This window comes from Carassius gibelio, chromosome B7 (assembly GCF_023724105.1).
Source record: "Carassius gibelio isolate Cgi1373 ecotype wild population from Czech Republic chromosome B7, carGib1.2-hapl.c, whole genome shotgun sequence".
Lineage (NCBI taxonomy): Eukaryota > Metazoa > Chordata > Actinopteri > Cypriniformes > Cyprinidae > Carassius > Carassius gibelio.
This window is the reverse complement of record NC_068402.1, coordinates 21175844-21306883: the sequence shown is the minus strand read 5'-3', so window position 1 is coordinate 21306883 and position 131040 is coordinate 21175844. Positions and strand designations below refer to the sequence as shown.

The 131040-nt window shown below is 38.4% G+C and overlaps 9 protein-coding genes across 14 annotated transcripts in view; 3 read left to right on the top strand and 6 right to left on the bottom strand.

Annotated features, from left to right (window-relative positions):
- Positions 1–10330: 10330 nt before the first annotated feature.
- Positions 10331–14280, bottom strand: igf2a (insulin-like growth factor 2a). Its single transcript, XM_052561142.1, has 4 exons — positions 14072–14280; positions 13629–13773; positions 12708–12883; positions 10331–11866 (listed from the first exon to the last, which is right to left on the bottom strand). Exons 1-4 carry the CDS (start codon positions 14129–14131, stop codon positions 11630–11632), a joined length of 618 nt encoding a protein of 205 aa, XP_052417102.1. The 5' UTR covers positions 14132–14280; the 3' UTR covers positions 10331–11629.
- A 3943-nt stretch (positions 14281–18223) lies between these two features.
- cpt1aa (carnitine palmitoyltransferase 1Aa (liver)) lies at positions 18224–33450 on the bottom strand. Of its 2 annotated transcripts, none has more exons than XM_052561131.1 (19): positions 33299–33450; positions 32482–32643; positions 32242–32384; positions 31043–31214; positions 30854–30958; positions 30291–30428; positions 29690–29767; positions 29393–29500; positions 28468–28552; positions 25752–25947; positions 25349–25537; positions 25108–25213; positions 24624–24740; positions 24327–24491; positions 24092–24223; positions 21460–21612; positions 21129–21242; positions 20948–21040; positions 18224–20224 (listed from the first exon to the last, which is right to left on the bottom strand). In XM_052561131.1, exons 2-19 carry the CDS (start codon positions 32620–32622, stop codon positions 20138–20140), a joined length of 2322 nt encoding a protein of 773 aa, XP_052417091.1. In that variant the 5' UTR covers positions 32623–32643; positions 33299–33450; the 3' UTR covers positions 18224–20137. The 2 variants fall into 2 exon arrangements, with proteins under 2 accessions (XP_052417091.1, XP_052417092.1); XM_052561132.1 differs by lacking the exon at positions 33299–33450 and adding an exon at positions 33017–33198.
- A 179-nt stretch (positions 33451–33629) lies between these two features.
- On the top strand, positions 33630–45313 carry mfge8a (milk fat globule EGF and factor V/VIII domain containing a). Its single transcript, XM_052561136.1, has 10 exons — positions 33630–34287; positions 35511–35636; positions 36724–36855; positions 40181–40294; positions 40683–40864; positions 41720–41875; positions 42534–42678; positions 42777–42979; positions 43192–43347; positions 44245–45313. The coding sequence occupies exons 1-10, from the start codon at positions 34209–34211 to the stop codon at positions 44386–44388; spliced, it is 1437 nt and encodes a 478-aa protein (XP_052417096.1). The 5' UTR covers positions 33630–34208; the 3' UTR covers positions 44389–45313.
- A 790-nt stretch (positions 45314–46103) lies between these two features.
- On the bottom strand, positions 46104–62300 carry acana (aggrecan a). Its single transcript, XM_052561126.1, has 19 exons — positions 62140–62300; positions 59703–59785; positions 59237–59620; positions 58956–59130; positions 58595–58722; positions 58218–58511; positions 57705–58040; positions 56998–57172; positions 56182–56309; positions 55713–56006; positions 55501–55599; positions 52580–54379; positions 52199–52312; positions 51329–51442; positions 49953–50111; positions 49790–49872; positions 49549–49693; positions 49292–49474; positions 46104–48239 (listed from the first exon to the last, which is right to left on the bottom strand). The coding sequence occupies exons 2-19, from the start codon at positions 59776–59778 to the stop codon at positions 48157–48159; spliced, it is 4770 nt and encodes a 1589-aa protein (XP_052417086.1). The 5' UTR covers positions 59779–59785; positions 62140–62300; the 3' UTR covers positions 46104–48156.
- Positions 62301–80548: 18248 nt separating this feature from the next.
- On the top strand, positions 80549–87526 carry traf6 (TNF receptor-associated factor 6). Its single transcript, XM_052561135.1, has 7 exons — positions 80549–80692; positions 81348–81649; positions 82459–82609; positions 84442–84600; positions 84902–84973; positions 85102–85179; positions 85592–87526. Exons 2-7 carry the CDS (start codon positions 81348–81350, stop codon positions 86459–86461), a joined length of 1632 nt encoding a protein of 543 aa, XP_052417095.1. The 5' UTR covers positions 80549–80692; the 3' UTR covers positions 86462–87526.
- LOC127961864 (proline-rich protein 5-like) lies at positions 87363–91069 on the bottom strand. Of its 2 annotated transcripts, XM_052561138.1 has the most exons (9): positions 90743–91068; positions 89968–90034; positions 89762–89842; positions 89628–89676; positions 89454–89511; positions 89286–89377; positions 88242–88382; positions 88061–88160; positions 87363–87783 (listed from the first exon to the last, which is right to left on the bottom strand). In XM_052561138.1, exons 1-9 carry the CDS (start codon positions 90753–90755, stop codon positions 87524–87526), a joined length of 861 nt encoding a protein of 286 aa, XP_052417098.1. In that variant the 5' UTR covers positions 90756–91068; the 3' UTR covers positions 87363–87523. The 2 variants fall into 2 exon arrangements, with proteins under 2 accessions (XP_052417098.1, XP_052417097.1); XM_052561137.1 differs by having other exon boundaries at positions 89968–91069.
- A 14-nt stretch (positions 91070–91083) lies between these two features.
- The window catches only part of trpm5 (transient receptor potential cation channel, subfamily M, member 5), a 42463-nt gene continuing 2506 nt past the window's right edge, over positions 91084–131040 (bottom strand). Inside the window, exons 1-26 of one of the 4 annotated variants that reach the window (XM_052561129.1) lie at positions 104750–104884; positions 104330–104397; positions 104094–104244; positions 103809–103989; positions 103560–103726; positions 102853–103030; positions 102709–102773; positions 102446–102631; positions 101255–101351; positions 100998–101116; positions 100581–100910; positions 100361–100504; positions 99042–99165; positions 98287–98432; positions 98092–98204; positions 97898–97996; positions 97550–97811; positions 95622–95740; positions 95409–95541; positions 95134–95308; positions 94401–94569; positions 92985–93163; positions 92626–92758; positions 92417–92489; positions 92234–92324; positions 91085–92074 (exon numbers count right to left, since the gene is read on the bottom strand). In XM_052561129.1, coding sequence (XP_052417089.1) covers positions 91965–92074; positions 92234–92324; positions 92417–92489; positions 92626–92758; positions 92985–93163; positions 94401–94569; positions 95134–95308; positions 95409–95541; positions 95622–95740; positions 97550–97811; positions 97898–97996; positions 98092–98204; positions 98287–98432; positions 99042–99165; positions 100361–100504; positions 100581–100910; positions 100998–101116; positions 101255–101351; positions 102446–102631; positions 102709–102773; positions 102853–103030; positions 103560–103726; positions 103809–103989; positions 104094–104244; positions 104330–104394 — 3609 coding nt within the window. In that variant the 5' untranslated portion in view covers positions 104395–104397; positions 104750–104884 and the 3' untranslated portion in view covers positions 91085–91964. Of the gene's footprint in view, positions 92075–92233; positions 92325–92416; positions 92490–92625; positions 92759–92984; positions 93164–94400; positions 94570–95133; positions 95309–95408; positions 95542–95621; positions 95741–97549; positions 97812–97897; positions 97997–98091; positions 98205–98286; positions 98433–99041; positions 99166–100360; positions 100505–100580; positions 100911–100997; positions 101117–101254; positions 101352–102445; positions 102632–102708; positions 102774–102852; positions 103031–103528; positions 103727–103808; positions 103990–104093; positions 104245–104329; positions 104398–104749; positions 104885–131040 lie in introns of those variants that run through there. The other 3 variants (XM_052561127.1, XM_052561128.1, XM_052561130.1) reach the window with 3 other exon arrangements.
- On the top strand, positions 108342–109891 carry LOC127961866 (cyclin-dependent kinase inhibitor 1B-like). The gene is made up of 3 exons (XM_052561140.1): positions 108342–108955; positions 109063–109174; positions 109394–109891. Coding segments are annotated over exons 1-3 (630 nt in total). The 5' UTR covers positions 108342–108438; the 3' UTR covers positions 109395–109891.
- Positions 113423–130535, bottom strand: LOC127961865 (potassium voltage-gated channel subfamily KQT member 1-like). The gene is made up of 7 exons (XM_052561139.1): positions 130058–130535; positions 129841–129967; positions 118791–118866; positions 117276–117370; positions 117046–117092; positions 116816–116877; positions 113423–114495 (listed from the first exon to the last, which is right to left on the bottom strand). The coding sequence occupies exons 1-7, from the start codon at positions 130158–130160 to the stop codon at positions 114280–114282; spliced, it is 726 nt and encodes a 241-aa protein (XP_052417099.1). The 5' UTR covers positions 130161–130535; the 3' UTR covers positions 113423–114279.

The window sequence follows — 131040 nt, the reverse complement described above, 5'->3', positions numbered from 1 at the left end:
TATCCTGTATCTCCGTTATCTTCTTCCTAGAAAAACATTTATCAAAATAAAGAAGCAGAGCTGAAACACAACCAAAACAAACCAGGGTTTACAACCTGTCTAAACATGGTCACCTTGTTCCATTTATGTGCAAAATTAAAAGTATATACTATCTATAAAATCACATCTTAGTGAGATACAGCAGAACTGGAGCTGCTGGGAAACTGAAGTGTTTATTTTTAACATCTGTATCATTATTGGAGTAAGTTGAAACCTGTCATCACTGGCGTGCAATGCATTTTGGGAAGGAATACCATGGTAACAATTTATTTTAAGGATCAATTCTAGTAAACCAGTTGTTTATTAGCATGCATACTGCTGGCATATTGACAATTTATTAGCACATATCAATGCTTTATGCTGCTTTTAGATCCCTTAATCCAATAAATGTCATTTTAGGGGGGTACAATAAACATATAATTTCTCAAGAGCAGTTTTTGAAGGGGACACAGATAATACAGCTTAAATTGTACTTGTAAGGATATGTATACATAGAGGAAAGCCTTACTACTATTAGTGCAGCAGGGAGACCATGCCAAATTAGACAACGTTAAACTTTTGTGTTCACACGGCAATAGCGCTTGTGTAGACATTACTATTACAGTGTTGCCAAATCCGCAGTTTTCTCATGGAATTGGGCTACTTTATCAATGTTGCCACAGGTTGTTTTTAATGTCTGCGGGTTGAAGCAACCCCAATATTGTGTATTTTAGCCCCCGGAAGGCAATTTTTACCCAGGCGACCTCCTCGAAACGCAGTTAGTTCGGGCTAGTTTTGAGTAGCAATTGGGCGGGTTTTGTTGTGAAAACCTGGCAACCCTTTCGTCAAGCAGGTAACGTTATTACTGGTAACACAGCAGACTCATCGATAAATTCATTCACTGTAAAAAAAAAAAATTAAAAATTTTTAAAAAACTGTGTTTCTAGTGACTGGTCATTGAAATTTATAAATTGGCCTAATTGGATTTATAAAATTAAATGAACACTAATTCAGTTTAGCTGATTGAAACATTTAAATTTAGTTAGGCCAACTGAAAAAAAATTAGGTGATCAGTCAACAGAAAAATTTGCGTTGAAGAGGTCTGATTTTTTTTTTTTTTTTTTTTTACAGTGAATTGGCATCATCTTTAAAGTGAAAATAATCACTTCATTCAACGTTTAAGTGAATAAAATAGCCTTGACAGCCTTATTTACTGGAGTTCCACAACTATTGTTCTCTCTCACTGGACTAAAGTGTGTATGTGTGTAGGTGATGTAAAAGAGGAAAGCAGGCATTTGGACCAAAGCACTGTGAGACAAGGGAGGGGGAGAAACTTAAAACGCATTTTTGCCCCATTTCTGTTTTTTTACTACTTACACAATTATATAAAGTTTAATACATTATTTACAATACACAGTGTGATTTTTAATAATATTTTTAGGGGGGACAACCCTCAGATGGGGGGTCCTGCCCCCCGAGACCCCCCTGGGATGTCCACCCAAGACCATAAACTTAATAACTACCTACTTACTATTAATAAGCAGCAAATTAGGAGTTTGTTCAGGGAAAACTTTTATTTGTTCCTTAATCTGAAGTGTTACCAAATGATTTATTGCATACTTCGTGGCCTGGGAAACAAATAAGACATTTTGAAGCTGTATTTGAAGTAGCCGTCAAAATTGCGCTAATATGACGCATTTGGTCTTGGAATGCAGTCTTCAGAGGATGCATCACTTGGAATTGGGACAGAGTTATAGTGAAAGAATTAGTACAACTTGGCACAGTTTAACGGAAAAATGGAACAAGTTAAGAAAACATTGCCAAGAAATAACACTTTGTGGGAACAAATTCTTAATTCATTGCCACAGTATCTATTTATTTTTCTGCATATTATATGCCTACATGCAAATTTGCTTCCAAGGTAGAAATTTTTATAGTTTCTCACATTCCATTTGGGACTAAACCCATGACACTGGTATTGCTCTACCATTTGAGCTACACGAATGACTCATAATGCATACATCTTGTATGCACCTTTAACCACTGAGTGACTGGACTGTGTTGAATGCATCTTGGAGGGCATTTATGGCCTTTTCATGAGTTGATAGCAATCCTGTCAATATAAATGAAAGGAGTACCCAACGTATAGATCATTAGGAGTCAGGGTGTATGTGTGCATGCTTTTATGACATCTATGCCTGTTATCTTTTTGCAAGTGTACAGTATATAAGTGTGTACATGCTAATTTGTGTGTGAAAGTTCAGAACCTGCCCTTTTTTATCCTGTCTACTCTATGCACATTTTCTCTTGCACACAGCAACATGGCAGCTTGCCTCGTGCTGCTGAGATCTCCACCTGTTTGAGTAGACAGGATGTCACAGTGAATGTCCGGCATGCTTTCGAACACATTTGGCCTTTTTGCATAATAGTGTGATGCCAGATGATGACAAGGGTAAACGCATTCATCCCAGTGCGGTAATGAAGAGATCTGTGTACACGCAATATAATACAAAGGATGTCTTTGTCACAGAATATCATTTGGAGTAACAATAATCATTCACAAGAAAGGTTCACATGACCAATTCAATTAAATACAAAAGCTCTGTATTTATGTAATGCCTTTGATGACATATGTTGTCATTAAGCAGTTTCATTCACTGCAGGATCAATAGATAAAATCTCAAAAGTCCTGTTAGACAAAAGAAGGAAAATATTAATATATGTCTCAAAAATGAACAAAAAGGGTCATTTGTATGAGGGAAAGACTTTCCATTTGTTTACGAATCCATAAAAATCCATTGCAATCATTTTCATTTTGACCACTTCATTTGTGGTAAACAACATAATAGCAAAACACCAGATATTTATTCTGGCAAAATAAATATATAAAAAAAGAAAAAAGAACTTACTTTTACTTTTATTTATACTGTTATTTTTATAATGTCAATTTACTTTTATAATGTTTCATTGGTGCATACATTTTTATATGACAGTTTGTGACTCATCTTTTTGGATCCAGTTAATGACTGTGTGATTCATCTTGATGATGTCAGATAACTTTAATAGAAAGGTATGTAATGAATTAGGATGAATAGCCAGCTGTCAGCTGTTAAATGCAAGTACACAATTAGATAATACCAAATTAGGCCAACCAAATATCAAGCAATGCTTAATTTTGTTCAGTCTGTGGTGTAAAAAGGTTCCATTATCAATTAAAGAAAAAACACTTGTCTGAATTAATTTTGATCCCAATTTGTTTTAGTTTTTTTTTTATATATATATATAAATTTTACTTCTAGTCCACTGTATGAATAATTATTTGGTATAATATGTCAGTTTATTTTATTTTGCTATCCTCACTTACATAAATTAACTATAGTGTCCTGCACACACTAGTAAAAATAAAATCTAGTAAAAAATAATATCTGGTGCCTGAATAATTCTTGGTTTGACTGTATATAAAATAATTCCTCTTTTGAAGAAACCACAACTAGATCCTAGTGAACTGGCAAATTACAGACCCACTTTAAATCTTCCATTCATGTCTAAAAAATTTAGCAAAATTGTGTCTGCTCAGTTTTGTTCCTTCCCTCAAAAAAATAAAAAAAAGAATAAAAAAAATATATATATATATATATATATATATATATATATATATATATATATATATATATATATATATATATCTATTAACCATTTCAGTCAGGTTTAAGTCCCCACCATAAGCAAAGAAATTGCATTTGTTCAAATTACAAATGACTTGCTTCTTGCATCAGACCAAGGCTGCATCTCATTGCTAGTTTTGCTTGAATTCAGTGCTGCGTTTGTCAACATAGATCAATTACAAATCTATACAGGTATTCAAGGGTAGGCTCTAATATGGTTTAGATCCTACCTGTCTGATTGCAACTACTTTATTTAAATGGAGAGTCATCTCAATTATCACCAGTAAAATCTCTAAAGTGCCATAAGGATCTGTCCTAGGTCCTCTTCTATTTTCAATATACATGTTGCCCCTTTGTAATATTATTAGAAAATATGGGATTAGTTTCCATTGTTATGCTGATGACACTCAACAATATATCTCAACAAGACCAGATGAAACTTCTAAATTATCTAAGCCAGGGGTGTCAAACTCAATTCTGGGAGTTTGACACCCCACCTAACACAATCAAATCTTCCAGTCTTATTTGAAAGCTACATGGTATGTGTGTTCAAGCACTGTTGGAACAAAACTCTGCAGGCACGATGTCAGACACTGCAATATGCTCTGGTCCCCTCCCTGCTTACCGTGGTGACGAGATGCATAGCAGATTGTCATCACTCAATGGCTGGATGTCTAAGTGGTGCCCACAGAATAACATAGGTTTCATAGACAATTGGACAAGCTTTTGGGGCAGACCTGACCTGTTGAAAAGAGATGGTCTTCATCCCTCCTGGGGTGGCGCCACACTTCTCTCTAAAAATATGGCAAATATTCTTAGTGTTTATACTTGACTAACTGGGGCCCAGGTCAGGAAGCAGACAGACTGGCTAAACCGACCATCTGCTAGCTGCCTCACGTCACAGAGGTCAGCTAATTCTCAGCACATAGAGACTCTTTCACCTAGATATCACACTATAGAGACTGTCTGTTCCCCGAACTAGAAAATACAAAAAACGTCCAAACCAAGTTAAGATGAACAATTTAATTGAGGTTCAACAAATAAAAAACAGATGCAATATGGATAAACAAATGATAAAGCTTGGCTTATTGAATATCATATCCCTTTCTACGAAAACACTTTTTGTAAATAATATGATCACTAATCATAATATAGATGTGCTCTGTTTGACAGAAACCTGGCTAAAACCTGATGATTACATTATATATAATACTAAAAGTATAACTCGTTTGAAGTAATGGTGCTTCATATAACATTATCCAGAGAAAAAAAATGTTAATGATAAATCCCCCTTTATGTTTGTACTGGCTACTGTATACAGGCCACCAGAGCACCATACAGACTTTATTAAAGAGTTTGGTGATTTTACATCTGAGTTAGTTCTGGCTGCAAATAAAGTTTTAATAGTTGGTGATTTTAATATCCATGTTGATAATGAAAAAGATGCATTGGGATCAGCATTTATAGACATTATGAACTCTATTGGGGTTAGACAACAAGTTTCAGGACCTACTCATTGTCGAAATCATTCTCAGATCATTATTTAGTTTTTTGCAAACTTCATATAGCCAAAATTGTAAATTCTACTTCTTGTTACAAGTATGGTAGAACCATCACGTCTACCACAAAAGTTATGTTAAGTTATTTAAGTTATCTTCCTGATTTATACAAATTTCTTAGCATATCCAAAACCTCAGAACAACTTGATGATGTAACAGAAACTATGGACTCTCTCTTTTCTAGCACTTTAAATACAGTTGCTCCTTTACGCTTAAGGAAGGTTAAGGAAAACAGTTTGACACCATGGTATAATGAGCATACTCTCACCCTCAAAAGAGCAGCCCGAAAAATGGAGCGCAGCTGCAGGAAAACAAAAATAGAGGTATTTTGTATTGCTTGGCGGGAAAGTAACCTATCCAACAGAAAAGCATTAAAAACTGCTAGATTCGATTACTTTTCTTCTCTTTTAGAAGAAAACAAACATAACCCCAGGTATTTATTCAATACAGTGGCTAAATTAACGAAAAATAAAGCCTCAACAAGTGTTGACATTTACCAACACCACATCAGTAATGACTTTATGAACTACTTTACTTCTAAAATCGATACTATTAGAGATAAAATTGCAACCATTCAGCCGTCAGCTACAGTATCGCATTAGACAGTGCACTATAGACCCCCTGAGGAACAGTTCCACAAATTCTCTACTATAGGAGAGGAAGAATTGTATAAACTTGTTAAATCATCTAAACCAACAACATGTATGTTAGACCCTATACCATCTAAGCTCCTAAAATAGGTGCTTCCAGAAGTCATAGATCCTCTTCTGACTATTATTAATTCCTCATTGTCATTAGGATATGTCCCCAAAACCTTCAAACTGGCTGTTATTAAGCCTCTCGTCAAAAAAAAAACACAACTTGACCCCAAAGAACTAGTTAATTATAGACCAATCTCGAATCTCCCTTTTCTGTCCAAGATACCAGAAAAGGTGGTATCCTCACAATTATAGTCCTTCTTAGAGAAAAATGGTATATGTGAGGATTTCCAGTCAGGATTTAGACCGTATCATAGTACTGAGACTGCTCTCCTTAGAGTTACAAATGATCTGCTTTTATCATCTGATCATGGGTGTATCTCTCTATTAGTTTTATTGGATCTTAGTACTGCGTTTGACACAATTGACCACGACATTCTTTTGCATAGACTTGAACACTTTGTTAGAATTAATGGAAGTGCATAAGCATGGTTTAAATCATACTTATATGACCGCCATCAGTTCGTAGCACTGAATGAAGATGTATCATATCGATCACAAGTGCAGAAAATCAACTGCGGGCGGCAGATCCTTTTCCTATTTGGCGCCTAAACTCTGGAATAACCTACCTAACATTGTTCGGGAGGCAGACACATTCTTGCAGTTTAAATCTACATTAAAGACCCATCTCTTTAACCTGGCTTACACATAACATACTAATATGCTTTTAATATCCAAATCAGTTAAAGGATTTTTAGGCTGCATTAATTAGGTAAACCGGAACCGGGGACACTTCCCATAACACCCTATGTACTTGCTACATCATTAGAAGAATGGCATCTACGCTAATATTTGTATGTTTCTCTCTTATTCCGAGGTCACTGTATCCACCAGATCCAGTCTTTATCCAGATCATAGGGTCACTGCAGTCACCCGGATCCAGTACGTATCCAGACCAGATGGTGGATCAGCACCTAGAAAGGACCTCTACTGCCCTGAAAGACAGCGGAGACCAGGACAACTAGAGCCCCAGATACAGATCCCCTGTAGATACCTTGTCTCAGAGGACCACCAGGACAAGACCACAGGAAACAGATGATTATTCTGCACAATCTGACTTTGCTGCAGCCTGGAATTGAACTACTGGTTTCGTCTGGTCAGAGGAGAACTGGCCCCCCAACTGAGCCTGGTTTCTCCCAAGGTTTTTTTCTCCATTCTGTCACCGATGGAGTTTTGGTTCCTTGCCGCTGTCGCCTCTGGCTTGCTTAGTTGGGGTCACTTCATCTACAGAGATATCGTTGACTTGATTGCAAATAAATGCACCGACACTATTTAACTGAACAGAGATGACATCACTGAATTCAATGATAAACTGTCTTTAACTGTCATTTTGCATTATTGACACATTGTTTTACTAATGAATGTTGTTCAGTTGCTTTGACACAATGTATTTTGTTTAAAGCACTATATAAATAAAGGTGACTTGACTTGACTTGACTCTGGCCCTCCAGAAGCTGAGTTTGACACCCCTGATCTAAGCTAACAGAGTGGGTTAAAAATGTAAAAGATTGGATGACCAATAATTTTTTTTACCTATCCAATTCAGATTAAACAGAGATATTACTTTTTTTTTTATTAAAATTTGCAACTATATGGATGTACTGTTACTTTCTCTTGAGTAAACTTGTCCTTTGAAACCCATTTTCCCATGTTACAAAAACAGTGTTCTTCCATCTTAGAAACATTGCAAAGTTAGGATACATGCTACCTGTTTCTGATGCAGAAAAGCTAGTTCATGCATTCATGACCTCTAACCTTGACTATTGTAATGCACTGCTAGCTGGATGTCCTGCATCTTCAATAAACAATTTACAGGTAGTCCAAAATGCAGTAGCTAGGGTCCTTACCAGGTCAAGAAAATATGATCATATTACTCCAATTTTACAGTCTCTGCACTGGCTACCTGCACTGGCTCCATATCATTTACAAAATATTATTACTTACCTACAAGTCCCTTTGTGGTTTAGCTCCTGTGTACCTAACTAGTCAACTAGTCTTGTATCGTGAAAAGCGTTATACAAATAAAATTGAATTGAACTAAATTGTAGTTTATTCCTGTGATAAATGGACTGTATTTTCAGCAGCCATTACTCCATTCTCACATAGTCTTTCAGAAATAATTTTAATATGCTGATTTAGTGCTCAATAAAAAATTCTTATTATTATCAAATTTTAAATCAGTTGTCATGTTTAATGTATTTTTTTGTAAACTGCCCCCCCCCCATTTCCTACTGTAATTTTGATTAATTTAATTATTGCTGATATATATATATATACAACAATACATGAAATGTTATTGGATCATAGTGTCGTATTTTTAAGATCTGCACAGTATATAAGCTGCGAAAGTCGTCAAAACCCATCAACAGATGGTGATGTGAACTAATGAAAGTTAAATGACTAAATGTTTTGCTATATATTTGGAATAGCTATATTTATAATTGTGCAGACTTGTAAAACATGTCACAGCTATTTAGCGGTCGCTTGTTTGCTTGTGACTGATTTCTGGTTTTGCAGTTACATTAGACCAGATATTTTGCTCAGCGGGACATCAGTAGTTGCTGCCTTTGCTTCACACAATAGATTGAACAACAGGCACGCTGTGTCAGTGTGAATCTGTTCTTCCAGACATCTTTTGAACAGAAGCTTGTGATGATCTCAGACACAAGCATCATCATCCACTTCACAATTAACCTGATTTTGTACACAGTTTTTATACACAGCAACCACAAAGAATATAAATCATCTGGCTTATGTACACAAAAACATCCTTCAGTTCCCACGATACATGTACACGAACAACAGTAGCACAACAGATAAAGGACAAAGTGGATTGATGAAAGATTGAAGGATAGATTCAGCTGCCATAGAATGAACTAAAGAACGTCTGAGTCTTTGAAGTTGAGCCTTCATGTATCATTCCTGTTCTTTCCCCCATATTGTTAATAGCTCCACAAACCTCAGGCTTTAGTGAAAACATGCCTGTCCTTAAATCACATCTCAACCCCTCCAAGTCTTACATAAACATCCCCAAGGCACAAAGGCAGGCAAATTAATATCTGGCTTTTTGCAAATATTCATGAGGTACGAAGAAGCAGGTCTGGGCATGTAAAGTTTCCTGGATTTTGGGGTGGAGCGAGACGTGTGAATAAATGGGGTAACCACTGAAAGTGCTGCTGGTCCTGTATGACAGTATTTATCCCCTCATTTCAAACCTGTGTGACTTAATTTTTTTTCTGAGGAACACAAAAGTATGGAGCCCTTTAAATGACATGAGAAAAATAAATAAATACATATTGTTACCAAAACCTCCTTACTAAAAATTTTAGGCCTATTCCCTCAGCTCAGTAAAACTGTACTAATGTAGGAATGACTTCTTAATTTATTGACACTATGTGTGTGTGTGTGTGTGTGTGTGTCAGTTTAATGACATGGGTATGACACAGGTATTACAAGGAGAGGGTGACCTATGAGGACATAACCCATGTCCCCATTTTTCAAAACGCTTATAAATCATACAGAATTATTTTTTTTTTATTTTTTATTTTTTTTGAGAAAGTAAAAATGCACAAAGTTTCCTGTGAGGGTTAGGTTCAGGGGTAGGGTTGGTGTTGGGCCATAGAATATACAGTTTCTACAGTATAAAAACCATTATGCCTATGAGATGTCCCCACTTTTCACAAAAACAAACGTGTGTGTGTGTGTGTGTTTACTGTTATGTGTGGGGCTTTGTAAAAAGACATTTTATTCATTTAATCCCTTTTGTTTATACAAATGGAAGTTAACAGGGCCTGATATTGTGTTGGACCCCAGTGATCTTCATTGCACTGACAAAAATGTTTTGGAAATATCTTCTACATTCCACAGAAGAAAAGAAGTCATACAGGTTCCCACTTGTAAGACACCATTCCCATTCTGGTTGTACCATCTGTACACTTCAGTTGATAAGAACTTATTGATTCATTGTGATTCATAAATACTTCCAACTGCAATATCTTCATTAACAGACCTTAGAAAAAAAATGAGACTTGGAAAATGAGACTTGAGTTTGGAGAGTACGAGGCTCGCCTTTTCATGGTGCACAGGTGATGCAGAGTCTGCGTGTTTCTAAGCTGACCTATGGCATTTCGTCAAGGTTAGTCAGCAAATCATCAATAGTTACTGTTCCCCAGCCTTCACCCTTCCCTTAGGGCAGCCAGGTCACTGCCTGTGTATGTACGCACTTGTTTTGGCGCTCCAAATGCATTCCGAAAGCTATAAACGCATCCACCTATTTTAGATTAGGCAACATGCAGTAACATAAGTATTTGAAAAAGTGAATCTGGACCACTTTAGAAGCTTCCATTGACTTTACTTATAAAAGGAGACATAAACATTTTTGGTACATATAATCTACATACATAAGCAGAACAACTAAAAAAAAAAGATAAAATACAAAAAACTGCCATTTGTGCATGTCATGTCTTTCATTGGGACTGAATTTTATGGGTTACATCAAAATAAATAACGCCTCGATACAGTGCCATTACTTAAAGATAATGTTTGGTGGCTCAATTTGCAAGACTGGTCATACTAGGGTCAGTGACAACATCTTATGAGACTATTCATACATATTCAAGTATTTTTTTTTTTTTAAAGCAAAAGCACTGGAATACTATGATTGTATGTTGAAAATATGCAATAGGTTATTGCTGATTTTCCCTTTAAAAGGATTGCTCCGTTTTTTGTATATATGTTTAAAATACTGTCTAAATAACAGTGAAGACGATTTGCAAAGATAAAATGGCAGAAACTCAAACCAGAAACATATGACACCTCAAAACATGTCAGACTGCTCTTGCCCAAAGTCCAAGATGACTTGATTGCAGATGTCCTGGGATATGATATCAGATTGAAATTTTTGTGATGTTTTCTGACTTCCATTGCAATGCTATGTCATTTGATAGCAAAGGCTTCACTTTCATTCTCCAGGGCACAGATTATGGATCTTGAACAGCCAAGCACAGATACAGTTTTTCCTGGTTGAGCTCATCTCCAAACAACCAGTCTTACTGAATTGTCTTTTGAATACAATCTTTTTTTTTTTTCCTAAAACGGAAAAACTCTTTACCAAACTCCTTTTGAGTCCAAGTTAGCACCATAATGTTATCATATTTAGCAGTCCATAAAAAATAGTGCTGTTAACATCAGTCCTTGGCTTTGCACAGCCAGTCAACATTTTCCTTACTTTTCTTCTGTCTTTATGCCACAGGTGTAGCATTTTAAAGGTGCTGGTAAAGGACTCTAATCTCGATAAATTCATTCCTTATAATATGACATTTAAAATACGGTACAATCAAGACAGAACCATAGACGGCTGACTTTTGACATTGGCGTTGTGGCAGCTTCCTCAGCATCAGTTCTGGGCATCCCTGTGATATTCATCAAGACTGCTTGATCTCTCTTGTCCCATTACATTCATTTTCAACGTTAACTTCTGTTGTTTTGAGGGCTGATAACACACAGAGTGTTCATAATCTGGATTCGAGAAAGACGGCGGGCGAGTGGTATGACTCATGAAAAAAAGTGCCTCTACTGACCAAGAATTGGCTATAATCCCTTGTTTTTTCCCATTTGGGAAAGGTGGCCTTCATTTGTGGGATGTGTTGATCTGAATGTGTGGAACGATGGCAGGTTGTCTTTCGGGAAGGGTCATGAGGGGCCGGTGGAAACGGGTTTGCTCCTCATCTTGGATTTTCTCCACCTGCTTCCTAAACTTTCTGGCAGGCAGGATGGATGGGACCCCTCTCCTTAACCTCTGGGCAGCCTTTCTTTGCCATACTTCATATTTGGAATACTTCAGATCAAGAGGCCCTCCTGGGATATCCTGCAAAACAGAAGAACTTGATGTAGATTCTGTAATTCATTGACTTTGAAATTTTGAAACACCGTAGCTCTCAAACAACAGAGCATTGTGCTACCAACAGAAAGGTCATGGGCTGAACTGATGAAATGTGCATCTTGAATGCAGTGTAAATAAATGCGTGCATGTAAACTTCAATATGATTTTGAACAAAGCCAAAGGGTGGCTTCAAAATCAAATGCGTCACAGACATAGGCTATTCTTACGCCAGTACATTAAACACATCCCAGACAGACTGATCAAAGTCAGAATCTTATTTGTTGAACTGGGCGAGAAAAACAATACCCTCCTCAACTTACAGTGTGAACGTACTGTTCTCAAGTGGGGCTGACTATTGTGTTGTTTGTTTTTGTTATTTTCAAATCCAAGCCTTGGCCAGCTGGCCAACTGTCTTGCCAACACTTAACATATTTCCACGCCAAGAGCACATGGCACAAAATTTTGCCAGAATGCGGCATAACACTTGTACTTGTTTTGGTGCTTGGAATAATGACATCATTGCACATGCTGTCCAATAGAGTTTTATGGTGTTACCATGGGTTTTTGTTTGTGTAACTAACTATCTCCCTCGGTCTTGTTCCTACATCATCTTTAATGCAGTCTACAGCTTTCTGATGATCTCTGCCATTTTCTACATTGCTCAGCAATTCTGAGAGTGGAGACGTGGTTAATATTGATTTTGGCGTGATAAAAACAGGCTGCATGTCTGACTAGCCTGTCTAGTTGGAGTCTGTGTTTGTGGGTTCAGTAAAATCCTTGTGCTGGGCTTTCAATGGGGGAGGGGGAGATAAACAGCTCCACGTACCTTGTGAAGAGCCTGCGATGCTGGGAAGGCCTGCAGCGAGCTGGAGGAAACATCTCGCTCCGACTTCACAGGCCTTGCGCAGTACTGCTCCAGCAGACGCAGATCGCAGCTCCGAAAGCAGCATTCTTCCACTATTCCTCTCTGAGGACGGCGGCTGTTTAATCTGTGCGGCCTGCCTGGGTGGGGGAAGAGAAGGTAAGCGATCAACTCCGGGGTTCCCCTGGAAAACGACCAATGCTATTAATTCACACCCTATTGTTTATATTTCACCAAATCCCACATGTGGCTGCTGGCATGTTCCTAGGATTTCTGAAATTGGAGACTCCTTCAACAGCTCCCTTCTTTCTTTCCTGTTGTTTGTGACTCGCTTTTTTATTTCTGGCACTAACTGATTTGATGAGGACATTATAATAGCGCAAAGAACAGTACACAGAAAAACAAATATTAATCTGTGTTCCCAGGGATGTGTGAATAGCTAGCAAAATGGATCCTTTAACCTTGACATTTGCCTACTAAACAAAGATAAAAGATAAAGAACAGCAGGAGAGGTACAAAAGGGGGAAGTCCTGCGTCATCTGATAGGAATATAGTGGACAAGAGAGAGAGAGAGAGAGAGAGAAATCTTTTGCAAACAACTAAATAACTTGCAGACACAAATTCCTTGTTTCCCCTAAATACTGACATTTAACAGCAATTAACAGCACTAATGGCTTTCACTGGGAATACATGCTGGAAAGCAATAAGAGGCATGTTTCCTCTTTAATAAATACCCTCATTGTGACAGTCATTAGTGCACAGCAATTCGAAAGACAAGACACAGATGACAATGCCATACTGTGACTGCTTCTACAAGACAAACAGCTATGTAAATGTTTAGAATTCCTGACAACCATCACACAGCACTGTAAGAGTTGCACTTACTGATATAAAACCCTTCTTCTCCACACACGAACTGAAGAGCATCCACTAGTTCTCCACCGCAAAGCGTCTCCCATGTTTTCATGGGGGATGCGACCGCGACCGTGAACAATGACAGAATGAAAAACGAATGTATCAGTGAGCGCATCTGTGAAATGAAAACACATTTGAGTGTGAGTTTAACAGAGGTTACTTGTGTGATTGTGCTGATTTCAATCACGCGACCAAAGAGTGACAAAAAAAGTTCAAAATAACTGTGGAGACGCTATTCTCCTTATCAATGATACCATGAAGAAATGCTATACGCTTAAAATAATGATGATTCTCACAAGTTTTACATATTGTCATGAATATACCTAAACATGCAACTCTAATTAGAAACGATGTAAGTATGCGAATAACTTGCATACTGCAACCACAGTCATGTCATTGTCACTTTCTCTTACCGTTGTTTGTTTTTTCCCCGTTTTTCGGCACGATGCACAGAACAGATGGTAATCATCCATGCTAGGCGGTTTGTTGAAAACGACGTTTACTAGTTGTTGTGCTAAAGAGTTGCTTTGTTTAATTTCCAGTCCGTTGCATTTCTTTGAGTGTTGCTTGTGGCTGTCTCAAAGTTTAGAGGACAGGCAAGGCATATGTAGTGAGAGACAATTTATACCAATACCCGCCCCTCGCACTCCCAGCCCTTAGCGATGTCCGAATGGTGAACGAATTGTTCAATTGAGTCGGATCTTTTTTTTTTTTTTTTTTTAATGAACTGGTTGAACTGTTAACACAAAACCGACCAGAACCAATACACTGAATTAGTAAGAAGAACAGTTCTCGAGCCAACAACTCGAATCACTGAACGAGAACTTGTTTTGTGACCGTATTATAAACATATAGCATTTCAACGAAGTTATACATTTTTAGTTTTTTCTTGATTCTGCAAATTATACTTAGATTATATTATACTAAATGACAACAAAGATTCTAATTAAGAAAACATTTAGAATATAAAACAGAAACGATAAACGCGATGACGTAACGATTCTTATTCTTTTTTTTAGCTTTCTTTGAAATTAAATGTTCAAAAGAACCGATTCGCGGAAATGATTTCCCAATTACTGCCAGCCCGCCTGTGGATGAGAACTGGGATGCTTTTCTTTTAATCAGAGGTAATCTGCAGCAAACATTGTACTTAACCCAAAAAGAAAAGAAAAAAGTTAAAACTTAATATTTAGATTTTCCCAAATTGTCTTATTAACCGTTCTTATGCACAATACTCGTGTTAATGCCAAAATATTGTGTAGGTTGCGCGCTCACTGCTGGTTTATGTTTGAGTGCACACTCAGCTGATAGGGTAGCCTACCTGCTCACCAATGACAAGGCTCTTTCTTAGTCAAATAGCCGCCTCTTTAAAATACCTTTTGGCAACAGGTCAGCCTGAGGAATTTTAATTGAGGGAACATTCTTCTAGCTTCTCACCATAACAAAGGGGGTTGCAATCGCATTCCAGTGAATGCAGACAGACACCGTGCTGAAATTTCACTCTCACGACAACAGTGTTGACCTTATGTGCGAGCGCGACATTTCAGGCGAAAACATTAAATGATTTATGCTTTCTTTAAAAAGCTACTCAGTCTGTTTCATACGCTGATAACGACCCAGTAATGAACACAACGAAACAAATATATTATTCTGTATAAAATTTGTACTTCAGTACATAAGTGTTAGACGGAAATGAATGAGCAGTCAACATGCCCTGACATGCCTCTAACTGGACATAATGTAACATTGGCAAAAACACTTTCCATTGTTTGCCTGAAACATCAGATAGTCATGCAAAATGTGCTCATGTTACCTTCCTCTAAAAGTGGAAATGGCCTAAATTAGACATTTATAGTACCAATCATTCATTTAAGGACAAAAATAAGCATGCTATTTTTATCAGGACATTATACACTAAGAGTTCACAAGATGTTATTTTTACAAATAGACAGGCCTATACTCATTAAAATGAATGAGACAATATACACAAAGGAAAATGGTTTATGCAAATTTGTTACAGTTCAATATAGTGTGTGAATATTGTGACATTGTATCATGACAAGTACACTATAGCACGCTCTAGTGGTCCAAAGTAATAAAGCCATTGTAAAATGACTTCACATGAGTGAGACTTTACCTTATTCTGGTTAAAGTCAGGCAGTGACTGAATGAATTACTGGATTAACTAAAACTTTATTAAATAAATACATTCTTGTAGAGAAGATCTGTATGTTATGTGTGTACTGTTGTTACAGTATGGTAATCTGACACACTGAATACAGTGGCCCATTGGGCTAATTGAGATGTAATGTGTTTGATGTTTGGCACTTTCTGCCAACAAGAAACTGCTCAGGCTTCTATTTGCATTCTCCATGTAACTCAGTAACTCTGATCCTTACACAAAACACCCTCTTACACTCACTAGAACAGCAATGTTAACCTGTGCAATAAAACCATTACTTTACTTTGCATGGACATTCTGTGCTCAAAGAAGTAGATGAGTCAATGCATGTTAATATTGTAACTCCTGAACTTAAAAATAAAGACAGAAAAATTACAGTGTAAAAGCTTCACTCTTTATCATATGTTGCTATGATATTTGCCGTTTTATATAGTGTAGAGGCACATGCTTTTGTTTTTTTTGTCACTGATCAAATGTGCCATGTAACATGAAATTTGATTACATAATGGAAAACTAAATATTAAAAAAAAAATTTTTAAATGTGCTCTAAGAAAATAATATTCATTATAGGGAAATTCACAATGTAGCAAATGGCTGCCATTGTGAAGAGCCCACCTTTTGTCGATAAAGTTCCCCTGTAAGTTTGTCTCTAAACTGACTCCAGTCTTAGAACCATTTTGAAAGAAGACCTGCTGAGAGTCAAAGGTCATATGATACCTCGGTATAAGAGGACCTTGAGCATGTCTGTTTTCCACACCCTGAATAAGCTTTTTTTTTTTTAGCTACAGTGCAAATCATGTTTGTAAAAATAATCACTTGTAAATAAGTGAATATAAACAGTTGAGAAAGATATATCATTATATTGGATCCATGCAATTTGTCTTAAAGTGACAGCTCCTTATATATTAGCTGCTGTCGGTTCCTTAATGTTAATCCAAGAAAAGAGAGAGAGAAATTCACTCACTGCTCTTGACAGAATAACTTTTGCAGCTTTAACAGTTATTATTCTTTATTTAATTTATACAATGAATACTATGCAATGCTATTTTACATGTAAACATTCAGTTTCTGTACCTGAACTCAAGACAAACCTGAAAAATTAAAGCATTGTTTAATTTGTATTATAATTTTCATTGGGGCCCTGCATACCTCAGCTACAGCCCTGGTGTTGGTTCTTAAAAAAAAAAAAAAAAAAGTGATATAGTGCCAGTGCCTTGGTTTCATGTGCTTTTTGCATATGAGACCTCTTCTTCATAAGTCAGTACTGCAAGGGGTAATTCTTTGAAGCAGGCAAATTCACTTCAAGTATTTTGCAGTCCCCGGTCACATATAAGATGATGTGATGTTATTTCTTCTTTTTTAATATTTAAATTTATAGTGATAAATAATTTTATAGTTCATAAGAATTTATTTTTCTGTTCCCAAATAAATCTATTATGAGTCAGGTATGTTGCATTTAGTCAATAAATTTAGAACGAATTTAAATTGACGGAACCAAACAGTATAATTTCAGACCATTTTTTATACGATAGTTGAGAAGACCTACACATTTTAATGCATCAGGCTGAATTATACTTTTAAGTTCTGCACACATGGCCCCATATTGCAAATACATTTAGGATTACATAAAAGAGCAAGCCATTCTCTTACACATTCTGATTTCTATCTAATAATTATATGTCTCATACACTGTACAAGCCAAAAGTAAAGCAACATTAAATGACATAATTACATAGTGATAGGGAGAAAGCAGCTTAATCAAAATAAGAAGACTGATAAAATACATGAGCAGACCAAAGTTGTGAAGGTCCTCCTGTATTTTCTGTGTATCATACAGCTGTCCTTTCCTGAAACTATTGGTGAAACCAGAGTCAATGGTAAAGGTGGACAGATACATGAGGATGTTCTCCATTCAGCTGAATGGAACAGTGTTAAAGTCTATGTTCACCCCGAGAATGCAATTTCATGATATCACCGCAACAAACAGCACTAGTCTCAAGGACTGTAACCTAACAAACCTCATAATAGTATAAACAGCTTTTATGTCTGCAATGACATCATATGGGAGGGGTGGGTGCCTCAAGAAATACTACAGTATGTGTCCTCCAATGTCTCTGTAGCTCCACTTCCAACCATTCATTCTGGAGTCATTCACCAATCCATCATCTGCATCTGTGCAACAGCCCTCGTTTGCACTACCGCTTTACTAAAGCACTTAAAACCACAATTCACACCATGGCAGAGTATCATAAATCTGAAGAAAAATACAGTATTTTATGGTCTTACTTTTAGACAAATAGATGAATAAGTATGCATATAATTTTAGTTAAACATAAACATTTTCATGTTGTTTACATTGACAAATACGAGTCGACTAAAATGATAACAATTACATTTTTTATTTGATACAATCTACTTCTTGTATATACAAGTTTTAATTGTACTTACATCTAAGAAATCCAGCATAATTTCTCTAATAACATCTATAATTAAACTGTTGACCCAACCCTTAAATCTACCCAAACCTGTCCATAACCTCACCTGTATTCCATCTCACTAGCAGCAAAAGCATAAACATAATAAGTACATTATACTTCTTAATTTTGTAGGTTGTAGTTGAAAAGGCACCTGATATAAAGTGGGAACAAACAATTAAATGAGTAGTTTTAATACACAGCATTCAGTGAAGCCTCTAAGTAATATTTATGAGAATAATCTTATCAGAAAATTTCTGTATGAACCTTTATCTTTGAAAAAATGTCCATGCTATTTTATTATAGACCAGACATGAATAACTGCGGGGGGAACAGCTTCCATTATTCACATTTTTAATATGTGTATAGTATGTTTAATGCTTCTTCTGAATTTCCAAGTATAAAAACATGCTGAGAGGACACTTATTAATTACTCAATAACACATTATTATGAGTACAAAATAAATACATCAGATTTTTTTCCCCCAGAACTTGAATCCTTTTTTGACAATGATTTCCAAACTTATTATTAAATTAAAATTTATTAATTTAGCAGACGCTTTTATCCAAAACGATTTACATTGCATTCAGGCTAACAATTTTCTCATATCATGTGTTCCCTGGGATTCGAACCCCCAACATTACTCTCGCTACCATTTGAGCTACAGGAACACATATTATTTTATCATTTTATATTAAGATTGATGCTGAAAGACTAGAGAGAAAGAAGGTAAGGCTGCCATGTTTAGGTTATTAAAGCCATTATTTTTGTTTTCTTCACTTACGAACAGTATTCTCGTCGCTTCATACCATAACGGTAGAACCACTGATGGAAGATGGACTATTCTGATAACGTCTTTCATACTTTTCTGGACTTTGACAGTGTAACTTGACAGTTTATGAAACAGTCACAAGCCTCCCGGTTTTCATCCAAAATAACAAAAATTGTGTTCTGAAGAAGAACAAAGCTTTTATGGGTCTAAAACAACATGGGGGTAAGACATTAATGACCCATTCATTTTAGGGTGGATTAACCCTTTAATTTATATAAAGATTATCTCTTTGGGTTTGAGACTTTAGCCTTTGCAACTGTACTGATCTTCTTCATGCACCAAGAGCTTGTAACACTCCAAAGAGAAAAGAAACTTGAAATCGCATCATATGACCCATTTAATGTGATTAATCCTCTGATAAGTGTTAACACATCCCACAGAAAAATGTGTTGACCTTTCAATGCTGAATCAACATGATATCGAACCATCAGGTTGGAGAGAAAAAAGTAGAATCCATAATAAATGAGCGCACACTTGGGAAATTCAGAAACTTTCCATCTGCATAATCTCATCTTTTCCTTCATTACTTAATACTGAATTAAAACCATAAATATCAGAATGCAAACTGAAAGCACAAATGGAGAGCTGTGTATTGCTTGATTTGTAAGCTCAGCACTTCAACCAAGTAATTATAATGCTCCTTGACATCTTGTCAAGAGAATGTCATCTATTGAAGTATCTATGAAACTCAGTCTCAGTAAAATATACTGAAAGTGAAAGCAGACTTGGTAATGAAACCCAGTTTTACTTTAGATTTCGATTTTTCACCTGAACTGAACCATTCAGTTAAGACATATGTTAAGGCACCAGCACATACAGGGACAGAATGAGATTTCCACACTTCCTACCTACTTCTCTCCTTCATAGGCTTCATCTCACAGACACATGCAAAAAAAGAAAAAAAAGAAAACGCACATTCAAGCTTCTTTTAACACTGCTCATATATAGTTAAGGTGAGTCATTAAAAGCATTATCCTTTCACCGATCAAATCACTTTAGGTTCTTTTTGTCCAGCTGAAACAGATTCAGCATATCAAGCATTGCTTGCCTGATATTGTTTCCAAAGCGATGAGAGTCCTGAAAAAAGAAAAGATAAGAAGGAAAGAAATCACCAAGCATTCAAGAACAACACTAGCCATGTATTGTTTCAAAGGAATGGAATATCACATAAAACATTTGAGATTAAATCACAGTTTCCATCTCATGTGTTCAAGTAATCAAATCATTTAACTGGAAATTGGCGCAAAGTATCAATAATAAAAAATGAAGTTGTTCCACCCGAAGAAGTGCTATGGCTCTTTTTTCTCAGTAATAATTACATGGGCCTCAAAGTGTGCAGATGAAACGGTACAAATGCGGTCATTCTATCTTGCGTTAAGAGGCAGTTGCCTGATATTTGTGTAGTTCTGGGAGGTAATTATAGAAAATTATTTTGATTACATATTTTGGCTCAGGCATTTCAGAATGATTTAATACTGAAATGTGCAATGTGATGTGTCCACTGTTTAGACCAGTTATCCAATCACATGATCTGAATCAAAGTCAAAGTCACATATTTGTTTCTTCTGTTGGAATTATTTTGTAAATGTGTTTCCATCAGAATTTACATATGTCTTATTATCAGATAAATTACTGAGCACATTTGAGCGTATTTTATGTGCATCTTAATATTTTGACATTTTCAGGCGAAACCCTAAAAATCACATTCCAGTGGAAGAAGCATATCTACTGTCACTGATATTGAAAAAGGAGCAACATTTTCTGTATTTTGATAGAATCTCTGCTTGTGTATTCACTCACCGTCTCTGGACTGGAATACTTGGAAGAGATGTGGAAATTTATGAGTTTTTCACCGACAATCACATAGGCCACACCATAACCATCATCTGCAACCTACCACAGTTAGAAAAAAAAGTTACATTTGATCCTTTCACCAAAGCATTTTAATATGAGCAGATTCTGAAATCTGTGGAAGACTCACCGGTCCAAAGCCTCCTCCAGTGGTTACATACTCTGGGTGATTCACCAGATCAAACAGCTCCCCCTGCTGCAAAGGAGTCTGACTAGTGGAGAGTCTCCAAGGCTCTGACAGCACCTGAGGAAAATTTTGCATCCAAAGGAATTTTGTTTAAGAAAATAATCTACATTACTCCTAAGCAAGGCACATGCACTCATGTCTTCAAAGGCAGACATGTCCCTCATCACAGTCATAATTACAACCAGGACACAGTTAATTCTCAATGGGTATGGTTTTTCAGAATATACTCCTTTATATTTGAAATGTTCAGAGCCGCTTAAATGCTAAAACCCACCTCCTGGAGGAATGGGGAGTCCTGTCCAAGGTACTTAGACACTATGTAGAGGCAAAAGAGATGGCGGTCAGTGCCCTGACCAGTCATTGCCATTCTATACATCTGCTGGTGTTTCTCAGCGGCCTGGGTTAGTAAGCCAAGTTTCTCTTCTCTCTACAAAACAAGAACAGAAGACTCTGATTCTGAATGACGACAGCAGAAAAACAGTGACCGGTAAACTGAATTTGTCAAATTATAAAAAGCAGTAGCTACAGACAGTGTTGGGGAAAGTTACTTTTAAAAGAAACGCATTCAAATATTGTGTTACTCCATAAAATATTGTATTACTCCATAAAATATTGTGTTAGTCCATAAAAAAAAACTTTAATTGAGTTAATTTGTTAGAAAGTAATACATTAAGTTACTTTTGCGTTACTCTTTGTCACCTGAGCTTGCTTGCTTGTTTTTTTAAGAAAAAAACCAAAATTTTCTGGTAACTGTAAAGGCCCCTTCACATAAAAATTGAATTAAATAGGACTCAGGCTAAAGGAAGTGCCTCTGCACCTCACTCCTAATTTCTCTCAACATGGGGACAGGAGAGGTGTCACTGAATAAATGGAAAAACTAAGTAATTTGTAACTTGTGCTACTAATTTGAAATAGACTTTACTACTTACTTATGTTACTTTACTAGTAACATCAAAAAAGTCATTTGATCACGCAAGTCATGTTTGTCATTACCCCCATCACTGGCTACAGCAATAAAAGTTAAGGCAAATTACATATACAGCTGTTGTGTTATTTGTGTTGGTATCGTAACAAACTCTAATACTCGGGACCGGACAAGACTGGTCTCAGATTTCTGATGAATTTATTAAGTCCGAGACCAAGACCATATTTTCAGGAGCATTCAGACACAGGCTATGCTTAACATAATGCTTAACAGACCATATATAGTCAAATAGCTAGAAAAGTGAGATAATAGTGTTAAACCTTTTAAACATTTCCTAATGATTAACAGATCATCATTTCACATGCTTACAAATGTCAATCAATGTTCTATTTATATTATCACAAACCTCTTGAAAATCTACAAATTATTCTACCAGATGTTATACAATGATTAAACTTTTTTTTTTTTTTATGTACAACACATTTGCTGCTATTAAGGTGTGATATGGGTAAGGTTAGGGACAGGTTTGGTGATTTGGGTAGGTTTAAGGGATCAGAAGTGAACAGGAGTCAACAAGTATTTTCTTGAAAAACTGATTTGTTTTCTCCTGTTGATGTATATGTGGCGATTGGGGCGGGGCCGAGAGGCGTGGGAACGAGGAGTGAGGCCAGGTGTAGTGATTGGAGATGAGCTGCACCTGCGTCCCACCGCCAGTATCGAGTCCCACGTAGGAGATGGAAGGATATAAAACTGGAGTGACGACCGTGAAGGACGAGAGAGGACCAGGCCTGGGACATTATTTTATGTTTGGTTTTTATTTTTGATTATTAAAATGATTTTTGATTGTGCGTCGGTTCCCGCCTCCTTTTTCCCGATGATTAGGAAGTTAATATTGTTACAGTGGTGCCGAAGCCCGGGAGAAGGAGGGACACGCTGCTGAAGATCCCTCGCCGCTGTGGTGAATCCGTGGTGCCCTCGAGCAGGCGAGGTATGTGCCGCCAGGGACGCTCGAGGCGGTGGGCTGGAGCGAGTTGCCGGGGACGGGCGAGCTCGCTGCCGGCCGCCCATGATATGGAGGGGCGGCTGCCGTCCGTGAGGGAGCGGAGGAGTCGGCGCCGTTCGCCAGGGGGCCGGAGCCTGCTGCCTCCGCGATTGAGTCCGGAGGGGCAGGGAACGGGGGACTCCTGCCGCTGCCCAAAATCGGAGGAGCCGTCGCTGTCCATCGGGCGGCGGAGGAGTGTCGTGCCGTCCGCCGAGGGCCGTCCAGTGCCACCGCCAGGCACCGCGGAGGAGATCACCCAGCTGGTGGAGGGCCGAGCAGCAGTGCGTCTGGGAACCGGAATTTTTTATTTATTTTTCCTCTCTCCCCTCTCTCGTCCTTGTCGCTCCTCCTTCCATCTCCTTTTCTCTTGCCTCGTCTGTCCTACCCCCAGGTTCCTGCAGGTCCCAGTGAGCGGTCCCCCCCGGAGGGAAGGGGGGGGCATGGGGGGGGGGGGGTAGAGCGCAGTCTCGAGGGTACCCCCCCGGCCTGCGAGGGACGATGGGGGTATGTGGCGAGTGGGGCGGGGCCGAGAGGCGTGGGAACGAGGAGTGAGGCCAGGTGTAGTGATTGGAGATGAGCTACACCTGCGCCCCACCGCCAGTATCGAGTCCCACGTAGGAGATGGAAGGATATAAAACTGGAGTGACGACCGTGAAGGACGAGAGAGGACCAGGCCTGGGACATTATTTTATGTTTGGTTTTTATTTGTGTGCGTCAGTCGCCGTGAGGGGCTGACGCGCCGTTTTGTATTTATTTTTGATTATTAAAATGATTTTTGATTGTGCGCCGGTTCCCGCCTCCTTCTTCCCGATGATTACGAAGTTAATATTGTTACAGTATACAATAGTATAATAATAGAAGTCCAGTCCAGTCTTGTCTAGTCTTGAGAACTACAGCACTGGTTCATATTGAATTGCATAGATTGTTTTGTTATGGTACCGTTTTGTTACTGATCATGGCACGGACAAAAGCACAGGATTCCACTGTGCAGGAGCGCACAGTTTCTGTACGGCCTTCTCTGAATAAACGGGTCATGGATGCCTCATAAGTCAAGCAGAACTTTCCTTTGTCCTGTACAGTGAAAAAAAACATTGACATCATTTCACCTTTTCAAGTGAACAATAACCAGGCTTATTCTGCTACATTTCAGATGTACAGTGATAAGAAAGTTCACCCTATAATGAGCCAGCTGCAGTGCGAGCTGGATGAAGGCATCAGGACTGATCTTGCACTTCTTGATCAGGCCTTTTCCAAAGTCACTGAAGGGGATGATGTGCGAGTCCACATCATTAGCCAAAGCCACAGCCACAGACAGAGAGTTGGCAATCATAGTCTGGCACTGGGATAGATAAACAACACAACAGAGAGAACGTCAAACAAACCTATGTCTTGGTCCTTTCATATTTACTCAAGTGAGATGAGAAAGATGGAGCTATTAACAGCATTTTACTACCAAGTGTATCACACTGACCTCATGTGGAATATTCCACTGTAGTCTTTGAGGTCCAGGAAGATTAGGGTGAGGTTCTCCTCTACAGTGGCCATCTGCTGTGTAGCCCAGCTTAACAGGGTCCATCGAGAGCACTTGCTTTATGAAAAATGCCATCACAATTTACATAAGCAGCAGATTAACATTTTATGAATGATATAGGTGAATTAAAAGTGAAATCCAACGTATGTACACAACAGAAGTTTGGGATTGGGTATGTTTTTTGGGGGGAGGTGGGGGGGAGGTTTCTTATGCTCACCTGCTTTTATCCAATCAACAATATTTGTTGATTTTTAATATTAGTATGATTTAAAATAACAGTTTTCTATTTTATTATACATTTTAATATAACAGTTATTTAATGTAATCTATATAATCAATTGCTTCCTAAATGTATATAATAAAGATCTATAAACATCTCACTGACCCTAAACTTCTGAATAGCAGTGTATGTGTGCGTGTGTACCTCCCAGAGGTGGCCGACAATAGGAGCATCAGCCCAGCTATGTTCTGTATTAAGGCCCATGGTTCCATTCTTGAAGACAATTAAGTTTATGGACTTATCAAACCACCTAAGGGAAATTGACCATTAAAAATGTACATGTTGTATAAAAGCTACTCTGAGGTCCAGCACTGGTAACAAGATACTTCAAAGGGGCATGGAAGGAGGTGGTCTCTCTTAACCCATGCTATGGTGTCTTCCTTACCTGTCATAACACTTCCCATGGAGCAGTGATTTAGCGTAACGGTCCAGGGACTCCACAGGATTTGCTGGATCATAGCGCTGCTCTGTGTCATCCAGTGTAACAAAGAAAGCAGCTTTCTCCACAGTATCTAGAGACTTCTTGTTCTTGCCGTGTCTGAGGTAGGCATCACGGGCACACGCCCAAGGCACTCTGCGAAAAACAGATACAGACAAGCTTTAACTCTCTCAAAAATAGTTTTGACTGTCCAGTAAAAATGTATTACAAATAATAGTTAAGGAGAAAGAAAAAATAACCTAATTTCAGACTTACATCCCACGTAAACTTTACAGTGGTTACAAGAGATCAGACAAATGAATGACAGGAAACCGGTAGCTACTCCTGCATTTGGGTGTGTTGTGAATACCTGTCCCCTGCAGTGAGGGCGGCGAGGGTTTCCTCTCCAGGCTGCGGCTCTGAGGTGTCAGCCAGAATCCTCTCCATCTGCTGCTCTAGCTCCCGCGGCAACAGTAACCGTCCATCATAAAACATCCATACTTTAAAGTAACGGCCTCGGTGATACACCACAATATGCCTGCTGTCAGACATGTGCTGAACTGTGTCTTTAGTCGAATGGAGGACAGAAAGAAAGAAAGAAAGATCTCAAGTCACATTCAAGCAACTATATAGAATTCTACATTTTTACATTAGGGTATTAGAGAGTTAAACATTCATATCATTCTAATGAAATGAAATTACAAGGAATGTATATGCACGCGCACACAAACACACAATACCTTTCAAACATTCAGGTTCATTAAATGCATTTAACTGAAAATTAATCTGAATATGACAGTAAAGACATTCTTAATTATACAAAATATTCATTTTTCAAATAAATGCTGTTCTTTTCACATATAGGGTTATAACTGGTAATACTAATAATAATGTTTCTTGAATAAAAATCAGCATATTTAAAAGATTTCTGAAGAATCATGTATTTTGAAATACATTAGTGAACATTTGAAGTGGGTAAAAACCTTTTATCAAAGTTGTCCTAAATATAAAACCAAAATGAGTTCTTGTCTTAGGACAACTTTGATAAACTTTCTTGATTCATTTCAAATGTTGACTACCATATATATAACACAGAACACAATATTACTGTTTTACTATATTTTTACTCAAATATATGCTGTCTGGGTGAGAATTAGAGACTTCTTTCAAAAACATTAATCTTTCTGACCCCAAATGTCTGAACAGTGCATAAAACATTTATTCAAGAAAAACAATAAAATAAATGGGAATAAATGGTTGCAAATGATCATGTGAGGAACTATGGTGAAAGTTAAAGCTGAAGTGTGTAATTGCTGCATCATTAGATACAACATTTGAAAATGAGTTTCCAGAACACGTCTTACACTGTCAGCTAAACAGCTCCTACTGTTTACACTTTTATCACCCTGGGAAATCACCTACAAATCACTTATACTGTATAACTACAAGGGGTGTAACGGTTCAAATTACTCATGGTTAGGTTTGTATCATGGTTTTAGTTTCGGTACGGCTCGGTATGTGCCATGCTTATAAAAAAAAAAAAGAAACTATTAAATTAAAATTATAAATTAAATATTTATCCTTATTAAAGTTACAAAAGCTGTTCAATTAAGAGAAGTGAGTGATTTCCTTGTTTTGCACTCGCATTGAACAAAGAGATTTGGGATTGTCCAATTTTTTTTGTTCATCGCTGTTGTTGTTTTATTTCTTACTTTTAAGACCCATAATGGTTTAGCTCCTGTGTAACTAAGTAGTCTTCTACCATGCTACAATCCATCACACTCCCTAAGGTAATAAAAAAATCTGGACTCTTGGTAGTTCCTAGGATAGCTAAGTCCACTAAAGGAGGTAGAGCCTTTTCACATTTGACTCCCAAACGCTGGAACAACTTTCATAATAACGTTCGAGATTCAGACACACTCTCCCTGTTTAAATGTAGATTAAAGACACATCTCTTTAGCCAAGCATCCACATAAAGCATCTCATAATCTTTTACTTCAGTTACATCTGATCAAATGCACATTTTGATTCTTTTGCTTGGTTGGAACAGCAGCTATGCTAATTGTGTCTCTATTTGCTTCCCTGTTTCTGCCACTAGGAATTACACAAGCTTCAGTCTGGATCCAACCCTTACAAACCCCTGAGATGACCGAACACCTGAGAAAAGATGATGCAAACCGCTCAGACAACATACAAAACTACCAAACTTTGCTATAAGTTTAATCGCAACATATAATCATTGCAGTTAATAGTGTCTGACTGTTTACATGACATTAACTAACTGCATGAATTTTGCCGAACATTTCTGTCATATGGACATCAACTTGACAGTCACCACTTATAAGGTACTACTAAATATAACAGAAAATTTATAATAGAAAGCGAAATACTCTGTAAAGCTGCTTTGCAACAATCTGTATTGTGAAAAGCGCAATACTAATAAACTTGAATTGAATTGAATTGAATCGCGGTGCAAGTGCGTGCCAAATTGTGGGTGGAGGACAATACGGTTAGATTTTTTTTTACCGAACCATTACACCCCAATAACTACTGAAACTGTCTCTCTCTGCTCAGTAAACTTGAACAGGATAAAGTAATTTAAAATAAAAAATTACACACATCACCTCTAAGAATGGTCTTCTATCCAAAGCCACAGTGCAGGAACGGGTTGGTGTATTAAATCTAGACTTACAACGCAGTACAATAAATGCAGTGCAGCTAACATAAACGAACATGAAATAAACATGTGAATTTTGTAAATCTCATGCATGAAGTTGAATGCAGATCTGTGACGAGAAAAAAATCAGTTATCGAATTTCTCAGAGAGCGTTTTGTGACATACAATTTCCTTAAAATAAAGGGGGCTTTGTTTTCATCAACTAAAAATGTAGTATGGAATATTACACTTATAACCTAATATATTGCGCAACAACAAAATAACTAATCCATGCCTTTGGAGTTTTCCATCAGCAATCATAAGATAGTTATCATTCCCAGTTGCAGATTGAACTGTGGGAAAGTGGGATTGGAAATACTATAACCCAAAGACAGATTCTGTGCGCAAAGACTATGTCAATGTTCAGTACCTGTTTCTATGCCTGGGATGCGACTGGTGTTGAACATGCGCTCATATTGGGACGAGCACATAGGGATGGTGTTTTGAAGCATAAGCTGCGAAGCAGAGAGGAAGAGGTCAAATAAAAGATGGAAGGAGCAATTGGTGATAAACATGCGGATGAGAAAAGGGTCACAAATCGCTACTTAACACTCTGTAAAGAGAATTATGCAAGCATTATGATATAAGAAGATTGACTGGGGTTCTAGTCAAAAAAATAATAATATGTAAAATAAAAGAAAGAAAATGGAATAAATGGAGTGGAATTTTAAGCAGCACAGCCCCATCACCAACTGCTCATTATAAAGTCATCACATTATTGTGCATAAGAACAAACTGTCAAATGGAACTGCCAATGAACATACAGTAAACAATAAAATGTCTATTATACACTGCTAATCAAAATTAACTGATGACACATGACCAGTGGAGTAGGCAGAAGTTGGTCTATGGTGCACAAACTGGCTATTCTTACCCGTTTCCTGGCCTGGGATGCGGCATGTATTAAACAGCCGCTCCCACTGAGCAGAACAGAGTGGAACGCTGTTCATTAGTGCAAAAAGCTGCACCATTTTGACCATATGATCAGTAGGCATGAAAAATAGAAACATTGACAGAATAAACTAAAGATTTCAGTCTCCTTAGTAACAGACCTAAGGTTAGTCGGGGCTAATCATTTATTTGTGATAGAGGACAGAGGTTATTACAATGTTGGGCAATTAAAGTCTAATGCTGTAACATTCTTTTTTTTTTTTTTACTTCTTTGTTATGAGACAAACTGCTAAATAGACTAATTTATCGGTCTGTTTACTTACAAAAACTATCTGATTAAAACAAATTATTAAACTATTTATTTTATAGTAAAGATGTGGCAGAAATATGGTAGCTTTTCTTACCGGCTTGATTTGAGCCTGGTCCAGCTTCCTCCTGTAAAGCATGATTGCATGAATGACGTTGCCGGCTCTTGCTGCTTGCAGATGTGTAGGAAAGGCATAAAGAAAGTCCTGTTCAAAGGAAAAAGGTTTCAGAATCCAAGAACGCATGTATAATCTAATTGAGACTAAACAAAAATATGATCTAGTCAAACTCTGCAGCTAAAATGATCTAGCAGACTATAAAACTGCATATCTAGGTAAGATACTGCACCTTATGGTTGCACATGCATATGAAGTTGGCAATTACTGTTTCTTTACCATTACATAATAGTTGCTGTTAACCATGATTGGCCCACGACCTCTTAAGTATATATATTCTTCCCACCAGTCACTGACCTGAAACACACAGTGACGCAAACTCACAGGTAAAAAGGATAAAACAGTCACTTGAGTCACTCCTCTTAAACAGTACATTTCCAGGATCCCATAATGTACAGTGGAAAACTGCTGTTTACAGTGTCCTTGTCACATGTTACATGTACTTACTATAATAATAACAGAAAATTATGCATAATTACATGCAACTAACCCAAGACCAAACCCTATCCCTAACCCTAACCCTATTATTTTTGGGGGAAGCCACAATAATTTTTTTCAAGATTCTTTAAGAATAGAAAGTTCAAAAGAACAGCATTTATCTGAAAAATATATATTTGTAACAATGAAAATGTATTATATTAATGTATTATAATATAAATTTATTTTATTATATTTTTTATTTTTTGTAAATATTTGTAAAAGTAGTCTCCATCCCTTTGATGCATAAAACAGAAAATATAACAACATAATGCAAAACGCATACTCCTGCTGCAGTTCCTCATTGAAAGGTCATTGATTTGTTGAGAAATGTTTAACTTACATAATTGGTGGCCCACCAAGACTTCAGCTTGAGGTACCACTGGAGTTTTGGTCCAAGGTTCTTCTCAAAATCAAGTGCAAGACTCTGCATTCTTCTGTGTTCCTCGTCACTCAGCAGTGGTTGAACTGACTCAAGAAACTATAGGTCCAACATTTCAGAAAAAAAAAACACAGCTTAAATTCAACCCATAAAGCAAAGTCTCACGGCCAGCGCTGTCAAAAAGTAAGTATTAACTTAAATCCAAGCATATTCTTAATGAATGCCAGCAACTGATGCTTTAAAAGTTGAAATCAAAACCAAGCTAGTTTTGTCTTTCTAGTATTGTTCTGAACAGCGTGCATGTTTTAGTAAGTTAACTCACTTCATTCACGCTGTGCATCCTACCTCCAAAATCAGTAGATAATCACCTGAGCAAGTTAACTCTGTAAACAAGTGACCAAAATTCACATTGAAAAACTAAATGGAGTGCAGCTATTCCTGGCTTACCGATCTGACATTTCTATAACTGAATAAAACATCTCAAATGAGTTTTGATCTGGTTGTTGTAAAGATGAAAAGCTTACTCTTCTCACGGTGTCCTTCACAGATGGCACAGGTAAATTAGGGAGAGAGTTCTGGAAGCTGTATAACATTGGTGTTTGCATGCCAGAAAAAATCTTGACTAGCATCTACAATGTCAGAGGACAACAAACAACCAAGAATGGATTAGTGAGCATAAACTGTTCCAGAAAACAGTTATCACAAATACAGACCAGCCATAGTCGAATTTGCCAGGTCATTTTGCCATGGGGAGCAAACATCCAGCCGTGCCAGGACAGCAGACCCTTCAGGACAGTCCTCATGCTGAATATGATGGCAATCCACAGACCCGTGCCCACCATGACACCCCCAACTAACATCTGCTTTTGTGTAGACATGTACCTACTGCAAAAACAGAAGCATTAAGGCTGGAATACACTACACGAATAGGATGATCACACAGTAAATAACTGAGAATCACACACTACTAGACTTGCAACTCGTCCAAACATAACTTCTAAAATTGCCTCAAAATACTGTCTAAAAACGTGTTTGATATACCCCAACTGGATATGAAAATAGTAGTATATCTGAATTCGATTGAAGCTTGTTTCTGAGAGTGAATTCAAATAAAAAGGTAGCCATGACATTTTCGCAAATGCAATTTTACATATCGCAATTCAGAGTTTTTTCATGTTTCTTTTGCATGTTAGAAAGTCAGAATTGTAAGAAATAAACTCAGAATACCAATCTTCTCAGAATTTCACGTTTAGATCTCGCAATTCTGACATTATAACTCACAACTGTGAATTTATATCGCAATTGTGACTTTATAACTCACAATTTTGAGTTTACATCTCGCAATTCTGACTTTATTTCTCACAACTGACACAATCTTACAATTGTGACTTTATAACTCACAATTTTGAGTTTATATCTCGCAATTCTGACTTTATTTCTTACAACTGACACAATCTTACAATTGTGACTTTATAACTCATGACTGTACGTTTATATCTCGCAATTCTGACATTATAACTTACAATGATGTAAGCTCACAATTCTGAGGAAAAGCATTTTTTGATATTATTATTAATATTGTTATTATATTATTATAAGTGGCAGAAACAAGCGTCCATAGAATTCATAGTACTGAGAAGGTGAAAGTAACCAGGATGACTGCTGACATACTGAACTGAGTATATAATGCCATTTTTTTTTTTTTGTGAAATCTTTTCGACTACCCAGAATCTGTAGATTTGCTCCAACTCATCCAAACTGCTGCAAAAATCTGTACAAACGTAGTATAGTATATTCAGAGGAGTCTTCTTGAGAAAAACCTCTGATACAAACTGATGTAATTTAAAACATCATTCCAAATGCACTTTATTGCATTATGAAATACCATATAGCATAAATAAACCAGACACACCTGACTGGGACATGTCTGCCAAGTTTGAAGAGCAGGCCTAAAGAAGGGTCCACTTTTAAATAATGAGCTCTTCCCAAGTACCCCGCCAACACCAGCATGAACCCTGGTGCACTCCCTGGGTAAACACCATTCAAAATCCCATTCTGTGGGCACAATGAGAAATGTAATTAACTCTACAATTAATCTTGAACAGGTGGATAACACTCCCACAGAAAAATGTAAGAAACAAAATCCTAGTACCTTAAAGCGAATGAATTTATTCTTCCAGGAGTGAACTCCAGAGAGGTAGACCTGCCGAAGAGCCTCATGACTGAGCTGGAGGTCAATGCCATCAGGGCCGACAGTGAACTGAAAGGCCACAGCCTGATGAGCTTCTGCCATCCTGGATCACCGCTAATAACTCTGTGAAAAAACAAAATTCTTTAATACAAGACACAAGAGGTGACTAGCTCAAAGTACAAATGACTGTAGCGTGCTGTCATCTTGCGGTTAACAAAAATTGTTATATATGCTCTAACCTGCTTTTTAGCTGTTGACTAACCAACCCTTGATTACTTGCTTGCCTTTATATTTGACAAGCAAGCACAATACTCAGTTTCTGAGCTATAATAAAGTCATTAATATTTCTAAACCGAAAATTGCTTAAGAGTTCACACTGATTGACCCATTAAAGTTCATTTTCAAAATCTATCTTACAGAGCTTTTAAAAACAAATAACTATTCATCTAGAAAGTCGCAGATGTAACGTTAATTGCACATAGCGATGCATACAGACCTGATGATAATGCGCCCGCCGTTTCCTCTAACGTTATATAACGTTATCTATCAAACACAACTAAAACACGTGATTTAATACAGGCGAAGATACATTAATCGTAACGTTAAAGGACTCGAAAACAGTTTTGAATCTGGGTCTACTGAATACAAACATCTGAAGACCTAGATTTGTTATCTACATTTGATTGTTTACTTAGTGAGCTATGGGTGACGTGAACCCGGTGGACTGTTATTTACGTTCATGATGACGAATTTATAAACTGCCACATGCCAGACTTACCGTCTTTTAATTATTTATTCTCCTGGTCAGACCTGTGAACTTTATCAAATTAATTGTACAATCGGACACGCAATCGATTAAATGGCACGATGATTCCAGGTCAGGATAGCAACGTTTATCTTGCTAGATTTCCCCCCGTCTGTTTCTTTTAACAACAGAGCGCTAGACAATATAGCCCGTCCACTCTGCAGTAAGTATATGGCTAAACCGCTGTAGTTACTAAAATGGTATACATTTTTTTACATTGCTTGTAAATTGGTTTATTTAAATTTAAAATTTGTATCAGATACCTTGGATTTTTATTATTAGAGATTAGGGTTTGACCTTCATCATCTAAGATCTGTTGAGAAATACCGAAGTAACGTTAACCAATCGGAGCCCACAGAAGTATCACGTGCTTCACTGCATGCCCGACACTGGAGTGAAGGCTGAGTGGACTTGCTATATAAATTTCTTTACGAAGAGAGACAAGGACCACAAAAACAAAGCTATTTTACAACACCCCCATAGGGTGTTTACTTTTGACTTTCAATAAGGGATAATAAGATTACTGAACTGGCTGATATTCGAAGTTTTTTAATGTAATTGAAATTGATTACACCAAAAAAATAACAAACAAACAAAAAAACTCGCAGTGCAGAGCAGATATCCTACTTTTCAGTTCAACGCAACATCGGGAAAAAACGTCTACACTCAATACTGTTATTTTAATAATTTTATAATACAACGCAGGCTGTCATTTGTACAGAGTCGTTGATACACCTCATAAACTACAACAGATCTTGAAACAGCCGTGCACGTGAACAGTGCGCGCGCCCTGTGCTGCTCAAGTCCACGTTTGAGGATGACGTCAGGAGTCCCAGCGGTAAGAAAACGCAAGGACTTCACAAACAGACAGTAGGGTACCAATATGAAGACCTGGGGGCTCACTCGGTCCTGGAGAACTGTTTTTGTCAGTTTGGTCATTTGCAGCATTTGTTCTGTGAATGGTGAGTAACATCTTAGATTCTAAGACTTTTTTACCGGTGACCCTTCTAAAAAAGTATTGAGTGTCACTGCTTCATGAAAATAGTTCGAGCTCTTGACTTGTTTATTTTGACAAAAGTATGTACATCTTTTTATGTGTTATATATATATATATATATATATATATATATATATATATATATATATATATATATATATATATATATATATATATATATATATATATTGTCTAGACCATCTTTTACAAAAGGCTTTTGTATTGTTAAATGTATATACTGGTAGTACTTTTTTTTTAACACTTATGTAGTATGATTTCTCTTTATTTGTCTTGTTTATTGTGTCTTATTTATTCTATCCAAATAATTATATTATCCTGTTGGAATGCAGATGGATTTAATATAGGGTGGATCTCAAAAAGTGTTAACCGTCCGAACGAGATGTCCGGTCCATTGTGAGGACAGAACAAATGAAATCCACTGCAGGGAGGTAGAAAGAGATTTGCACTGGATCGTAGTATAATTCACAGTTACAAAAGTCTGGAAAGTAAATCTGTTGTATAGGAAATTGCCTTTCATTTATTGCTCAAGCATAGTCAAAGAACCCCATCTTAACCTCTACAGTCTAATCTTAATGAGCTCAGAGGGTAAACATGGCACAAATCTCCCGGCTTTTCAGGAAGCACGTTGTGTAACGTTTCACTCATCTTAGAAACGTGTGCCTAAGAACATTTTATGTCCATACATTTCTGTCATGTTGGTCAGCCAGAATGAAGCGCAATGAATGCTGATGCTTCCCAAACAAAGCATGAGCAGCATTTAATTATATGGATGGTTTGTGTTATTATTTGCCATTCATCTGATTGCTTTGGATATTTTTTTTTTTTTTTTGCTGCACTCATACACATACTGATAACACAATATAAGCTCTTTTTCATGTTCTCTTATCTGGAAATATAATAGAACCTTTCCTACCCTTGAAAAGTATACATCTGCTTTTGAAAGTTAACCATGTGCATTGGCTATGCTGCTCACATCTCTTATCTTTTGTACTCTCCTGATCCTGTTGAGAAGTGTGAAAAGCGTTTTTTTCCCCCTTTTTACTCCTTTGTATCTCTCAAAGCTTAATATGCAGGACCACTCCATCTGTTGCCGAATTATAAAATAAGATCTAATTCCAGTCTAATCTTTGTAATTCCATTCATTCCTGCTTATGTGTGTCTCTATAGGAGATTACTGCAAGGTGAACCTGTGTCATAATGGAGGGACGTGTGTGACTGGCATTGGAGAAGATCCCTTCATCTGCATCTGTGCCGAAGGATTTGCTGGAGATACGTGCAATGCCACTGAGAAGGGTCAGAAATGTTGTTTGTCTGAATTTTCCTGGTTTAATGCTCATTTGAATTTCAGATTAGGTTTATATGGATCACCCTGTTGTTCCCCGTGGAAAGCCTTACTGCTCAGAGGTTGCACTTTCATAGCTTACTTAATGAGGTTCTCAGTTGTTTCATTTGATTATCAACTTTGTCTCCAGCATAGACATTGGGAAAATGCTTTAAGTTTGGGATTTGTGTTCTGATTTTCGATTGTAGATTTTGGTGTTTTGGCAACACAGTTTTAAACCTTGTTAAGATTTTTTTTTTCTGAAACAAGTAGACACATCATATGGCTCCTTTCTTTAGATTAAAAATATGAGATGTGGGAATCTCATTGCTGTCTTGGAAGAACAATTCAAATCCTCAAATAGGCTTCCAGAATCAAATCACTGAGGGTGCTTCTGAAAATAGTGAGGGTGTTCTAGCCTTAATGTGCATATATTATGATAGCACTATGTCACTCAGTGCATCTAAATCCTGTATTTATATGTGGATGTCACTCCTTGAATTTTGCAGTGTGTATGTGGCCATTAGTCCTTTCGGCAGCATGAAAAACAAAACTTTAATTCAAATTCTAAATGGATTATATATAATCTAGAAAGTGTGCAAACTGTGCTCCCTTTATAATCACTAAAACGCTGACACTCCTCTTAGTGCACTGTGATCTCACAAAGAGTTCCATTGTAATTTATGAAACTCTCTCCACGTTAACACTTTGTTATAATGAGATGATTCGTGAGAGTGCATAACACAGCAGTGAACAAAAACTTTTTTTTTTTGTCATTTTGAGCAGGATTCTACTTAATATAAACAGATATTTCTGTGATTAGCTATATTACTCAGCACTGCAAAAAAATAAAAATAATAAAATACCCGTAAATGGAAACCTTTTAAGCAAAGTTTTGCCAATATGAGGGTGATCTTTCTTTTGTTTGATTCTGCTTAGCACTTTCTAGCACCTACTGTATGGAAGTGATCTTGATCTGGAGGTCTTTTCTTTTTCTATCCTATGTTTTTGTCAATTTTTGATACTTGCATCAAAACGTTTAACTGTTTTTCATTGTAGGTCCTTGTAATCCAAACCCATGTAAAAACGATGGCACATGTGAGGTGATCTCTAACGCCAGAAGAGGAGATGTTTTTAACGAGTATGTGTGCAAATGCCAACCTGGGTTTGAAGGTGCACACTGCCATATCAGTAAGTTTTGTACCACTTATTTCAGATTTACAAGACATCTGTTGCGCTAATTAAAACAATGTGACGATCACTCCATTGGACCAGCCAAAGGGTTTAGAGGGATAATAGTATAAAAAAGAAAACTTCAGTTTGAACAAAATTGAACAAGTTCTTTGTCCCATTTTATTAAAACCAACAACTTACAAAATGATTGAGACTCATTTGTGCCCAATTATGAAATACGTGGAGTCCCTATGATGCATTTGGTGGTTAATTCATGTTAAAACCTTTCTCCTTTATGACAAATCTTCTTGTGACTGCAGGCCCACAGAGGAGAGACCAGATTTTAGTTATTGTGTGCTGTTTAATTTTTTCCACATTGTTTCATTGATGTCATGCTTACAAATATACTGGATATGCAGTGGCACTGATGTAAACACCAGACACACCCAGGATGTTGAGCAGTCAGCGGTGGTTAAAGAGAGCTGTAACCATAGTGAGTTTTAAATAGCCTTTGTTAAAAATTTCCAGTCCACACAAGTTCCTTTCCATGTATGATTTAACTCTCTTCTGCCTGAGGTCCTCGACAGTGGACACATCTGTTAAAGCCATTTTAACCGTTCAGATTATTTCAAAGGATCCATACTCGAAGAGATTCTGACATGCGTTAAAACCGGCCATGGCAACATCATGTGGAAATGTTCAAAAATAGCAGAGGCATCAACAGTAAATGTGTGAAGTAGTGATACTTCATAATATTTCTGTTGTTAATATTTGAATGGAAGTACAATACAATTAAATGTAGTTAGCACAGAGTTAAATGATGCTTAACCCACTATAAGTTTATAAATAAGGTATTTGCATGACGACTTGTTACTTGTGTTGTCATTGTAGTTTACAGTATTGCCATAGAAATGTATAATTCATAGTCCGAGAATGAAGACAGCTCTGAGTAGAATGTCCGGGGTGTCATCTAGTAATTATGGTAATTGCGATATGGCATTGTGGTTTTTATTTATGACAAATTCAAAACGGCTGATGAAAGTGGTGATTCAACACACACCCCTGAACTTTTCTAATTCTAAATTGCAGACAGTGGGCCAATGCATAAAACATAATTTTGTCAAACTAAAAAGGACATTGGGAAATATGTATTATTCTTGTTTTGAATTAAAAACAAACATTAAAAAAAAAAAATTACTTTGGTATTTAATAATTCATGCATCAAAGGGATGGAAGATAGTGATTTTACAAATATTAGAATAGCACTGGCACTGAAAGGCCCTCAAATGCAGCCAGGAACATTCCAGACAGACAGCCTCAGTACAATTAGTCAAGACTTAATCAAGCCAAAGAGGTTTTATGCTTAAGAAGAACAGGACAGACCAGCTTTTGGAGATTAAGGAGGTCCTAAAACATTTCCATCTAATGTCCTGGCCAAACTTAAACGTTAAAGGTTGAAAAGCTATTGACACAAACTAAATCTCATTTGTTATTGAACAGGTTTGTTTGAATTAATTTTTTTTTATTAAATCCCTGTTCTTGAGACTCTTAGTATTTGAGTCAGAATATGCAAAAATGTCATAACTCACAATAAAAAAGTTGAGTTCTCAGGACACCTTCTTCAGCAGCACATCTGACCTAGATTGATTCAATCTATGTGTATGCAGACATTGAGCCGAATAATGTTTTTCATGTTTTTCAATCCGCTTAACAGTTTAGGAGCAAAACTGGGCATGAGTATTGTGTTTTCTTTTCTACTACGGTTGAACAAAAAAATAAGAAACACAGTGTTATGTTTCTGCATGTATCAGCTAGGCTGTTACTTTTGTAATAATTTTCCAAAACCAAACAAGGTAAAAAGCAGCCCACTGAATAAAATATACCAAGTTCAAATGTTTTTATTTATTTATTTTTTTTATAAAGAAGCATCCTGATTACCAATGCTACATTTGTTGACATTATACACATGTCCTTATAGTTGCTCTGCCTCTACTGCCACAACTCCCAAAATAAACTTTTTCGCAGTGACGCAGTTAGTGACAATTCTTTTCGGCCAATCCCTGAGCAGCAGAGTTTCACTTCATGTTTTGGTAACGCTACAGTTCACTTGGAACCTCAACCGAGGTGGTACTAAAAAAAGTACCCGGTACTGTACCCATTGGAAAACTTCCCAAAAGTGAACTGTACCGAGCTGTACCGCGCTGTACCATGCAGTGGTAAAGCGCCATTTGTTTCTTCAGTAGAACACAAAATTAGATATTTAACTCAAATCATTGCAGTCTGTTAGTCGTATAATGCAAGTGGATGGTTATCACGACTTAAACATACAATAAAACAAAAACAAAAAAACACAAACAAAACCAAATTAAACCCTGCGGCTCGTGGTGATGCATTGATGTCTAAAGACACAAAACGATCGGTCTGCGCAAGAAACTGAAAAATATTTATATTGTTACTTTAACTTTAATGCACTAAAATGGCAGAAATGTCTGAACTGTACTGCGCATCCTCGATACAGCCGGCATCTTCTTCTTCTTGCTTTACAGCGGATCGCAGACTTATAAGTGCATTACCATCATCAATCTATCAAATGGACCACTGACACTCTATCTACTATCTCAATTGAGAGTGACAGTGGTTCATTTGAGAGATAGGTGGCGGTATAAGTCTGCGATTCGCCATAAAACATAAACAATATAAATACTCTTTAGTCTCTTGCACAGACAGATTGTTTTGTGTCTTTACACGTCAATTTATCGTCACGAGCTGCAGGGTTTAATTTGGTTTTATTTATGTTTTGTTGTTGTTGTTGTTGTTGTTGTTGTTTGTTTTAGCCATGATTCCCATCCACCTGCATAATATGACTGACAGACTGCAACGGTTTGAGTTAAATATCTCAGTTTGTGTTCGACTGAAGAAACAAAGTCACCTACATCTTGGATGCCCTGGGGGCAAGCAGATAAACATCTAATTTTCATTTTTGGGTGAACTATCCCTTTAAGAAAATTGTAAAAACAAACATCCTGTAAAGTGTTTAGTTTCAGTAGACGTGCTGTAGTCGCAGTTTGCAACAGTTTACTGGCAATGCAGACCACCCCATCCCACCTTGTGCTCCACACAGAACTCTCTGTCCCCTTTGAGGAAAATTAGAGATCCTGCAGCCACCTGTGTGAGCACACAGACTGAGCATTGTGCCACCCCACACCTCAGTTGCCACACTTATAATTATACATACTTCAGCTGCAGTTACATGACAGTTCCCTTCCTCTGCAGAGAAGCATCCCATTACAACATTTCCAAATTACTGTATACTTACTGTATTATTTTTGGTGTTCTTACACAGATGTGAATGACTGTGCAAACCAGCCTTGTAAGAATGGAGGCCTGTGTCGTGATCTGGATGGGGACTACACCTGCCACTGCCCTTCTCCATATGTTGGGAAGCAATGCCAACTACGTGAGTTTTTATATACAGCCAATGATTTCCTGGTGGCAGTGTTTAATTTAAGTTTTGAATGCCATAAGGTTGACCCTCAGTTCTGAGTGTTTTGATCCAAATCCAGAGTCAGAGGTACGGCTGCTTAACCCTCTCAAGGCAGGCGTTGCAGATTTGCAACAGTAAAGTAACTAAAAACCTTATTACTCCAGATACATATTTAATGTTTCTGGAGTACTGAAAACTTTACTAAAGGTTACTAAAGTTACTAAGTTACTAAAACTTAATTTGAGCCTTAGAGGGATAATGACTATAATAAACCAAGTAGCAGTAAGCCGGACAACTACAAGACAATATAATGTAGACTAAATGCCCTATTAATTGGTGCTCACACTATATTATGGCGCAGGTTGTACATCTCTGTTGGGGATGGAGGAAGGTGGAATCATAGAGTCCCAGATCTCGGCTTCCTCTGTACACTCTGGCATTCTAGGGCTGCAGCACTGGGGACCGGAGCTCGCACGCCTCAACAATCAGGGCCTTGTCAATGCCTGGAGCTCTGCACCCCAAGACAAAAACCCCTGGATTGAGGTTTGCCAATAAGCCCATTTACCAAACTAATGTTTTTCTTGCATAAAATCTTAACTATAAGAGAATTGTGACAATTGGAACTTTTGATAATGGCAAAAGTGCACTGAACTGAAAGAGAAACTAATAGACTTGATGATGAAAATTTTATTTCAAAATTTACTTTTTTAATTTTATAAATATTTTATAAAGGATAATACAAAAAACATAAATATATAATTCTCTATAAAGGCTGCAGTGTTGCATCTATATTCACTAAATTTATATCAATTCAGGTGCCACATAATTTAAACGTAACATATATACAAGAGACTGTTGACTGCAAGTTTTTTTAAATGTTTAAAACATCCATGTTAATGATGTGGATGCTTTTTAAAGGCCATTGCTGGTGCACCATACCAGAAAAAATATTTAACAAAGATGTTTTTATTGTAATTTTATGATTTTATTCAAAGTAATCACTCCGTGTAATGCTATCCTGTATGCATCATGTGATTGCAAAGTAAATAAATGTTTTTAAGGCCCATTCCATCAAGAAAAATAACAGTAATGATAACTATTTCAATGGCTTTAGGTCCAGAGCCATACCAAAGAATGATAATTCTCTGTTTATTCTAAGCGTGTGCTACAGTTATGTCATCTGATGCTTTAAATGCTAAGCTCTTTAACACTGGCTTGGATTGGCTATCAATGTTCTGAAAGTTATTCCTATCATTCCTCTGTGCCGTTATTGTTATATTCATTGTGTGAACTTTCCTATTCTCATAGAAAATTCATGCAAAAGAGATACAAAATAGGACAAAGTGATTCAGTTTCTTTTTGTTTTAACGCTTCCTGTCCTTGATTTTCTCATCTTAGGTTAACATGCAGAAGAAGATGCGCCTCACTGGAATCATAACACAAGGAGCCAGCCGCATGGGGACAGCTGAGTTTGTTAAGGCTTTCAAGGTTGCATCCAGCTTTGATGGCAAATCATACACAGTGTACAGAGCAGATGGCCAGAGAAGAGACAAAGTAAGAAACATTACAAATCTTGTATTCTTTTTTAATTTTGGGGGGGATATTTCAGTCAAAATTTTACATTCTGTCACCCTCATGACGTTTGAACCCGCAAGTCCTTTGGCACAAAAATTAAGATATTTTTGATGAAATCCAAGAGCTTTCTGACCTTGCATAGACAGCAATACAACTAATACTTTCAAGGCCCAGAAAGGTAGTAAGGACATCATTAAAATAGTCTATGTGACATGTGATTAAACCTTAATTTTATGAAGCTACATTAATACATTTTGGTGGTACTCTCATCAACATGCGTTGAAGACTGACATGGAAGGGAAGAAATTGTTGAATAAAGTCATTATTTTGTTTTCTTTGCACAAAAACATTAGTCTTGTAGCTTCATAAAATTAAGGTTGAACGATTGATGTCAGATGGACTATTTTAATGATGTCCTTACTAACTTCCTGAGTCCTGAATGTGTCAGTTGCCTATGGAGGGACAGAAGATTCTCGGATTTCATCAAAATATCTAAATTTGTGTTCTGAAGATGAACAAAGATCTTACAGGTTTGGAACGACATGCGGGGGAGTAATTAATGACAAAATGTACATTTTTGAGTGAACCATACCTTTAAAATCTTTCTCATTTATCCTTATGACTCTCTTTTTTTCAGGTGTTTGTGGGAAATACAGATAATGATGGAGCTAAGACAAACATGTTTGACCCTCCCATTGTGGCCCAGTATATTCGCATCATTCCTGTTGTGTGCCGTAAAGCGTGTACTCTCCGGATGGAACTTGTTGGTTGTGAACTTAACGGTAATGTCAGTTGAATTAACTATAAATCATTATATTTATTTATTTATTTATTTTTACCCATTAGCCATTCAGCACTCTCATTTTCCCTAACATGACAGTGCACTCCAGCACAATTGGTTGCAGCGATCCGCTGGGCATGAAGTCCCGTCTCATCTCTGATGTGCAGCTTACAGCTTCTAGCAGCTTCTCCACATGGGGTATAGATGCCTTTACCTGGTATCCCTTCTATGCTCGACTGGACAAACAAGGCAAGACTAACGCTTGGGCGGCAGCAAACAACAACCGCTCAGAGTGGCTCCAGGTGAGGCTGAAAAGTGTCAAAAAATAGTCCTTGTAATCATAATAATTCAGTTATGCTATAAACCCATCATATAATGACATGCATAGATCTATCTAAAGACAATAACTCTTTAACTTCTGCAGTACTATTTTTTAGCTTTGATGTCAATTATGTTGGTAATTGTGGACTACATGTTTGTCTCTTATGTTTTATTGTGTTTTCTCATGTTACAGCTGGATTTGGAGAAACCTAAAAGAATCACAGGCATCATCACTCAGGGAGCAAAAGACTTTGGAGTTGTGCAGTTTGTTTCAGCCTTCAAGATTGCCTATAGTGATGACGGACAATCTTGGAGCATTGTGAAGGATCAAGTAACGAGAACAGATAAGGTAACAGCAATGACAACATCTTTATTTTAAATATACACTACTGTTCAAAAGCTTGGGGTCAGTAAGTAAGATTGTAAGAAAGATTGTTTTCATGTTTTTGAGTATCTAGTGCTTGCCAAGGCTAATCAAACATAGAAACAGTAAAAACTGTAAAAAATATTTGATGTAATTTTATTCCATTTTAAAATAACTTCTATATTTCATTATATTTTAAAATATGATTTATTCTCGGGATCGCAAAGCTGAATTTTTAGCAGTTTTCAGTGCCATGTGATGCTTAAAAAAATCATTTTAATATGCTTATTATCATCAATTTGAAAACCGCCTTCAAAACTTTGCTGCATAATATATATATATATATATATATATGTATATATATATATATATATATATATATATATATATATATATATATATATATGTATATATATGTATGTATATTATTATTATTATTATTATTATAATTATTATTGTTGTTTTTTTAGGTTTATGTTCTGAAAATATGGTTCAAAAGGACCGTATTTATTTTAAATATATATTTTTGTAACAGTGGGCAAGGATCAACTGAAAGTATCCTTGCTGAATAAAATTAATTTCTTTAAATAAAAAAAATTCCACTGGAAATGGCTTAATTCTTAGTGTTTGGTTTTGGGTGTAGGGTGCAATATTACATGGTTTTGTTTACTGGGTACAGTAAATCTCTCTGTATGAACTTTGTATGAAGCTCTACACATTGGAGTCTGGATGCTCGGAGGACATTAGAGAATTATCAAGCTACTAGCTCAGCTTTAGTTATTTGTATATAACAAAGGCCTCAAAGCACATAGGTCTAACATTCAGTTAGTCATTTCATCTGACTAATTGAAATGTTTTTTTTTGTTTTGTTTTTTCCTGCAGATTTTCCAAGGCAACATAGACAACAACACTCACAAAAAGAATTTGTTTGAGCCTCCGTTCTTTGCTCGATTTGTGCGGTTTCTGCCCTGGGAGTGGCATGAGCGGATAACTGTACGCATGGAGCTGCTGGGCTGTGATGATTAGCAGACTCTGCCTCTCTCTGCACTGGTTTCACCTGAAGTGTTTCTGCTGCTTGTAGGTGATGTTTCAGTATGCATTAGCCTCATCTGTAATGCTTTGTATTTTATTTGATCAATGTCACTATTTTGATGTAGTTTGAAAAGCTCAGTTGATCTCACCCAAAAGGATACTTTGAAGAATGCTGGTAACAGTTGTGAGTAGCCATTGACTTTCATAGTATTTGTTTCCATACTATGGAAGTCAATGGCTACCATCCACAGTTAGGTTACCAGCATTCGTCTAAATATCTTCTTTTGTGTTCAACGGCTGAAAGACACTAATATCACACTAAGTGTCAGAGAATATTACAAAATCTGAAGAACGGTTAACCTGTAAGGAAAAATTAGACTGATTCTAGTTTGTTACTAAATCTGAAAGTGTCATAACCACTGACCATTCTTGTATTTCAAATTGCATCTCCTAATCGACAACAAAATACACAAAATCTTTTTCTGTTATTCCTTGATTCAAACTGTATGCCTTCTAGCACATGTACAGCACTGATCTGTAATGGAAAAAGGTCAACTTTTCTTTTCTTTTTGGGGGTAAGATCACAAGAGCTGTCTACAGTATTTTATTTTTTAGAAATAATCTTGATATATGGGTCTGTCAGAAACTGTGCTGTAAATTAGAAATGAATTGAAAACTATTATCCTTCAGGATATTTCTCAGTTCTCGCTATAAAGGTTTCAAATAAGCACGGTAGAGCTGCTCAAATCAATTGACCTGTTTGCACTGCAGTTGCTCTACACTTTATTATATTTTATAACTCAATTGTATTTGTGTCAACCAAATTTGAATGGAATTGTACAATTGTGCAAATATTGAGTATTTTTATCTTTTGTAAAACACATTGTCTTTAACAACATTAATAAACATGTTAAATATTTGTGCTTTTCCTGACAAGAGGCATAAACTGAAGAAGACATTCACTATGTGCTTTGTCAGAAAATAAAATGTGTGCGAGACTACACGATTAGTCTCCTAATCTCATAAAACCCTGAAAGAACTGGCTTCAGTAAATGTTATGATGGAACGAGAGGCTCTTAGATCTGTAGCTTCACATTTTCTTCTTTAGGTCAAAAGCATTGGATATGCTGCCACATGAATACCATGTCACGGGGCTAGTAATAGATTTGTCTTTAAATATTACATAATATTATTGCAGAAGATATTTTAAGAAACAGTAGTCTAATTATGAAAAGATTTGAGATGCATTTAATATTTAGTCGATGCACGAGAAATAAATCATTTGTAAATTTGAATGTGTAGTGCTGTTTTTCAAAGATAAATGCTTTAATCTGCCATTTGTAGACGTCACAAATCTACCAGAGAAGATGTCATGCTTCAGATCCACCAGAAGATGGCAGAAGGCTTTAAGCTTCATGCTCTATAACAAGGTTCTCTAGGCGACATGGGAGAAACAGGTCAGGGCATCACAAACAGCCTCAAAGGGGTCCATTCAGTCACAGGGAAGGTTATTCCTTCCACTCCACCCGATTAGGCAAACATTATCATTTATTTAAAAATACATTTCTAGACTGGGTTTGGTTGGGTAAAAGCCATTTTCCTTCCATTACATACTACCTGTGCATCGTGAATACTCTCTAAGTACTCTTTGCCCTTCATTTCTGTTCTGTATGACCAGACCAACGAACAAATCAGTTCTTTATTAAACATGATGTATGGAATGTTTTAATGGCACGTTGTTGCATTTGCTGTAATACAGGTATTCAAACACAAAGTTCATCTGAAGACATTCATGGATAAATTGAAATTCTCCTACTATAAAACAGATTATCACAACGACAGTATCATTTCGTATTTTCCCATGTTTTCACTGTTGACTTTGGCCACTCATCCATCACAATTAAAGAAATGATAGGTTTTCTATGCCACACAGTATCCAACCCCTTTGCTATTCATGAGAAAAAAAATGCTTTTCAAGAAATATTTGTGCATCTCCTGCAGTTCACGCTGCATTCGTCATTTCAGCTGTATCAGATGAACCTAAAGCTATGCTGTATAAAAGAGAGCTCCCGCTGCGTTTGGGAAAGAGGCACAGCCTCTTGTACTAAGCAAGCAGTCTCATCACAGGCAAAATGTAAAATATTCACAAGGCACTTGTCATTAATGGTTCTATCTGAACTATTGTTATAAAATAAAAGCTGTTAGCTGTTCCAGGGTCATTCTTGTCCCCATGTAGTACTATGCCCTGCACAGTCTTGGGTGACAGATAACATCTAACAAACAAGTACATTTTCATTGTTGGGTTTACATTCATAATCTGCCTGGGTTTGGCCAGCTCTGTCTGATGTTGTTTAAAGGAATAGTTCACTTGAAATTGAAAATTTGCTCACTTCCAGGCCATCTGAGATGTACGGTTAATGAGTTTGTGTCCTCTTTGGATCAGATTTGTGTGAAATTTATGATTTCATCAACTGCTCACCAATGGGTCCTCTGCAGTGAATGGGTGCTGTCAGAATGAGAGTCCAAACAGCTGAAAAAACCTTCCAAAGGTTAATATTGAAAACAATATTCCAAAGGTAATCCACACGACTCCAGTACATCAATATCTTGTGAAGCATAAAGTTGTGTGTTTGTAATGAACACAATAAGGTGTTTACCATTAAGGTGTTTTTTTTTTTTTTAACTGCAAACAAGTCTTCAATCCATATTGTTCATCTTGTCTGAATAAGGAGATAAATATGCACAGATCAAGCTCTGTTCATAAGCCAAAACAGTTCTAAAGAAGTATGCCGATGGATTTTCGCTTTGCTTCAAGATTATAAATTAATGGACGGGAGTCTTGTGGATTACCTTTGGATTATTGTGAGATTTTTATCAGCTGTCTGAATTCTCATTCTGAGAGCACCTATTCACTGCAGAGGATCCATCAGTGAGCCAGGATGTAAAGCTACATTTGTCCAAATCTGTTCGAAAGAACAAACAAACTCGTTTATATCATTGATGGCCTTATGGTGAGTACATTTTAAGCAGATTTTCTTTTTTTGGGTGAACTGTTCCTTTAATTACATATGGCTTTTGTGAAATGATGGACACACCCAGTCAAAGATGGATGTAGCCTACTATGTGTTATGCTGTGAGAAATAAATAGATCTCATTTCACATTAGTTTCCAACTCAGACATAACAAATTAACGACATCCTTGTGCAAGTTGTTTTCTCAATCTGTCTGGTTATTAGAAATAAATAAAGTTGTTTTTTTATGGCTATAGACTTTTTTTTTTTTTTAGGTTTGCATCTTTTCTCGACAAACTAGATGAAAATAATACTTCACAATTCATCATATCATTTATGTTGTGCATGTACCTCAAATTTGGCTTACTAGCAGAGAAAGACAAAATTGTTGCACTCTCCTTCACAGAGGAAAAACTGGGCACATCCAGCTCTTCACTGAGTACATTTTAACATAAAACACTAGCTGGTCCAAAAGGAAAACCTGCTAATATTTACAGACATCTTTATGAATGCTGTTGGTCTTTGATCTTTTGGTCTCTGATCTTTTGTTGCAGGGATGAGATGAATCACTTCATCATGGCTGATGGCCAATAGCTGAAATCTAATGTATAGGGGGCAGCAATATACAAGATGGGCACTTATCTTGAAAATAACACTTTTTAATCAGAAATGCTTCATAATTCAGTGTCTTGGAAAATAAATATAAAAATCGTACAGATTTAAAAATGAATCTCTAGCTCTTCAAATCTCCTTATAGATGTTTCTCCAATGTTGTTGTATTAGATTTATTCGAGTGATGAACAGAAGATTCCTTTTGCAGTCCAGATTTGACCTCTAAAAATACAAAAACAAAAGAAATCATGTCAGAAGCTTTCAAATAGTAATGTAAAGAATATACGTTAAAAACTTACAAAGTCGATTAAATAATTAAGTAGTTTAAATTCATTCTTATTCTAAATCTTATATGATTAAAACATCATATAGATATATGATTTAAAGGGATAGTTCACCCAAAAATTTTAATTCTATCAGTTAGTCGCCTTCATGTCGTTCCAAACCTGTAAGACCTTTACTCATCTTCAGAACACAAATAAAGATATTTTTTTATTAAATCTGAGAGCTTTCTGACCCTTCATAGACAGCAAAGGTCCTACCACGATCAAGGCACAGAAACGTAGTAAGGACATCATTAAAATAGTCCATGTGAGAAGAATTGTTGAATTAGTTGAAGTTGTCCTTTTTTGTTTTATTTCCGTGCAAAACAAAGTACCCTTGCTGTCTCTGCAGGGTCAGAAAGCTCTCGAAGTTCATAAAAAAATAATTGTGTTCCAAAGATGAAAGAAGTTCTTACGGGTTTGGAACGACATGAGGGTGAGTAATTAATTACATAATTTTTTATTTTTGGGTGAACTATACCTTTAAAATGTTTTAGATCAGTACTTTATTTTTAAAAATACATTTATTCATCAATGACACATACATTTTTTTTCAAAATAGACAGTAAATACATTTTCATTATTATATAAAAAAAAAAAAGAATTATGAAACAATGTATGCAACAGAACCATTTACAACATTGAATATAAGAAGAAATGTTTCTTGATCACCAAATCAGCATATTAGAATGATTTCTGAAGGATCATGCAATAATGACTGCTGAAAACTTAGCTTTGCTATAAAAGTAATAAATTACACTTTAAAATATATGAAAATAGAAAGCAGTTATTTTAATAATTTCACAGTGTTACTGTCATTTTTGATCAAATAAATGGTGAGCATAAGACACTTAAAAATTATTATTATAATTTTTTTTTTTAACTAACCAACGCCAAACGTTTTAATGGTAGGGTAATAGTCATGTTTGTGGTAATACTTGAATAGCTTACTGGCTATGCATTGCACTCGCGGCTTCTCCCACTGTCCATCTGTCATGCAGCGGATCACAGGTTTGTGGCGCTGTGTGAAGTTGTCACTGCACTGGTATCTAATTATAGAATTCACCTGATAACGATCTTTCTTGTTGCCAAATATCCTGGCATTCTCCACTTTAGGAGGCTGGTCACATGTCACTGAAAGAAGAGGAAGTCCAATTGAAAGTGAGTCACTAGTGATGCCATTTGTTTGTGTTTGGTGCTGAGCATACCTGGGCCTGTTTTGCATGTGAAAGGTAAGTGATAGTTGCAGGGCACGTCATTCCATTGGCCATTTTCATGCCAGATCATTACAACACAGTCTTCACCAGAGTTAAAATAATTGTCAGGCTGGTTAGGCCTCCAGTTCTCGTATTGCTAAGGAAAGGAAGAGAAAAATCAAGCATTAAACTGTATCTCAATCAAACAGTTTTATTATTAGAAATACAGCTTCTTAGCCAGAGCCGGGCTTACCAGCGGAGTCCCATCTGACCAGCGGAAGTCATTTTCCACCATTTTATCGTTCAGTCCAATCCACTGATAGTCTTGTGCGTATGCTGTTTCAAGAGGGGGATTGTTTGTAATCAGAAAAACAACACAGATACTTAGGAGCTAAAATACACAGACACACACTCACAGCTGATGAAGGTTTGCTCCTCTGGAGTGATGATGCTCACCAGGTGAGCGTTAAAGTTTCGACAGTGCTGCTCAGCGTCCAGCCAGGTCTCTCTCTCCGAAAAATGCAAGTAACAGTTGCCCTGAAACTTAGTCCAGCCCTCCTCACAGCTGTGCACATCTGAAGCAACATCACATGGCATATTTACCACTTTAACCAGATATCCTCTTAGACCACTATCGCAAGATGAATAGTCCTTGATACAGGCTTAATTTTCATTTTGACTTCATTTATTCATCCTCATGATCCAAACCCATACACAAACGCAAAGTTATTTTAATGAAACCAGATATATTTTTGTCCCTCCAATAAAAATCTAAACAAACTGACGTTTCAAAAAGTTTATAACGACATCATAAAAGTAATCCATATGTATTGAGCAGTTTAAATCAAGTCTTGTGAAGACACAAAACTGCTTTATATGATAAACAGATTTAATTGGACTTCTTTTCATACGTAAACATTGATCAACGCACATTCATAAAGCACATCAAACAAGGTCAACGGAAGCTCAAACGATGATAAAAAGCATCACTAATTCTCATGCATTTTGTGGAATCAGTGGAATGGACTTCCAGTTGAGGCACAGAAATCTCTCAGGTTTCATTAAAAATATCTTAAGTAGTGTTTAGAAGATGAACGAAAATCTTATGGGTTTTGAACAACATAAGGGTGAGTAAATAATGACAGAATTTTCATCTTTGGGTGAGCTTTCCCTTTAATACTTACTATACAGGCAAATAAGAAACAAATGACAAATGTATGATGGAATGTGCTTAGGGATTTGGATAAAGTCACTTTATCTTTCAGTGTTTAAAACCAGTGTTTTAAGTAAGTGACAAATGCCTTTAATGTGGCATAATATCAGCTTTTCAGATAAAGTGATTTTCCACAATCGTGTAAAAGTATTCCAGAAGACCGACGATTAAATTCCATATATTATGCCAAGAGAAACATCAAGCATAAAAAAAGAACAATTGAGATATTTCTAGTCACTGCTCAGATGGAAAATATGAACAGGACACATTCTGTTTACCTAAGACCCTTCCTGTCTAAGATACTTCTTGCTATATTTGTACAGTAACTGCAAATGCATCATTACATCCTTAATAACGCTGATGTTTAACTGCAACAGATTTCCATAAATGGACAGGCAAAAGTCTCTCTCACACACACACAAGCAAAACAAAACAAAAACCCTCACCAATCCTTATTCGACACAAATATGCCCTGTTTCCAGGGACTTTCATTCCACTACAGCATCATCTAGAGCTGTTTGTCACCTTAAGGTTGTTTTTGAAAGACCGTTAGTAGAATTAGCTGAAGCAGCCTCATACCAATCTCACAGTGGTCTCCTTCGTAGCTGGGCAGACATAAGCATTTGAAAGTGTCCTCTACCTCCACACAGGTGGCTCCATTGGCGCAAGGGTTTGAATGGCAAACATCAACCTCTGCAAATAAACGTTTAGCGATTAAAGCTGACTACTATGAAGGTGCCCTGAGGAAGGCCAAGCTTGGCACCATTGAATCAGAACTCTTGGAGCTGCTTCTAAACGAATCTCTTGCATAATTATACCATCAATATTTTGATGAGCTGAGAAGAGACACTCATTAAATTGTGGTAAATTGGAGGAGAGATCAGAGTCAGTTGCAGTTGCTGTAAGAGCGCTGACCTGGGATCAATTTTTTTGCCTCTCATGGGGTGAGCAGATCAGCACTCTTACAGTCCAAGACACAGAAGCAGAGTTCAGATTCATATGAAGATGGACGAGAAGTATGTGCATATACCAGGTGTTAGCAGGCGTGCTGATTAAACCAGACTGCAGCAAAGGCACAGCTGAACAAAAACAACACAGGTGAACAGTCACTGAAAAGATATCTGGAAACAAGAGCTGAGTTGAGAAGTACTTAACCACACATACATGCCACATAACCTGTAAAATGGACTGTGAGGACATAAATCAGGCAAGAGCAAACTGAACAGAAGTTATTCACAAAAAAAATGCAAAACAGTGAGACAATCATTTGATTCATTTGAACCCAAATATGAGCCTAAAAAAGCAACAACAGCTGTTAAAGGCAAACAGGATGGCTGTTCATAATAAGAATGTTTATCAAAATGTCCAATATTCAAAATACAGAATTGTAAAAATTAACCATAATTTATGTGACTGATTCAGTATCTGATTCAATTCAGTCTGACTCACCAAACTGGCACTCTTCTCCATGCTGTCCAGGTGGGCAGTGACAAATGCCCACACCATCCTTCACCGAACACACCCCAGCTCCACAAGGGTTTGGTTCGCATGGGTTAAGAGAAGCTATTATGGTTTTTGAGAAAGAAAGAGAGCAAAACTTGATGAAAAAACACATAGAAAGAAGAAGCAGGGTGAGAAGAAAAAAATATATAATATGATTCACCAATGAGTCAACCATTATTTTCATGCTACAGATAATTAGGCAGTATAAAAATTGTTTAGATTACACTTTTTTTTTTTATCTATTACCAGCCAGTAATAGATAATGAACTGATATGTTATATATCTCTGTTCTATATTTGAACAAATTTTACGCAAAAGGGATCTTACCGTTAATAGCAAATCCTTCCGTGACAGAAGGGCTCTGTAAAGAAGTAGGTTCTGTGGTAGAAGACAAAGCTGCAGAAGTAACAGTGTCAAGTTTACTTGTGATTCCCTCTGGTTCCGATAATGGTGGCAATGGAGGTCCTGCAGCATCACTGTACAAGCTAGATGGCCCTTGAGCAGATAGTACATCTACAGCATCACTGGAGTTCACTGTTGGCGTATCTTCAGTATCTAGGATCCATTCATGTTCTTGTCCACTAGCAAAGGCACTTTGGTCGTCTCCACTCCCTGAAGACAACCTGTTGGTGCCACTGTACTCCAACTCCCCCCTTCCTAGCTCCATGACTTGGAAGGGCTTGTTGGACATTTCCACCTGACCATTATTGGAGAAGAAGATGATATCACCGCTAGCTGATTCTCCTGATCTTTCCCCTGATTCAATGGCATAGCCTCCAGATGTAAATCCACTTCTCTCACCAGACCCAAACACCAAAAGTCCAGAAGCTTCCTGCTCACGAGGTTGTTCTGTGAGATCAATAAAGCCCGATCCCAAAAATGTCAGACCAGAAAACTCTAAACCACTCTCAGAGCCACTGTGGACACCGCTAACTTCAGATATATCACCGCTCATCCCAGAGATGTCACCGCTCATCCCAGAGACATCACCGTTCATCCCAGAGACATCACCACTCATCCCAGACCCTGAGATATGTCCTGATCCGCTGAAATCCACATGGCTTCCACTCAGTTCTTGTTCGGTTAAATGTGGAGCAGTGAACACCTTTACCCAAGGGCTATCCACCATGATGTCACCACTGCCATCGATTAATGAAATGCCAATTGATCCTCCAGAGGGAAGAATTCCTGATGGGAAACCACTAATTCCTGAGGACTCCTCGCTAGAACCTGATCCTGAGAAGTTGCCAGAAAGGTCTCCACTCTCGTCGCTTTCTCCTGAGCTGCTAGAAAAGTCTGAGGTAGATCCACTCTCTTCAGAGCTAAACCCTGACCCACTTCCTGATCCTGACCCAGAGGTGTCCAATCCAAAGAGCCCTGAGCCATGGCCAAAGGGAAAGGTCAGGATCTCTGTGCCTGCCTCCCCAGCCTCCTCAGGTCTTCCTGAAACTGATCCAACTCCTGATAAAATGGAGTCACTTTCTGTAAAGGTCACTAGGATATCTAAGCCACTGCCAGATCCTGAAGAACCTAAAGACCCGCTTGGCAGATCCCCACTCCCACTTGCCCCAGAGGAGTCTCCACTTGACACAAATGACCCACTCGGCTGATCCCCGCTCCCACTTTCCAACAGACTGTCATTGCCACTGGCCCCAGAAAAGTCTCCACTTGAAACAAATGAACCACTTAGCTGATCTCCGCTCCCACTGTCTAACAGATTGTCATTGCCACTGGCCCCAGAAGAGTCTCCACTTGAAACAAATAACCCACTCGGCTGATCCCCGCTTCCACTGCTCAACAGATCATCAGAGCCACTGATTCCAGAAGAGTCTCCACTTGACAAAAATGACCCACTCAGTTGGTCCCCGCTTCCACTGCCCGACAGACTGTCAATTCCGCTGGCCCCAGAAGAATCCCCACTTGAAATAGGTGACCCACTTGGCTGATCCCCGCTTCCACTGCTAAACAGATCATCAGTGCTACTAGCCCCAGAAGAGTCTCCACTTGAAACATGTGACCCACTTGGCTGATCCCCGCTCCCACTGCTCAACTGATCATCAGTGCCATTGAGCCCAGATGTGCCAGATCCAGAGGATTCCGCAGGGAAAGTAGTGGGAGCAACTCCTTCTGAGGAAACACAAAATCTAAAGTACTGCACCAAAATTAACACTGATCATGCATTAAAATACATAAAAAAACACATGGGATAGTTCCATTGAAGGGATAGTTCACTCAAAAATGTAAATTCTGACATCATTTTCTCACCCTCCTGTTGTTATTAACCTGTATGAATTTATTTCCTTTGTGTGAAATAAAACAATATACAGTACAGACCAAAACTTTGGACACACCTTCTCATTCAAAGAGTTTTCTCTATTTTCATGACTATGAAAATTGTAGAGTCCCACTGAAGGCATCAAGGGCTATTTGACCAAGAAGGAGAGTGATGGGGTGCTGCGCCAGATGACCTGGCCTCCACAGTCACCGGACCTGAACCCAATCGAGATGGTTTAGGGGTGAACTGGACCGCAGACTGAAGGCAAAAGGGCCAACAAGTGCTTAGCATCTCTCGGGAACTCCTTCAAGACTGTTGGAAGACCATTTCAGGTGACTACCTCTTGAAGCTCATCAAGAGAATGCCAAGAGTGTGCAAAGCAGTAATAAAAGCAAAAGGTGGCTACTTTGAAGAACCTAGAATATGACACATTTTCAGTTGTTTCACACTTTTTTGTTATGTATATAATTCCATATATAATTCCACATGTGTTAATTCATAGTTTTGATGCCTTCAGTGTGAATCTACGATTTTCATAGTCATGAAAATAAAGAAAACTCTTTGAATGAGAAGGTGTGTCCAAACTTTTGGTCTGTACTGTATTTTAAGAAAAGTCTTTTTGGTCCATAAAATGGAAGTCAATTATGGTTACCAAAATTCTTCAAAATATCTTCTTTTGTGTTTCTCAGAAGAAAGAATGTCATACAGGTGTGGAATCACATGAGGGTACCAGAAGAGACAATTTGACTTTTTTCACTTCTTATGGTAATTCAATGCCAATGCTAATTCAAGTTGTAAAATGCAACAGACTGTGATTCCTCAAAAAGTAATCTTTATGAATTACTGTAATACATCAAATATAACAAAATATATTTGAGCATTTCTTAAATAACAATTCAGATGTATGATTTATGCATATTTTTATCTTTATTGTCACTGACTTGTATATGTATCCTGAGCTACAGTATATTACCAGGTTTGAGAAGAGCAGGGAGGGATGTCACGCTCACTATCTTGTCCTCTGTCACCGTCATATTTGTTTCACTTTCATTCAGAGACAGATCCAGATCCACTGTATGTATAAAAAATATTTAAAGAATCATGTATTTTGTATAAACACTCATCAGACTTAATGTTTTACGTTAAAAATAAAATACACTGTATGATTACACTAGAGGTATTTACCCTTGATGCAGTATGCATCAAATTTGGAGTGCAGGTCAGGAGAGCCAGTCTGGTTGGGAAACTTGTAAACTGTGTGAATTCCAGCCTCCCCTCCACCACACTGCTGCCGCGGGTTATTGATGGAGTAACGTATACTTTGGTCAAGAAGCCAACCAGCACGGCACTTATCAAAGCCCTGCTTCCAAGCGGCATACAGGTCTCCTGTGGAGGCCAGGGAGGCATTCTTGCCCTGGCAGTAAGCCACTGCCTCACCATAAGTGAATCCCTCGAATGAACTTCCATGGAAAACTTCCCCTGAAAATGTAGAGACGCAGAGAGATTTGGTAATATTTCCTTCCAATGAGAGAATCCAGCTTTTTAAATTTGTTCTCTTTTGTTTCAATCTCAGAAATTTAAAATGGAATTAATTTATATTTATTTACCCTTTGTCCACTCAACAGTTTTTATCTATTTATGGAGAGCCTCTTACCCCGTAGCTTGTCCACATAGCAGTACACATCATAGCGTTCATCAGAAGAACGCAGTCCATAAGACCTCACACCAGGAACATGCTCCAAATCACCAGAGCATTTCTCACGTGGAGACACAATGGGATACCTGCATAAACATCATTTACATACATTGGTAAACATATGTGACCCTGGAGCACAAAAGCATTATAGCCAACAATACATTGTATGGGTCAAAATTATAGATTTTTCTTTTATGCCAAAAATCATTAGTATATAAAGTAAAGATCATGTTCCATGGAGATATTTTGTAAATGTCCTACCGTAATTATATAAAATTAACATTTTTGACTAGTAATATGCATTCCTAAGAACTTCATTTGGACAACTCTAAAGGCGATTTTCTCAATATATATATATTTTTTTTTTTTTTTGTTGCACTGCCAGATTCCAGATTTTCAAACAATTGAATCTTGGCCAAATATTGTCATATTCGAACAAAACATACATCAATGGAAAATTGACCCTTGTGACTGGTTTTGTGGTCCAGGGTCACATATATTCTTGCAGTATGAGGCAGGAAATTCCACTAGAACCATTTGTTATCAGCCCTGCCACAAATATTTTGCTTTACACTAATAAGTTTATATATGGTAAATATATAATCAAAATATTATAATTAATAACTTTATTATAACATAAAGTGAATGTGTCCACTGCTCCACATTTAAAAAACAACAACATTATAACATTATAAAATAGAAATAAAAACAGACACACAAACAATTGAAAGAAAACAGTTCAGCACATTGTTACAATTGTGCAGTTATTCACACCTGACAGTCTGATCTAACAGCCAGCCAGCGTCACATTGATGGTAACCAGACTCATATGCTGCCTGCAGTTGCTGGGGACTGGCAATGACTGCACCGATGCTCTGACATGCCAGTTGAGCCTCGACAAAGTCAAAAGCATAACGACCAGAGGTTGCTCGATAATGGAAGACCACCCCTGCAGAGGGAATTAATAACAATGGGTGTCAACAGATTTATCTAAGTTACATAGGTTTATAACACTTAATTGTCTTTTTCTAGTGCAAGATTCTTACATGCTATTCAAAAAGCTGTTACTCCAGTTTAATATACTAATTTGCATTTAGTCGAATTCAGCATTTAGACATTTGTTCACTGTGGTTGCGATATAAATATTTTGACACTGATGACAATATATATCATGCATTTTCATGATTTATCTTGGAAGAGGAACAGGAACAGAGTAACCCTCATAAACTTCATTGGTCTTTGTATGTGTTGTGTTATCATGATAAATTTGATCTGGGCAAATACTATAAGGTGAACTGAAACCACCAGGAATGAGATACATAAGGTGGCACACAGCAATAACTAAGAATTTTTACATATAGAATTAATATAAACCGTAAAGTATTGTGGTTTGCAGTCAATACATACATATGTCAAATGACAGAGAACAGAACAATGCCTCACATTCATTTTTACTGTGTTGATCTCATATTGATGCATACCTGTGGCGGACATGATGCCTTGGGTTTCATTCAAACGGGATAAATCAGAGGCAAGATCAATCCCATCAGTGACCACATCTAAAGTGTCCACAGAGCTGGGGGGTGGTAAAAGGGGCAGCTGGGAAATATTTAGTGCAGTATATGGAAACTCAACACTAGTAGTCACTGATGGCTTGTATGTTACAACTTCTCCCTGCAGTTCACCTGCTGTGGAGGTGGGCTTTAAAAAGACCTGGGGACTTTCTGTGATTGTGTTCACACCCGGTACACCATTGCTGGCTTCCGTGGTCATCTCTATATCGAATGGCAATAGGCCAGAACCTTCCTCAGCCATACCTAAATTAAAATATATGAACAATATACACCTGTCAGTACCTAATCAATTAGCACCAGCTATTAAACACACATTCTTGTGGATCACTAAGGATAAAACAATCAAGTAACATAAGTGTATGTGGATAAACAATCCTAAATGACAAAGAAGGAATAGCTAAATAATAGAGAATTTTGTACCAGAGTAGCAAAATGCATCATAGCGGGAGTCTGGGAGAGGGTAGCCGGTCTGATTGGGAAACAGATAGACGGTACGCACTCCCAGCAGGCCACCCCCACACTGCGGTCGGGCGATGTTGATGGGGTAGCGGACGCTCCGGTCTGCCAGCCAGCCTGCATTACAAACATCCATGCCACCCTTCCATGCCAGGTACAGCTGTCCTGTGGTGGCCAACTTGGCATCCAACCTTGCACACTCAGCTTCTGCCTCCTCAAAAGTGAATTTGTTAGGAGAAGTAGTGTGGAAAACTTTCCCTGTGAGATGAAATGGAACGTTTTTCAGCATTTCAATGTTCTTCAAACAAGGCATTATGTTCTCTGCCGTCTCAAACAAGTACCTGTCATTTTCTCAGCAAAGCAGTACACGTCATACGTCTCATTCACATCTCTTACTCCATACGTCCTCACTCCTGGAAACTCGTACTTGTCTCCGTAACAAGCCTCACGAGGATCATGAATAGGGTACCTTTATTCCATAACAAATAGCAATACTTCCATCAAATTTTCGAACAAAACTATAGAACATTAACTAAATATACATGAAAAAATTTTTGTTGTTGTGTTTTCGGGAAAAAAGCTACAGTAAACACGTTAACATATTCACTTCATTTCTTATACATTTAAAAAAAAATACAGTATATTCTGGACACCACAGCTGCCATTTTTATTATGTCTGTTTTTACATTGAAGGTAACTGACCTGACGGTCTGATCTGCAAGCCAGCCCGCATCGCACTGATGGAATCCCTCATCATAAGCTGCTTGGAGCTGCTCCGGAGTAGCAATCACTGCACTGTTTTGAATACAGGCTGCCTTGGCCTTCTCAAATGTAAGGGTATATCGTGTGGTGATGGCACGATAGTGGAAAACAATTCCTTAGCAAAATAAAAGTACATCTATGTCACATTTCTGAGAGAAAAAAAGCACACACATAAAGTAATAAAGTATTTTTCTCTTTAAGAATCTTCACACAAAAAGTACCTTGAACTTGAACGTCAACAACAGCATAGCTGTCCTCTATCCCATGCATGACCTCACAGCGGTACACTCCCGAGTCATTGGTATGGAGCTCAGTGATCTTAATGGAGGCGTCTGTGGGCGTCATGGGGTATGCAAACATGGTGATCCGGTCCAGATACCTTTTGTCAATGCTCACCACTCCTTCAGATGCCGTTAAAATGTTTGTGGTCTTTTCTTTGGTGACCAGACTCCATTTGATCCGGTGAGACAAAGGGGCAATGGTGGGCGCACCAGGGTCATTGACCGTGTTGTCCAAGAAGTAGCAGGGCAGAATTAATGTGTCACCCATCAAAGGCCGGAGAGGATGCTCATTGGGTATGCTGACTCCCAGTGTGCTTTCAGGCTCTGTGATAACATGTACAAGGTTAATAAAGGTTTTCAAGAAAACTAGCAATTTCAATATGTAACTTACACAACCAATACGCACCAGTGTTAAAGTAATCAAAAGACGCTGTGGCCGAGCAGACCCAGAAACACATACTCAGCGAAAGCAAGGACAGCATCGTTCACCTACAGGTTTAAAAGAATATCCATTAAAATGCAACTTATACTGTGCTTTCCTCAACAGATTTTATTCAGACAGCATATGCTGTGGACCAAATGTGGTTTTCCAAGATCATAACAAAGGTTCGGTAAAATAAGAGGTTTTTGAGAGAGAAACCCAACATGTAATTTTCAGTTCCCAAAATGACCACAGCAACAGTACAGTTCTCAAGCCAGAACAAGCTGGTCATATCTGTACCAGGCGGTTCGGGAATTAACTAGCCATTAATTACTGAATGTCGGCCATGCATGGATAGATAGAGATATGCTGTTGTTCTAGTTCACAGAGTTTGCCCTTACTTATCAAACATACAACATTTTAAAAATCTTTGCCAGTGTTGGCACGCTTTTAGGGGTGATGCTATATTTATTTGACTTGCTGCAAAGCATTCAACAGTGCTTTCTATACATAGCTTATCTACACATGCTGCTAGAACAGAGAGACACTTATTCTTAGCTTGTTAAACTAGAGCTTTTTATACACTATTCCATATCCAGTTTGTCCTCACCCACCTCTCCTTCTAGTCCAGTCCAAATCTAATCGTGTAAAGCAAACAACATAAAAAAAATCTGAGAAAGTGAGCAGCATACATGCTTACACTCTGTGACCAACAAGCCATTTTTAATGTATGAGGTATCGCAAATGATGTTAAATCTATTTAGAAGTATTAAGTCATTTTATATAAAGCTCAGAAAAAACAATTACGCTATCTGAAAAATGTGTGCAGGTGTTTATTTTAAAGTGCTCTGGACTGTGTTTAGAGAATGCACAAAGGAAAAAGACAGATAAGATAAAATCAGTTGCCAAAGTTGGTTTCATGGGAAAAAAGGCTTAATGGCTTATGTGTTGGTCTTAATTTAAGTCCTCCTTAAAGTGCAGTGTTTGTCCCAGTTAAAGCTTAAATAGAAATCATTCAAGATTTAGAAGTTCATAGAAAGATAAAAGACTGATGAATATATGAATCATTGCTCAAACTTGAAACGTTAAAAGTTGTGTGTTTCTGTCAAAGCCAGTAAACGAGACATAGAACAGGGATTAAACAACATTACCAGACAGAATCAATTAAATGTTGCAACAGTTAATCTCAGGATAATCCCCCAAAACAGAAATATGCTCAAATTAATTTTAAGCAATTCTTAGTCAACATGTGCCACCATGTGGATGTCAAAGGGTCAACAACAAAACTGTAATTTAGGGTCTTGCCATTATAAGTCAAACATAATAACCTATTTTGTAAATAAAATATATATTAGCCCACTTGGAAAAATGCTCTGATGGGTCAATTAATCCTGCTTAAGTATCAACAAACAAAGATGTCACTACAGTGTGCTTTATTTCTCTACGTCTGATCACGTACAGTTTGTGAGCAGGGCACAAACAATACATACAGTAGGTTGAAACAAGTACATTTAGATGCATTTCACTGACGATAAGTCATTTAGCCATTATACCTAGCCAGCAGCATTACAGGAGTAGGAAGAGTTAATGAATGAAACACAGCATTTTTCAGCCAATGTTAAAAAGGGCTTAAGACATAAAGTTTCATCTGAAATATCAGTTTCAGCGGATACTTTATAGTTTAATCTACATCTCGGATGGCCTTAGGATGAGTAAATGTATAAAGTAAGTGCAAGAACTGTCTCAGGAAAAGAAAAGGTACAGAGCTATCACTGGGACTGCTCCCTACCAAAGCTGAAACGTGTGCCTTCTTTACCACCAAATGATACATAATAATCTATATTTAAAGGTTACCTAGCGACAGTTTTTCTCAGAGTGTACTGAGAAAAGTGTACTGACAAGTTATTTGTCACTTTAGGTCAGGAAGGTTGCATATAACAACATCAGCATCTTAACAAGACATTAAAATATAAATTATGTTTTTTCTGTAATAATCAAATATAACTATATGACACGGTAGAGCAACCAAATTAACTTCAGTTCAATTTAAGCTAAGACAAAAGTATCTGAAATAGGTCCTATTACAAAACCACCTCCAGTCATGATTCAAAACGAAAAGTTATTGGTAAATAATAGTTATTCTTCACATTTATTATGATTATTCATTATATCAATGCTCCAAAATGCTAAGTTTTCCACATGATCAAATCTGATTCTCTTTACTGTCACTCTGTTAGACATTTTAGTGTTTAATATCAGCACGTATCAGAGAATAACTGAAGGTTCACAACTTTCAACTTGTAATCTCACATTACTTCAACAATTAAATCTACCCTGAGCATCTGAATTCATGTAATTGAGCCAGAAAGTGCTCACCTGTACAGCTAGCGAAACCACAACATAAAGCCAAACTGTACATTACCTGTAAGATGCAGTTTCCCTCTGAAACTCTTATATTCCTCGATTGCAGATGCTTTCCAGCTCTCTGATGGCACGCGCCTCTCTCAATCCAAACCCGTAATAAAAGTGTCGCGTGTGCAGTAAAGTTCAGAGGCGCTTCTGGCAGAAGACTGAGAAGCAGAAAGAAACTCTGCTCACAGGGGAAATACTTTAACTGAACAGGAGCTGAAAGGGGGGCTAGGGGATGAGAGGTGGAGTGAAGGAGCACATAAAATTTCCATGCATGATGTAATTTGGTTATAGTTTACATAGAGCCAGCCTCTGAAACTTTTGTGGCAAACATGCGCAAATCCTGACGATATTTATGTAAACGGTCCTCTTGATCCGTTTTGAGCAATAATAGCTACATCATCGGACGGAACAAAGACGGTCTTTTTGCTAATATAGCTTTTTACATGATGTCATATTCCTTTTTGAATAATGCAGTGATATTTTGGTTTGGTTTAAACACCTAGGCTGCTCAAAATCCAACTGAATTAGAATCTAAGAATTCTGTCCTTCGAAAACAATAATTAGGAAATCAATAAAAACTGGCATTAGTGTAGCAACTCCAGTTCACTTCACAGTTCACTACATATTGCATTCAAGGTAGGCTATATTCATTTTATGAAATTACAAAAGCTGAAAGGTACATCTTTGTACTTGACTTAGCCCTATTAGCATTCGCCTACACATTAGCTTTTCACTTCACAGGATTCACAGTCAATTAACTAATGGATTGAGTCTTGTGGACTACTTAGCCTATTGTGATTTATCAGCTGTTTGAATTTTCATTTTGACAGCACTCATACTGCAAGTGGATCCATTGCAAGTAATGTAATGTTCAATTTGTCAGAATCTGATCTAAAATATAGAAACAAACTCATCTACATCTCAGATGGCCTGAGGACGAGTAAATGTACACATTTTCACATTTTGGCACAATTTTATTATTGGGTGAACTATTCTGTTTAGCTACAGATATGTTATTTATTTTGTCCTGGCCCATTACAGGTAGAAATGTAATTTTTCCAGCCTGGAATATTCACTGGAGTAAAGAATGACACCAGCCCTGTATATGCTACACAGTTTTATTATAAATCAGTGATTTATTTCAATATTCTTTTCCCTTTTTCTCAATTTCCCAAAATCCCAAGTGCTGCTTTCAAATATGGTGTTTCTTGGTCACAGACATCCATCATATTAATTAGTCTAATGCAGCAGCAGCATTAACAGGAGTGGAGAGCAGAGACACAAGGCTTCATTCAGCAGCCTGGCCAACACCGTTGTTCCTCTCAAACTTTCCTCTCAGAGGGAACATGACAACGTATCCCATTGAATAGAGCCACTATTTGAGAACCTTGTAATGTCTCACAAGACATAGGCATAAGAATACAGAGTACCCTATAAAGAACGCTGTGTGCTTTGTGTCGAAGTAAAAAAAAAAAAAAAAAAAAAACCTGAATGACATTTAAGATTTGTCATTTATTCCTGAAGGTGTTTAATTTGAGATTTACAAGCTAATATAAAATCTTACATCTCACCTTCTCCTAGACTATCGATCTCTCCATCATTAACATACCGATTACACAGCAGAGCTACAGACAGAACCAATCATGAGCTGGAGTTTAAACTCAGTTTAGGTTTAGAAGGGAGGGCCATTCTCTGTTTCCTTTGGATGGTGATTAAAAACAGTAACTGAACTGCTTGGAATGGACTTCAAAGAGGAGGTTCCTACTGTGAGTTTGTGTGAGTGCTTTGTCCTCTTTGCTTTTATTCTGCAGTTTGTGTGTATGAAATGAGATGCGAAGGCATGATTGAAATTTGCCCTGGTTTGTTAACCTGCTCAGGTTAGCCTATTTCCCTCGACACCTTTTAAAGAGACACATTACCTTAAATCCTCCTCAAAATAATAAATATAATCTTCTAACTTCCAGAAAGCAATGTGGTTAAATAAAAAATTAAAGTCAGACAAATTATTATTACACAGAAGTTCGCTCTGATTTAGTATATGGCTCTGCTTCAGAAGAGTTTGAGTAGACTAGCATTGAAGGTATAAAACCTTGCAAGCTTAGGGTCAGCATATTCATCAGATTTTAAGCAATCAAGATGACGTTTGGTGATTGACGTTGACAACACGCACAGTTCCAAGTGAAGCCTTCAGGGACCTGTGGACATTTCGCTGTCCTGAAGGGCTCTTTTCATCAAAAAGGCCAAACTATTGAAAGACATCAGGCGTTCTCCTCACTGACAATCTTGTTTCTATAAAGGAAGAGAAAACTCAGGTCTCTGGAGAGATACAAAAGCTTCTTCGCAAGCCTGTGTGAGGAAACTGTGGTACCACTGGACTATTTTCCCTACTACCAATCGAGAAGAATAAAGATTGGTAAAGTACTGCCTCACCTCCAATCTAGAAAGACATTATGGACCTTTTGAATTTTACTGGGTCAGTTATAAGTCTTACTGACTCCACGAAATATATTTGACTCGAGTTCGAATCTGACACAGACAAATGACTGAATTCGTTTTGCTATATCTAACATAATCTGACCAAGAAGATGTTTTGCACTCAGTGGCTCCCTGCTGTCGGGAAATAGGCTTTCTTTCACAGGGAGCGCCTTCACATGGTATTTTTGGACAGCACAGAACATATTTATTTTCCAACTGGAACTGAACAGGGCATTGTACGCCATAGGTTTCTAGAGCACCGTGTAAGTCCCAGAGCTGAGGAGGAGGACGCCAGCTCTCTCTCAATAGTGTCCATTTACACGCCTCACTTAAAGCTGCTGCATGCCTCATTAAATCCGTTAGTTGTCACTGTTTTGTGCATCGCACACAGATTTACTGCTATGAAAAGGACTTTAAATATTATAGACAGCAAAATGTACATCCTTTAGAAGATGCAAAGCATATGATTAGCTTGTTCAATTGCATCCAACAAGCCTTAACAGAATTATAATAACTGTATATGTAAATATTTTATTATTTATAGAATCAAGGAATGATTTCCAGAAAAAAAAACATTAAACGTGTATTTAAATGCAATCCAAAATATTAATTATGAAAAAATGAAAAAGCAATCATACATAATTTAAAAATCATAATTTAAAAAAAGAGTCATAGATATTTTCATAAGAGATTTCCCCATCAAAATGCAAACAAAATTCCTGAAATTCTGAACTGGATCGCCGGTATCCACTACCATCCACCAGACCTTTTAAAGGATAGATTTGACGAATTGAAACGGTCTTTGCATGAATTCACCCCACTCCACTCTTCCCATTAGGAATTTAGAGCAGACGCAGCTCCTGTGCAAGCATGTGTGTTTGCTTAAGTGTGTGAACGTTTAAGGGGAGACGTAGAACAGTATTTCCTTATCCAGAGGAACAGACCTGACATTATTCTTGTAGTTCAACAGCTGATTAAAGCCTCCATCCACAGCTGAGATCATAGCGTGTTTCACATACCTATTCATTTCACCCATCTCACCAGCTACAGTATGTTTATTAAATCACATTTTATGGAATATTGCTTATTTTATGAAAGGAAATAAAAACAGGAAAACTTCATGTGTTTTTTTTTTTTTTTCATGTACTGTGCACTATTTGAAAGTGGAACTGTGGACAACTAGAATGCTCTAACGACTCTGCATCAGGAAAGAAAGACACATTTAAAAAATGCAAACACCTTATTCGGTAAAAAAAAAAAAAAAAAAAAAACTAGAAAAAACAGTGCTGGCTTTAGTTCACCGTTGCTGCAAATACAACATTTGTTTTGATTATGACTTGAGGACATTCCGTGAATTTTAATGTGTGTCTGTTACTTCAAATAAAAATTTGCTCTAGACGAAAACTTGAGACAGTGAAAGAAAACATGAGACAGACTGATAACAAGACATATGGTTGGTATATATACCCATTACTTCTTTATAGTTACATAACCCATTTTTCCTGACATAGGTAATGTTTCGCAGCATTGCCTTAATTTGGCCTTTGAATATACAAATATACAAGACTTGAATTGAAAAACACAAAGTGGGTGATGCACATAAAGATACACAAAGTCGTTGAATATCTTATTAAATTAATATTTCTCCCAAAATGAATATTTGCTGAAACTTTACTTACTGTCAGGCCATCCAAGGTGTAGATAACTTTGTTTTTCATCTGAACAGATTTAGATAAATTTAGCAGTACATCATTTTTTCACCACTGAATCCTCTGCAATGAATGGATGCCGTCAGAATGAGAGTCCAAACAGCTGATAAAACACACATCACAACAATCCAAAGGTAATCCACACGACTATAATTTACCAACTAATGTCTTGTAAAGTGAAAAGCTGCATGTTTGTAAGGAACAAATAACACATTAAGCATTTTAATTTTAAACCGTCACTTCTGGCCAAAAATAGGAGTCCATAATCCATAATGATGCTTCTTCAAGTGAAAACATCCACCCCCTGTTGTCCTGTCATATTAAAATCCACTAACATATTTGTTTAGAATATGAAGAGTGCTTGATCTGTGCATATTGTTCTGCTGATTTAGATGGAATTGTTTGAAGTAAAAAATGCTTTTATTATTATTATTATTATTATTATAACCAACACATTTTAATCCAGACTGGAGTCGCTTGTATTACTCGTGGATTATTGTTTTACTCACCCTCATGTTATTTCAAACCTGTATAAATTTTCATTATGTTGAACACAAAAGTAGAAATTTTGAATAATCAAAAATTTTTTTGTCGCTATTGACTTATTCCATAGGGAAAGAAATACTACGGAGACCATCAACTGTTTGATTAACAGCATTCTTCAAAATATATTTTTTTCAACATAAGAAAGAAACTCATACAGGTTTGGAATGACATGAGGGGGACCTTTTTGGGTGGACTAGCACCTTAAAATCAAGCATATCATATCAATCATTTCTAGTCTTACTTGATCTTAGTGCTGCGTTCGACACCATAGATCATGACATACTCATAGATCGATTACAAAACTATACAGGTATTCAAGGGCAGGCTCTAAGATGGTTTAGATCCTACCTGTCCGATCGCTACCATTTTGTTTACTTAAATGGGGAGTCATCTCATTTATCATCAGTAAAATATGGAGTGCCACAAGGATCCGTCCTAGGTCCCCTTCTATTTTCAATATATATGTTGCCCCTTGGTAATATTATTAGAAAATACGGAATTAGCTTCCACTGTTATGCTGATGATACTCAGCTATATATCTCAACGAGACCAGATGAAACTTCCCAATTATCTAAGCTAACAGAGTGTGTTAAAAATGTAAAAGATTGGATGACACACAATTTTCTCCAATTAAATTCGGATAAGACAGAGATATTAGTTATTGGACCAAAAAACACTACACAGAATCTTGTAGATTACAATCTGCAACTAGACAGATGTACTGTTACTTCCTCTACAGTCAGAAATCTGGGTGTTATATTAGACAGCAATTTGTCTTTTGAAAATCATATTTCCAATGTTACAAAAACTGCATTCTTCCATCTTAGAAACATTGCCAAGCTACGAAACATGTTATCTGTTTCTGATGCAGAAAAGCTAGTTCATGCATTCATGACCTCTAGACTGGACTATTGTAATGCACTTCTAGGTGGTTGTCCTGCTTCTTCAATAAACAAGCTACAGGTCGTCCAAAATGCAGCAGCTAGAGTCCTTATGAGGTCAAGAAAATATGATCATATTACCCCAATTTTACATTCTCTGCACTGGCTACCTATTAAGTTCCGTATCAGTTACAAATTATCATTACTTACCTATAAGGCCCTAAATGGTTTAGCTCCAGCGTACCTAACTAGCCTTCTACCACGCTACAACCCATCACGCACCCTAAGGTCACAAAACGCTGGACTTTTGGTCGTTCCTAGGATAGCAAAGTCCACTAAAGGAGGTAGAGCTTTCTCACATTTGGCTCCCAAACTCTGGAATAGCCTTCCTGATAATGTTCGGGGTTCAGACACACTCTCTCTGTTTAAATCTAGATTAAAAACACATCTCTTTCGCCAAGCATTCGAATAATGTTTCTTTTTAATTGTGAGTGTAGTTGCATCTGTTCAAAGTTGCATTTTTATTCATTAGCTTGGGTTAAACTAATTTTACTTTGTTGGATCAGCAGCTATGCTAATGATGTCTGTATTTTGTTTCTATGTTTCGCCACGGGATTTACATCCCGTGGTAACTAGGATTTAAACAAGCTCCAGTCTGGATCCAGAACACCTGAGAAGAGATGATGCTGACCCTCAGAGGACCCCAGATGATGCTAACCTTGAATCAACAAACAGAACTAACAATTATTGCTAAATGTGTGACTGAATCATATAATAACTTAATAATATTGATAGTTCATCGTCTAGCTGACTACGTCTTGTATTATTATTATTATTTTTTCTAAAATCCTGTCAAATGTGCACAAACTACTAGCTACTACTAAATATTGTAGAAACATAATTTGTAAAGTTGCTTTGTAACGATTTATTTTGTAAAAAGCGCTATACAAATAAACTTGAATTGAATTGAATTGAATTAAGTCATAGCTGCCAATAAAGATTACGAACACACATAAATTCATGCAGGGGCGACATCAGTTATGTGATTTGGAAAAGAGGAGGACAGAGCACTTTTATAATGGAATCTATTGTTCTTTAATGCACACTTCTGGTTTGACTAAATAGGGAACATATGTAAGGTGCGTTTCCTGAGCCCTCTCAAACAGAGACGCCTTTGTCAAAATGAATGTGGGGCTGAAGTGATGAAATCTGCCAAACTGTAGCACTTGAACGCACAGACCTTCCCTCTGTATGTTGTGCACAGGTTGAAAGTATCAGATCTGAATTTTCTGAATGGCTGCATGTTGGTTAGAAGCTTATCAGATGTGTGGTGATTGGTGAATAGGTGTATTTAAAAATGTGTGGTATACCTTCATCAGAATTGTAACAAAAATATAAAAAAATAAAAATAAAAATAAATATTCAAAAGTAAACCATGAAATGCAAAATGGCAAAAAAAAAAAAAAAAAAAAGGGAAGCATGAACAAGGCAGAGTTGTTGATGCATTAATGGTAACATTAATATATGCTTATATTCTTGTTTTCTATTTACATATAGACATTGTGGCATATCTGTGATTAAAATCATGTTGCGGTTTTCCCAAATTGCACTTACCCATTTAAAACAAAACTGGAAGTCTGTTAAAAGAAAAGGTCTGTGTAAACATTTGCACAGATTTCTGTTTAAACAAGAAGGTGTATTCTGCATCCTGAGGCTGCTCAATAAGGAGCCTTGTTATATCCAGGTTGTTGACCTTGCTGTTTATAAAATGTGCTTTTCATAAGTGACATAGAAGCTCACTGTGACCCCCACCTAGCCAAACTTTGACATACTATGTGGGCTGTGATCAGGCTACAAACTGACTGGCAAAAATGTACTTACAAGTCAATGCTCAGTCCTCAGAGGACTTAAAAAAAGATAGTGCTGACATCAAGATCTTTGCTTAGAAATGGCATTCATATATCATGGTGCATCTGTACCTACTACATATGTGTGCATCGTCTCAGAATCAGGAAGACATAGTTTTTTAAATAAAAAAACAACCATTTGCTAAATTGCTAAATTGTGTAAAGCTTTCCATTAAAATGTTAACATCCCTGATATTTTAGTGGTTTTATAATGCCACTAACTTTTCACAGCAAGCTATTAATAATTAAAAATGAACAAATTTCCATTATACATAACTAGAAAGCCAGAACAGACACTTTGACAAGGTGAATCACCAAATTCTCAGGTCCACCTTTTCTGAACTGTGCGTCACAGCAACTGCACATCTCTGACTTGAGTCCTACCTCACTGGCAGGAGTGAATACATTTCATGCCTGGGTGCTTCTTCAGCTATGGGCTTTTGACCCTGTGTACTTTAAGCAAATAAAGACATTTAAAACACACTTTTCACACTCTCACAAACAATATATAACATACATGCATCACAGGAGAATTTTGACATTTGCTTTTTCTTTTTCAGAAAGTTATGAACTTTTCTATCACAGTGACATTTCCAGCACATAGGCCTATGTAATGTATTTAAAAGCATTCTGTTTAAGTAATAATCTATTATAATATCACACAACTGTTTTGTGCACTCTATGTTTCAGTTTGCTTGAAACTGCCTTGCTGTCACATAAATTACACATGATGAAGTGTCATATTTTTAGGTGAGTGGGTCTTGTGTTCAAAATAACAAATAAAACAAGTTAGTCCACATTATCTATACTGATTCTGAATATTTAACTTTTTTTGACATTAAGAGTTTAAACTTAATTTTCTTTGAAATTAAGAATATAGGCTATTCATGCCCACAAAAGTTCAGCCAAATATTAAACAACATACCCCATTTTCAACCAAAAATGGTTTATCACAACACTTATTATATGTCATGGTTATTTTACTTATGTATTTATTTATTAATTTTACATAATTGTATATACAATCATATTTTTTTTCAAGGAGTAGACTGATTGACTTTAAACTATGTTTGGTAAATTGTTATATTTTGCAATATTTTTATGAAGACAATTCAAGTATATTCAAATTAGAGGTTACTTTATCAAGACAATAACATGTGGTTGGCCAGACAAGGCTTGACGTTACAATTATCGGTCAACTTATCTTATCTATCAAGTTATCTATAAAGGCAACTTCTGGACAGCATTAGTTATCATTACCAGTGGTGTAATGTAACGAAGTAATAATACTTGGTTACAGTACCCTACTTAAGTGTTTTGGGGAGTATCTGTAATTTACTTTTACTTATATTTTTGCCAACTTCCACTTTTACGCCACTATATTTCCTAATTAAAATGTATACTTTTACTCCAATACATTTCCCCGAAGTATATTCGTTACTTACTACAAAATAAAAGTAGATTTGATGAATCAGTGGTCTGGGGTTTGCCAAAACACCTTTGCTCATGCAAACAAGTGCGTGCACAAGCGCAGATTGTTAATTTCCCACTCAAGTCGAGGCTGGGGTGTGTGATATACAGTATATTGTCTGAGATATTACAGTAAGTGCTGTTGTAGTTGTCAGTGTTATGGACCTATTTTGTGTTTGTCTTTGTTCCATGTACTCTATGTCCTTGATTTCCCACATGTTTCCTAATGCCATTATTTGGTCTTTCCTGTTTCCCATTATGTTCTCTGATAAGATCTCCATTAGTTCCAGCTGTGTCTTATTAATTATTAATTTTACTCCCTGTACTTAAGTCCTGTGTTTCCTTGTTTCCAGCGTCTGGTGTTGAACATCTTCACGTCTGTCACTGTTTGTATCCCTGTGGTTCTGGTTTGATTTAAGTCGATGTAGAGCATTTCTTGCATCTCCACGTATTCTCGTTCCCTTTCCCCTTGAGGAACTGTGACAGGACACCGAACCAAAACAGTATAGTAAGCAGCACCCCTTCTCCCTGTTTTGTTTCCTTGTTTCTTGAAAGTCTTTTTGTTTTCACTTGTTTTCCTCCTGCGGCATGGAAATAGCCACTCGCTTCTCTGTCCTAGTCTGCAGGGATCTCCCCTTTGTGGAGCATGCATGGGAGTTCTGCGGGATCGCCGCAAAAACAGCGCTGGACAACACCATGCTAAACTCTCTGTTCTGGATTGGGGCCAATTGCTATTGCCCCGTGGACCTCCCAGACACCACAGGACTGAGCTGGAGGGAAAGGATCCTCTGGTCCAGTGTCCAAGTCAAGAAAAAGACTGCTCTCAGCCCTCATACTAGCCCCAGAGCTGGCTCCAGTGTCGGCTCCAGCCTCCAGCGCTCCAGGGTGGATTCCAGCCCAAAGAGGCCTCCTGTTCCTGAGTTTAGTCCACGGAGGACTCCAGTCCCCAAGTTTATCCCACAGAGGGTTCCAGTCCCAGAATTTATCCCAGAGAGACTCCAGTCCCTGAGTTTAGCCCAGAGAGGGTTCCAGTCCCCGAGTTTATCCCAGAGAGGGTTCCAGTCCCTGAGTTTAGCCCAGAAAGTGCTCCAGTTACCATGTGATTGAGTGAATAAAGTGAAGTGACATTCAGCCAAGTATGGTGACCCATACTCAGAATTGGTATCCATCACAAAGCTGTTAACACACACACACACACACACACACACACATACTATGAACACACCCGGAGCAGTGGGCAGCCATTCATGCTGCGGTGCCCGAACAGGAGTTACAGGTTCGGTGCCTTGCTCAAGGGAACCTCAGTAGTGGTATTGCCAGCCCGAGATTCGAACCCACAACCAAAAGTCAACAAAAGTCAAACTCTCTAACCACTAGGCCATGACTTTCCACAATGTCCAGACCAAGGAGGGCTCCAGTCCTACAGTCAAGCACAGGGTGGGCCACAGTTCCCGAGTTAGGTCTACAGATGGCCCCAAAGTTTTATTTGGGAGGCTGTGAGATGTTGTAGAGGTCCATCCCTGGAGGCCGGTCAAGTGCAGAGGTTCCCTGCCCCCTGAGTTCCCTCTTCACGGCCTCCTGAGCTGTCTGCTCCACCATGACTCCCGAGCTCCCTGTTTCACAATGGCCTTCTGAACTACCTGCTCCGCCATGGCCTCGTAGCCTGTCTGCTCTGCCATGGCTTTCAAGCTCCCTGTTCACACAGGGCTTCCTGAACTGTCTGCTTAACCATGGCTCCTGAGCTCCTTCTTCAAACATGGCCTCCTGAACTGTCTGTTCCGCCATGGCCTCCTAGTCTGTCTTCTCTGCCATGGCTCCCGAGCTCCCTGTTCAAACATGGCCTCCTGAACTGTCTGCTCTGTCATGGCCTCCTAGACTGTCTGCTCTGCCATGCCTCCCAAGCTCCCTGTTCAAACATGGCATCCTGAACTGTCTGCTCCGCCATGGCCTTCTAGTCTGTCTGCTAGTTCCAATCCTAGAGTTTAGCCCAGAAATGGTTCCAGTTCCTGAGTTTAGCCCAGAGAGGGTTCCAGTCCCAGAGTCTAGCACAGAAAGTGCTCCAGTTCTCATGTCCAGACCAAGGAGGGCTCCAGTCCCCAAGTCAAGCACAGGGTGGGCCACAGTTCCCGAGTTAGGCCTACAGAAGGCCTCTAAAGACAATATTCTCCCTACAGTTTTATTTGGGGGGCTGTGGGATGTAGTAGAGGTCCATCACTGGAGGCCGGTCGAGTGCAGAGCTTCCCTGCCCCTGAGGTCCCTATTCATGACCTCCTGAACTGTCTGCTCCACCATGACTGCTGAACTCCCTGTTTCACCATGGCCTTCTGAACTGTCTGCTCCGTCATGGCCTCATAGTCTGTCTACTCTGCCATGGCTTTCAAGCTCCCTGTTCAAACATGGCCTTCTGAACCGTCTGTTCCTCCTTGGCATCCTAGTCTGTCTGCTCTGCCATGGCTCCCCAGCTCCCTGTTCAAACATGGTCTCCTGAACTGTCTGGTCTGCCATGGCCTCGTAGTCTATCTGCTCCGCCATGCCTCCCGAGCTCACTGTTCAAACATGGCCTCCTGAACTGTCTGCTCCACCATGGCCTCCTAGTCTGTCTGCTCTGCCATGGCTCCCGATCTCCCTGTTCAAACATGGCCTCCTGAACTGTCTGCTCCACCATGGCCTCCTAGTCTGTCTGCTCCGCCATGCCTCCCGAGCTCACTGTTCAAACATGGCCTTCTGAACTGTCTGTTCCTCCTTGGCATCCTAGTCTGTCTGCTCTGCCATGGCTCCCCAGCTCCCTGTTCAAACATGGTCTCCTGAACTGTCTGGTCTGCCATGGCCTCCTAGTCTATCTGCTCCGCCATGCCTCCCGAGCTCACTGTTCAAACATGGCCTCCTGAACTGTCTGCTCCGCCATGGCCTCCTAGTCTGTCTGCTCCGCCATGGTTCCAGTCTGTCTGTCTGCTCCGCCATGGCTCCCGAGCTCCCTGTTCAAACATGGCCTCCTGAACTGTCTGCTCCACCATGGCCTCCTAGTCTGTCTGCTCTGCCATGGCTCCCGATCTCCCTGTTCAAACATGGCCTTCTGAACTGTCTGCTCCACCATGGCCTCCTAGTCTGTCTGCTCTGCCATGGCTTCTGATCTCTATTTTCAAACATGGCCTCCTGAACGGTGTGTTTTGTCATTACCTCCTAGTCTGTCTGCTCTGCCATGTCTCCCAAGCTCTCTGTTCAGATATGGTCTCCTGAACTATATGCTCTGCCATGGCCTCCTAGTCTGTCTGCTCCGCCATGCCTCCCGAGCTCCCTGTTCAAATATGGCCTCCGCCATGGGTACCGGAACAGGTATGCCCATCCCCCCTCCTTTTTGGATGTTGTGGGGAGCATGGACGTGCCTTCTGGAAAGGGGGAGTAATTGTCAGGGTTATGGACCTGATTTGTGTTTGTCCTGGTTGCCCTGGTTTTCCCATGTGCTTCCTCATGCCCTTATTTGGTCCTTCCTGTTTCCTGTTCCCTGATTAGTTCTCCATTACTTCCAGCTGTGTTTGATTAGTTATGTAGTTTACTCCCTGTACTTAAGCCCTGTGTTTCCTTGTCTCCAGCGTCCGGTGTTAAACGTTTTCATGTCTGTCAGTGTTTGTATCCCTAAGGTTTTGGTTTGATTAAAGTCGACGTTAAGCATCTCCTGCATCTCCACGTCTCCTCATTCCTTCACTCCTTGAGAAACTGTGACAGTAGTGATGTACGATCTGACATTGAGTATCACCAAATCACACACAAAGAGTGCATTCATGAATTAAGAATATAGGCTATTCATGCCCACAAAAGTTCAGCCAAATATTAAACAACATACCCCATTTTCAACCAAAAATGGTTTATCACAACACTTATTATATGTCATGGTTATTTTACTTATGTATTTATTTATTAATTTTACATAATTGTATATACAATCATATTTTTTTTCAAGGAGTAGACTGATTGACTTTAAACTATGTTTGGTAAATTGTTATATTTTGCAATATTTTTATGAAGACAATTCAAGTATATTCAAATTAGAGGTTACTTTATCAAGACAATAACATGTGGTTGGCCAGACAAGGCTTGACGTTACAATTATCGGTCAACTTATCTTATCTATCAAGTTATCTATAAAGGCAACTTCTGGACAGCATTAGTTATCATTACCAGTGGTGTAATGTAACGAAGTAATAATACTTGGTTACAGTACCCTACTTAAGTGTTTTGGGGAGTATCTGTAATTTACTTTTACTTATATTTTTGCCAACTTCCACTTTTACGCCACTATATTTCCTAATTAAAATGTATACTTTTACTCCAATACATTTCCCCGAAGTATATTCGTTACTTACTACAAAATAAAAGTAGATTTGATGAATCAGTGGTCTGGGGTTTGCCAAAACACCTTTGCTCATGCAAACAAGTGCGTGCACAAGCGCAGATTGTTAATTTCCCACTCAAGTCGAGGCTGGGGTGTGTGATATACAGTATATTGTCTGAGATATTACAGTAAGTGCTGTTGTAGTTGTCAGTGTTATGGACCTATTTTGTGTTTGTCTTTGTTCCATGTACTCTATGTCCTTGATTTCCCACATGTTTCCTAATGCCATTATTTGGTCTTTCCTGTTTCCCATTATGTTCTCTGATAAGATCTCCATTAGTTCCAGCTGTGTCTTATTAATTATTAATTTTACTCCCTGTACTTAAGTCCTGTGTTTCCTTGTTTCCAGCGTCTGGTGTTGAACATCTTCACGTCTGTCACTGTTTGTATCCCTGTGGTTCTGGTTTGATTTAAGTCGATGTAGAGCATTTCTTGCATCTCCACGTATTCTCGTTCCCTTTCCCCTTGAGGAACTGTGACAGGACACCGAACCAAAACAGTATAGTAAGCAGCACCCCTTCTCCCTGTTTTGTTTCCTTGTTTCTTGAAAGTCTTTTTGTTTTCACTTGTTTTCCTCCTGCGGCATGGAAATAGCCACTCGCTTCTCTGTCCTAGTCTGCAGGGATCTCCCCTTTGTGGAGCATGCATGGGAGTTCTGCGGGATCGCCGCAAAAACAGCGCTGGACAACACCATGCTAAACTCTCTGTTCTGGATTGGGGCCAATTGCTATTGCCCCGTGGACCTCCCAGACACCACAGGACTGAGCTGGAGGGAAAGGATCCTCTGGTCCAGTGTCCAAGTCAAGAAAAAGACTGCTCTCAGCCCTCATACTAGCCCCAGAGCTGGCTCCAGTGTCGGCTCCAGCCTCCAGCGCTCCAGGGTGGATTCCAGCCCAAAGAGGCCTCCTGTTCCTGAGTTTAGTCCACGGAGGACTCCAGTCCCCAAGTTTATCCCACAGAGGGTTCCAGTCCCAGAATTTATCCCAGAGAGACTCCAGTCCCTGAGTTTAGCCCAGAGAGGGTTCCAGTCCCCGAGTTTATCCCAGAGAGGGTTCCAGTCCCTGAGTTTAGCCCAGAAAGTGCTCCAGTTACCATGTGATTGAGTGAATAAAGTGAAGTGACATTCAGCCAAGTATGGTGACCCATACTCAGAATTGGTATCCATCACAAAGCTGTTAACACACACACACACACACACACACACACATACTATGAACACACCCGGAGCAGTGGGCAGCCATTCATGCTGCGGTGCCCGAACAGGAGTTACAGGTTCGGTGCCTTGCTCAAGGGAACCTCAGTAGTGGTATTGCCAGCCCGAGATTCGAACCCACAACCAAAAGTCAACAAAAGTCAAACTCTCTAACCACTAGGCCATGACTTTCCACAATGTCCAGACCAAGGAGGGCTCCAGTCCTCAAGTCAAGCACAGGGTGGGCTACAGTTCCCGAGTTAGGTCTACAGATGGCCCCAAAGTTTTATTTGGGAGGCTGTGAGATGTTGTAGAGGTCCATCCCTGGAGGCCGGTCAAGTGCAGAGGTTCCCTGCCCCCTGAGTTCCCTCTTCACGGCCTCCTGAGCTGTCTGCTCCACCATGACTCCCGAGCTCCCTGTTTCACAATGGCCTTCTGAACTACCTGCTCCGCCATGGCCTCGTAGCCTGTCTGCTCTGCCATGGCTTTCAAGCTCCCTGTTCACACAGGGCTTCCTGAACTGTATGCTTAACCATGGCTCCTGAGCTCCTTCTTCAAACATGGCCTCCTGAACTGTCTGTTCCGCCATGGCCTCCTAGTCTGTCTTCTCTGCCATGGCTCCCGAGCTCCCTGTTCAAACATGGCCTCCTGAACTGTCTGCTCTGTCATGGCCTCCTAGTCTGTCTGCTCTGCCATGCCTCCCAAGCTCCCTGTTCAAACATGGCATCCTGAACTGTCTGCTCCGCCATGGCCTTCTAGTCTGTCTGCTAGTTCCAATCCTAGAGTTTAGCCCAGAAATGGTTCCAGTTCCTGAGTTTAGCCCAGAGAGGGTTCCAGTCCCAGAGTCTAGCACAGAAAGTGCTCCAGTTCTCATGTCCAGACCAAGGAGGGCTCCAGTCCCCAAGTCAAGCACAGGGTGGGCCACAGTTCCCGAGTTAGGCCTACAGAAGGCCTCTAAAGACAATATTCTCCCTACAGTTTTATTTGGGGGGCTGTGGGATGTAGTAGAGGTCCATCACTGGAGGCCGGTCGAGTGCAGAGCTTCCCTGCCCCTGAGGTCCCTATTCATGACCTCCTGAACTGTCTGCTCCACCATGACTGCTGAACTCCCTGTTTCACCATGGCCTTCTGAACTGTCTGCTCCGTCATGGCCTCATAGTCTGTCTACTCTGCCATGGCTTTCAAGCTCCCTGTTCAAACATGGCCTTCTGAACCGTCTGTTCCTCCTTGGCATCCTAGTCTGTCTGCTCTGCCATGGCTCCCCAGCTCCCTGTTCAAACATGGTCTCCTGAACTGTCTGGTCTGCCATGGCCTCGTAGTCTATCTGCTCCGCCATGCCTCCCGAGCTCACTGTTCAAACATGGCCTCCTGAACTGTCTGCTCCACCATGGCCTCCTAGTCTGTCTGCTCTGCCATGGCTCCCGATCTCCCTGTTCAAACATGGCCTCCTGAACTGTCTGCTCCACCATGGCCTCCTAGTCTGTCTGCTCCGCCATGCCTCCCGAGCTCACTGTTCAAACATGGCCTTCTGAACTGTCTGTTCCTCCTTGGCATCCTAGTCTGTCTGCTCTGCCATGGCTCCCCAGCTCCCTGTTCAAACATGGTCTCCTGAACTGTCTGGTCTGCCATGGCCTCCTAGTCTATCTGCTCCGCCATGCCTCCCGAGCTCACTGTTCAAACATGGCCTCCTGAACTGTCTGCTCCGCCATGGCCTCCTAGTCTGTCTGCTCCGCCATGGTTCCAGTCTGTCTGTCTGCTCCGCCATGGCTCCCGAGCTCCCTGTTCAAACATGGCCTCCTGAACTGTCTGCTCCACCATGGCCTCCTAGTCTGTCTGCTCTGCCATGGCTCCCGATCTCCCTGTTCAAACATGGCCTTCTGAACTGTCTGCTCCACCATGGCCTCCTAGTCTGTCTGCTCTGCCATGGCTTCTGATCTCTATTTTCAAACATGGCCTCCTGAACGGTGTGTTTTGTCATTACCTCCTAGTCTGTCTGCTCTGCCATGTCTCCCAAGCTCTCTGTTAAGATATGGTCTCCTGAACTATATGCTCTGCCATGGCCTCCTAGTCTGTCTGCTCCGCCATGCCTCCCGAGCTCCCTGTTCAAATATGGCCTCCGCCATGGGTACCGGAACAGGTATGCCCATCCCCCCTCCTTTTTGGATGTTGTGGGGAGCATGGACGTGCCTTCTGGAAAGGGGGAGTAATTGTCAGGGTTATGGACCTGATTTGTGTTTGTCCTGGTTGCCCTGGTTTTCCCATGTGCTTCCTCATGCCCTTATTTGGTCCTTCCTGTTTCTTGTTCCCTGATTAGTTCTCCATTACTTCCAGCTGTGTTTGATTAGTTATGTAGTTTACTCCCTGTACTTAAGCCCTGTGTTTCCTTGTCTCCAGCGTCCGGTGTTAAACGTTTTCATGTCTGTCAGTGTTTGTATCCCTAAGGTTTTGGTTTGATTAAAGTCGACGTTAAGCATCTCCTGCATCTCCACGTCTCCTCATTCCTTCACTCCTTGAGAAACTGTGACAGTAGTGATGTACGATCTGACATTGAGTATCACCAAATCACACACAAAGAGTGCATTCATGTGATTTATTAGTCTATTAAAATACAAAAAAAAAATGCTTCTGTATGCTTTTTATATATAATTTTATATAGTTAACTTAATCTATACACCTTTTTCTTCAATGCAGAAGTAAGCCCATGGGTGAGACTTCCGGTTCATTAGCCGCTATAGGTAAATAGCGAGGAGAATAACAATGTGCAGTAAATGGTAAAATGGTTTGCACTTCAAACTATTGTGTTTATGATCATACATTAAAATAATATAAGACACACCAACGTTCAATATCAAGCAGCAAAATGATCTGTTTTGTTATGCTAAATTTATCTCAACAGAGTGGACGCACATACAGTTAGCATTAAGTTACTTACATTTTAGACACAATATTGCCTGTTTTTGCTCAATTTTGCAAACTAAAATGATTCCAAACAAAGTTCACAGCACTATTTTGCGTCTCTGAGCAATGGAAGGTGTTTACTTATTAAATGAATCAGCTTTTTGAAGAATCGGTTGAATCTCAATTACATTAACAGTCATTTGCTGCCACCAAGTAGCGTTTTTAATTTTTACATTTCTACTATTTTTTTTCATGTTTTAAATCATTTCAAATTATCAGTATTCAACATATTATGTTTAAATAAAAAATATTTATGCATCTGTAACTGTATCCATGTCCCCTCTGAGATACATTAAACTGTGAAAATACATTTAAATGTATATATAATAAATGTATTATATATACATATATAAATGTATTATAAATGTATATATGAAATATATATATGCTCCTTTTCCATTTTGCATTTACTTGTTCTTTTACTTTTAATACTTAAAAACTTTTTAAATAATAATTTATGTATTTAAAAAATACTTTTAATACTTCCTAATAAATATCTACAATAAATATCACATACGTTAAGACTTTTACTAAAGTAATATTCTAAACGGTGATTTCAACTTCCACCAAAGTTATTTTGTGGTAGGATATCTGAAGCAGTACACATGAGTATGGCTTTCAGGTACTTTATCCACAATTGGACATTACTCATTTTACTACTAAAAGTGTAACTACACGCCATGTCGGAATTCCCGAAAGTGTTTACGTCCTCGTTGTGAACTGGGAGTTTTCCATCACGTGAAAACGCTTTGCTTGTTGGCTTAAAATCTGAGGCAACTGCGCCATCTTCTGGATTATAATATGCAGGTTTCAATAATCTTATCACAAAACGCGCCTTCAGCTCTGATCGAATCAGCGCTGATCTGAGAGCAGTAGAATCATCGAGCTGACGGCGAATCTCGCGAGGATTGGGTTGTGAGAGCTGGTCTGGGGTCAGCTCTAGCAGGGGAATTTGACCCAATGACGTTGAGCTAAATGCGCTTAATGTTTGGATACAGGAAGTTGTAGTAGACAGCGAGGCCGGACTGAGGCAAGGTATGAAATTAAATTTATTACAAATAATGTTAATCTGTAATCGAATCATTTATTATACACCAATATGTTTGCGGTCCTACAACGATAATTTGGATTAAAGAGTGTGTTTCCTTAGGCGACGTCAGGAAAGTTTATGATGTAACTTTAGCTGTCGGTTGACTGTCTAACGTTAGCTGATTTCTTTTTTTAACTCACTTTAACCATGAACTTAGTTCAAGATGTACATTTATAATAAGTGTAACCTTTTGAAATTTATATATTCACGTTCACTCTGTGTAATATGGGTATTTTGGGCTACATAAAAGTACCTTTCCAATTGTTGAGCGACAGAAGTTTCTCCTTGAGTTCAGACCCGCCCAACAGAACTGCGCGAGGAAACAACAGTTTACTAATAAATCCATCATTAGGCCTTGAGTCTCTCATTCTGTGATTTTTCATTTTCCCTAATGTATAATCTCTTACCACATCCTCGGTGCTCTAAAGATTTTAAAATGATACTCGTGTGGACATCTGTAAAAGATAGAGGTCAGTTTCTGTGTGGCAGCCAGATCATATGGGTGGGGGGTTTGTTTGTTGCTGCTATAACTTATGTGTTGTATGAATGATTGTGTTATTTTTCACTCATCAACATTACACTCTCTTGATGTGATTACAGATGGCTTGCAGTGACATGGAGAAGCTCAGCCTTGATGTGGAGCCCTACTGTGATAGTGAGCTCTCCGGTTGTGCAGCAGCCATGGAGAAAGAAAGGGAGTCCTATCTGAGCCCCACAGAGAGCACCTCCACCATCAGTGTCTCCGCTAGTATCCCTCCAGACCAGCAAGGCTATGACGTGGAGTTTGACCCTCCGCTAGAGAGCAAGTATGAGTGCCCTATCTGTCTGATGGGTCTTCGCTCGGCTGTACAGACTCCATGTGGACATCGATTCTGCAACTCGTGCATCAAGAAGTCCATCAGGTGACTTTAAGTGTCACTTAAAAAAATCAACATGTGCTTAACCCTTCTGTGTCTTAAATTATCGACATTATCAAAACTTGTCTGAAAAAATGCTGTACACAGTCTTATATTCCTTCTGTCACTTTATTTGTAGTTTACATGTTAGTAAAAGGCCTTTTAGGATAATTCTAAAAATGCCTTCAGGTTGTTATTTTAGTTTTAAATCTTAACAAATTTAATAAATAAATGTTAGAATAATTTCTATGTTATTAGTAATATTTCAAGAATATTTCAACACTTCGTGTACTGAAGAACTTAGGTTTACTTGATTATCCATACATAATTCCAAAATAAAAATCAGGCTTTTGATTAATTTATTAAGACAATGTATTTGTACGTTTGTGTACTTTTGTATATATATATTAAAAAAAAGTTTGATCATAGAACTAAGCATTTAAATATTATCTGTATTTGATATTTTGCCACATAAATATCAAGCTGCACTAGATCAAGGTAAAATTGCTTTAAAACGTTTTTTTTTCCGTCAGATATGATCTCCATATTGACCTATATAAAACTATAAGAGCCACAAAAACCTGATTCATCAAATATGATACTCAACAGAAACATATGCAAGTTTTTTTTTTTTTTTTTAAATATGTAATAACAATATATTTATAATATTTTGTCTAAAGGTTCAATAAATTGCTCCATCGTTTAAAAAAGAAAAAGAAAATAATCAAATGGCTATTTCTTGATTTTTGGCTATTACTGTGTGTCAGGCTTTATGGGGTTAAAAATGTCAAATATAACTTCCTGTTTCCTGGCAGGGACACGGGGCAGAAATGTCCAGTTGACAATGAGGTGCTGCTTGAGGAACAGCTCTTCCCTGATAACTTTGCCAAACGAGAGATCCTCTCACTTACTGTCCGATGTCCTAATGAAGGATGCAGTGATAAAATGGAATTGCGCCAACTGGAGGTAAATTTGAAGGTTTGGTATGGGAAAAGTATTTTAAATGCTGTATTAATTTTTTTTTTTTTAATAATAATTCTGTCGGGTAAGTCGCACCAAAAATAGCATGCATGCTTATTATCATGGTAACCTGCAGGCAGCACAAAAAATGCAGCCTTTTTTTTTTTTGATCAACAAGTCTTCAACAAGAACTGCCATACAGTCTGATAATGCCAAATGCCTTTTTTAAACAAAATTTCTTTACTTAAAGGGTTAGTTTACCCAATAATCAAAATTATGTAATTAATAACTCACTCTCATGTCGTTCCAAACCCCTAAGATCTCCGTTTATCTTCTGAACACAGTTTAAGATATTTTAGATTTAGTCCGAGAGCTCTCAGTCCCTCCATTGAAACTGTGTGTACGGTATACTGTCCATTTCCAGGAAGGTAAGAAAAACATGTGACAAGTAGTCCATGTGACATCAGAGGGTCCGTTGGAATTTGTTAAAGCATCGAAAATACATTTTGGTCCAAAAATAGCAAAAACTACGACTTTGTTCAGCATTGTCTTCTCTTCTGTGTCTGTTGTGAGAGAGTTCAAAACAAATCAGTTTGTGATATACGGTTCGGACAGTTCGATTCAATAAACCGGTTGAAGAAAACGGTTCACCGGTTGTTTTGCGCTTGACGTAATGACGTCATTGGCGATGATTGCCCTTCATTCAAGCCTTCGGTTTACCCGCACTCATAACACTAGCACATAATGAGTTCAGAATCAATCACCAAAAGAATCAGTTCGGTTCAGACGCTCTGTGTGTTGGTCTGCTTCACGCTGAATCACACATGCGCAGTATCATCAGCTCCTCGGTTCACGAATCGGACGCGTCTGACAGAAACGGTTCTTGACTCGTGAACGAGTCATTATCTGGCTTGGCTCGGTGTTCATCTTCAGTTCTCTCTTCACAGCAGTTCAGTCAGTATACTGTTTGAGTACATGAATTACTCCGGGATATTGGTTTGTTTGAACTCGGAGGGAGTGTCAGCCACATTAAAAAACTTAACAGCTTAAGTCATTTGTGGATTAATGCATATTGGAGATGTGAACCGTTTAAAACGATTCAGTTTGATTTGGTGAACTGGTTCAAAAAGATCCGGTTACATCTAATGATTCGTTCGCAAACTGTATATGACAAACTTCTTTGTTTTGAACTCTCTCACAACAGACACGGAAGGGAAGACAATGCTGAATAAAGTCGTAGTTTTTGCTATATTTGGACCAAAATGTATTTTCGATGCTTCAAAATATTCTAACTGACCCTCTGATGTCACATGCACTACTTTGATGATGTTTTTCTTACCTTTCTGGACATTGGGTGAACTAACCCTTTAAAGGTCATGAACTGAAAAAACAAATTTCACTTTGGACATATAAGAGGTTACTGTACTATAAAAACAGTCTGTAAGTTTCAGAACTCAAAACTTTCTTTTTAGTCTAAAAGCCAAAACGGCAACTTTTGGAACGTTGTCTATGATGTAATAACATGGATAAGCACCACCTCCGCAGCTTTAGATCACTGCTTGTTTAGCCCCGCCCACTGATTCATGTTTAAGAGAGACAAATGTGCAGATCTATGCAGAAACCAAACAATAAAGATCAAATATGGTTAAAAAAAGAACTTATGGGACCCAAGATATTTCAACTTAAAATCTTAATTAAAACAGTCCATGGCTATGTTACGCATCCGCTCCTCAGAGAGCCAGACCTTTCATGAATGGCATTAGTGTGGAGTCTTGCTGAATCACAGTTCTCATGGTGGCAACTTGTTTAATTGTGTTGTTGCATTCTCTCTTCCTCAGAAACACTCGTCTCAGTGCAAGTTTGCCACAGTGCAGTGTCCTCAGTGTCTGGAATCTGTTCGTAAGAGCCATCTGGATGAACACAAGAGTGAGCAGTGTTTACAGCGGCGTATGACCTGCCCTGCCTGTGCAGGGAGCTTCGTGTTTGCTAATAAACAGGTGAAAACCCTTGTTTCCTGTTCACACACAGGATATGTTTAGATTTGGTTAAAGTGGTTCTGAAAGATTCTATTCTATTATTTAATCATATTTAATTATCGTTTTTTTTATATTTTCATTTCATTTACTTTCATCATTTGTATTTTGCTTTATTTCTACGTTATTTTTTAAATAGTTTTATTATTGTAAAAATCTTTTAATTTAGTATTTTTAAAAAATATTGTTAAACATTTATATAGTTTTGGCTACCGATAGCACTGTCTAACATTAGTGTCTGAAACATTTGTCTTCTTTTGTGTAGATTCATGAACAGATTTGTCCTTTCGCCAATACAGTGTGTGAATATTGCGAAATGGAACTTATTCGGGATCAGGTGTGTCAGATGATTTGCCACTAATATGCACATGACCAGAGGCACAACAGTAATTTGTTCTGTTTGATACTTCAGATTATTCATTGTGAAACTATAAAACTGAATGAATCTGTTCTTATCGGTTTCAGTTGGCCTTGCACTGTGACACAGACTGTCTGAAAGCTCCTGTGGCCTGTACTTTCAGTACTTTTGGTTGTCATGTGAAGGTGGGCCATGAGATTCCTGTTATATAACACTGCGAAAACATATGCTTTGCTTTTTGTCATTCTGAATTAAGTGCATTCTGGGGACAGTGAAAATTGCTTGTTTTGTAAGGAATGAATACTTCATCAAGGATGCATTAAATTGATCAAAAGTGACAGTAAAGATAAATAATTGCTGTTCTTTTGAGATTTCTGTTCATGAAAGAAACCTGAAAAAATATGTATCATAGTTTCTACAGAATATTAAAGCAGTGCAATTGTTGTCAACACTGATAAACTAGACAAGAGTTATTTAAAACCGTTTTTCCTATATTTTTGATCACATAAATGCAGCCTTGTAAGAGACTTGTTTAAAAATATTTGAAAATAGTAAATAACACAAATGTCTAACTTTTTTCTCTGGAAATTATTACAGATGCCAAGAAATGAACTGGCCCAGCACATGCAGGAATTTACACAGATGCACATGCGTTGCATGGCTGAGTTTCTGCGTAGCCAGACTCTTAGTAGCTGCCCAGTGCCCTCAGTTGGTGCCCACTCTTCGTCAGATGAACGTGGGGCCTCTGCCCGAGCCCCAGATTCGTGCCAGTGTAGACAGGAGCTGATGAACCTGCGTGAAACGGTCTTGGAGCTGGAGGGCCGACTGGTTCGTCAAGATCAACAGATCCGCGAGCTGTGCATCCACAATGAGACACAGAAAAACCAGGTCACAGAGCTACGCCGGAAGCTGAGCACACTGGAGGATGCCACCCGAGAGCTGGAAGCCCAGCAGTATCAAGGTGTCTACGTATGGCGCTTGGAGAACTTCTCACTTCACCTGCGCAACCAAGAAGCCGGTCAACCCATAGTCCTCCACAGCCCACCTTTCTACACGGGCCGGCCAGGGTACAAACTCTGCCTACGACTGCATCTCCAAACTCCCAGCGCCCCACGCTGTTCCAACTACATCTCACTTTTCGTGCACACTATGCAGGGTGAGTTTGACAGCCAGCTCTCCTGGCCCTTGCAGGGCATGATCCGACTGGCAGTGTTGGACCAGGTCGAGGGGAATCATCACGTGGAAGTGATGGAGACCAAGCCAGACCTGCAGGCCTTCCAGAGGCCCACTGTGCAACGCAACCCCAAGGGTTTCGGCTACGTCACTTTCCTGCATCTACAGGCTTTGCGGCAGCGGGGCTATATGAAAGACGACGTGCTGTTGGTGCGCTGTGAGGTCACGCCACGATTCGACGCTAGCCTCAGGAGGGAAGGGGTCCAACCTCGGGGGTCAGAACCTTCACTTTGAGTTCCTACATCGCTCCTGCATCCTAAAGTTCTCATAGACACTTTGCTGAAATGAAAACGTGGCGAAACCTGGACTTTCTTTTGGACTCTTCATGGTACCCCAGGCTTAGTAATGATCGTTTTATAAAATTGCATAACTCGTATGTCTGTTGAGAAGTGTTTTATATACAAATGTTGTTTCTCAAAAGCCTTTTAATCAGTGCAATCAATGGACAACCCTAGATATGATTAGCATCAGAAATTCACTGAATGTCCTGTCAACCAAGCTAAAGAGTGTAAAACTATCATTTTAATGGTGCTGCTTGTGCTAAGTGTTAGCTTTCACAAATTCTTTTCACAATACTACATTCAACTGCTCATTTTTGCTGCCTTTTCTGCCTGCTCAACAGTAGGGAAAAAAATCTTTACTTTTCATTTATTTGACAAGATCTGACAATTTAAAGTATCATTAGTACAGAGCAGCAGTGTTTACTGTGATTATACTAAAGGTCGTGCATTGTTCATTTAACAACTTCAAAATGTCTTCAGATGTGGTTACATTAGCTAAGTTTCGATAAAAAAAATGGTTAATGATGCAACTCACAAAGGATTCCTTTTAAAACCAACTCATTGTTTGTTAATGGAGTGAATCTGCCTGGGGAAGTCTTTCGCCCTCTTACGAAATTCCCAGTTAACTGGATTTTACACAAGAAACAAGAGTGAATGTGATCACACCTTAATCCAGATTTTTGTCTTGAAAGAAACATGTCAGCTGCTCTAAATTTCTGAAAGGTGCAGTACATAACAAGCTTAGCCTATAAACAAGACATGCCTTTATTTTTTTTTTTTTTTACCAAAGTCACCTAACTGCTTAATAGTGTGTGAATGTTCAACGTGCTTCATTGAAAAACTTTGACAAAGTATGAATACCTTTTCTTTAATCAGATGGACTAATATATGCGAGTTAATCTGATAATTATATTGACACTGGAATTCTGACAACTATTTTTTCATATCATGTTTTTTACATCACAATATACAGTGCTCAGATGTTTTAATGTTTGTCTTTATAAATTATTGAATGTCAGATAGTTTCTGTCTTTCTTTCCATGGTCTGGCAGCTGTCGTCCACCCCAGTGTAAACTCTACTGGTAACAGTGAGCAGCTGAATGTCTGAATGAACATTTGTCACACTGTGGCGTCGTAGGTTTCCCACTCGCTCGAGGTACATCTCCCCTTCCTGTTCTACTACAGGGGACAGCAGAGAGTCTTCAGAGATGTGATGAGTAATCCTTATCTCAGGATGAGTCACTTGTGCTGTTTTGGTGCTTTGTTCAGTGCAGGCTACAAGAGTGTGAGAAAGTCACAGATTCTTAGCCAAAGTTAAAGGGGCTGCAACCTTTATGACATCCCAAACCTGTAGAACTTTATTGCATGGAGCACAAAAGGGGCATTTTAAGTAAATTAAGACTGGGGTTTTTAACCATCAAGTCATGTGAATTTGGAACAACATGGGGGTGATTGTGTTTTGGGGTGAAATAACATTTTTAATTTGTGGTTGGGGAAATGGCTAACTTTGGGGTTAGATTAAACTATAATGAATCAATCTCGGTTGTCCTACTTGTGTGTCTGCAGTTCCATAAGTAGGGTCTGACCACTAGCGCCACCAGACTCTCAAGTTGGCAATATTGCTTTGATGGGCCTCTGGATTCCTGAATTCCCTACACAGACAAGAACAGCCATGAACAATAGAGACGCTTAAACAGGTGGCCATTCAGCATGTGTTTGTGGTTAATGTTTACCTGTAGCACAAGTAGCATTTGTGTGATGCATGCTGGGATGAGAGACAGATTCTTGCACAGCAGGTCACCCAGAGAGAGCTTCAATAGGACCAGATCCCTGAAACCTAGAAGAGCCATCTGTCTCACCGTCAACTCCTGCCCCTGCATATAGAATCAGAGAGAGAAACAATACATTTCAAGCAGAATCAAAATCCACCGCAATTGAATTAACCACAATGGTTTTAATATATATATATATATATATATATATATATATATATATATATATATATATATATATATATATATATATATATATATAATTATGCATAATACTGTTTAAACTCACTAGTCTATTTAACATTACTACTTTCTTTTTTTTTTTTTTTTTTTTTTAAATAAATTAATACTTAAAGGACAGTTCACATAAAGTGAAAATACCGTCATTACTCACCCGCATGTCGTTCCTACCCTGTAAGATCTTTGTTCATTTTCAGAACACTAATTCATATACTTTTGATGAAATCTGAGAGAATTCTGACCCTGTATAGACACAAAGGGAATTATCACAGTCAAGCCCCAAAAAGGTTGTAAGGACATTATTAATAGTCCATGTGACATCGATGGTTCAACCTTAGTTTTACAAGAAAACTTTTTATGCACAGAGAAAACAAAAATAATGAAGAGAAGAAATTATTGAATTAAGTTCTTAATTTTGTTTTCTTTGCGCACAAATAGTATTCTTGTACTGCTTCATAAAATGAAGATTGGACCACTAATGTCATGGATTATTTTATTGATGTCCTTACTACATTTCTGGGCCTTGAATGTGGTAGTTGCATTGCTGTCTACAGGGCCAGAAAGCTCTCAGATTTCATCAAAATTATCTAAATTTATATTCAGGAGATCAACATAATATCTTACGGGTTTGGCATGACATGAGGTTGCATAGTTAAAGTCAGTAAAGACTTGTACATTGTTAGAAAAATTCCAATTGTAAAGTGCTTTGCAGTGTTTGAATCACAACAATTTGCTAAGGAATGTCAAGTTCACAAGTAGATTTACCTGCAGAGGATATAAAATAGCCTGCAGCGTTGGCAGAATCTCGGTGAAAAACCTATCCCACACCTGGGCCAAAACAAACAGCTGTCTCTCTCCTGAGGGCAAAAGATCATGTTAAAGACTAGCTTTAATGATGGACACAAACAGCAGATCCACCACATCTTGTCTCACCTTCATGCTTCTGAATCTCATCCAAAATGATTGATAGACCTTTGGTCAAAATCTGATTCTGCAAATAATCACATGAAGCAATATTAGCATGTTTTTTTCTTTTCCTAGTAATGCATTTATTTTTTACTTGTTTTACCAGACGAAGAACACCAGGGCTCTGACACACTAAAGCACCTGAAAATATTCTTTGATAAAGTACCCCATATCTGTCCTCAGAAGCCACCTGCATGGGTGATAGCAAATAGCTGCTTAATGTAGTTATTACACATTCATTTAAAATGAGATATTGCATCTTGTTTAGTTTATACCTAGTATTTTCATTCAAGCTGTACAGTTCATTCGGCTGTAGTTCCTCTCCCTTGAACACCTTAATAACAGCAGCGTAAATACTAAAAAAGAAAGCATTCATATTTTTGAATATTAAAGTCATACTTCAAGGCAACTGAAAAACAAACAAAACTTGTGAGTACTGGAGAAAAAAAAAAGAAAGTGGACATTTAAAAAATATCTATACTTATTTGTAAGAGCGGTACTGGGACCCTGCAGGATAGTGTCAGTGGTGGATGGAGCCGAATGGAGGTCTGATAGATGAACATAATGGTTCAATAAATAAGTCTGTAAAACTTTAAGAAATAAATAAAGACACAGAGCTTTCATTTTAATAGCCCAGGCATGTAACATAGCCAACTGCTACATCAGTTCAAAACAACCAGGTCATTTCCAGGTTTTTAGAGCTGTGTGAAAGTAGACAGGTGGATCTGACACATTATCTACTTCCTGTGGTACACCAACTTCCTGTTACTAACTGTCCTGTTCTGTTTACATCTGTTCACTCATTAACCTCAAATCAACTCAACACTTTGCATCTTCTCCTTTTGAGGATCTAGCACACTGACAACATGTCTGAGTGATACAGCAAAATCCTTTGAGAAAACCAGGCTACGATACACAAGCTCAAAAGAAGTCAGAGTTGGATGCAACGTTCATTGGTGCCTCAGTTTGAGTCTGATCTGGGTCAGGTCACTCCCCCCCCATACCTAATATATAAACATACAGATTTACACAGTCTCATGAAACGCTTGAAGGGACATCAAAGTGAACTTCTTTATTCTCGTTAATTGTTGCAACAAACAGTATAAATATAAAAAAAATGAGTAAGAAATCATGCATAGTATTATTGGTTTTGCAGAACACATAAATATATTCATTCAAACGTTTGGAACAGAAAGTAAACTTTGTTTCAAGATCACAAAGTCGAAGTAAAGGAACACAGAGAATTAAATACATACCAAGCCTGTCCATCACAGTGCAGAAATAAATATTAGCAGAGTCCTTTTCAGCTTCCTTATATAATCTAGATCAGGGCTTCTGCGTTAAGGACAAAACAAAAACAAAAAAACACTGTGGGTTCGTACAGAGTGAATGTGTCCTCTTTTAGATCTGGTAATCTTACTGAAAACAGACTTTGCAAATCTTTGTTTTCCCTCAAGGCAGATTTTGATGTCCCTTCTGCACACTGGGTAAATTTGCCTCGTCAACTGGTTACTGATTCATTACCTATGGGAAGGGTTTTAGTCATTCTTGATAATGAATAATCAGTGTTTTTCTGTGTGAAACTGTGAAGTGTGCAGATGACAGGAATATGTCTACACTACTTTTCAGGTGTTTGGGGGAGCATATATATATGTATATATATTTTTTTTTCATAAATTAATATTTTTACTCGGCAAGGATGCATTAAATTAGGGTTTTTCTTTTTAACTTTACATTTTTTAAGAATCCTATAAAAAAAGTCTATCACAACCATTTTTAATCGCCAGCACAGAAATAAATGACATTTAAAATACAGTAGTCAACATTTGAGGCAGTTTGAAACCTTTCATCAAACTCCTAGAACCTAAAACTAAAATGCATTCACGTCTTAGGAAAACTTTGATGAACTTTTTTGATCAACTTCAACTTGAACTATATTTTACAATATTGATGTTTTGACTGGGATTTTCCCCCTTCCATTAAATGAATGCAGCCTTGGTGAGCACAAGAGCCTTTCAAAACCAATCTTACCAATCACAAACTTTTGAATGGTGGTGTACATATCATATATTTATTAATTGTAAAAGCCTATTGAAACGAGGAAGTTTAGGACTTTGTAGCATTCATACAGTGCCTTACAATGATAATTCAATTCACAAAGTTCATTTTTCTGATACAATCTGGCCAGGCTGTGATAGAAGGGCAAATAGAAAATTAATATTCTTCTAACTACAAAATAATAACAACACAATTTCAATTAACATTTTATTGTATAGAAAATATGCATAATGATAATAATAATTTAGAGCTATTTAGCTGAAAAATATATAATGCACAAAGAAAAAAACTCAGAATCAGAATATCTGCATAGTGAGTCTCTCGTGTTGAGGCCTGGAGTCTCAATTACAAAAACCTATACTAGACTACTATAATTCTATTTCCAGTTAAATAAAACAAATGCACAATAACGTGGCCAGATCACTGATCAATGTAAGGCAGTTTCTTGTCGGCACCATATCCTGAATGTCCCGAGGGCTGCTGTCGCTTGGCTTCCTGTGAATGAGGAATTCTGGAGCTGCCAATGGACCCTGCAGAACACAGATAGGGTGCTGTTACCTTAGGAGGACAAAACCTCTGAGACAATGGAAAGAAGACACTGAGTAAAAGAGAGAACAAATGAGGCATAGAGGAAGTCAGAAGAAGAGGAAATACAAGGGAGAGCAACATGATAGTAAAGAGCGCCTCACGTGGGGGTGTAGGTGCATCTCTGTCACACTTCAGAGTACTTTTGTGGAAACACTCTGCAATCCAAGACAGCACCTCTCCACAGTACCTCACCTACAGATGAAGTTTCACTTTCAGTAATTAGTCATGAACTCAAGAATGATACATCTCAACACCTTCAGTCAGCAGCTACCACTTCATCTCACCTCAGTCTCCACCGTAGCCAGGCGCTTTTCTTGCTCCTTATAACCCCCAACCATCCTCAGCAAACTCTGTACCCTATGAAGTGTTACACACACACACATACACAAAGAGGTAGATTAAAATGGTTATACATACAGTACACTCATTCAGCACAGATAACACCCTCCACCTGTAAATCTCAATAGAAGAAAAATGTGTTAATAACACGAACTTCGAGGAAGTGTATCGTAGTCTCTCTGCACTGCTCTCCCTGTGCTCATGCTCCAGCTCAGCCAGGTAGTTCTCCTTCTGCACCGTCTCCCATGTCATCAGCTTCTGGTCCAGTCCAGCCGATAGTTCCCTCTCTAACCATGACAACAAAAGAGGAATAACCGCTTAACCACAGTATCTTTAAATATTTGCTGACGTTTTCCATCATGTCTCGTGTTCCTTTCTTGGTCATTTTCTTGTAATTTGCTTCTAAAAGAAAGTTGGGTACAAAATGGGTAATTATTATGAATTATCAGAATAATCTGTGCAGGAAGAGCACACACACACACACACACACACACAGTTTGAAGATCTACTGACCCAGCAGATCCTGCTTGGTTTCTGTAGTTTTGACAAGGCTGAGGAGAGCTTGAGAGATGTGGCTGATGATGATGAAGGGCGGAGCTAACGCCGGCCGGCTGTGGTATTCAACAATCAGGTTATAACGCTGGAACTTCCAGAAGATGTCTGCATTCTCCTGCACCACCTGGAAGGTGTAGCTGTGGAGAGAGTTCCATGGTATTTATAGTGGAAAAATTAACAAATAAATAAATAAATATACACAGTGGTGGCCAAAATTAGATCGATTAGACAGATCTCTTTTTTTTTGCCTCCAATACATGATTTCAGCATTATACCATAATGTTCATGCAGAATGTTGCTCTGAGCACAATAAATATCAGATCAGAAAAAAGAAAAACAAAACAAATGTCACTGTTTTTGGTCCAGACACAAAATGACCAGGTTACACTAATTGACAAAACATATCAGCAGCACATGTGAAAGTGTGAATGAGTACCAATCATTCTGGTGTGGGAGCTTCTGCACACACAGAAGACTTTTGGACAACGGACTGGTGTCAAGAAGCCACTTCTCTACAAGAAAAACATCACTAACAGACTGAAATTCTGCAGGAAGTACAAGGATGGGACAGAAGAAGACTGGTGCAAAGTTATTTTTTGGACATCTTGAAAATATTTTGTTCTTAGAAGAAACAGTGAACGCTATCATGAATCCTGTGACGTGCCAACAGTGAAGCATCCTGAGACCATCCATGTGTGGGTTTACTTTTCAACCAAGGAAGTGGGCTCTATCATAATTCTGCCCAAAAACTCTTTCATGAATTAAGATTAGTTATTAAAATTTCCTGCAAGAACGACCGATGATCCATGAGCAGTTTGGTGATCCTTGCATTTTCCAGCACCATGTCACAAAGCAAGAGTGATGAAGTGGCCCAAAGATCATGACATTGAAATCTTGCATCCGTGGCCAGGCAACTCCCCGGATCTCAAACCCACAGAGAACCTGTGGTCAGCCCTCAAAAGGCGAGTGGACAAGCAGAAGCCCATGAATTATGATCAACTCATGAACTAATGAGGCAAGAATGGATCACCATCAGTCAGAATTTGGCCCAGAAGCTAATATCCAGCATGCCAGAATGAATTGCAGCCCTTAAAACGTATGATATGCTTATCATTGTTTTTCAGAGTACCATAGAAGCTTAAAATACAAATGCTAAAAACAGCAAACCAAAAAAAATGTATGCCACTGCCAAAACTTTTGGCTTGTGTATATATATTTATATATACACAAATAAAATAAACGCACACACACACACACACACAATCAAAATACTTTTTACTGAATAACTGCAAATACATTTGAAACTGTACTTTACTACTCTGAAATGAAGAATTAACATAACATAGATTGTGAAATTATTAGCCAGATTCTGACCTGAACATGGCAATGAGAAGGTTGAGCAGCAGCACATTTGTGACCAGCAGATAGATGACGAGCAGCAGGATGACCAGCCAGTTGGCGTAGATGTTTGGGCAGGGAGGCAGAGTGCCTGAGATGATCTCCTGCACATCAGTGGTGCAGTTATCATCTGGCATCTTTGCCGCTGTGAAGAAACATGGACAAATGCACTCAAGAATAAACCGCAACAGCTCCACCTAGTGTTCAAGTCTAATAGCTAAACACAAACAGATACCGACAGAAATGATCAGACTAGACCCACTGAGCAAAAAAAAAAAAAAAAAAAAAACCTTGAGAATCTAGGTCAATCATGTATCTAGGTCAAATAACTCTCTCTCTCTCTGTGTGTGTGTGTGTGTGAGTTTCTGTGTGTGTTTATATAAGAAATATTGCCTTGGTAACTGAAACAAGTTTAAGCTAAAATTTATAAATATAAAGTTTAAGCAGTTAAATAAAAAAGCACCGTAAACGAAAATCAAATTGAAATATTTAAATAATGTTACTAATACAAAATAATACAAATCATAACAAGTAACTAAATTTAACTAAAACAAATTAAAATTAAAATGAAATTAAAACTGAAAATATAAAAATAAAAGCTAACTATATATATATATAATATTTTTTTATTTTTTTATTACATTTTTCTTTCCCTTTTTTGCAAACAGTGAGCTACAATGTGTTCAAAGCAAGAATATTGTCAGTGTACCATCTATTTCCTCCAGAGGAATCTGTCCAAATATATGGAGGTATGGGCGGTACAGTGCCCTGCGGAAGACCCAGTCGATGCGTGGATCATCGGGGTGCAGAAGGGCTTGTGTCGTCACTCCATACGCTATCAGCCACACGGTCAGGAAGAACAAGAAGAAGAACACATCTTTGATCTGTGAAACCATTGAAAAACACGATGGATGTTTTGGAGGTTAGAAGGACGTTTCTTCTGACTATGATTTTTAATTTTTAATGAGATGAGTCAAGTTTCACCATTCTCTCCACAATGATGATTTTAGGCCCGAGTTGCTTATGGATGGCAAAAATGTGAATGAGTCTTAAGGTGAAAACCATGAAGTCCAAAGCAAGAACAGTACGACCAGCCTCATATGTGCTCGTGGCCATCCTTGAGAAAACACAGGATTCATATTAAGCACATTGTTACTTTAATGCGGCTCATACTACAGCACTATGTGATCATAATACCTGCATGACAATCCAACCACGAAAAGAGAGATGGCCACCATGTCACATTTGTTCCAGTTATCCTCTACATACAGCTTCATCTTCTTAAAAATACTCATGTCCTCATCCGTAAAGAAACTCTGTGGATCAGAGAGAGTGTTAAAAATGATTGCATACACTGAATACCAATATAACGGCACTGTGTACTCTGGAGGATAACCATATCATTTCCTCCCAATAACATCAAGAAAATCTCAAAGAAGAATTTATTCCTCCACAAGCCTTGATCAACCTGTTCGGTTCTGTCCTCATCTAACCCGTAATTCTCTGGTATCACATATTTATTTTCATCAGACATGAAGCCACACCTTTGCAGGTTTTAGGCACCCAGCAGAAAGAATCATTGGCTACCATCTGCCCTATCTAATGAGTCAGAGTCCAGGAAATCAGAAATGAGTGATTAAACCATTTCAGAGTCAGACCCATCAAAACAACGACTAAAAAAGTATCTTCACCTGTGATGCCACTCTTCTAAACAACTTCCCTGACCTGGATATGCTCCTTAACCCTTCTCCCAGTTTTGCTGGCACTGTTTGTTCAGCTGCTTGGGCACACTGGCCACTTTGCTGCTAAACTGCATTTGTACCGGTTATTTCAGATGAACCCTAGACTCCACCCTGTATGTGTGATAATGACTTGTATTGTATTGTGTAATGTATACTGTTTGCATTTTCCTGCGCTGTATTGTAATATATTATATATGGCATGTTGCATTGATTGTACTGTATTTTATGAAGAATCAGTTGTGCTCTGTTGCATATATATTACTATAAAAAATTCTGTACAAAGATGTAAAGTACAGATTATTAATCAGAGTATATTGTCTCAAAATGTCAGGGATAACTCATACTAGAAAATGAAATTAATTTATATTCAAATGTATTTATGTGAACTTTTAGGTTCATTTTAAATCTACCTCCTTAAATTCAAATTACCGTATTTTCGGATTATAAGTCGCCCCTGAGTAAGTCGCATCAGTCCAAAAATACGTCATGATGAGGAAAAAAACATATATAAGTCCCATTTATTTAGAACTAAGAACCAAGAGAAAACATTACCGTCTACAGCCGCGAGAGGGCGCTCTATGTTTTCAGTGTAGACTACAGGAGCACCGAGCAGCATAGAGCGCCCTCTGGTGGCTGTAGGAGGTAATGTTTTAACTTGGTTCATGTCTCTTAGTTCATTTCTCTTGGTTCATGTCAAATTAATTTTGATAAATACGTCGCACCTGACTATAAGTCGCAGGACCAGCCAAAATATGAAAAAAAGTACGGAAAATACGGTACATTTAGGCACCTTATTTGCTACTTCAATACAAATCAAATTAGAATTCATGAGGAATTTTGTGACCCAGTGTGTTTAAAAATCAGTGTTATTTTAGTATTTTGTTATTACAGTAGAAATTAATATTTGAAATTATGATTTTAATATTTTCAGTTTTAATTTTAATTTTAGTTTAATTTAGTTAAATTCTATTGTCTTCTGTATGATATTTCTATGTAGCTTAACTTTTTCTGATTTAGTTTCAGTAATTTTAATACTAAAACTTATTATTATTATTTTTTCAGTTAGTTGCCAAGGAAACATTTCTAATATTCATTTACATTTTCCATCTATAATTTACATTTTATATTATTTCTGTTTTATTTCAAGTTTTTGTTTTATGTTAACAATAATAGCACTGCTCTACATATTCTAAAGAATCCTAAAAAGTGAAATTCTTTTACTTTGAACTATGTTTCTCATATTTTTTGATAAATATAATGGCATATCTACTGTATCTCTCTGCTTAAAGTTAATCTTATCCATAAGAGACTTTCAACATACAAACACAGTTTAAAAACAACCACACAGATTTTAAACAATAGATCATTGGCATTCAGTCCTACCTGACGGATTTCCTCCAACACAAGGGTAAAGACCCAGAAGTAGAGGATAATTTCAGCTGCAGACGGGCCATGTGGCGGTGGAGGCCTGAAGTCCAAAAGGAGCACGTAACTGAACAGAATGAGGAAGGCGAAGTACATGATGACATTCCCCATGAACACAGTGACTGGAGCGCTCCAGAAACGATTCCACTTCTGCAGCATCACATAAATGAAAGCTGCACTGCAGCTCCGCACTGCAGAATCACCACCACCTTCAGCAGCACTAACAAAATGAAAACAGATGTTTTTAAAATGATCTTTCAACTTCACTGTAGTTTTGATCTATTCCAGTAGGAAACAGAGGCTTACGCTGGGTCCTCTTCTGTGAGTAACAAGGCCTGCTCTGTTTCCAAACTGTCCAGCTCTTCAAACGGCTCTCCTTCACCTTTGCTCACTTTCTTCTCTGCACTGTGAAAAATACACACACACATATTGATGCACAATAATAAACAAAAATCAATTTAAATGTCACACATGGAATCAATCACAATAAATGATCCCACTTGAACTTGACGAGGTTGGTCCAAACGAGGGGCGGCATGAAGAACGTGAGCAAGAGTCTAGAGATGGAAGTGTCTGTTCTCATGGCTCCCCACCAGACTTTGGTCAGCAGGGCCTGTGCAAGAGCATCCAGGTCGATCATGGGGATTAGGTTGGTTGGTGGCATGATAATGTAAGAATTAGTCATAAGCTGTTACCTGGACACCATCATGAGCAAAAAAGCATTTGGCATCTGCCAAAGTGGCGAGATTCAGGACCGTTGCTTTGTTCCAGCAGCATGTTTTCCTCACCAGGAGTGAATAGGCTCTGTCTTCACTGTTTGAATAACACTCACTGAACAGATCTGTCAGAACAGTGCAGGTATCAGGACTGACAGATCTGGATGTTACACTTAATATAGGCGTAATGAAACACTGCATCCAGAAATTAACATTCTGTGTCATTTACTCAACCTAACTCAAATGAACTGTTTGGTTACCATCAGTCTTCAAATTCTTCAAATCAGCCGGAAAGAAGTCATACAGGTATGGAACAACAAAGGAGTGAGTAAATGATGACAGGATTTATTCCTGATTCTGTTCCTCAGAAAAAAAAAACTATTGTATGACTTCCGAAGGCTTGGAATACTGCTTTTTGTATGAAGCACTTTTAAAAATGTTGGTGCATTCTAAAATGCTTTTCAAAATATTATTAAATATTATTAAAATGGAACAATGTTGAGTAGACCATAAAACATTTTATACTATTTGTTTAACTTTTTTTAAATCAATGGCAGGATCATTATGACATGATGAGTCCACAGTTTATAAGTGTGAAAAACCATCCATTTCAGTATATCACTAAAGTCACTAACTTTCATTGTAATGATATATACATATATAAAAGCTCCCTTGTATCTTAATATTGGATTATTTGGTTCCATATCAAGTGGTTTGACAAAAAATTTACTGACCCATAGCAAACTGTTCGTATTTAGCATTCTTCATACTGCGAGCAGTCTCTGCTTCAGTAGCCAGATGGGCCATCTCCTTCATTATCTTACAGCCCACCAGAGCAGCTGCCACGGCCTCCGGGCCCTAAAAAACACAAACAGCTATCAAAGATGAATTTACAAAAATGCATTGAACAAGTTAGGGTGACCGTACGTCCTTCCTTGTCCCGACATGACCGGGCCGGGATTTCTAAACTTCCCAAAATTTCTGGGTTTTGGTGTATTGTTTCCTTTTGACATGCTCTCTACAATCCTCATACGTTATATTTAGTCATATTTGCATTGGTTTGACCATTCTCGGTAGTACGGTCAACTTTCTAACAATTCACAATCATGTACAATGCCTGCACACTACTGGTCAAATTACATTTCAATCATTTCTTTCTATAAATATAAAAACAGTAGATTGATATCAAAACCCAGAAGACTAAATCACCATAAGTTACTCACCCAAAAATGAAAATTCTGTCATTTCTCACCCTAATGTCGTTCCAAACCTATAAGACCTTTGTTCATCTTCGGACACAAATTAAGATATTTTTGATGAAAATGAGAGCTTTCTGACCCAGCATAGACAGCAACACAACTACCACGTTCAAGGTCCAGAAAGGTAGTAAAGACATCATTAAAATAGTCCATGTGATGTCAGTGGTTCAACCTTAAAACTACAAGAATACTTTTTCTTTTAAGAAAGCACAACATTACAAATTTATTAAACAATTCTTCTCTTCTGTCAATTTTGAGTGAACTATCCCTTTAATTTAAGATTTTCCAATGGGTTTTTTAAAATTAATTATTATTATTGAGCAAAATAAGGTATATGGTAAACACAACTTGACAATACTTGGATGTTTTGCAGCAGCAGTCTATTGGAAAACAAAGTCAAAACCAGGACATATTAATCAATTTAGAAATCCTGGCCAATACATGCTCTGGAAAGAAGAGGACATATGATCACCCTAAATACTTTGCATTCAGTACAAATAAGCAAGAACTGTGAACTTCAAACATGCAAAAACATAAACAGTAAATGTATTCAGTATTTATTCTCAGCTTGTCAGCACTTTTGTTCATGCAAATTGCTCTTTGTTCACCCACCCTTATAACGTTTGATCTGTGAACCCTACTAATATCATCTGTGATACTCAACAGCAAATGACTGTTAATCAATTGGACGCATGTACTAACTTCTGTTAAGGTCTAAAGAACGAATTGTAAAAATGTAAATGGACTTAGTTTATGAAAATGAGCTCATCAGTCATATCGGTTTATTGACTCACCATTGCCCAGAAGTAGTTTGCCATTTCCTGCCTATTTTGCAGGATAGCCCAAAGGAACAGGTCTCTCCAAGGATGATCACAACGACGGTCCATGTCTGGGAGGTTTTTCTGACTGTGGAAAAGCCGGCCTTTCCCCATCCTCTCCTGCAGCAGATAACATTTTATAGCAGGACTGTAGCATGGTGTGTTACGTATAAGTGTATGTTAAAGGCCCACTCACCGCTGGAAGTTTTTGGTAAAAACACCTACAGGTGTCATCAAGAAAGTCTTTGAGGACTTTGGAGACTTCATGGAAGGTGAAACGAGGCCTGCGGTCACCGGGTTCAGTGTGAGGGTGTCCTGACATCCGTTTGTTGGCCATATGAACCTGATGCTTTTTCAGGAGCAGGGTGTGAAGGAGGTTTTTTTCAGAAACAGAACAGTAGAGTTCCTGAAGACGGCCGTAAGTTAGGAATTCATTTATGTTCACGCCGTTATCCACAAACAAACGCACAAAGTCAGGCTTGTCATTTATCAATGCCTCCATCATCACCTCCTCCAGGTCCTGAGCCTAAAAGAGCATATAGAAACATTGTGTATGAGAAACCAAAAGGCTGATAAATCAAATACAAATTTGTTTTAAAAGTTCAGTTCTCACACTCCATGCTATGTCTCCACTGAAGATCTCACTTTTAGCAATGTCCACCCTATTCCAGGCCACAGCCAGTTTCAGCTCATCCAGAAAGTCCTGTGCTTCTTGACTTTGACTCTTACAAGCTGAGCCCAGACAAGAACATTTATGAAATCACTGACATCATTATGCAGAAATATATAATTCCTCCAAACATTCAAATAGAGAAATATACGATTCCCCCATATGTTTGCTGGAGTTAGTATAAAATCACAGTTACACACCTTTAACCAGAGCTTTGAGAATTACTGTGTCCAGTTCTGAGTCCTGCTCTGGGTCATGAACTGTCAGCAGGTGACCGTGGTCCAATATTCTCTGGATCTAATGGACAAAATCTGAGTCTTTACACACACAACCTGAAACAGCATGATCCATCCTTGTATAAAAAATATAATGTCTAACTATCTTAAAGGGGTCATATGATGCATTTTTAAAGATCATTATTTTGTGTATTTGGTGTAACAGAATATATTGACATGCTTTATTGTTAAAAGAACACATTTACTTATTTTTTAAATACTGTACATTATTGTAGATCCTCTATGCCCCGCCTCTTTCAAACACGTTGTTTTCTACAAAGTCCCTCCTTCTGACAAGCACAGTCTGCTCTGATTGGCCAACTGACCCAGTGCATTGTGATTGGCCAAACACCGCAAGCACTCATTGGAAATATAATCACGAGCTTCATCTTTCAAAATAAATGTAAAGACAGTAAATAATGTTCTTAGTTTTTCCATCATTTCAAGCCTGAAAGGGGAACAGTCACGTGACAGAGACAGTGATGAAGCTCGTATGTGTTTTCAGTTCACAAACCACTAAGGGTTAAGATAGCTGACTCCACTGTGTGACCCTCTCTCTCTCTCTCTCTCTCTCTCTCTCTCTCACACACACACACACACACACACACACACACACACACCACACAAAACTCTGCATTTGGACAGTCAATAGCAAATACTTAAACTAATAACACAACATACTTCCAGTAGCTGATTCAGATTGTCGTAGCAAAGTCAGAATTACCTCCTCTCCTCTAGATTCACGAAACGGTCGTCTATAAAACGTGTTGCTGTTCTGTTGTAAATAATCTTAAAGATTCCTAAATGCATCTACTTTCGGAAGGCCAAATGCTTTTGCTTTCACCTAGATACACATCATCTCCCTGACACGGCTGATTCAACACTAACTGCGGTACATAGTGACGTAGAGATGTGGGGGGCGTGTTTGAATGAGCTGTTTTAGGGAGGCATGACAGAGTCTTAACTTTGATAAAGAATATCTCTTTGGATTTGAGACTTTAGTCTTTGCAACTTTACAGATCTTATTTAGGCACCAAGAGCTTGTTACACTCCAAAGAGAAAGAAAAAATATTAGTTGCATCATATGACCCCTTTAAAACAAAGATTGTGCTTTACCAGTTTGACCCAAGAAAGGATTTCACTGCTGTGTAGGCCATTGGTAAAGGTGTTTAACAACAGCTCTTGGACCATGTCAGCATCCCAGCAACCTCTGTCCATCAGGGTCACTAAAATATCCGCGACTCCTCCTGAGCCAGCTAAAATCAGCAAGGGTATTGAATTCTGAATATTCTTGTACATTTTCTGTAAGAACGGATTGAAAGTGGATATTACCATCATGCTGCAACAAAACAAATCATTAGATAAATGTTAATAGTTACCTGCAATATCCTTGGCTCTCCGTGAACCAGAAGACATAAGACAGGGATTTCTATACTGCCTGTTCCTGTTAGAACAATAAAATCATTTTAAAATATATACAGGAAACATTACAGACATTCTGGGAAAAATGCATCTCAACTCACCCCCATATCCTGTGCGCTGCAGAGAGATGTGTTTGAGCATCTCGACTCTCATCTCACCAGTGGCTCCAGGTCTCTGTGGGTCCTCGTCCACCAGAATGAAATGAGAATGATTGCAGTCCAAAGAGTACACTGCACCGTGCGGAAGATCCTCAAATGGATATTGTGCTGGATGATCAGGCTACACAAAAATACCAAATTATAAAAATACACATTGTTTAACAACTTAATTATAATACTTATTCTATGACTTGAACATCATCACCTCTTAGATCATTCAATCTTACATGTTTAAGTTAGAATGGTTTGAGAGAGTGCAAGTATAAACACAAAGAGACTGTAAAATAATAATGTCACCTTCAGCCTCTTTAGTCCCAATTAGACACTTAAACCACCCTTTTTAAGACATGTAAAAGCTAAAAACACAAGTGTGGTATTACTAATATAGTTTAAATTATATAATAAATAGATTGTGCAGGGGCAAACCATGAAATAAAAAAAGGAAAAGAAGATGGAAACTAAGTGTTGGAATCCTAACTTGTTTCTGGGTTTTAGGACTCTTTGCTGCAGCACTCTCTTGTGTAACAAAAAGTCCAGATGCCTTTTCCATGCAACTGAATCATATAATTGGAACATAAATCACATAATTATGACATCAAAACGTATCATTTGAGAAGACCTTTCTATTCATGTCAGCAGGTAGTCCTCACCCTTGCAGCCAGCAGAAGATCTCTGTTCTGAATCATGTTCCAGGGAGCAATTCCAATAGCCACCACTCTCACCTTAGGGGAAGTGCTCGCCAGAGAGTGGTCCCTTACAGCCTGACCCAGGTTCTTGGTGATGCCAAAACGCAAACCACTGGTGAGGATCCATGCCCCTGTGCGGGTCAAGGGTCATAGGTCTGTAACAGTCAAAAAGAGATTGCAAGTTTTGTTTTTAGTGAACAATAAATGACTCACCTGTGCTCTGTGCTGCCTTCACAAGGCCTTTCCTAAGTGTGTCCCTCAGCCAGGGCTTCATCTGTGCCAGTTCATCACCTCCCATCAATGCCACCACCAGATGAGGAGGGGCCAGACCCCACTGCTTAGTCAACATCTGGTAGATTTCAGCTGGATCTGTGGAGCTGGTTACCCTGACAAACTGGACCGACAAATAGTCTGTGAATAATGTGCACAAGCTTGAACTCATTAGTGGTGAATTTGAGTTACAGTGAAAAGATTCTGTAAATATCTGTCCTTGCATACCTTGCCCCTGGTCCGACTGACTCCAACAAAATCAATATCTCCCAAACGTCCGGGCATCCATTGGGGTTTATCAAACCTCTCATCGCCCTTCTCGCTCATTTGAATAACAGACTCTGTAAGCGGGGTGTAACACTGACATCCCAGCTGAGAACTGCAAACAGTGACACAAAAGGTCAAGAATTTTGAACGGTTTTGAATATTTAGTGGTAATAACGAAGTGGTGCAACTAGTCTCACCCGTGCTCTTGGGACTCAATCAACAGTTCCCCACATCGCAGACACCTCCTGCCCTGCCGTAACATACCCTAAGGACAGAAATAAGATGCGTTTGCGTCACAGTCCAGTCAGGTGCAGCCACAGGAGCTGCTGATTTGTTCAGAGAGCAACTTCAGGTAGTTGGAAATGTTTATGTAAAGCAGAAGCAATTTTCATTTTCATTCTTTACACGCATGCAAACCTGCCCTCCCTTCTGGTAAACGCCGAGCCACACGTGAACTGAGAAACTGACGTGCTTTTTACCAACCAGAGTCAGAAAGCAAGAGAAAAAATAGCAAGCAAGCAGAAAGAAAGAACAAGTTAAAGACATAAAAGAAAACACTGAATGTGGTTGAATATGGAAATATGGTTCAACATAAAAAATCACCCATCTAAACTTACACATCATTTTAAACACTGATAACAGCCATAAATGATCACCCACAGATGTTGTCAGTGCAGCAGACAACTAAAGCTTATTTGCATCCTGGTCAACAAGTGATCATGAAGCCAGTTCCTTCATGTGGTTAAAGAGACATGGACAGAAACAGCCATAGTAAAAGCAGTCAGGAACAGAAGCGTAATGCTATAAAACATTTCAGGCAGTTCACAGTATGTGACTGATGCAATCAGGTCTGAAAGAGCTTGATTAATCTCTTTTCAATCAACTTTATCCAAATGCTATCATGTCCAGGTATAGCTTTCATCATCCCTGCTTCATGCCGGCCACTTTAAACCTTTCGAAACTTCCAGTTTCTTAATGGTTGCCATTAATTTCATTGTTTTAAGTAGGAGACACAATATGGCTTGATCAGTAAACATGCAATTTCTGCCAATCTGCATTCATCACAAGCTGCTCATTGAATGTTTATGTAAAAAAGGGAATAAATAATAATTGATTCCTGAAGGGAGGATGTGATTATTGAAAAGTACCTGTGAAACTTATGCAAACATGACCGAGTCCCTGTGTGTGTGTGTGTGTGTGTGTGTGTGTGTGTGTGTGTGTGTGTGTGTGTGGAGAGGTGCAGGAGCTGCCCATGATTTGACTAGGGGAGGAGATGGGATGTATGAGAAAGGAATATGCCATAGACACTGCAGCACACAGACACAATCATTTGCATTAAAACTCACACACAGACATTAGATCCATGAGGAAACAGATCTTTAACAAAGTCAAATTCATTTTATCTTTTTTCTTCAGTGTCCAGCTGTGTACTTAAACACAAGTCTAGACATTAAAAACGCAATAAAACTATAGGGTTTGTCCTGAAACCAGTACCTTGAAATAAAAGAAGCTATGGCAGTAGAGGTATGTGAACAATAAATTGAAATGCTAAGCTTCACATATAGGCTATTATTTACAAAATGCTAATTGTTTTCTATATTAATGTGGTTGCATCTTTACATATTTTGCTGTGAAAGCCTTTTTCAGAAACTTTTCAGCAATTTATAAACAACTCATCAGAAATGATCTGGAATCTCATCCCATGTTTTCTGCTGAAAGAGCTGACTTACCAGAGGAGTATCCTGATGCCCCAGCATATCTGGATGTTGGCTTTGCTCTGTGATCCTCTAGGCCACTACAAGCTTGGGCAGCTCTAGAGTGTCACCAGGAAGTGAATCGGAGGGTTTATGATGACAAAACCACTCCCTAACCAACCGCTGCTATACGTTCAGCCATTTACCTGCCTGCCTCCATCAAAAGCATTCCTTACAGTAATACAGTACAAGAAGTGCTTTAAAATCGGTTAATTTACATGCTTACTATTCGTTTTTTTCTCATTAGATTTAGACATTTGACATTTTTGAAACTAAAGATTTTAAGACTGCTTAAAATACATGGAGATCTTTTTATAAATGTTACTATTTTATTAAAAATAACAAACAAAATAATAATAATAATAATAAATAAATTAAAAAAAAAAAAAAAAACATGAAAGCTTCTTAAACTTTTCAGATTTCTTAGATTTGGATAAACTAAAATCCAAAAGACTGTTGTAACTAGATTTAAAGAAACACCACAGGAGAATATATAGGTAAAAAATAAATACTAAAATCAAACCTCCCCAGCTGATTAATCACAGTATATAAAGACAGTTAATTTGTATGACAGGTTTTATAAAATTTTATGTTTAAATATGCAAATGCATATTAATTTTGTCATCGGCTGGATATTTTAACTTGCATGTGTTAGCTGACGTCTGACGTTAGTCTGCAATTGCGCGAGTCAGCCACCAGACGTCAGGAGCTCCTAAATTACAGCACGAAAGCGAAAATGTCGAAGTCGTGGTTAAACTCTACCACAGGTTCTGTCTCGAAATATATATATATATATACATATATATATATATATATATATATATATATATATACATATATATACATATATATATATATATACATATATATACATATATATACATATATATATATATATATATATATATATATATATATATATATATATATATATATATATATATATATATATATATATATTTAAAAGCTGCCTCTTGAGTCAGTATACGGTAGAAGGAAAGATAATCGACATGCCTTGAAAGCTTGTCTGAATAAAACCCGGTTTCTTCAGAAGTGTGCTAACACCATCTTGCTGACTAACTACAGCAGGCCATATCAAGTATGTAAAAACTCAATTTCATTTATTCAGGATGAGTTAGGCCTAATTATTATTTAAGATTTTAATTATATCTGTCAAGTAGCTCATACATGCAAGTTGAAACATTAGATGTGACATATATAAACGTATATATAAAAGTATATTAATGCTCGTGGCTAGCCTGCAGACAAGCTTCACGCAGAGCGAACTTGGCTGATGTGCCGCGATATTAACGTTATGTTAACCGTAACCTGGGAAACGCATATTGTGGATAATATAAAATGTATTAAACACTTAATTATCGTGTTTTATTTGGGTGGACAGCTGTAGCTTGTGTAAGTTTCGAGTTAGGCCTTTACGCAGAGTAATTTGTTCCTTATCGTAAGCAAATCTCGGCCGAAGGGCCGCTCAAGATCGTGACGGTTTTGCGCGCACCGCAGCCATCTTGCGAATGCGCTTGACGTCATCATCGCCCGAGTAAGCCGTTGGTTGAGCTTCGCGCGCCATTGGTTCACTCCCCGCCCTGCGGCGTCAGAAGCGCGCGGATTTGAGAAGTGTTTTGACTTGATTTGGATTCAACGTTTACACTTGTTTGTGTCATTTCGATTTCTATATTATATTTAATTGTTATATACTTAGACTAACCGCTTATTTCATAATTTATACTAGAGGCGAAAACGTAAAAAGTGAGGTGTGGCATTTGAAAACACACCGTTTTTAAAAATTTGTTCGAAAGAAACAGAATTTACCATGCATTTGGTGCTCCAGGGCATTTCATAAAATATCATTTGCACTGAATGAAATACTGAAATACGGAGCCAACACAAGTACAAACTGTAAGAACAGGTAGACGAACGTTGTTAATGAAGATAAATACTGCAAACTAAATTACATTAAAAATTAAAATCTAACCCGAATATCTAAATCTAAATATATTTACATATTGTTATAATGAATTTCACATACAAGCTAATAATACAGCCTAATTGTAATAATGCAACATATATGTCATTACATTATTGTGTAAATTATACAATTAAAATAAATATTATAATTATATGTTTATTATTTTAAATAAACATAGTTATTGTTTTAACTTTATTAACGAAATAAAATTATACAAATAACACTTTGGTAGGAATAACTATTATATGTCTAACTATCTATAACGCTGTAATTACAATATTAGGCCTATAAAATATCTTCTTTCTTTTTTTTCTTTTCTTTTTCAAAACAATCACTTATTTCATGGTATTCATGCATGGGCCGGTTTTCAAAGCGAGGGGGGAAGGTGGAAGGTGCCTTTGCTGATTCTGCTGGTGGGGGTTTATCGCACAGGGCGTGGTGTCCGTCTAGCCAATCAGAGGCCTTTTCTCGTAAAAACACTGGCTTTTAACCACCGGCACGGATATAAACAGACTAAAGACAACAAGACCAAACAAACGTCGGCGTACGGCATTGACTTTTAGGCAGCATGACAAACGTGGACGCGTCAAGCAATCTGGAGCGTCATGTTGCACGGAGGACATTTCCTCTTCTCGCCCGCACAAAGGTTTGCCGTAACCTCTTCGGACCCGTGGATCACGAGGAACTGCACGGTGAAATGAAACGCAAACTCCAGGAGATCTCCGAGCGGGACCAGAGCCGGTGGAATTTTAACTTTGAGACCAGCTCTCCTTTGCCTGGAGATTACGAGTGGGAGGCTATTTCAGAGGACACTGTGCCGTTTTTCTACCAGGATAAAGTGCAAAGAGCTCGCGCCGCGGCGACAGGAGACGCGTCCGGCGCTTTTGACTGCGGGTTAAATGGGGTTTCCAGGGGTCCGCTAGTTCAAGAATCCGCGGACGTCCCGAGTCGAGCCAACGAAATCAACCAGGAGAACCTCTCAGGTGCGCTCAACTCAAGGCCAGCTCGATCTCCGGTCCTCAGAAACAGGCGGAAGAGGTCCCTCATCCCAGAGACCCCCAGACACAGCACGCCACAGATTACAGGTAAATGCCTTGAAAACTAGAAATGAAAACAAAGGAAACTTTTAATGTTTGGATATTTATTGTGAAATGCGAGCAAACGTGTCTAACGGTTTATTGATTTCCACCAGACTTCTTCCCGAAAAGAAAAAGGACCTTGGAGGCCAAGCAGGATGAGCGTAGCTCGCTTCAAGCCGTCACATCCACCAGCATCGAAGTCACGCCACGCAAAACAATACGATGGTACGTATCAACTACGTGTGTGTCGAAATGTCTGTATCAAGGAAATACTATTACAATTAATTATAGCTAATTATTATTTTTGTTAGCCTGTTGCTAATTGTTGTAATCTTGTAAGTGATTGACAACGAATTCAGTTTAATTCGCTTTAATTTAAACGCCAGTACGCTCATGAAAATCTGTAGAACAAACGCTTATTTTGTCGTTTCCTTTGCTTTGCAGATGTTTGCACTACATGCAGCAGTCCACCTGTGTTTATCTGCAGAGCGGATGAAAGAAAGAAAGAAAAAAAAAAAAAAAAACAAGGAGACGAGATTTGTACTCTCTCTCTCAACTCATGTAGCAAAAATGGCTCCGCCAACAGAGACTTTGTTGCAGTGTCACAATTGTCGAAACGGTGCAATTTTATATTTTGCTTTTGTTTTAAATGTGTAGAAGGTCTAGGCCACAATGCTCTAAATAGACTGCAGCGACACTGTTTTTATTTTTTGAATATACTAACTTATTTTATTTATGCTCATAATAGTTGGTTCCTCTTTATTATTTACAGTTATTGTTATTGTTTTTTATGATTTCGGCCATATTTTATGTTGTATTTTATTTAAGTTTTTGTTTGCAACAACATGCAAGAATGTTTCTTAGCCGTGTTTGTTCAAATATATTCTGTAGCTCACGCTGTACCTTTGAATCAAAGTGTAAATTAAATTATATTTTTGATAACCTGGTCGTATTCACGTGTGTTCCTGTGAAAGTCATGTTTACTGTTCAACTTCATAATTGTGGATCATGGGATGTGGGTAAACGGCGGGGGGGGGGGGGGGTGTTGCCGTTCACTTTTGAGGCGTCAACATTTTGCCTGTGACAAAAAGAGTAAAGTTTGGCCTCTAAACAGGAGGGACTCAGCTGTTCCGCCCTTAGTGTTTGTGGGGAGGGATATGCGGGCAGCTGCGTGCTATAGGGAGGATTTAAATGCCATTTTCTTTCCATAATGAAGGAGGCAGGTGCCCTTGGAACCCCGCTTTGTCCACATAAGACCTTCATTTTCAGCACCCTCTCAGCTATCCCGCTAATGAAACACTTACCAAGACTTGAACAAAATGGGCTTCTTCTATTTACACGCCAACCACCTGCCTCCCCTCCCCTCCCCCTTACCTACACACTATCTGTGAATACCATTTACTACAGATACCACCACACGCCAGATCTTTATAATGTGATTGAGATAGGAGAAAAGCTAAAGGGAAACGAAAGAGAACAAAAAACTATAGACAAAATAATGACCAAAACGAAAAATAATGGGTGAGCAAAAAAGGTAAACAGTAACCAAAATAGTAAAGCTATAATTTTTTATTAGTCTGTCCAGTACTATATATATTTATGCAATTTTATTTATTTATGAACTGATTCGTTTAATTTGACCATAGGTTATTTAGAGTAGGCTATCGTGCTTCTTAACTGCATAGCTCATTGATCTCAAATGAGGAAAAAAAAGCAACAACCGACGTAAAAATAAATAAATAAATAATTATACCAACATTATGAACAGCTATGTTTGTAGGATAATTAGAGTAATATTTGTAAAACTTTGATAAACTTGGAAAGGAAGGATAAAGCGCTGCCTGCACAATAGGGAAAAGGTTTAGCTTATTATTTCGATTTTACATGAAATCGAGAAATATTGGGATTTAGAAAAATCAAATAAATCTTCTGGAATATGCTCATCAACGAATTGTACACATTAACCGACCTCAACCCCCCCCCCCCCCCCCCCATCCCCCTTAATTTGCGTCGTTCACATTTGGTATAGCATTGGCGAAGAGTGCCAGTGTTTCGCCAGATATAGCCTTTCTCTAAAGAAGTTTCCCATTTCCATGACCATCTGGCACCAAAAAAGGCGAAATAGAACAAAGGCCGCTAAAGGCGTAAGGCGAAGCGAGTGCCATCGCATTCACCTGCAAATGAGGCTTTGTGCTCTCATAGAAGCACTCGGTGCTCACAAATCCTGTTTGCTTTTGTTTCTAGTCCGTATCTAGTCGTGTGCGAGAAAACAGAGATACTCCAGTCCGTCATGCAGCGACTACACGCGAAGCACAATTTCAGGAAGATAGTTTGGGTAACAGTTTAAATAATCAATTTGAACGTAAACATAATCAAGTAGAATAGACTAAAATTATTACGATTTTTTTATTATTACTATTCTGAATAGTAATAATAAAAAAATCGTAATAATTTTATTACGCATTTTGTTACACTCTATATGCAAAACTACCATGCTATAGGCCTCGAATTACTACTGATGTAATAGCTATAGTCTATAGGAACAGGTGTAATGTGAGTTTTGTAGGCCTATAAAGGTTTATGCAATAATAAGCATTATGATAAAGCAATTATTCTATTTATCTGAACTAGTTTATCTTTGGCGTGTTAAAATATTATGTTTGTGAAAGCTGCACGTAAGCGTAATACATATAGCAGACACGCAAATATTGTTACACCACCGTGCTTCATAATTATTAATGAAAAACGAGGATTTTAATAAATGTTATTGTGTTACTTGTAATGTGAGAAATCCCCCAGGGTTTATCTGAACCTCATTATTTGAGCTTTTACACTAAAATCATTATGTCCAGATTGACAGGGTTTCCAATATGTTCCGTTATTGCTCAGCTGGGTTTCCTGACCAGATGGATCACCTCCTCAGGCTCAAGGGACCTCGACTTTTATCAGCAAACCCCACAGAGACACATTCACCCAGCCCGTGCAGTCTGTACATCATTAAATGAAGTTAAGAGCTCAAATCGAATCCTTTTATTCTGACTAAACCATTATTTAAATCGTTCTCGTTTATTTGACTAAAAACCAATACGAAATATTGCGCAATGATTTAAAGAAAAAACTGCTGTATTCAAAATACTACAATAAGCTATATGTGCTAAACTAAAAAAAAAAAAAAAAAAAAAGATCCAATAATTGAAATAAGTTAAATAGTTATTGTAAATACAAATACATTTTTACCAATTCTTATATAAAAAAATTAAATTTATGTAAAGAAAACAAACAATATATATATATATATATATATATATGTATATATATATATATATATATATATATATATATATATATATATATATATATATATATATATATATATATATATATATATATATATATATATATATATATATATATATATATAAAACAATTCATCTGCAGTATGCAGCAAAAACCATCAGCCCTGCAGCCCTTTCTATTTCAGAGCTGGTTTTCTTTCACTAATAAAACCCATAAAACTAGCGGAGGCACTGGCAAGCTGTGTCTTCAAGGCTGGATACACCTCTATGGGTTCACTAGCTTGAATTAATGGCATTTGGTCCCAAAGTTTGCTCAGCGGTCCCAGAGACAGTGACAGCAGTACGTCCTTTTAAACGAATAACAAAGGCTTATCATTTATCTGGCGGCATATGGGCCAGACCCCCTCTGTAGCATGCCTGCTCTCTGTGGTGTCTGCCAATACTGTTGTCCTGTTGATTCCTTTGTTGACATAGTTGTCTTGCCATGAGGAGGTAAAGTGTAGCAGGGACCGTTTGGGACTATTTATTCATTTATTTGGAAATTTATAAGCCAGATATGAACTGGTTTGGTTTTATTGACTTGAGATTAAGTTGGCACAAATGGTTATAGAGGAAGCTGACATCCTGGTTTGCTACTTCAGCTTTCCCAAAATGTAATCCTAAGCCTTCAAGAAAGGCGTGATAAAGACAAAATTTTCATGGTTTTCAGGAATGCGTATGTGACGGAATGTCTGATTTGTTGCACATATTACAGGTGACAATGGTCCATACGAGGAGCTGTGCCGAACAAAGGCAGAGTGGACAGCCGTGTTCCTGCCCAGGATAAGGTCAGAGGGTGTGCATGTAGTCATCCCCATAGCAACAAAACCCCTCACCCCTGAGAGCCAATGTATTGTTATAAGATCAGAGGTCACGGAGCTCCCCATATGGTCGTGTGCTGCATAAGTCACTGATCTGTCAGGATGCTCTAAAGGAATTCTGAAAGTGTCACTGAAAGACTTTAAAAAAAAAAAAAAAGACAACTGCTACCGAATGCCATAAATGCCTCCACACCAGCATAAATAGCACAATTCTGGTCAGATGGCGAAGGGAAAGAGCGGGAAGCCAGACTGCCCACACACTTGTGGCGTTTGACCTCACCGAAACATGGCAGAAATTAAAACACTGAAAACATGGGAAAAAGAAAAAATCAAGATGTTTATTCAGGATAGAACTTTTGTCAATGTTGCAGTTTTGACAAAGTACTTCATAAAAATTAGTTTGGATTTTACTGGGGAATTGAATCAGTAGTGTTTCTAGGAAACAGTATTTCTTTTTTCTTTTTTTGTACAAAAACTAGTACATTCATATTGGTGAAGGAATATACATAAAACATGATTGAGAGGACAGAGCTAAGTTTTTATGCTGCTGAAGTTAAGCAGTATTTACAAATTTGTGTGCCTCTAAAAGCTTATTAGTGATTCATAATCGAGAGCAAAGAGCACACATTTTGTTCCTGTCAACAGAAATCATTTAAAAACATTCAGAAAATCATAACCCTCCAAAAAAAGGTCACAATGTTCACATGTGTACTCCTAAAAATAAAGGTTCTTTATTGGCATCTATATCTATCCATGAAAACTTTACATGGCACAAAAACTTCTATATAGTTAAAATATTCTTCACGCTATGAAAAGGTTCCTTTGGGAACCCATTAGTTCTTGGCATCACTGCAAAAACCCATTTTAGAACCCTTATTTTTAAGAGTGTGGAGCAGAAGTAGTCAAACACTCACAAAAAGTATGGAAAACCGTTTATATATAAGAAGATAATAAGAAAATAACTGAATAAACAAAAACTCAAAATCATACTTAATGGTATTCAAAAAATATGTACACATCTTGTTGCTTCAAAAGAAATTCAACTGTCTAAAGATGAACAGGATTAGTCAAGATCAGCCTATGCTGAAGCCGAACAAAACTGATCTCTTATATGAATTCCGTCTGAAACAGACCCAGTATCAGGCGCTATGTGGTTTAGTGCTGCTTTAGCATCTCAGCTGTCCTCATGAATAACAGTTGTTGTGGACAGTTGCTCAGAGCTGGTCAGGCTGTCCTGTCTGCTCGGCATTGAGAGGGTGAAGGTGGCTGATTGGCGGTGGAAGCTGCTGCGCAGTTCCTTCCCTCTGGCCAGATCTTCCCTTCTCTCCCTTGCCAACATGAGGTTAAGAGATTCTGCGATGCTGTTCAGTGTCCTGTCCATGTGTGTGATCTGCGGGGAAAGGAGAGTGTGACCTCAACACAACTTTCAAAACTTTTTTTTTTAAATAACTGTCAGCCTGTAAATGGCATGAACAAGAGTCAAACTGTCAATACAAGCTGTAAAACACCAGCGCCTGATATAAGATCCCATCTGAATGAATAGACTAGAAAAGGCAATAAATCTATTCTTTATATGTTTAAAATGGGATTACCGTTTGATCAGTTAGGTGATGATGAATAGTCGAAACATGAGTAGATTAGGTCACAGTAATTTGTTAAAAGTGAATTGAGTGGAAACTATTTATAACCAGGTCTACAGTTAAAAAAAAGAACAAAAGGAACACTGATATTTTCAAGTAGAAAGACTGAAAATAGTATTTTGTACAGTGGTATTCTTAGTTTTATTTGAAATTTCAAAAAGAATGTTTTCTAGAATGTCTATGTGCATGAAAAACATCATACATCAACACCAGTGGGGATTCTTGTTAAATATTTAAAGGGATTCATGTTTGAAAGGAAGAAAACTGTCAGGGAAATACTTGTTATTCTTTATTTTACAGTTGGGGAGCCAAATGTCATGAGGTTCTTTCCCTTGGGTAGAGGCTAAGTGATGTGTGGAGCCAGTGCTGTCTACACTCCATTAGAAATTACCAGACGAGTGTCTCCGTGCTGAACCACAGTTTACACAATGATAGTGGCACCACGGTCACATACAAACACATCCCAACATACAGAGTGCAGCAGGAGATTAGAGCATGTAAACATATACAGCCGTTCCCCTTATAGACATGAATTTTTGGACACTGCTAATCAAGCAGAGAAAAAGAAGATCTTGAGTCGAAGCTTAAAAGCAAAATTCTTCAAAAAATACAAATTCTGTCAATTATTCACACTCGCATACAAGTTAAAAGTAAAAAAAAAGTATTATACTATAAAAAACCACTTTTAATATTTCTACCATGTAAACCATAAAACTATTCTCTGTGAAATATTATTAACTTGAAATTTGATGGAAAATTTATTTTTTTGATGGGAAAATCATATCCTTATCATCCTGAAAGAATTCCAAATCAAACTTGTCATGGTCTCCACAATAATATTAAACAGTACAGCTGCCCCTCTATAGAAATTGCGTTCCGGGGGCCTATAGACTGGACCGAAAGGGCACTTTAGCGTCGGCGATTGAAGGGGCAGGGGACCAAACACTGCCTGCTTCCTGTTTACCTCAGAATTATGGGAAGAAGAATGACACTGTAAGGGGCAGGGTATCCCGTTCACATACTCTTCAACTAATGACACATTTTCAAACAGGTCTTTAAAGAAAAAATGTTAAAGACTGTGTGTCCTGCTGGGAAATACTTAATTTGGCTACTCAATGCATCAGTCACTAGTATTGTGACAGAAATGTGCCATTGTGCCAAACATTTGCAAGCCAATGAGATCAAATCTATCCTAAAGTCACCAACTTGATTATTATTATGATTTTCATATATAAACCAATAAAAGGAAATACAACTGGAAAAAAGATGCCAAGATATGTCAGCTATGAAACCCGTAAAAAAGATCTAATTTCTCTTACAATGCTTTTCTAAACATTCTCAGTAAAGAATTTAAAACATGTCAAACAGGCTTTTTAAAGGCATTTCATAAAATGAGTCAATTTGCTTCTTACTCAGACATCTACAAGAGACAATGTGGGAGAAAGAGAGTGAGTATGTGAGAGAGAGAGATCATGTGAACAAGTCTGCACGCTGTTTCGAGTTCGTGTCTGGGATGAGAGCTGTTTGTAAAAGGATTTATGGCTGGAGTGGCAAATGAACAGGAGCAGAGTGAGTGTTTGTACAGCTCCTGAATCCCCGTCATCCTGAGAGGCCAACAGACCTCTCACGTTTACACACACACACAACCCAGAAAGCTGTTCTTTTTAGAGTCTTAACTCCTTTATCAGCACACATCACTCACAGAAGATGTTTGAGAAGTATTCAAAAAGTGATGTTTGATTGAAGGCAGAGAAAGAGAGAGGTTCCTTCTGTCTCTTGGTTAAGGCTTGATGAATGAAGCTTACAGATCCTTATCAGTAGAGTCCTTGCTGAACCAATTGTGCTGTGTGCATTAATAAACTAAAGAACTGGAACTTGTTATTGTTATACTAATGAGTAACCTCTTGGAAATGATTGGTTTCGGAGTTTATAGCGCAGTAAAATTCAAAAGCACATGGTATTAACTAAAAAGATGTTTCAGAAACTTGAATCCTCAATAGTAATAAAGTTTTCCCTGTGCTTTTAAAACACAAAAATGCTATGACTGTCCAGTAATATTCAAGCGCTTACCTTCTCTTCCATCCTGTTGAGTCTGGAGCCAATAGTGTTTATGCCTTTGTCTTTCATGCGCTCTAAAAGAGACAAAAATGGTGCTATAAAAAATGCTGCATAAACTTGAATGTGCACTAAGACTACAAGACAACAATAAACACCAACATTAAGAACAACAAGGGGGTCAAAACTGTAGAAAAACAATGTGTGGGGTTGAGCAATGAGAGAGGGTAATGAGTGAGCTTTACCTGAACTTGTCTGGAAGAAAGACAGCTTCCCTAAGGACTGATCCAGTCTGTCAGGGCCAAGTGTGCAGCATGGGAAATGTTGATGTACAGAAATGGCAGATGAAATGTGAGACAGGGATGGATGTACTCTTAACTTCTCAGCTTTATTTACCCAAAGGTCATGAAACAGTCATTAATTTCGCTATTATAAATGCCATCCATGTTTAGAAATGTTAAAGTCCTCATCCCACCTTCTCTGTAGCTCCTTGATGCGCACCATGAGGTTGAGATGACCCTGTGAATACTGCTCAATGACATCCCTCACATCATACGGTTTACGTGCTTGCTGCAAAAACAGCCAAAATGATAGAATATTTCAATTATAATCAAATAGTCATGTTTACGAAAAATACAGTACTATTCCAGGGTTTTGTTAACGTTACTGGAAAAAGACTACACGCATACATACACACAGACATTTGTTTCAGTATTATTTAATGAAAAGTTCTTTATAGATGCCTTTAGTGTCAGTTTTATTTTTTTCCAGCAATTGAATGCATCCTTGCTGAATAAAAGAACAAAAATGGTATTATATAAAAGGAAAGATGTGCATAGGACCTATGTTTATATTTAACTTAAATATTTATATTTAACATACATTTAACTTATTATTATAGTACATTAAGATTTTATGATTTTAAGATTTTTTTGAATTATTGCATCATTCTTACACTTTGAACTCATATTGAGAGAATGCAACTTCCTTATACGTTTCTACATTTTAAACATAAAATCTTGATATGGTCTTGCCTAAGGCCCTAATGGTTGGCCATGAGTGAAACTTCAGGTTAATAAAGTCTGAAGAATAAAATCATCACCAGGGTGAACTCTTTACTTCATACAACCAGCCTACAAAATCAAACCAGCCCAAAGGGGAAATATTTCCTTTTGATTGTCAACTTTGAGGAAACCGATTCTTATCTGCTGACACCAAACTGATCAAACACTTAATCATTGCTCTCAGGGCATAATTGAGCACAGGTGATGATGCTTATAGCTATTTCAACTTATTTGAGTTCCTGACTAACACAGGGAAAATGTCTGAAGCTCCAGGTTTGCTACAGAACTTAAACTCAGTTTGATTAATGTCAGTGAAATAACCAAACGTTCACACATCTCCGGAACAAATTACACACTTCAGGAGAAGCTAAATCCATTCAAAGGAGGGTAAACACCGTCATGACATCAGACAGCAAATGTAGCCAGCAGCATTTGACAAACACTCCAAAGTGCGTGATCTGTGTCGCAAGAGTGTGTGAGAGGAGGGGAGAAGGACTTGGAGAAAATAAGGGGATTGAGAGATGACTGAGGCTATAGCGGTTCAAATGAAAGGATGGGAGGGCAAAGGGAAAGAACAAACAAAGTGCAGTAACGAGTATCAAGTGTCACACAATCGCACAAAGAAGAAGAAACTGTGTAGGACAGCTATTAAGGTTAGCAAGTATTTTTAAGGACTCCGGCAGAGCATCTGCTATTACCAAATGAGTCTCAACTCAAGATCTTTCCTTCTTTACGTTTCAAAAGGCAACTTATTCACTGCTTACATTGAAATTCATTAAGGAATGTTACTTGCTGGAAACGTGAATTTAAAAGTCACTGATGTTTCTTTATTATCATATATGCATAATAGCATCACGTTCACGAAACATCATGCTAATTTGATTACATTTTCGTTGTTTTTGCAAGCAGAAAAATTAAAATCTTACCTGGAAATTCTTTCTGGCTACAAAGTAGAACATTCTCTGGATCACACGAATGGCAGCTCGGTGGGAATCCCGCAACCTGTGTGGTTATGTGTCATGATTAGTATGGAGAAAAGATACTTAAAGCCCATTTTAAAGGGACAGTTCACTCAAATTGAAAACTGTGTTATTGTATGACTTTCTTTTTCAACTGTGCAGTACGAATCCCCGCACATGTCATGCAGGAAAAAATAGTAGGCTAAATTGTGTGCACGATTTACTAATTAATTCCCTCAATGTACTAAAACGTGCACACGATTACTATTGCGTTCCCTCAATTTACTATTTTGTTCACTCGATCGAGTGATAGATCACTTAAAAATTAAAATTATTTCATTAATTACTGCTGTAAGTTCCATTACTCCTGTCATTCCAAACCTGTTAAACTTTGGTGCATCTATTCTCCTGAAAACATATTGAAGACTGACACCGAAGAGAAGAAATTGTTGAATTGTTGAAAGCTTGAACTAGTGACGTCATATTTTGACAATGTCCTTTCTATCTTTCTGGGCCTTAAACACGGCAGTTCCAATGTTGTCATTGCAGTATCAGAAAGTTCTCAGATTTCATCAAAGATATCTTAATATGTGTTCTGATCATGAACGAAGGTCTTATGGGTTTGGAACTAGGGTGAGTAATTAATGACAGAATTTTAACTTCCCTTTAAGTCTTAAGATTATTGAAGAATTTTACAGTTTTAGGAAATGAAAACTGCATTTTTTTTTTGTGGTCATAATTGTGGCATCTGACATTATGGTTGTTTATGTCACCACTAACTAACTAAGCACAATCAATGACCTTTCACATTTTCAAAACCATTTGCAAAACAATCCTATCAGCCGCCTCCAGCAGGCCCTTCAGGTGCAGTCCAAAGCCACTCCAGATGCTGTTTATGTGGTCAGGACCTTTGCAAGTGGTCATTGAGCACAAGGGTCACGACCAGGACACAGTGTCTAAGAGAAAATACAAGGCTCTCTTTGCTTTTCAAAGGTTTCAAAATCCACAGCACTGAGATTTGATGGGGGGAAGGGCGCTGACTCCCAGGAGACCCAAGGTTATCTAGGGGAACAGGACATTTGCTCAAAGAAAGCCTAAGTATGAGAGCTACACTTTCTATTACACGTCGGCTATATGCGATATGTGCCTGTATCATGTTAGCATGCTAAGGCTCGTGTCTGTTGCATGTCACTCTGACAAAAGATTGAGTGCACTCACACAAGTTTCTTTAAACTGCATTAGCAGAAGACTGGCTGCAGGCTATCAAGCCTCATTGACTTAATGGACATGGCTGGCTGACAGTTTCTGGTTTCTCCCTTGCTGCGGGCTACAGGGAAATGAGGGATATGCCGTGCTGCAGGCAACTGCCAATTTACTGCTCTTTGGCAGTGCTACTCTAGACTTCAAGCAGCATCCCTCTGGGTTATTTTGCCAGTGGTTAAATAGCAAGCCTTCATAGCTTTGAGCATTATCATACAAATGGTAATGCAACCCCTGTTAATAGAGGAGGAAAAGAGGTAATGGAAAACTTCAGAATGTAAAAACTGATACGATTTTGCATATTTAGTATAACTTAGTTTATGATCTATTTCCATGAATATATATTCTTGGAAACAGATACACATTATAATTATGATAAAATAAACAAGACTAGTATAACAAAATTGAAGCTTGGAATTCCTCTTCAGGAACTTGAGCTGTGTCGGAGAACACTTTGGGAACACCTTCACCGTGACTCATGTGTGTAATAAGACCAATGGATGGGCGAGACATCTTAGGCGGGTGATGTCAGAGACCAGAAAGTTTTAAAGCATGTGCAGCAAAACCGGCATTTAGCCTCATGTCTTTCAGCAAGTGCTCTGTGTGTGTCTGTACATATTAGTTTGTGAGTCTTATTAAGGGTTGTTATGTCCCTCCAAACATGTCAAAAACACCTCAAAAGGCTAAGCACAAACTGGGCGAGGGCAGGCAGCATTTCAAGCTGTGTGTTCCTCCCTGCCCGCATTACATTATGGGTGGGGATACACACAGTTTGTGCGCTGTCTGCCTCGGAGCGGAGCATGCAGAGTCACAGTTGGATCTGGGGGAAGGAATGGAGATGAGCGAGTCCCTATCTTCTTCCTCACCCGCCAGATCCAGTACCCATTCTCAGGGATCCGAAGCACGCTCCGACGCTACCCCACCCCCGCCCCTCCCGCCAGGGAGAAGGCTCGATGCTTTACCTGTCTTCCTCCAAGGAGGTAGACGTGGTAGGCGTTGATGAGGATTCACCCCCCTCAGTTACCCCACTATGAGGAGCTGCTGGAGATTGTAAGATGAACATCGATTGGCCCACGGAGAGATAGATTGAACTGCAGAATAGCAAGTTGGATAAGCGCTTTCTGCAAACTAAGCCACCACCTCCACGCTGTAGCCTGCCTTTTTCCCCCAATTTGCACACCGAGGCGTGTAAATCATGGGCAAAGCCCTTCTTGTCCCACCTCTTCATTACCACTTCTGATCATTACGGCAATGTAACGGAGATGAGTGAGCGCGGCTATAAGACTGTCTCAAGGTACGTCATCGTCTTTGAAGGATCCGTCATTGCCCTCAAAGCCACTGCGTACCACCTCCGCGCTGTTGGGCCAGGGGTACTCAGCAGTGGGTGAGGCTGGTGCATGTCTGCACACCATGACAGTGTTACAGGCATACCAAAGTGACCTGCTGAAGGAACTAGTTGAGCATGAGCATGTAAAATCTGAGGATATCAAGGAACTCAGAAGTCCCCCTGATTTGTCTCTCCGTGCTACTAAAGAGACCGCCCGTGGCACTGGGCGATCTATGGCAGCTATGGTGGCTGCGGGGAGACTTTTGTGGCTGACTCTTTCAGATATGAGGGACAAAGATAGGGTCTGCCTTATGAATGCCCTGCTTGTGTCCTCGGGCCTGTTCGGCAACACCGTTAATTCCATTGTCAACAGGTACAAGGAGGCTCGCAAACAGGTGGCGGCGTTCCAGCAGTTCCTCCCTCTTCGTTCTCTAGTTCCGGAGGCTGCCGGGCGGGGGCAGCTACCGCCATGTACCAACTCCTCATACAGGGAGACACAAAAACAGATCGTCGCCTCACATGCTCCCCCCGTCTCAGGAACGTGGGTCTAAGCGGAGTTCTGGGTCGGGAAATCCTGCAGGCCCACTTCCCCGCAGAGTGGTCCCATTCCACCCTGAACGTCTACGTGGCGGCCATTGTAGCCTACCATGCCCCTCTTGGTGGCCAGTCAGTGTGCAGACACCCCCTAGTTACACGTTTCTTTCACTGTGCGCTGAGGCTGAGACCTCCGGTACGTTCTTGTGTCCCAACGTGGGACCTGGCTATGGTGTTAGAGGCTCTCTGTAGGCCTCCCGTCAAGCCTATAGAGGAGATCTCAGATCACCATCTCATTATAAAAACTGCTTTCCTGGTGGCGATATCTTCTCTTAAAGGGTTGGTTCACACAAAAATGAAAATTATGTCATTAACAACTCACCCTTATGTCGTTCCAAACCAGTAAGACCTCAATTTATCTTTGGAACACAGTTTAAGATATTTTAGATTTAGTCTGAGAGCTCTCAGTCCCTCCATTGAAACTGTGTGTACGGTATACTGTCCATGTCCAGAAAGGTAATAAAAACATAATCAAAGTAGTTTCTAATGTGCTGATTTGCAGCTGAAGAAAAATGAATGAATAGAAAGCTGAAAAGAACAGCATTTTCTTAAAGGGTTTACATGATGTGAAGCGCTGAATGACTCTTGAGCAGTAAATATCTATGGTATAATGATCAGTGTGACATGAATCTCAGAGATAGATATGGAAGGATGATCATGTTTTGGTGGAACATTATTTGAAACTACAGAAGCTAAATTGATAAGCTCAGGTTGGAATCTGCCAGCGATCTGCACAGAGTTCAGGAATCATACCTCCCTGGGTGTTTGTCATTCCAATGGAACATGCAAAGATGACAGAGAGAGAGAGAGAGAGAGAGGTGGAGGACACAAGAGATAGAACATGGGAACCACCCCATCTGTCCCTAAAGCAGTGCCACTTCCTCTCTCCAGTCATGGTTACCAGCATAGCAACGCTGGTCTCATGACCCCAGCAGGGTCACCATCTGCCTCTAGTGCTGGCACAAAGCCTGGCTAATGGTGAACACTGGTGGAGACGTACGCAAAGGGAGAAAGACTCCCACTGGGACAGAAAAAGGAAAGAAAGAAAAAGATGGAGTGACAGACAAACAGACAGATAGGGAGAGAAAGAGAAAGGGAGACAATCATATGAGGTCTTATTTCTGCCAAAGGCAGACTGCAAATCTCTCTTCCCTTCCTAATATATATATTTTTTTTCTTTTTTGAGCTTGCTTAACAAAAGCAGCCAGATGTGAAAGAAACTGCAAATCCACTGGAGGGCCATAGATGAAACTGAAACATGCAAAGAAGTTTGTCTAGAAAGCATTAACCCTGCATTATGTACCTTAATGTACTGACATTGTGATTATTACAAAACAATAATCCCACAACAAGCAAGACAAAATCAAAGGGATAGTTACCTAAACAAATGAAAATTCTGTCATCTCTTGTTAATGTCGCTTCAAACCTGTAAACATTATTTTTAAGCCTTTATGTATAATGCATTTTAAAGGTAGTCATGATATATATATATATATATATATATATATATATATATATATATATATATATATATATATATATATATATATCTAGCAACATTTGGTCTGAGGAGGTGATCTCAGCTTGGCCAATTGTTTTAGGAAATGACATACACCCTTCTGTGCATCTAACCCTCATTAGTGGAGGGTGGATGAGAGAACACCTTATCCAAGGTCAGCAACCGCTCCTTAGGGCAACATGTGCAACATCTTTTGCATTGATTATTAGTGCTAAAGTGATTTAATTTTGGGGACGGAGAGGAGGAATTCAGAGGGGAAGGAGGAGGATCTTACTGTGTATAAACTGCAAGAAATAACTGAATCTGCAAAGGTGATAGAAATTCAGTGGCATTTTATTTGATTGTTTGTAAGGTAGGAAAATGAGCCTGTTATTTGACCTCCTCTGCTAATCTGAGTGTAAGTAAATGCAGATAAACAGAAAACATCACAATCACCGGGCTTCTCTCTGTTCTTATCACTGGAAAGCATCCATGTACACACACACAAACACTCTCTTTCACACCAACATGACCTCCGTGGTACTGCAAAAGACAAACCCAGTCAGACAGATTTATGACTAAATGAGAGCATGCAAAATTACAGAAGGATAATGGTAAAATTATGTCCAGCACATAAATTATGTACATAGAAAGAGATTTATGGAGATAAATTGTCACTAACTACTGGATCCATAAGCTGTTGTATAATGTTTTCATAATTATTAAACATTTTCAGAGTTGTACATTTTACTAGATTTACATTTTTGGCAAAAGCTTTTTTCCACTTATTAAAGAAATTATTTTATTCAGCAAGGATGTATTAAATTGATTCAAAAGTGAGAGTAAAGATTTTACATTGTTACAAAATAAATGCTGTTCTTTTCATCTTCTGGTAATGATTTAGTTTAGGGACCGATTCTCACTTAGCATGCCTATTATTGAAATATTGGCTGTTTATTAGGACTTATAAAGCATATATTCTGCATGACCATATGCTGCATCCCTAAACTATACCTAAACTCTACAACTACCCTATAGCCTATTTATATGCAGAAAATTAGGAGTTTATTAAGGCAAAATTTGTAGTTAATGGTTTGTTAATAGTTAGAATTGGACCTTAAAATAAAGTGTGAACCAACTTTCTATTCATTAAAGAATCTTGAAATAAATGTATCATCATTTTAACAAAAATATTACTCAGAACAACCACTTTCATATTGATAATAATAAGAAATGTATCTTGAACAGCAAATCAGCATATTAGAATGATTTCTGATGGATCATGTGACACTGAAGAACGGACGAAAGTCTGCAGAAGATCCAGCTTTACCATCACTTATTATAAATTATACATTTTTAAAAATATTAAAATAGAAAACAGTTATTTTAAATGTTAATAATAGTTCATATTACTGTTTAACTGTATTTCTGATCAAATAAATGCAGCCCTGGTCAGCATAAGAGACTTGTTTTCAAACTTTGGTATGTGTGAGTAGCCTATATATACTCCTTTTAATTGATTTGATTTTAAAAAGCAGCCAATCTGTAGGAAGAAATTTTGCCCCAGCAATTGTAAGTTTAGATATAATTTACAACTCAATCATCCCAAGTAGCGACCCACATACTCAAACCCTCCCTGATGTTTTGTTACGTCATATGATGAATCATAAACACATGTCAATTCCTACAATACCCCCCCACCCATTGAAGCCATGTGCACTCTTGTGACTCGTCTCAGCGAGTCAAAGCATGAAGACCTTTGTGTGGCGGTGTGCACCACAGGCTGTAGGATCGTGGCACTGTGACACTAAAATGCTCATGGGGGCCCTGTGTGTCTAAGAATAGCTCTGTGGATGAGGAGGGGAAGAGTGCTCCGATTAGCTGCCGTCTGAGAATCACAAGGTTTAAGAGGGCACGCCTGCGCGGTACAGGGCATTATCCCAAATATCAGCTCTGTCTTCCCCCTCAAGCTCAAATACCTCAATGACATTTTAATAAGTGGTCAGCTGAGATAAGGCCACTGAGGCAGTAATGACTGATAATAGCTGACCAGAGGCTGGATGTTGTACGCCGGGGTAAAAGCCCGGGGCGGAGTCTGGGCCGCTGGCAAGAAGCCATCACACACACACATATGTGCGCACAAAGGCGTGCGGGAGCAAGATGCTCGCACACACACTCAGCAGGGGTTCCTCTGGCTTCAGCCAAGCAAAGATCTCTTTCATCCCGAGCATCAAAGCGGCAGGCGAATATGGAGAGTATTAAATGTCCTTATGAGGAGTGACACACAGCGAAGCAGCATTCACTTTGACATTGAGTCCTCCGCTACTATACACCATGACTAAATGGCTTATGTCCTAAACTTGTGGCCTCATATGATCCTAAACATTACAGCAGCAAAGAAACTGACAGCGTTCATTTCAACGCATGGCCTTATACATCACCAGGGGCCTCCGAGCCTTTTGTCATATCGTGTTGCCAGCTAACAAAGTCACTAACTTTGCCGGGCCGTCTGAAAGAAACCCGATATGGCACATTGATATTATTTTCACAATGTGAAACGGAAATATTAGTGCTCAGAGTTGTTAAATGTATTGTTATGGAGGCAAATGTACTGTGTGAATTTTACAATGTTGATGCAAAACCAGAAATTTTGTCATCATTTACTGTCATTTTTTGTCATTCCAAACCTGTATAACTTTTATTCTTTTGCAGAACATAATAGTATTTTTACCCATATTGGTCACACTTTATTTTAGGGTCCAATTCTCACTATTAACTAACCATTAACTATGACTTGTGCCTCAATTAACTCCTTATTTGCTGCTTATCAATAGTTTATATGGTAATTGTTAAGTTTAGGGCATTATGTAGGATTATGGATGTCATGCATTATATGTACTTTATAAGCACTAATAAACAGCCAATATGTTAATAATAGACATGCTAATAAGCAATTAGTTATTGGTGTGAATTGGACCCTATACTAAAGTGTTACCATAATATTTAATCTGTTTTTTTTTTTAAGTCAATGGGGTCCAAAACAACACTCCACCATATATATATATATATATATATATATATATATATATATATATATATATATATATATATATATATTTATATAAATATAACATTAAGAATTGTTTTTGAAATATATTCTTGCATTTGTTCATTTAGAAGACACCTTTATCCAAAGTAGCGCAAAGAATTATTCATTAGGCAATTACTGATGCAAGCAATACAAGTTTCAAACACTGTCCAAAACAGTACAAGCTTAGGATATAAGAAATAGTGAAGAGAAAGCATTTAAAAATAATAATTATTTTATTTTATTTTATTTATTTATTGAAGTCAGCAGGATGCAGTAAGGTGCAATGAGTTTCAGCCATTTCTTTAATATTGTCTTGGATTCGTCTTGCAGGAGACAGGTCAGGTTTAGAACACTAGGAGAATGAGTAAATAATGACAGAATTTTTGCATCAGCTATCAATAATGTCCAAAAAAAAAAACTGTCAACTGCTGCTAACAGGAATTTTTTTCAGATTAGTTGTCAAGTTCACCATGTGCAGTGTTCTGTTACAAACTTCTACAGAGAGCCTTGCTGGGCTTTTGGTCTGACAGCAAATGAGAGAATCATCTGGGATGTGTTCTTTCTTGCTGTGCAACTCTCCCTCTCTCTCTGTCTGCCTTTCACTGCTTGGCTGACTCTCGCTCCATGTCCCTCGTTAGCTCTAACACACTGTAACGAAACACAATTACTGTTAAGGGGGGAAGAAAAGGGGCCATGACGGGCAAGATAAAGAAACTTGTGCTGGCAAGCCGCGCTGAAGAGGCATTAGTGAGCCAATGTTTCTGTCCCATTCAGCACGCCTCACACTCCAAATCACACAGGCATACTCTCATCACACACACTAGACTCGGTTCTAACAGGCAAACCCCGAGTCTGTGTGTGGGAAATATTTCAAATATTTAACTGCTGAATCAAAAATACCATCATGAACATGGTGATACTCAAAAATAAATAGCTTAGTAGTATGTTCAGCTCTAAGGAAAATTTGTATATAATGCAGTCACATGTAGCATTTCTGTAAAATGACCAGCATGAAGATTATTGCTCTGGAAGACAAGAGTGTTTCCAACAAAAGTCACTGTTGCACTATTTAGCCCAGAAGCCCATTACGACTAGGACCGCTTGTCAATCAGGCTATTGTTGGCGTGTGTAGAGCCGCAGACAATGGCTCTTTGTCTCTGCACCAGTGTAGACGGCCAGGCTTGGCCTCCGCCACTAGAAGTCCTTCTCTGTTTACTGAGAATAAATCAATCTTTTCAGCTCAGGTCTCCTTTGGTAAACCTCACACCACAGCCCTACAAGACTGCAACAGCAGATACGTGTGAGTACAAATGGGCACTTTCAGACACACCTGCGTTTGCTTTGATTTCATCTTTATACCGGTGTCGCTCTGGACAGGAGTTTATTTTCTTTGATCCAGGCAGCTGCGAAAGACACCTTTGTATTTGAAATGAAAAAAAAAAAAACATCTATGACTACTTTCTACATTCAGAACACTTTAAGAGTCTTCAAATCACAAATTCATTAGTTACCACACCTTACTGTGCCACAACCAATCCTAAATGTAATATTTAGTAGTAAGAGTGTGTATCAGTGTGTGTTTAAAGAGCGCGGCGGTCTCAGAGAGATGTTTCGGTGGCATTGTTCTTTCCCCACCCCCAACGCAGCCCAACTGTTTCAGCTGCAGGCACGAGGAGGCTTTTGTGCCTCTCCCACCTCTAGAGTTAACAGCCTGGGTCAAAGGTAGGAGCAGGACAAATGTCCTAAGGGAGAGGAGAGGAGAGAAGCAGACAGGAGCGAAGAGGAGAAGAGATTGAGTAAGAGGAGAAAAGATGAGCAGAGAGGAGAAGAGACATCATGGTTCTGGTCTGTTTGAATCCCCACCCTGCTCTGCTGGACATAAACAAATAAACATGTACTCACACCCACATTGAGCAGGAGAAGAAAGAGAGAGAGGGAGGGAGAGAACAGCCAGCTGTTGCCATTGCATCTCAGTGTGAAGGCGAATGAAAGCTCATTAAACTTCAAAGATCAAATGAAAGCGTGTAGTGACAAGGCTCCTTTGTAGAGGAGATGCAATATGTCTCTTAAGAATGTGGATTTAGAAAGGAATCCTACTTATGATACCGACCTTATTAAAATTCAAATCTCTTTTAAGTTGCTTTGGTGGAATCCACCTACATTTTTCCAGATGATTACATTTATCTCAGCGTATAAGCAACATGTAATTGTATCAATTCTGAGTCTGAGTTTAATATTCTAGCTACTTCAGCTACCGCTTCAGCTCCATCAAGGTCAATGTAAATATGCAAGAATGTGCAAAGATTGAAAACCAATCTTGGACTACAATAGCACCCTGATTTTTTCCCTCAGTTTCTTCCCACGCCACCCTGTATGATATAATACACATTTAAACCAGCAATAGTGCGATTTTGCCACTGTACACTCAGAGAAACTCATGCTTTGAAGTGCCATAGAAGGGTATGGGCTACAAAACTCCACTGCCCTCTTGTGGTTTCTCAAAATAAATGGAAAAAACCCTGAACATCTTTGTATTTTCTATAATCAGGTAATAGAGGCCCTAAGGTTAGACACTCTAGAGTGGAGGATCCCATCGCAAATGGAAAGGGGCTCTCTGGATAATCTAATGGGCTGTATACCCCCAACAGAGACATGGTTCATTAGATTATTCAGAGACGGGATTGCTGCATTGCCTGTGTAAGTAAATGGTTTGCATTATACACAGGCCCTGCGCTGTTCCACACGCTGAACAGCTAATGGGCCAAAGAGATTCTGATAATGACCTCCTCTCAGGCAAAACACAGCCTGCAACATAACCACACTTCATGGGAATGCTTTGGGGCCCAGAAACATACACCGTGCACTTCTCCCAGCCACGTTTTCACTTGAGGTGGGTGGGCTTGGAAAGCTGAGATGTGTTCCAGCAGAGATGGCGCAGATGTGTTAAAAGATTTGAGCTGAGAATCCAGTGACTGCAGAGATTAGCAGGATGATTAGACCCCATTTGCATTTACAGAGGCAATATTGTGAGTGTGGACTGCAGGGGTGTGCTAACTCTGACACCATCAAGCTAACGCTTTTTTAATTGCCTATCCTCTAGATATTGCATGACATGCCATCCAGGAGAGTTCTGAAATGTTGTAAGTAGCGAAACTTTCTGAAACTTGAATAATTGACTCTCTGCTGTCTACGGTTTGGCAAATGGACTCGGTTTAAATTATGCTAAAAATGGTACGTTTTTACTCACTGAGACACATGAGTGACTGGAACGAGCGATATCTCTCGTTCCAGCTCGGATTCCATATCATCTGCAATGCTGCTGCTCCTCTGGAGCGTGGGCCGAGGCTGCACTTCCAAAATCCCAGGCTTTCTCCCTAAAGACACACAAAACACACACATAATTTCAGACTGAGATGTCTTTGCATTTCTCCATTTCAACAAGCCAACAAAGTTTTGATACCCACCTGGTGGTGTAGAGAACTGGAAAGAGGATAGAGAGTTCCAGGATGGCACCCGCTCTGTGAGGAGAGAGATCAAGCTCAATGCTTTTAAAAATGGTATGAACATGGATATGAAGCTTTACCTACAAAAAATGGCATGTGGGGAAAATATTTATTTGATCCCCTGCTGATTTTGTAAGTTTGCCCACTTACAAAGAAATGAAGGATCTGTCATTGTTATGGTAGGGTTATTTTAAACGGACAGAGACAGAATACCACCAGTTTGAATTAAATTTGATCCCCAAGCAAAACATGACTTAGAACTTGGTACAGAAACCCTTGTTGGCAAGCACAGAGTTAAGACATTTTTTTGTAGTTGGTCAAAAGGTTTGCACACATCTCAGGAGGGATTTTGGTCCACTTCTCTTTACAGATCATCTCTAAACCCTCAAGGTGTCTTGGCTGTCGTTTGGTGACTCTAAGTTTCAGCTCCCTACACAAATTTTATATAGGACTGAGGTCTGGAGACTGGCTAGCCCCCTCCTGACCTTACTTCTTCTTGAGCCACTCCTTTGTTGCCTTGGAGGTATGTTTTGGGTCATTGTCATGCTGGACCCATCCATAACCCATCTTCAGTGTACAGGCTGAGGGAAGGAGGTTATCGTCCAAGATTTTACTGTGCATGGCCCAATCCATTTGCACCTCAATGCACTTAAGCTGTCCCGTACCCTTAGCACCTACAGTTGGCTTCTTCACACCAAGCTTCTTGCTGATGTATTGTAGCCCATTCAAGCCTTGTGCAGATTTACAATCTTGTCTCTGACATCCTTTGACAGCTCTTTGGTATTGTCCATGATGGTGGAAATGGTTGGAATGGAAGATACAGATTGTGTGGACAGATGTCTTATACAACTAATGAGCTGACATCAGGAATAACTTCTTAAAGTGGCAGGACTAATCTGTGTTTCACATGGGCACATAACCAATCTGTGGGAGCCAGAATTCTT

What these genes read in the sequence shown, in the direction of transcription:
- LOC127961864 (XM_052561137.1), bottom strand. Translation starts at nt 90,134, where the DNA reads ATGTTACATGCCTGGGCTATTAAAATGAAAGCTCTGTGTCTTTATTTA. An exon ending in AGCTTGAATGAAAATACTAG is followed by an intron (nt 89,677 to 89,761) that starts GTATAAACTAAA and finishes TCACCCATGCAG; the next exon opens with GTGGCTTCTGAGGACAGATA. An exon ending in CTATTTTATATCCTCTGCAG is followed by an intron (nt 88,383 to 89,285) that starts GTAAATCTACTT and finishes TTCTATATGCAG; the next exon opens with GGGCAGGAGTTGACGGTGAG.
- LOC127961866 (XM_052561140.1), top strand. Translation starts at nt 108,439, where the DNA reads ATGACAAACGTGGACGCGTCAAGCAATCTGGAGCGTCATGTTGCACGG. An exon ending in CAGCACGCCACAGATTACAG is followed by an intron (nt 108,956 to 109,062) that starts GTAAATGCCTTG and finishes GATTTCCACCAG; the next exon opens with ACTTCTTCCCGAAAAGAAAA.
- igf2a (XM_052561142.1), bottom strand. Translation starts at nt 14,131, where the DNA reads ATGGATGATTACCATCTGTTCTGTGCATCGTGCCGAAAAACGGGGAAA. An exon ending in AGAAGAAGGGTTTTATATCA is followed by an intron (nt 12,884 to 13,628) that starts GTAAGTGCAACT and finishes TCCCCCACCCAG; the next exon opens with GCAGGCCGCACAGATTAAAC. An exon ending in CATCGCAGGCTCTTCACAAG is followed by an intron (nt 11,867 to 12,707) that starts GTACGTGGAGCT and finishes TCTGTTTTGCAG; the next exon opens with GATATCCCAGGAGGGCCTCT.
- traf6 (XM_052561135.1), top strand. Translation starts at nt 81,348, where the DNA reads ATGGCTTGCAGTGACATGGAGAAGCTCAGCCTTGATGTGGAGCCCTAC. An exon ending in TGCATCAAGAAGTCCATCAG is followed by an intron (nt 81,650 to 82,458) that starts GTGACTTTAAGT and finishes GTTTCCTGGCAG; the next exon opens with GGACACGGGGCAGAAATGTC. An exon ending in TGGAACTTATTCGGGATCAG is followed by an intron (nt 84,974 to 85,101) that starts GTGTGTCAGATG and finishes TATCGGTTTCAG; the next exon opens with TTGGCCTTGCACTGTGACAC.
- acana (XM_052561126.1), bottom strand. Translation starts at nt 59,778, where the DNA reads ATGCTGTCCTTGCTTTCGCTGAGTATGTGTTTCTGGGTCTGCTCGGCC. An exon ending in GGTCAGATGGGACTCCGCTG is followed by an intron (nt 49,694 to 49,789) that starts GTAAGCCCGGCT and finishes TCCTTTCCTTAG; the next exon opens with CAATACGAGAACTGGAGGCC. An exon ending in GCGAGTGCAATGCATAGCCA is followed by an intron (nt 48,240 to 49,291) that starts GTAAGCTATTCA and finishes TTGTATTTTTAG; the next exon opens with AGGTCAAATCTGGACTGCAA.
- mfge8a (XM_052561136.1), top strand. Translation starts at nt 34,209, where the DNA reads ATGAAGACCTGGGGGCTCACTCGGTCCTGGAGAACTGTTTTTGTCAGT. An exon ending in TGGGAAGCAATGCCAACTAC is followed by an intron (nt 40,295 to 40,682) that starts GTGAGTTTTTAT and finishes ATTATGGCGCAG; the next exon opens with GTTGTACATCTCTGTTGGGG. An exon ending in ACAAAAACCCCTGGATTGAG is followed by an intron (nt 40,865 to 41,719) that starts GTTTGCCAATAA and finishes TTCTCATCTTAG; the next exon opens with GTTAACATGCAGAAGAAGAT.
- cpt1aa (XM_052561131.1), bottom strand. Translation starts at nt 32,622, where the DNA reads ATGGCAGAAGCTCATCAGGCTGTGGCCTTTCAGTTCACTGTCGGCCCT. An exon ending in GGCAGACATGTCCCAGTCAG is followed by an intron (nt 31,215 to 32,241) that starts GTGTGTCTGGTT and finishes CTGTTTTTGCAG; the next exon opens with TAGGTACATGTCTACACAAA. An exon ending in CTGGAGGAGGCTTTGGACCG is followed by an intron (nt 21,041 to 21,128) that starts GTGAGTCTTCCA and finishes TAACTGTGGTAG; the next exon opens with GTTGCAGATGATGGTTATGG.
- LOC127961865 (XM_052561139.1), bottom strand. Translation starts at nt 130,160, where the DNA reads ATGTTCATACCATTTTTAAAAGCATTGAGCTTGATCTCTCTCCTCACA. An exon ending in TAGCCAGAAAGAATTTCCAG is followed by an intron (nt 117,371 to 118,790) that starts GTAAGATTTTAA and finishes CTGTTTTTGCAG; the next exon opens with CAAGCACGTAAACCGTATGA. An exon ending in ATCAAGGAGCTACAGAGAAG is followed by an intron (nt 117,093 to 117,275) that starts GTGGGATGAGGA and finishes TGGCCCTGACAG; the next exon opens with ACTGGATCAGTCCTTAGGGA.